Raw genomic sequence first — 142704 nt, 5'->3', positions numbered from 1 at the left:
ATTTATTTTTTGAAAAAATATAAAGAGATAATGAAAATATTAAACAATGTGAATAATAGATATATTGGATGTTCAATTCAATAGATATACAAATAATTATGTTGATTATTTTTAATTAGATGGTTATTTTTTTTATTATTCTTAATTGGATGGTTATTTTTTTATTCGATTTACTCATACACAATTAACAATGGTTAGATGTTCAATTTACTAGGTGTGCGAATGATTATCAGGTTTATGAAGTAATTTGGGGATGGAGTATTTTTTTTTTACTTTATTGGGTCAATTCTAGAGCCCATTCTTCACATTATTTAGAAAAGTCATTATCTACCTAACAAAACCATTATTTTTTATTATTTTGAGAGAACAACTAAACATATTCTATATATAATTATATATACACCGCATTTATATATGTCTTGTGTATATATATTTTTTTAAGTATTAGAAATGATTGATAAACCTAGAGGAAAAAATAAAAATTGTCTTTTATTTACACTCTAAAGAAAAGGTATACACAAGAGATCGAAGTGTACAAAAAATTGGTGCGAACATTATTTTTGTTTACAAAATGGTTGAATGAATGAACATATGTATAACTCAGGTTCTCTTAGTAAGTAGCATTTACACTTTAATTGTTACTAAAAAGATATTTACAATTGTATCAAATATATGCATTGAATTCACTCATCATATGTTAAGTGCTAACTTAATGAAGAGTCAAGTTTAAATTTTGACATGACATAAGAATACATAAAATAACATAACATTTCCTAAACTCAAGTCTATGTACAATATCATTATTTAAAAAAAAAACACTATTAATTCATGACTTTACTAAAGTATGAAAACAAGAGGGGAAAAAGAAAAAGAAAAAGAAAATTATTTGAAGGTTGTAGTAGTCAATACTTGCCATATTTGTGCCAACAAAGAAGCATGACTATACATCTTCTAGCAATATAGAACCTGGATTTGTGCTCCTTTACCATGGCAAAGCACCCTTGATGCCTTTCTGAATGTACATAGCCTCCACCACCACTAATCCCTCCATTATTATTATTATTATTATTTGTTCTACGTGATGCACATTGACCCATCTAAATGATACAAACTATATCCAAATCATATATATTATATTTATATCTATAGATATAGAGATATATATAGAGTACTATGAATCAAAATAAACCTGGCTTGTATTGGTTTGGACAAGATAGAAGCCCAAAGGAATCTTAGCTTGTTTTATGCAACTTCAATTCTGTTGCTTTCACATATCTTTGTGTGCTTCAATTCTCTTTCTCTATCTATTTTCTTCATCAAACTTGAGACTATTCGATTGTGGTGTATTTATATACTTGAAGCCACATAGAGATGTCTTCTAAGTTATTATGTTCTAGTATTTGTAGGTATAGCCTTTTGCGTCAAAGCAAGCTTTTTTCTCTTGATTATATGTGTTTAAAGGGTTACCATTATACAAAGAATTGTGTTAACACTTTAAGATATATTAATTTTATTTAGGTATAATTATTCTGTCAATCTTTATAATTTTACCGTATTTTTAATTAGATTTTTATATTTATTTATTTTTATTGAGTTCTTATATCATATTAGATTTTGTAATTAAATTCTTATGGTGACAAAAATATTAGAATTAACGGAATATTCTGTTAAACAAAATAAACATGCCTAATATTCGACTAAATATTATAATTTAATCAAACATTCTATCAATTTTAAGTTTTAACGTTTTTATCACAGTAAAAACTTAGTTACAAAATCTAAAATCTAATATAGTATAGGAATCTAATAAAAAAATATAAAATTTAATAAAATTATAAAAAAACAATAGAATAATTAAATATTTTATTTATTAATAATTAAAATAAGAAAAAAATTAAAGTACACTTGAAATTTAAAATTCAGTATTAGATAACACATTTTTATCTATATTTTATGTTCTACACAATTACCAAACATACATACATATTATTCTAGAGCACAAATATAATATTTGTTTATGGAAAAAATAGGGTTAGTCCACGCTTCCTCGAAGGTTTGGTTGGCACTTTGAAGATTCTTGGACGCGACAATTTTAAGCCTGCGTCATATCCACACTAACATTACACTTTGTGGGCCCTTTCATAAATTATTCCAGAAAAAAATATTATATATACTTTATAATATATCAAAAAGTAACACAAATATAATTTGTCATTATTATTTGATCATGTTCACTATCACAAATGATGATTTCATATTATAAAAGGTAGACACATTACATACACTTTGATTGTATGAATTACCTTATATTAACATGATATAAACTAAGGTAATTTACGCCTCATGTTTTTTGGGCACATGGAATTATTATGCATATATAGATACATTTGTGTGAATGACGGAAACATATAGTGCGAACTGCGAATAATAATATGTGGATTGGCATTAATTTATTTCTCTTCTTCTTTTGTTTTCTCTAATAATATATATAGGAAGGATATATATGGTGCGTAACAGCTTTTATTTGTTCATCATATTTGGTTGTTCTAACTAATTAGACACCGAGTTGTCTCTTATTATTCCCATAATTGAGTTTTGTGATAATACAATCATCAATCACTTGTTATGATTTTTATAAAAGTTTAGGGTATTTATAGCTGGATATCTCATATAATATATTTGGTTTTTATTATATATATTTCTTTGATTTTTTTTTTTTTGCAGTTATGTATTCTTATTTCTTCTAACACATTCTTAATCAATATAATTTTTTTATGTTAATATTTAATTATATTTTTATATACATAAAAAAATTATTTTTAGTGGCAAATATAAAAATTAATTATTACTATTTGTATAATAGATTAAATATTCAATTAAAAATATACAAATTAAATTATTTTAAATTTTAGATAATAAATATTAAAATTAATTATTAATAATAAGTTAAATTCTTTCATATGAAAATAATAAGTAAAAATTTTATTATTTAATTTTTTATTTACGTAAATTCTAGTCTTTTTAGCTGACTAGGACTTTTATCTTCTACGATCTTTTTGTAAAATTAGTTTAATTCTATAAATTTTTTGCACCATAATCTATAATATCATAATAAAATTGACGTAATTTTAAAAGATTTATATTCTCGTAACGTAATTACATATAAAAATACTAGTTTCATATATATTTAATTTTTATAAAATATACTTTTTTATTTTTTTTTGCATAGTTATGTATTCTTATTTTGATATTTCTATCACATTCTTAATCAATAATCCAATTTGCTAAGACCCCAGGGCATTTGAATTTAATGAATGATATTCCATCTATACAGTTATATCTCAAACAAAGTTTAAATAATTAATAATTTTTTAGTCAATAGTCCAATTTTTTATTCCTATTAAAAAAAATGCTTCATTAGTTTCCTTTTTATATTAATTATAAAATTATTAGTCATATAGGATATAGCATGGCTTCATATTTACTTAGCAATTAGCATTATTATTAGTATTTTCCTGGTAACTATCCATATATAGAAAACAACTTCACTTTATCTCTTGGCCATAATTAGGGTTATTAATTATTATGCGTATGGTATTTAGAAGTTTCTTCCTCCTTCTTCTTCCTTTTTTTTCTCTTTTTCTTTCTTCATTTTATTTTCTCTTCAAAATATAGATGGGCATACAATGTGCCTAATGTGTAATCCACTGTTTGGGAATACTCTATTTTTTTTTTCTCTTTTGCATTGATCTCTTCCTAGTAAAAAAAAATCAAGTTTATTTATTCTAAAACACATTAATTACATTAATAATTTATAATTTTACTTTATTTAGCTATCTTATTAGTATTATATATGATTGTATGGAGGCAAAATTTTATTAATAATTTTTGTTGTTATATATATAATTTTCATATATTATTAATGTAAAAGAGTTTTACATAAATTACTAATCACATATTATCGTATCAACAAAAATCATTAATTTTTTAGTTCACTACTTAAAAAGTCACATATATCTAAATCTTATTATTAGATAATTGAATAAATTTTTTTATAATAAAAGAAAGCTCAAACAGTTTAAGAATGAGATATGATAATATATACACAAAATATAATTAAATTAAGAGTAACAAAAATGTTTTAGTCTCTAATTAGGACTTTAATTGTATTTGGTTATAAGAATAAAATAAGACACAAGACACTGAAAATAAATACAAAGAATAAAAATATAAAAATTAGTAATTATATATTTTATTTAATAATAAATTAAATATAAAAAAATATATTATAAAAGTTTAATTTATTCTTTTTTTTATATAAAAATTTTAAAAAAGACAAAATATAATTATAAAAATTAATAGAAATAATAAAAAATAAATTGTGCATTTTATTGGTGTTTTTATATTTTTTGTAAATACACTAATTTAATATTTCTTGACACAATATCTATATCTATATTTTATCCGGAAATGTTTGGTAATAAAAAAAAATCAGCCAAAAACAGTTATAACTTACCTTATTTAACATTTATTAATTGTTGCGACAATTAATGAATGCTAAATAAGGCAAGTTCTGGGTCTTTTTTGCCACAATATCTATATCTATGAGTAAAGGTAGGGAACCAAAAGCATATCAGCCAAAACCCAGCCAAATACCTTTGGATGAATTCAAAATTTTTACGAGTTAATATATATGGATGTTTCTTCTACTAAGTATTAGAATGTTTCTTTTTCATATTAAATAGATGTTCTTTTATATATTTTTTGAATTTGTGATTGTTAGAAGTGGATAGATTAATGTGAGAAAAAAGAGGAAGGTTTTTATAGGTTTTAATTAGGTTTACTTAATCAATTTAAAATTTTTTAAATTTTGAATTTAAAAAATTTAAAATTAATTAATTATTGATATAAATTAATATAATTTTGTTTAATTTTTGGTTGATAAACTTTTGGTTCCTTATACTTTTTCTATCTATATTTATTTTATCTTGTCAAATATAATTATATCTCTGTATTTTTATCTCAATATCCTGTACATATAAACAAACACAACATTTATTATTTTTTTTTTAAAGGGGGAGAGGGGCCATGAAGAGAGGGATGGAAATTCCAGATGCCAGAAAGAGAGAAGCACCAATGTGGTGTCATAAATAGAGACGCTGAGAACCTGCAAACTGCAAACTGCAAATGAGATTCCATCTGCGAAAGAGAAAGAAAAAGGGTCGTAGATGATATTATGGTGCATTAATTGTTCCCATAAATACCATATCAACCTAACCGCCAACACTGTTTCATGAAGGAATGCCATACATAAAAACAAGATTCCCAATTGCAACAGAGATACTGCTTTGTCATATCGAGCAACACATAAGAGATTCATTATTTTTTTTCCTTCTCTAGGACTATTGCTACTAGTCAACTCCCTTCCACCTAAAATCAACAAAAGTCAAAAACTAATCGGTAAAAATTCATATGTAATTATTTTTATGTAAAATTATTAATTCAGTTAAATATGTCAAATTATTTAACAGTTTTTAATTAATAATTTTACATAATGACAATTATATGTAAATTTATAAATCTTGAAAATTCTTATTTGGTAGTTTAAATTGGTGTGTAATTATTTATATGATTTATATATCTAACATATTTTTCTTATGCAAAAGTTTTCTTTTAAATTCGAAGTATGGAATATATTTAAAAGAATGAGATATTAAGGATCAAAATTTAAGAATAAGTTTGGTTTTTATTTTTATTATTTTTTTAAGTTTTGTGTAAAAAATAAAAATAAAAAATATAATTTTATTATTTTTAATATTTTTTAAGCCAATATAATTTTAAGCCTTTTAATTTGGTCTTAAAAATTTTATTACTATGTCATAATCAATTATTTTAAAAGATTTTGTCAAATAAAAATGCGTATATATATGATACAATAACTCTAGTCTTATTTTGTAATTTCAAAGAAACACATGAAGAAATTATGGAGGAATTTCCAAATGGGAAGACCTAGCTAGAAGGCCAAAATGATAACAATAGAAGTAGGGTTGTTGTGGGAGCCAAATGAGGTTTTAGTTTTGATAGATAGTTCAAAGGCACAGTGACAAGTCTCAAGGTCAAGGGTACCTTGCCTATTAATGTTGAGGGCTGTCTAATTTTCAGAGGGGAGATTCCCTCATTTAATGTTATTTGTGGGTCTCCCTTTGCAATCACACTGCCAGTATCGCCATCATGCCCAACAAATCATCCCCTTTCTTATTATTACTTCTTCTCACTTTAATTTCTCACTAATAATATTTACCCCAACTAAATTATTCCTATATCCAACCAACTTAGGATGGTCGACCAGTCAACTAATTATCTATTTAAATAAATATTAGAGATTTAAATTTTGGTTTGTTCATATAATCATTCATTAATCAGTAACAAATTTTTAAATAGGGTCAGATCCATAACGAATTAAACTTTTGTCTGTTAAACTAAAAAATATCATAGACAATTAAAATTATTATTGCTTTAAACTCGCAAATTAATTCGTAAAATCCTATGAGTTTACATCTTTAATTAGCATAATCGAATTGATTTTGTTTCATTGTTTCCGATAGATTCAACTAAATTTAGTCAAACCCGTAAGTTTACTTTAATTCTAATTTTTGAATTAACGAGTTTAATTTTTTTTCCTAATTTAAACTAAAATGGTGTCATTTTAAACCTTTAAAAAAAATGTTCATCATTGTATTAGAATTTCGCCAAGACCAAACCATCACAACCTTTCTCTCATTTGCGTTGTTTCACACTTTCTTTTGCCTATTTCATTCATTATGCCAAATGCAACCACTCCAAGAAAAACGTTTAATAACATCAAATTTACGTGAGAGATTAGTGGCGGATTTACCAACGGATTTATTGGAGGATTTGATAATAAATTCTTCGGGTGAAAAAATTATCGTTGGATTTGGTTTTTCGATGATAAATTCACCGATAATAATTGGAGGAAAAAAAAGAAAAATTGGCGCTGTTATTACCATTGAATTTAGGAAAAAAATTCGACAGTAAGGTAATTAAATAAAATAACGTCATTTTTGTCACAAGTTGTGCGTTACCGGCGATTTTTTCCAAATGATGATATTTTTGACAGAGTTTCATAGTTGATAAAGTGTTTTTCCAATTTGAATTTGTTGTTTAGTGCTTGTTCTTTTAACGTGTCTAATATTGTATCACTTGTAAACAATTCATTGAGAAGTTTAAATTTTAACATGAAAATTCCATAACCAATTTAGTGCCTTTCTGCTTTGAGTTTTCTTGCTTTAACAAACAGAGTTCCAAATATTGTTGTACTTTTTTATTTATGTTCTGAATAATGAGTGCATTATGATAGCACCAAATTAAGATTTTGTAGTGTCAATATGCTACTATGAATTATAAAAATTTTATATGTTGAACTACTTGTTGCCTTATCATATTTGAGTTTTTTTTTTTTCTGTCGTGCTTTTGTGCAATAGAAAGATTGTCAAAGATAAATTGATAATTGAAAGAATTGATTATTTCATTTTTTATACTTCTTAATTGGAATAATGATAATTGAAAAATGATGGAGAACTTTGTTTATTTTATGGTGGAAGTACTGTTATATTTTTCATTTTTCGGTGGTCATTTATTTGTTTATTTTCTTGTCACTCAATGAAATATTCATTATAAATAATTTTTTATTTGGGTTCGTATTCATTATAGCCTGTTATAGTTAGTTTCAGATATTGAAAAGAGGAAAATAAATTGGCCATTGTATAGGTGTGTTAAATAATTGATAATTATTATTTATTTATAATATTTTTTTATACTTGTAGTTGATAAATCTATTAAAAAAGTGATTGTATAATCTCTTATCTAGGTGGCAAGTGAAAAAGTTGGTGTGGGGAGTATTTTTGTTAATTTTAAAATTATTAAATTTAAATATTTAAAATTATATATTAATTTTTCAAACATTTTTTTAAATTAAACTTTTTGTCTATTATAACTATTAATTTAATTATTAATAATAAATAATATATTATTGTCAAATTTATTGGGAGAAAAATTCACCAAAAACAAACTCTAGAATTTCACTGATTAAAAATTTATATCCGTCGATAATTAGTGATGGACGAAAAAATTCACCAATAAATAATTACTAATAAAATTTATACCGGTGAATTTTTTTAGTAAATCCACCAGAATAAATCTGATGGCATCCAATAACTTTTTTATAGTGGACATCTAGCTTGCTATATCTCAAGAGCAGTATCTATGCTTCACCGTTTATCGTTTGCTTTGATATGCGCGATGATTTGGCAATGTGACTCATGCCATCGCCGTTGGTCGTCGTTGTTACTCAAGCTCAGGTAAATCGATTAGTATTTTGATTAGGAGTTTTGATTATTATTCTGATTAATATTTTAATTATTGTTCTGACTTCTGATTACTGTATTTTCTTTTTTTTTCTAAAAAAAGTTTAATTAGTGATGGTATTTTGGTATTCTAATTTTTGTTTCGATTACCAATATTTGCACTGATAATTACTTGGTTTTTTTTTATTTGTTCTTAATTTAGTTGATGTGTTCATTGTTGATTTTTTTAATTATTGTTATTAAAGGTCTGTTTTTTATTTAATTTTTATTCGGTATAATTGTGGCGCGAATATATATAAGTTTTATCCGATTTATGATCAAATTAGGGTCTAAAAATTAAATTAGACTCGATACATATTTAGAATCGAATTTGAGATAGGACAAATTTGATTTCACCAGATCATGTACACCCATAACTATGACTACTTATTAGGTATATGATTCGATGGCCCCAAAATGTTTGGACCATTAAATGGTCCAATAAAAAAATATGTTTTTTAAATTTTTTATAATTACTAAACAATCCTTATTTAGTTTTATTTACAATTTAATTCTTTATATATTATTTAATTATAAAATCTATCATCTATTTTATAAATTATTATTTTATTATCATCTATCATATTTATTAACAATTAGAAACAAAAACAACAACGAGATAGATCTTCCATTGATCATGATAAATATTTTGGCAATCATAATCAATTAAAATTTTATCCTTAATCTGTTACATCCGTAAAGATTTGTGAAAATCGTGTTTGTTGGCAATTCAATTGATTGGACGTACAACACAATCGATTAAATGTCACAAGACAGCATGAATTTTTTTCAAAATTCAATCGATTGGAAATGTAACACAATCGATTGATTTTTGTAAGGCAATATGGGTTTTCAAAATTCAATTGATTGAAACTGCGCTTAGAATGTGAATCTTTTCTTGTTCAATCGATTGAAGTCTTCAAAGTATTTTCACAATTCAATTGATTGGTTGTGTTACCCAATCATTGAATTGTGCACTACGTTATATATTACGCCATTTTAAATTGATTCGATTTTCTTTGACGTGCAACCAATTTCATAAATTGAATTCATCTAATTCTATTTGCCATTAGATATAAGCTATATAAATACCATCAAAAGGTTGGGCATTCATTATAGTGGAACTCACAATGACCAAAAAAAAAGTATAAGCTATATAAATTCTTTTACTCTAATAATCCAATAATATGTTTTAAGTCCACACTTTCAAATAATATTAGCTAATTAATAATAAAAAATAAAAAATTTTATTTATTTTATAGTATTTTTCAATGTATATAAATTACTAAAAGATAAAAAAAGATTTTTCATTACACAATCAATTTCATGAATAAAGAATTGAAATGAGAAATTGTAAAATTAGAGATTCTATTCATTAACCTCAATTTTGTAATTAAAACAATGGATTGTTTTTTAAACGACGTAAGATGAAAAAGACTCTTTCACGAACTAATTGATTACTACAATGAAGAAGAAATATTGGATATTCAAGAGATGGATAAACAATGAAAAAAAATTGGATATTAAGTAAATGGATAAATGATGAACAAAAATAATGAAAAAATTAATAATTAAGGAGATTGATAAATAATTCAAATTGTAGGATTAAGTAATTAAAAAATAAATTGATGATCAATTATCAGTAATTTATAATCTTAATATTAAAAAAGATAAGATTAGAATATCTACATCAAAATAAAAATTTAAAAACTGAAGATAGAATGTTAAAGATAAGATAAATAAATAATAAAATAATAATTTATAAATAGTAGGAGGAAAAAATTTTAGAATGACATAACATATAATATAGTATACAATTCAATCGATTAGGTAACACAACCAATTCAATTGATTGAATTGTGAAAATCCATATTACTTTTAAGACTTCAATTGATTGGTAATTCGAACAATCGATTGAACAAGAAAAAAACTCACATTCTAAGCGCAGTTCAATCAATTGTTTAACAATTCCAATTGATTAAATTTTAAGAACCATATTGCATGCAAAAATCAATCGATTGAGTTCTGAAAAAACACATACTGTCTTACAACATTTAATCGATTGTATTGTACGTCCAATCGATTGAATTGCCAACAAATACAATTTTACAAACCTTTACGAATGTAATGGATCAAAGATAAAAAATCAATTGATTTAAATTGCCAAAATATTTATTACGATTAATAGAATATCTATTCCGTATTATCTTTGTTTTTAATTATTAATAAACATAATAATAAAATAATAATTTATAAAATAATAAATAAATTTTATAATTAAATAATATATAAAAACTGAATTTATAATTAAAATTAAATAAAAACTATTTAACAATTATTAAAAAACTTAAAAAATATATTTTATTGTAAAACTATTAAATAGTCCAAAACGTTATGAGAACATTGAATCCTATCTCTACTTATTATAACAATCTCAATCCAAAGTTCATAAATCAACTTGCCGTTGCCTATATATTTAGTTATTTTGAAATTGTTAAAAAAAAAAACACTAGACAATTACGCGACACAATAGTAGGGCATAGGTTGCCATACTAGCTAGTAGTGTGAACGAAGATGAAGCAATAAAGTTTTCATCAATGAGTGGTTGGTGGTTGTCGCTTATTAATCTCTTTAAGCAGGTTTTAGACTAACACTTGTTCTTCTAAAGAGGGGGTGTAAACATGGTTTAGAGTAAGTTTGGATAGATTAGGCTTTGAATTAAATAAGCTTAGTGATTCTCTTATTATTAGAAATTTAATTAATTGAATTCAATCAATCACATAAGTTGAGGTTCTAGATCTTTTAGTAAAAAATCTAATACACACGTTTAAAATATCGAAATAGTTAACTGTTTCAACTAACTCCATGTTAGTTTATCAAAATACGTCTAAATACTTTTGAAACAGTTTTTGTCAAATAAATTTCTTAAAATAGCTCAATTTTATTCTTATTGGTGGACAAAATTTTGTTTAATAACTAACTATAACTAAAAACATGTTTGGTTTGTGCAACAAATTTAAAATTAAAGTATTTTTTAGTTTTAACATTTTGTGAAGAAAAAGTGAAAAATATTTTTATTTTTAGATTTTTTTTATATAATTTTAAAATAAAAATAAAAAAACACAAATTCAAATCAAATAAACTCTACATTTTCTTTTATGTTGTTTCCCATCCAAAAGCTAAGCACATAATAATAAAGATAAAGCACTAATATCATTTTAAAATGATATATTTGTCTGAGGAGACGATTATATTATTTTTACTCTTTTAAAATATTTGCTAAACTCTTGAATGAAAAATAAATCTTTTAAATTGAAAATATGGATTTGGATTCTCTAAAGTTTAAATTTTATTTTACAGAGTAAAGTGTGATCTCTCACTATTTATTTTATATATAGGACAAAAAATAAATATAAAAGAAAAACTATTCAAATATAAAAAATCATACTTTACTCTTTAAAGTAAAATTCAAATTTTAGATGATATAAATCCTGAAAATATATATCTAGTATGACGTTTCATGTTAATAACTTTGCATCATGTATAAATTAGTATCTTATTTTAAGGATAATTAGAGTGTGTTTAGTATGTACCTATACTAAATGATAAAGAAAGAGACACAAAGATAATAGAGATAGTAAGATAAAAATTTTCGTATTTCAATTTCGTAATTGATTATAATAGACAAAACTTATGAATAAGATAATTCACATGAATAAATAGTTTGAGATTTAAAATTATGTAGATATTTTAAACTAAATTTTGTTATATGTCTTTTTTAAATATATTTATATAAATGGAATTAATTTAATTTGATTTATTACGATATATGGTATACACAAATTTTATATTTTAGTTCAAATTTTAAAAAAATATATTTTTATAAATTATAATTATGAATTCAGAATAAAATAATAAATAATTTTTAAAATTTTATTAAAAATAATTTGTTGACTCGTTAATATTCAAAAAATCAATACCAAGATATTTAATATTAAAAAAATTATTATAAAATATAATCTTTTAAAGTGGTATAAGAGTTTAAAGAGATAGAGAGAAAGAAGAGCAGTCTTGATCGTTGCCAATGTGCTTCGCCACTGCATAGTTACCAGAAAGGCCATCGAAGCGATGAAAAATGAGGGAAAGGCAAATGGAGAACGAAGATTGGGGATAAAGGTAAATTTATCTTTTTGTTAATAGAATTATTTTAAAAATATTTTTAACGTTAACAATGATTTTGATTTTAACATCAAATTATAAAATTATAAAGATTAAAATAATATTTATCTCTAATTAAAAATAAAAATTTCTTTAAATTCTTATGGATCTCTTTTTTTTTTTCTTTTCACTAAGGATGGCAGCACTACCGAAATTCGCAGGTATCCATTCCTTTCTTATCTGTTCGAGACGGGTAATTACCTGCCCTGCATCGAAACGAATTTTAATGGAGTGAGTTATTGGGCGGGGCGGATTTAAGTTAAACCCACCCCAGTATATATAATATATATAAATATATATATTTTTAATATATAATATATGTAATATACTAATTAGTAAAATAATTAATAATATTATATTATATTTAAATTTTTACTTTAATTTATGTTATGTATATAAAAGATGGTTATATAATTTTTAAAATTTAATTTTATTTGTTAGATTAAATAATCATAGAAACGGATAGAAGCTAAATGGATTAGGATTTAACATTTCACTACCTATAGATAAAAACGAGACGAATTTGATACAAATTTTTATAAAATAAAACAGAATCGGATAAAGCAAAAACTCGCTACTACCTACTCCGTAGTAGTAGATAGTAAAGGAAAAACAACCATGACTCCATGAGAGACTGAGGTGTACAAGAGTGTAGACTCATAATAGGGAAGACATGCACATTGAAACAATTTTTTTTTATTAAATTTGTGTAACTCTTATTTTCAATGTCTTATTCCTCTAAAGATGCACAATTTTTTATTCTTTCTGTCTAGTGGCGGAACTTGAAACAAAATTTTGAGGGGTTAGATATATAGAAGATAATTATCAAGATACTTTTGATATAGAGCCCATTTAAGATAAGCTCATCTAACATTATCTCTCTGATTTAGATGATATTGCCAAATTTAAAGTTGTTTTTCAAGGTCTCGTTCTAAAGAATTAAGGTCAAACTCATCAGATGCAACACTTTGAACTTTTGAAGGTTGTATCTCACTTTTTTCGTGATTCATTAAAGTAGAATAACTATATATCTACAGGTGTTGATATTGTGAAAGTTATATGTTTTCCTTCTTGAATATTAGCCTTCCTCTTAAAAATGCATCAATTTTTTGATTTTTCATGATTGTTTTATATAAAAATTTGAATATATATCATGTAAAATATGTAAAAAAGAAGTTAGAAGGACAAACATTAAAATTTATAATATTTATTGAATTTTTTTATCAATTTATACAAATACAATAATATCAATACTTATTAAATATTCTAATATTTTTTATCATATAAAAATTAAATTAAATAAACAATAAAATATAAAATAATATTAATCTACATAAATAAAAAATACCTAATTTTTTATATTTAAAATCAAAAGTAGAGGGAGTGTTGCTTATTGAATAGAGAGCTGTGAAATGCGAATACACTTAGTTCAGTCTAAATCCAACAATGTTTGAATGTTTTAAACTAAAAACTATTGTGTAACAAAAGTAAGAGATGAAGATTGAACTTTGATATTTTAAGTCATAGTAAAATATTTGAGCCAACTGAACTATTTTTTAAGAAGTACTACTAATTTTTTAATAAAAGTTTGGGGGGCCATGGCCTCCTTGTCTTAACTAAGCTCTGCCCTGCTTTTGTCCCATGACCCAAATTTTAATCCTTTTACGCTTATTAATTTTGTAAAAAATATTATGAATTTATTAAAAATTAACTACTAAATTAGTATCATAAAATTATTTATTTTAAAATTTTAAATTAATAAAAAAAATAATATTGATAGTTATGTTTTTAATATTTTTTCTCAAATTTTAAAATTTTTAGACATAAAATTCTGATATCATATTATAAAATTACTAATACAAAAGATAATATTAATAATTATATTTTTAATAATTAATTAAGATGTAGTAATTAATTTTGAATGTACACTTAATCAGTCCATTTATGTGTTATTTTTTACAGCTACCAAACACATGTTAAGATTATGAGGGCTACTTAGATAAAGATGTTAAAAATGTCTTTTTTTTTTAAGATATTTTTTAAAAATTAAAATTTAACACATATAATTAATTAGACTGTGTTATTTTCACTAAAATTAGACTGGACAAATTAATAAATTTAATTTTGAACTAGTATAAATTAATATTTTTTATAAAAAAATGACTACAATATCTCTCTATTATAAAAAATAACTAAAATACTTCTATATTATATATATATATATATATTAATTTTGAAAATTCTAAATCCTAATCTTATAATGACAGAGAAGAAAAATGCTAGAATTTAGAATTTTCAAAATTTATATATATAATAAAAATATTTTAGTATTTTTTATAATAAGGGTATTATAGTAATTTTTTATAAAAAAATAATATTAATTTAAAGTGATTCAAAATTTAATTTATCATTTTTTGGTTAAATTAATTTGTCTAGCCTAATTTTGACAAAAATAACACGATTTAATCGATTATATGTGTTAAATTTAGTTATAAAAAAATTTTTTTAAAAAAAGAGGTTTTAGACGTGTTTATCGGAGTAATTCGCTAAAATTATTTATATTTTTTCCAGTTGACGAAACCCTAGTACGGAACTTAGAATTGAGGGGGGTGGGGGAGGAGTTTCTTGAAGAGAGGGAACATAGAGAGTTGAAGGCAAAAGGGTGAAGAAAGGGAGAAGAGAAGAGAAGAGAAGAGAAAGCATGGGATATAAATGCTATGTCCCAGCTTTATGCTTTGGTAGTCGCGGGCTTTTAATGCTTTACACAGACCCCCCCCCCCCCCCCCCCCTCTTCTAATTAAAACCCCCCACCCTTCTCAACAATCACCACTACTCTCCTCTCTTCTCTCCTCTTCTTCTTCATTCATTTCTCTTTCTTTGAAGAATGTATGTTCATGTATGTGGAGTAGTTATTGTGATATTGGCTTGGTTCACTCAGACAACACACATATACATTCATTCATATTCTTTTGATTTTGATTGAGCCGTGCCAATATCTCACTGCTATTTCATTTCTTTCTATTCAACACAATCCACATCAACCCAAGGTTTGTTTTTCTTAATTCGTTTCACCTCTATCTCACTCAATATTTTCCTGTCTTAGTTAGTTATCATTCTTTTTCTTTATATACATTCATTTATCATTTATATGGCTGCTTTTTTTTTAAATAAAGAAATAAAAAATTAAACAATAAATAACTCATACATAGGAAGCGATCACTGTTTTAGTCTCATATATATATATATATGAAGCATAATCAGACATATGATTTCTTTTACATAAAGATACCTAATACTATTAGGTGAAAACTCAGATAAGTACAGTCAATTTTACGTGAAGTTGATAGTTGAAAACGGTTAAATGATTTGACTAAATTTTTATCAAATGGTTTTCAGTTATCAATTTTATGTGAAGTTAACTCTAGGTGAGTTTTACCAATACTATCATGTATTCAACTGAAAGGGCAAAGGGTAATCCAACAATTTTCTGCTTTTAACATTTTATTTGTAATTTAAAAAAAATCAATAAAATAAGCGAAATAATGTGACACTTAAATTTCATAAATGCTTTCAGCAACTATAACTAACGATGACTACATGTACGGTTTAGCGTTTTAAACCTTTTAATAATCTGTCTTAATTGCAATACAATAAGAACTTGTTAAGTCTAATCGGTATATATATATGAGAGTAATATTTGTTTAAAAGTTAGAAAGATAGTTAGGAGGATCGGATGAGGTAATACTCTAAATTATTTTTCATATTGTAATTAAAATTATTTTATAGGAGAAGAGAAAATACGCCACGAAATTATTTTATAAGGTGGATGTTCTATAAGAGAGAAGATCAAATTTAACTAAACAAAGATTCCTACACAAGGATCCATTGGTTTAATTTATATGGAAGTAGCATGTATGATTCTAATATTTCACAGCTCCTTCAAATCAAACCTTTGAATTTGTTGAATCGGATTACACAACATTGCTTTCTTTTAAGATTAAGAAAAAAAGTGAAAACAAAATATGATCCATGATGAAATTTAAATGCTTCTGTTTTGTTTGATTAATTTTGATGTAACGTTGATGACAATAATAATATAATCTATATTTGTTTTATGTTGTAACGGGCCAAAGCTATTAAGTCGAAATTAGAATTTGCCAACTCTAGTTCGGGTAGGATTATATTCTTCTGGGCTGGGCCTCACAAAAAATACATATTTGGTCTCAACCCGTCGCAGATCCCCGGGCTTTTATCCAAACTATCAATGTGGAAAATTCATAACTACTACTTAAAAAAAAAAAAACGAAACAATAAACTACCAAAAAAAAAAATAAAACAAAGAAGAAACAAGCAACGCCATGCTCCAGTGATTATCTTTATGCCTTGCTATAAGTGTATTCGTAAATGTGGTGTGAGTAACTTTATAATGTCTAAAATTAGATGTTAAATCTATCTAAACAAAAAAAGAAAAAAAAAACTACATGAACAAAAATGGTACGTTAAATTTGTTAAATGCACTGAATTTACTAGTTCTTTCATCAAAGCAACGCATAATTAGAGAACACAACTGTTGCCAAGCGAATTTTCTTTGCCTTTGAATAATTATGATAAGTAAACATTATTTTTATCTTGCGTACCCATTCCAAATAAGTTTTAGGATGGTTTCTTCCTTTAATGATGATATTTGTATCTTTATGATGATATTAATATTACTATCTTATCTTCTCTATTGAGGTGTTATAGTCCCATTAGAATGATCATGAGAAGTTTCATGAATATAAATGAGAAGGTTCATGAATATAATGTACTACCTTTTTTTTCTATTCTTCCAATTTCATTTAAGTAATTAGTTAGGTGCTGAATGACCCTTTACATTATCTCCATATTATCAATTAGAATATCTTTTGAGTGGGTCGTCAAAACAATGAATCTGCAAAAAAATTATACTAAAAAATGAACAGTTATGTCTATTCTCAAAATTAACTTTTACCCTTTATTAAACTCTTCACTCAAATACTCTTTAGTTATTATATTTTAGAAATCAAATAAAAATTAAAAAAATTCGATCAACAAAAATATAATTAAATCACCAAAATACTTAGAATAATAAAATAACATATTGAGGTTTTTCCGTTTCTTTTTTAATTATTAAAAAACACAAAGGGGGAAAACAAACAATGAAGACGAACTTCTTTTATATATATATATATATATATATATATATATATATATATATATATATATTGATCGGATATTTAAAATCTGATACCAAGTATTATGAAATAAGAGATAAATAAACAAAATAAAAATTAAAATTGATTAAAAAATAAATTAAAATTCAAATAAAAGACAAAAAAAAGATTAAAATTAAATAAAAAAATTACTATACTTTTAATCCAATTTATTGATATAATAAGATACGAATTTTTTAACTTTTTAAGCACTTATCAGAAAGTGAAAAAAGCTATTCAAAATGCATTGATCAAACAAAAGAAATCCGTGCTTTAAGACTTTTAAGTTGCTATTTCAAAACAAAAATTCGTAATTTAGCTGAAGCCAATTGTGTATGCAAGTGTATATAGTGTAGGCGAGTGTTATTGACTTATTGTATTGTTGTAATAAGAAAAAAAAATAGTGAATATATTGTTTGTATATATTTTATTACCTCACATTTTATCTATTATCAAATTAAATAAAATCACAATGAATAACTTTCCTTGGATATACTCCATAAGAAAAAATAAAAAATAAAAACCTTGCTTAGGTATACGGCTAAAAAATTTGACTATAAATATTTTTTGTGTGTGCTATTTTCGAGCATAAAAATGTGTGGTATTATATTTTAGGGTAATAGATTCCATCTTTTTGCAGTGGATGAGATATATATTAAATTGAATGAAAAAGTTTTAGCATTGTTAAAAAATTTAAATCTTCCATCTCACAGTGTGAGAGTTTATTTTTTTTAAATAACAAATTATATATATATATATATATATTGTATAATTTAACAATATATTTAGAATAGATATATTAGTACAAATATATTTTATTAACATGAATATAAAAGGAGAAATGAAAGACGATCTTCATAAATTATGTTATTAGATTACTAGATTAAAAGAATTGAGTTGATAGTTAACATGATGAATATATTTTTTCTAACTAAAAACAATAAATTTTAATATCTTTACATCTCTCTATCTAAAATATTTTAATATTGATATATATAATAACTTTCACATTCGATAATAATTTATTATACCATTAGAAATATTAATATTAATATATAATTTTCAGATTATTAAATATGAAAATATCATACTTTTAAAGTTAAGAATAATATATATAATTTTAAGATTATTACACATGATATAGATAACAATTAACAATGAAAAGAAAAACAAACGCTAGTTACATACTCAAAAAATATTTAAATTATGTATTTTACCTTCTAATATTAATATTTTTCACAATAACATATAATTCTGATCAACATTACAAATTTTGCTTAATAATAATTACTATATTGTTAACATTCACATATATATATATATTAAATTATTAATATCATATTTTACATTATATATATATATGTATATATATATATATATAATATTACTATAATAAGATTAGCATAACAATATAGTATAACTCTATTAATATGCAAAACTAATAATATAATAAATATAAACTTACGTAACACACAAATAAATATTAAAATTTATATAAACACTCTCATTACTTCATGAGATACACTCTCATCAACATAGCAGGACATAAGTATAGAATCTTAACACGTGGCAACTTATTATCGCTGGAAGCAGAGAGACAATACGTAAATTACGAAAAAATAGTGTTAACATTTCGAGAATACGAGAAACACAGCTCACCATATCTATATTTATATTTAACTCTTTATTGTGTCATTTATATGTTCATTACTAACAATAAATCAAATATAATAAATAATTTCTGTAGATATACATATTTTCTAATTTAATATTACATAAAATATGAATTATGACGATATTTAGATATAATTTATGAAAAATATCCGGATATATAAATTTTTGGTTTAGTTCTACCTTTTATTTTCGTTGTTAACACTTATTCAATGGTGACTAAAAGCAAAGCAAGTATTGTTAAGCTTCTTATTTTTGTTGCAAGTATGAAGCTAAGGTCTGTCAAGCAAGCATTAGATGACCCAAAGTGGAAGAGTGTCATCGAGTCTGAATTTGCAGCTCTCCAAAGGAATAATACCTGGTCCCTGGTTCCTCTCCCAGCTGGCAAGGAAGCTATTGGGAGCAAGTAGGTGTTTCGCCTCAAATACAATACTAACGGTAGTTTACAAAAGCACAAGTCTAGACTTGTTGCTCAGGACTTTTCCAAAAAACCTGGATTTGATTTTACAGAGACATATAGCCCTGTTGTCAAGCCAACATCTATCCGAGTTATATTGACCATTGCACTGGCAAATTCGTGGCCTATACGTTAATTAGATGTGAATAATGCCTTTTTCCATAGGGAATTGCATGAAGATGTTTATATGAGACAGTCACAGGGGTTCACTGTTGGTGATGGTTCATTGGTGTGCAAACTTACCAAGGCTCTCTATGGGTTGAAGCAAGCCCCAAGAGCCTGGTATTTCAGATCTCCACGGCTCTTTGAAATCTGGGATTCACTACCACCAAGTCTGATGTTTCGGTCTTTGTTTGGCACACTTCATTCTCTTTTGCTTATGTTCTCATTTATGTTGATGATATACTCATCACTGGCAGCTTAGAAAGCGAAATATCTGATGTTATTCAACGCTGAACTTTGTCTTTGTTCTAAAAGACATGGGTCCTTTACATTATTTTCTGGAAATTCAGGTCACTAAAACCAGTGATGAAGGACTGCTCATGACACAGAGCAAATATGTCCAAGACCTGCTGCTCAAAGCAGGGATGTCAGGGTGCAAACCATGCCATACACCCTTGCCTTCCACCTTGAAGATTCAGGCCACAAGGGGAGCTCAGTTTGCAAACCCTCATATGTATCGCTCAGTGATGGGGAGTCTGCAATACCTCACCATTACCAGACTTGAACTAGCATACAGTGTGAACAAAGTAGCACAATTTATGCCACATCCACTAGAGGCACATTGAAAGTTGGTCAAACGAATCCTGCAATATGTTGGTGGCACTGCGGCCTATGGCTTGAAGCTTGACAAAGCTTCACCGACTTCCTTGCTGACACTAAAAGCCTATTGTGACTCCAACTAGGCAGGGGATCTCAATGATCGCAAATCAGTTGGAGGGTTCTGTGTCTATTTGAGCAGGAATTTAATATCATGGTAGTTTAAGAAACAAGGGATAGTAGCTAGATCCAGCACAGAGAGACTGAGTACAGGGCATTAGCAGACTTAGTTGCTAAAATGATCTGGATAAAAGGATTGTTAAGTGAACTAAAGTGGAATGTTCCCGAAGCCCCATGGCTTATTGCGACAATCAGAGTGCAGTCCTGCTGGCAACAAATCCCATTCTCCACTCAAAAACGAAGCACTTTGAGATTGACTTGCATTTCGTAAGGGATTATGTGACAAGAAATGAGGTTCAGGTAAGTCATATACCAGGCTCAACTCAGATTGTTGACACTCTCACCAAGGCTCTTTCATCAGCAGTGTTCTTTGATCTCAGAGGCAAACTCAAGGTGCAGAATTTTGAAGATTCAACTCCATTGAGTTTGAGAGAGCATGATAGAGTGAAAGAAGATATTGAAAGTGAACAAAAAAGGTCAGTTAGTTAATCAAGTTTATCTAGCTGTTAAGTTTGTTAGGAGGTTAGTTAAGTCTGCTGAACTGGCACAAGTTGCCTAACTCTTCAGAAGCTTTTAGTGTATGTTATATAAACTTTGTACTGCTATAAGTCACAGTCAATGCAATAAAATTCTCTACTGTTCAAATTACTCTTCTCTGAATTCTCGTTTCTTTCACTCATCTTTTTTGTTCTCATTTACTAGTCTCTAAATCTTTGTGTGTCATTTATATGTTCATTACTAACAATAAATCAAATATAATAAATAATTTCTATAGATATACATCTTTTTTAATTTAATATTACATAAAATATGAATTATGTCGATATTTAGATATAATTTATAGGAAATATCCGGAAATACAAGTTTTTGGTTTAGTTGGTAAGATTTTGAGTTTTGACTCGCGTGTTAAACATGACGAACGCGTTCGATACTTTATATCAGTGTATAAAACTGTTTACATGTGCTATTTGCAATATTTAAAACTTAAAAGAATGGTGTTGGCCACGGAACTTTCAGATAAGATCATAATCATCATATTATAGTGACCAAAAAAAAAAAAAGAGAGAAAGAGGAAAAACATCATAGTAATAATGTATTCGATTTTGAACTTGTATAATTCGAGTCAACAGTCTACGTCCTAATAAATAAAAATAGAACATTGCATTTACTTAATTATTTCAAACGGGTTTTATAGCTTATATAAAGAAAAAAAAAGGATTGGATAAGTATTGTTGTTTTTTGACTTGTCAATGTAAACTAGGCAGATATATCCAACAACAAACGACAATGTTGAGAATTTGCGAGCGTGGAGTGAGAATATTTTGGTTTGGTGAGTTAAAATTTTGTACAAAAAGATAAACTTTAGTGATTGGTTAATAAAGTGTGCAACAAAACTACATTTAGGGGGACCATCTCTCACCCTCAAGCACCTAAATTGTAGGGCTACACACACATCAAATTAAATACATGCTATTTTTTAATGTGCCATAATCAGATCATAATCATATGTTGACACTAGTTCAGTAGCTAGCTAGGTCAAGTATAGTCAAAGGTGGTTTGATTTTTGGTAGGTTGGGAGCTGTAGAAAACTGTGAAAGGGTAACCATGGTTGGCCTTTTTTTTCTTTAACTTTTGTTCTTTCTTATTGTTTTTTTTTTTTTTTTGGGCTGATGGCATAGTTATAGAGTCATGTTTATCCATGTCAAACACTCAATTCGATAACCAAGTTGGCTTGGTACAGTGGTTAGTTTACTAATTCGCTTAAATAAGTGTCAGGGGTTCGAATTCCGCCTTATGTATGTAGCAACCCATTGGTCAGCATCAAATCCTTAAATGGAGCTCAGTACCGCAGCGGATTAGTTCTTGGCCTATCGAATTGGGGGATACTGTAGGAAACAAAAAAAAAACACTCAATTCGATAAATCAACTTGGGTTGGTCGACTCATTTGTTTAAATTAATGTTGAGAAATTTAAATTTTATCTTGTATATACAACAACACATTAATCAATAACAAATTTTTAAATAAAATTTATATCCACAGTGAATTAGTTTTTAACCTGTTAAATTGGATGATACCGTGAATAGGAAAAGAAACATTCAATGCGACACAACATATTGGAGTACATGTTGTGCCTTATGAGTAAGAAAAGCACCAAAGCTTTAATCATTTTTCCATCTTTCTAGTCTCTCGATCATCGTTAGAGAAATGCTTTGAATATTTAATTTGCATCGTATTTTAGCCGATGACACTAACACATCAAGTCATCACTTCATTTTTAAAGTTGAGTTATATGAATAATTACGTGTAATTGTCATATTTAGGGTATGAGAATGCTACAAGATTAACTTTTTTTAGTGAAAAAGAAAAAAAGAAAGAAATTATTAGTATTGGGTAAAATACAAGGCGATTGTAAGAAAAAAAGGAAATGCTAAGAAAAAATAATCTAAAATTACTTTTTTGTATTTAATATTTATAATTTCATACATGTAACATCTATAACTATACATTCATTACATCTAAAGTAATTTAATTATTCTAGCAGTAATTAAGAATGTAAAATAAAAAAATTAATACAAAATAAATACTTTAACATTGTTTTGGATTGATTTTCTATTGTTTTCTAATTTTTTTTTGAAAAGATTTTGGTTACTTAACGCTTTTCTTGTTTGATTATTATTTGATGTCATTGGATGATAATTATAGTGATAAAATAGTTGTCTAAATAGAACAATTGTATTTAATTATGCTACTTATTGGATAGATGTGTAAAAAATCATTTCATATAGATTTTATGTATTTAATTATGTTAATTATTGGATATACGTTAAAAATTTTTTGACTTACTTTTTTAGAAAATCTTATGTGAAAGTAAAAATAATTTTATGTTTGGATATGTCATGTAAAAATATATTTTTATCTATCAATTATATTTGAGTATAATAATATAAAAGTATTTTTTTATTTATTTATTACATGAAAAATATCTTTTTTTTAGGAAAAAAATATTTAAAAAAAGATGTAAATTACAGTTTTTTAAAAAATATATATTTTTTATTTTTCTAATATTTTTATTTTTACTATTAAAAATTTGCCAAATACGCTAAAAAATAAAAAAATATTTTTTATCAAAATAATAATAATAAAAAAAGTACTTTATTAATTAGTAAAGAAGTATGAGTCAACATGGAGTATAAGAACAATATATGATAGAATAAGTATAGAAAATTAATTTTTGATTATAAAATTATTTTAAACCTTATTTGTTCAGAGAATTTAAAGTTTAGGATTTGAAATTTAGAAATTAAAATTTAAAATAAAATAATTTAAAAATATTTGACTGACATTACTGGAAAAAATAATTTCTTAATTGAACTCTAAATAATAATGCGATGCATTTTATTTCACTGTATGTGATCTAAAAAGAATAGTATATATATTAGCTTTAGAAAGAGCATCGTCTCTCCGTAATTTATAATTATATAAATACACACACATATTCTATGGATATTCTATAATCTGACTAAACAATACTATAGTATGATGCAATTATAGATGTTTTAAAACTAATGACCTTGTCTTTAGTACTTTCAAATCATCATTGACAAGATCAAGTTCTAAGTTTTAATTTTCTGACGGATGGGATTATATAAAGTAGAACATTAGGTAATTGTATTTAACTAATTATCTAATATAATTAAGCATGATACAAGACACTATGTTTGAGGTATTGAAAGCAACAAATTTTTCCTTTCTTGGAAGACTAATTTCTCCAACCATAAATTCAAAAAGATTAATTATTTTTTGCTTTGACTTAAAATATGTGAAAATACCAAATTTTCCTGTATTTTTATTTTGTGATTAGTTTCCAGACAACAAATAAAGGGAGGTGATAACAGATTATGCATAGTTCATAGTTTTGTTTCTCTTCTTGTAAACATGGTTTGGTAGGCCCAGGAATTTTCTAGATGAGGGGATAAGGATTAGAGAGAATGAGCCCATGTTTTTGCCATACAAACCTTAAAAAATCATAGGCCTTGTGGGTCCTATGTCCTAACACTGTTTACTTTATTACATTCTATTCTGTGTTTCTTTCCCCATTTTCTAAATTTAAGAAAAAAAAGAAAAGAAAAAACACCTCGTTTCTTTCAAGTATTCAACCAAAGAAGAAAAAGAGAAGCGGCTTTAATAAAATAAAAGTTTAATTATTTTGTTTATAGTTTTATTAAATTTTTAATTAATTTTTTAATTAAATTTTTATATTAGATTAAATTTTTATCGTAATAAAAATATTAAAATTAACAATTATGTTATTAAATAAAATAAAATATTTCATCAAATGTTAATATGTAAACAAATATGAGTTGTAAAAATAAGATAAAAAATATTTTAAAATTTTTTTTAATGAGATTTTAGTTAGATGGGGTGGGGTCTAATAATTTTTGAATATCAGTTATAGATTTAATGTAAGTGCTAATTTGTTTATAAAATTTGTATTTTTTTAAAATTAAGATATAAAAATTTAAAAGAAAATATTATACGTATAAATTTTTTTATGAACAATAAGATTTGAATGAATGAATGAGTAAAAATGATAGAAATAATTTTTATTGATATTAGATAAATTTAATTAGATTTAATTAATAAAAAATTTGTATGTATGGTATTATTCAAAAAACAATAACACTATTTATAAATTAAATATTTGAACATTTGTTTAAAATATAATTGTTATTAATGAGCTATATATGATTAATTCCTTTCAATATATGTACGCCTTTATTTCATTTATCCTTTTCAAAATTTTAATTATCAACGTGTGTGGATATTGGGCGGAAGTAGGGTCCACAGTGACGTGGATAGCTGGGAACAAACACACTGCACTGAAGCCAAAAACATTTATTAAAAATATTTAAATTATAATAATATTTTAATATTTTATTAATATTAAAATATAAATTAATTTTTTAATTATAAAATATTTAAATATTTTTTATTTTAATAAATAATAATATATATTATTTTAAAATTTAATTTAAAAATAAAATTAAATATATTAATATGTGATAATATTTAAGTATGTGTAAGGATAAAAATTTGAACACAATCAATTTCACATAAAATTAATAATTAAAAATTATTTAATAATTTAATTGATTTAATTAAATTTTCATCTAACAACTTTTGACTATTAACTTCATATAAAATAACTATATCTGAATTTTCACAATGTGTAAGTGCTTGTTAATGACTGCAAATACTACCAAACCAACTCAACCAAGCTAACACCCAGAAACATTTTTAAAATTTAAAAAAAAGAAAAAAATTGAAAAATGTAAAAAAGAAGAAACACTTGAAAAGCATTTTGCGTCAACTGAATCTGCCCTCTTTCCTCTTCCCTCTTCACTCTTCCTTTCCTTTCCTTTCGCCATTTCTTTCTTCTTTTCCTTCCAGTTTCCCACGATCCACTTTCTCTCTCCTCTCTCTTCCCTGTTTAAGTCTCTCTTTCTTCTTCGTCTTCTTCTGTGCTGTGGACCGGTTTTGATTCGAAGTGTTGGTTGGTCGTTGTTGTTTGATGCTCCTTCGATGGTGATTGAGAACGACATTGAGAGCTGTGGGAGCAGGGCGGTGCAGTCCTCGTCGTCTCACGCGCATCCACGTCATCACCGCCAGAAGCTAGAGGTCTACAATGAGGTCCTCCGCCGTATTCAGGACTCAAATTCCGACGAAGCTAACGTCCCTGGCTTCGACGATCAACTCTGGCTTCACTTCAATCGTCTTCCTGCTAGGTTTTTCGCCATGCTTCCAATTACCTTCACTTCTTCTTTTTTCTGCTTCTCTCTTTGCAAATTTACTTAGTTTTCATGTGAACTCGGGAAAACTCTGGATATAGTCGTTAAACAGCGATTTAATTTATGTTATGTGATATCCATTTGATATTTTGAGACATTGGATGAGAATTGAGAAAATTGAGATAAGAAGAAAACCGAGCTGAGTGTTTTTTTTTTCTCTTCTTCTCTCTTTTTTTTTTTTTTTTTTTTTTTTTTTTTTTTTTTTTACTTTACCTTTTTATAAGTGGATTTGGCGGAGTGCTTTTTGTACGAGTATGGTGGGTTGTGGTTGGTCACTGTGATTGGTGGTACTACATAGGTATGCTTTGGATGTGAACGTGGAGAGGGCAGAGGACGTTCTTGCTCATCAGAGATTACTCAAGCTCGCTGAGGACCCCGCTAATCGACCAGCATTTCAAGTTCGCCTAGTACAGGTTTACTTTTTCTACCACACAAATTAGTGCGCTTTGATTATTTGTCTTTTAATACTTATTATTAGTACTATTAGTACTACTTCACGTTCTATCTTAGGTCAAGATTATTGTGCTGATAGTTTATTTCTAATTGATTTTTAGAGTACATGGTATTTTCGTCAAATGGTTGTTGAAATTTTTTCCTGCTATTATACTGAGAATTCAGTATTCTAAAGGGTGTCGAGGATGTTGGAAAGTGGTTATTACTTATTTATTTGGTTGACTATATTGTTTTTTGCTGTAGACTTCATTTATAAATGCCACCTCTAACCTTAGATTGACGTAAAATTTGGAACTCGATTCAGTTATCTTTTTATTAAGTTCTTAAAAGTAAGTCAAGACTCCAGAGTATTACTATATCCTGACCTATTCGTGTATATTATCTTTATTGCAGGTATATCCTTTTGGTGGTGCCAATAATGTTGATTCCATGCACTCAGATCCTTCTGAGAAAGAAGATGCACAAAGTTCTCTTAACCATTCATTTAAGCAGGGGTATGTCTCATGCACTTAGATCATGTGTATGGCTCATACACATGAATTTTTTCAGTTTTTTATTTATTTCCTATAGTTATTCCGTGATCTCATTTTTCTAATCCCATTTCTCTTGTCTCTCTTTGGCAAAAAGAGTTCATCCCCCGCCTACTTTTGGTTCATCCTCTAATCTTGAAGCTCTTGCACTTCAAAATGTTGAACATGGGGGCAGTCCGATGGGTGTGATGCCATATATTCAGCGGTACGCATTATAGCTGAATCATTATTTTGGACTATTTTTCTTGTAATTTTATTGCAGCTGGATTCATCTTTTTTCTTTTGCTTAAATTAATATTGTTCAAATCTATGAAGTACCATCTAACATCAAGTAGAAACACGCATTCCATGTTGAGGTTGATATAGAGACTGAGAAAAAAGTATGATAGACCTTGAAGATAATATTTTCCAAGTGCAAAAATCTCTTGGTCTTGTAATTAAGGAATTATGTCCTCAGTTGGGTGCTAGAGTTATTTTGTCCTTCCATATTAAATTTCTTAGGGTTTGTTTGCCACTTGAGATTTTTAAGCCCTCTCTTGTTATCAAGTTTAAAAATAAATTGGAAGGATGCGTTTGGAGGATTTACTATATATTCTTACAATTTTATCATTTACTAGAATATTACGTATGAAAAGGTAAATGGTAATACGATAAATTTATTAGTAATAAAAAGGTTATTCAAACTTAAATCTCATAAAACTTCCCACTAAGGGGGAACTTAAAAATGATGAGTTTGGAGGATTTTGAAGGGCATCCAAAACTCTCGTCTCCTGAATAATAAAACTCGTGAACACACCTTTAAGATTGAACGTACATCCATGTTCTTATATACTTATAGTCGTAGTTAATGTGTTAGTATCTAAATTTCTAACCAGTGCTAATTCTTCCATTTACTAAATTTTAGGCCCATGCACGAGATCACTTTTTCAACAGTTGACAAGCCTAAACTGCTTAGTCAGGTAGTTAATTCTTTTTCTATCTTTAATTTTCTTATACTTTTGTTTTATAAATTGTGCTTTTAAATTGTCGTGTGACATACAATTTTCATTTAGTTTATGTTCCACTGAATTATTTGGCTTCCAACATGGCAACAGGCAATATCTTCTGCTTTACTGGGAAGTTAATTTAGTTAGAGAGCTGTTTGCAAGGCAATCCAAGAAATAATCCTAGTTTGTGATTGCCTCTTGCATCAATTATAGATTTACTTCTTTCCATGTGCTTTTGCTGTTGTGAAACGTAGGCATTTTAAACTATTGATTGAAGGTTTTTCATAAGTTGTATAAGAATGATCCTTTGAGAGTTGTTGCAAGTTGTAATTTTCTGATAGCCCTGTTATTCACTTTTCACACAGATTGGATTGAAAATTTATAAACATAACGGCATACATGTATGAGAAAGCCATGCAAGATCAATGCGATAATATTGTCAGCAGTTACTATTTATTTGGATCCATAAATTTATACTTTGACTAGTATACATACACTCCTGTATATGTATAATGTGTAAATTTTGCAGAGGGGTAAGTTATTTGTATTCAAATTTAATTGTCTGGATCTAACAATGGAGAGATCATCATTATTTTTAACTGGGAAGATGACTGCATTCTTGTTCATTTCACAAACTCTTAGGTTTCATCAGTTATTCATTTCACATGGATCACAATATGTGGAGAGATTGAACAATTGCTTGTTATGTAATGCCTCTCACTTTTTGCTATGTATTTCAGTTAACCTCAATTCTTGGTGAGCTTGGACTGAACATTCAGGAAGCTCATGCCTTTTCAACCTCTGATGGGTTTTCTCTGGATGTCTTTGTTGTTGAGGGATGGCCTAATGAGGTACGGTGAACTTGTCTGAGCAATGAGCTGGTACATTCCTGTAGTCTGTAGATAATATAGAATTGCTTATGCTATCTTGATAGCAATTCTTTTTATATGGATACAAATACATCAACACAATGGTTTCTTACAAATTTAGGTGCATTTTATTGCATTTCAAAGCCATATCTGAAATGTTTCAAACAAAATTTCTGCAGAAGTGGAAATTTAATCTCCAGCAGTTCAACACTGCATGCTCTGTTGAGTTGCCCTTTTTTAATTGGTACATACCTAATACAAGGACTAGATCCAAAATATCAGTATGACCTAGACAATGGGCGGCTATATCTCATGTAATATTATTGACCCACCTTGATTAAAAAGTTATGCGACTCAAGTTTTTTTGTATGTAACATTAATTTCATGATCTATAATTATTCCTTGTCCATTCAAATCGTTATAACTGGCAGAGTACATGTAATTTGATTTCCTTGATATATACATCATGATGTCTGTTATAACTTGTTTTCAAGCATTCTCCTTTGCTTCTCTGAAAGTTGTGGAGACATTGTTTATTTGTCTTGCATGCATGTGTTAATCTACATTAACAAGCATTAGAAAAATATAAAATTTCACGAGTATGTCTCTTATCTCTGACAGAATTTACTTCTTCCTGTTTCAAGTTTACTTTAATCTCCTTGGTAGAGTAGTTTTTGTGTTTTGGGAATTCTCTATACAAGCTTCATTGGTTGGTTTCAGCAAGGTAACACAGTTGCTTTTGAAACTAGTATTAGTGGAAAGTATGAAGACTCTTTTGTCAACATTGAATATGACATTACATATTGTAGATTTCCCTGATCTTTCATCAATCCTAAATCTGAATACAAATTGCTTCTTGTGTTTTCTATATATTTTTGGTAAGATAACAGCTTAAATTTATTGTCCCTTTCTTTACTTCTGGACCATTAGGAAACTGAGGAGCTTAAAGGTGTTCTGGAAAGGGAAATTTTGAAGGTTAAGGTACAATCTCTCTTTTACGTGTTTCACAAGAGCAAGCTTTAGAGTGTTCAGGAAAGATATCTTAGAGTCCTTGCTATAGTGGCACTTATATTCAATAGTGAATACTAAGAAGAGAAGACGTGATTACTATATTTTGACTTGAGAAATAGCTAATAGTTGTTTGGACTACCATTGATCAAGGAGCAACATCTGTTGAAATTAGTTGTTTAGTTTGCATATTAGTATTCTTTTTTGTATTAATATTGATATAATTACATTGACTTTCACATCAAGTAACAACATATGTCAAAACAGGGCATACTTTCTGGTGCCAGTGAACATTACCAAGCAAGGATGGAACCATCCCCACATTGCATAGAAATACCATCGGATGGAGCTGATGTATGGGAAATTGATCCCAACCAGCTCAAATATGAAAACAAAGTGGGCTCTGGATCATTTGGTGACTTGTGAGTTATACATGTTTTAAATATTTTTTAACTCTACATAGTTCCCTTGGTAATGGATCTCTTTAACCTTTTTTTCTTGTGCATCCATAGGTACAGGGGTACATATTGCAGTCAGGATGTGGCTATCAAAGTTCTTAAGCCTGAACGCATAAGTACAGATATGTTGAGGGAGTTTGCACAGGAAGTTTATATCATGAGGTTTGTTTGCATAAATGACTGATTCATAGAGCAATGGCTGAGATTGTTTCTCATCTTTGTTACACTCTACAACCTTGCATATATACTTTTTAGTTGATAATGGAAAAGGGGAGGGTCTTTGTTATTTGAGAAAACTATCTGACTCGATTAAAATATGTTATTATCTTAATAAAAAATAATGGCTCATTTTTTTATGATATTAATTACTCCTTTCATTTCAATAATATCTATGAAGTTTAAAACATGTAGTTGTAGATTAACTATCAATTTCCAATATACTAATATAAACTTAATTAGTTTTACCAATATCTCCTTTAATTTAATTGCTATAATTAGATAACCACTAATTACAATTTTATACATCATCAAGATCTGTTTACTTTTCTTATGTGGTTTTTAATTTTTGACAGTTATTTTCCATCATGACAATTTCATTTTTTTCTATAAAACATCGTCTTTTAATCCTCTGTAGTTTGTAATAGTATTCTGAGCAAACCACTCTTTCTTTATAAAGACTTGCCTTGTTGCAGGAAAATTCGACACAAAAATGTTGTTCAGTTCATCGGCGCATGTACTCGGCCACCAAATCTTTGCATAGTTACGGGTAAATGGGAGAACCCTGAGAATCTATTAATGTAATAAATTTATGATTTTATATTGCTATGGTTGGTGCTTTGAGAATTTGTAGTTCATATTTAAGTTGCAGAAATAATCTCTCTGCTTTTGGCAGTAAGGTTGCTTACATATACCTTCTGTATCCTGCAATTTTCAAAGCCTTTGTGACAAGGCCACTTTTCACTCAAGTAGCTTGTTTATATTAGATTTGTTTTAGTTTTAGAATCTCTATAATATCTCTGGTTATGTATTTATGATGTTTCATGTATTTGATTTCTAAGATGGTTTGGTTGCCTTATTCAGTCTCCATATAATTGAAATTTGATGCTTATGTGCTTATGTTTATGCCTTTATCAGAGTTTATGTCTAGAGGAAGCTTATATGACTTTCTGCACAAACAAAGGGGTGTATTTAAGCTCCCATCTTTACTAAAAGTAGCGATTGATGTTTCCAAGGGAATGAACTATTTGCACCAAAATAATATAATTCACAGAGATCTCAAGACTGCCAATCTTCTGATGGATGAAAATGAAGTAAGAGGATTCAATGAATGTGCACATTGATACTGCTTTTTTGCATTTCAAATGCTATTGGTGCATGCTTTGCTGCTTGCCGTGTTCAACATTTGTCTTGAAATTTACATTTTAGTATATTCTATGCCACATTCTTGCGCTTGTAATTCCCTGTTGGAAGTGATGTATCTATGCTGGATATGATGCTACTATTCCTGTGTGTATTATGACATGATTGTTTCGTTTTGTATTGCTGTGTATGTCTTTGGCCATGTTCACAATGGACTTAAAGTGTATGACATCATGAACCATCGGTGGTAGTTGGGGTGTTGCTGCACCATACAGTAAAATATGAACTTATGCACTCAGAAACAGAACTTTTTCTAGAAGAACAAGCGCATCTCCAAACCATGTCATTTTATATATAGTTATGTACTCAAATATTATATCTTTCTTCAACAGGTGGTCAAGGTTGCTGATTTTGGGGTTGCAAGAGTGCAAACTCAATCGGGAGTGATGACTGCCGAAACTGGAACATACCGCTGGATGGCTCCTGAGGTATGGATTTTCTTTGATTTGTGATTGGTTGCTGATATTCATGATTGTGGAACTAGAATGTACGGTTGATATTTTAGGTACATACTAGGTTTTGATCGGTTAAAAAGTAGAAAATATGGACTTGTGTGAATATGAGAATAGTTGAATTCTATGTAGATTTTTTCTCTCTATACTGAACCAAATCCTTGCATTTTGAGTTCCGAAATTCAATTGAAACAGAAAAGGAGTTAGATACAATGTAGAAGTGGGTCTAATATTTGGGACATGGATCAGAGAGATGCACGAAAACTATAAAAGAAACCATTTAAACTTAAGAGATTTATATTTCATGATATGACACTATGGCTTAGCTTAATCTGTCTAATCAATTCCACCTTGGGGAACGTGGCTTATTTCTATTAATATGGACCTTTGCTAGGTTATTAGGTGTTTTAAGTTGCAAGTTTTGCTACAGTATCTTATCTTGAATTTTAGATTTTTGAAAATAAAAATAAGAATAGGTGAATTCGAGCCACTGTATTTTTATGCCTTGGCTATATTACCAAGTGTTAATGCGGTGATGTCATTCCTTAGCTTGATGCCTATTTCAAACTTGTCTGTGATGATTCGAACTGAAAAGTTGTTGCTTGCAAGATCATCATATTTTGCTTTATTTCATTATTTTATTTTAAATTTAGGTGTAAAATGGTACATTAGGTAACTTTCAATTGATTTGACTTTTACTTGAAGGTCATTGAACACAAACCATATGACCAGAAGGCAGATGTTTTTAGTTTTGGAATAGCTCTTTGGGAGCTTTTAACGGGAGAAGTGAGTAATTTTGTGCCAGGCAGTGGTCCTTGCTGCTTTAACTTCCATTAGTTTTTCGTCTCAATCCTTGATATTACCTTTCTATTATTTTCTCATTGTATATTCTACCTTTTTTCTTTTAATCAGCTACCATACTCTTACTTGACCCCATTGCAAGCAGCAGTTGGTGTGGTGCAGAAGGTTTGTTCTGTTCTCTTTGCCAATAATTTTGTCGTAAACATTTTGGTACTCTTATTTATGCAAGATAATTCTTTTGGTAGACTTATGCATGACAATTCTGTGTGGTTTAAATTGCTCTTAGGGCCTACGGCCTACAATCCCCAAAAATACACATCCAAGACTTTCTGAATTGCTCCAGCGGTGCTGGCAGCAAGATCCATTGCTGAGACCGGATTTCTCTGAAATTAAAGAAATTCTTCAGCAGATAGCAAAAGAGGTAAAAAAAATATTAACTGCAATTTACAAAACTCTCACTTAGTTTGACCTATAAGCTCTAAATTTGACATTGTAATGTTTCTTTCAGGTCAATGAAGATAAAGATCGACACAAAGAAAAGTCATCCCATTCCCACGGCTTTCTCTCATCACTAAGACGTGGCCATAACTGATATTTCGAAACTATCTAAGAGGTGATCATAGGAAAGCTCCTTGTACAGTAACCTGACCAAAGATCAAATGAGTTGATTATTTCTACACCCGAAAGATTGTGTATTGTATTGCCTCAATTTCTTACACGATACGCCCCTCTTTTGTGCACCTAAACTATTCTTATTTGTATGTGAATAGGATGGGTGCAAGAGCGGTAGAAATCGAAAATTCACGGCATCTTGTAATGTTAAATTCTTGCACTTTTTTTAATAGGAAAGGTGACAAGGTGCAATATTGCAAAAACCCATTTGAGTAGTAGAAAGCAGAAAACATTGGACCTTGATATGCTTAAGGCTTACAATAAATAGTCACTTGTTATTTATCCTCGTTTCTTCTGGAACTGCTAACTTGAAATCTGTCGTTCGTTATAGTCGGACTTAAAACAACCGCAGAACTGTTAAAATTTCCCTGATACTCTAATAACTGAATCCGTTGAAACTTGACCTCTAAAAAAGAAAGTGACCAAGGCCCAGTTACTCTAACATATTCCTTCTGATCGATAATGAAGACTAATATCAGTCGGGACGACAGCAACGTGGGTAAAAGGTGAATACAGAGTAAAACCAATTTCCCTTTTTTAATTTGCTGATGCAATCTCTTATCAATGTAAAGATGGGACGGGATAAGCGCTTTTTATTCAGCAAACTAAATAAACATTTCTAGGGTCAACAAAATATACAGAGTGCATATAATTTTGTGTACTTTTCCCATTTATGTATTTCTTTTTGGGCAGTATGCAAGTTGCTGCTACTGCCTTACGACTCGAATTTTATTGTATATATACAGCTGCAGCTCCTACATGACACATCACAGTTCTGTTGGAAGGTTATTTTGGGTCCAAGCCGCATAACCACCAGCTATATCCGTTACTCCGGTGAACCCCTATAAGATTAAAGATATCTTTGTCAGAAATCACAAAAAGCCTTGCATAAACTTTTATTATGACGAGATATTCTTATCAAGCTGTAACATTATTTTTTCTGCACTCTGAATGTATTTTAACAAACTAGCATATGCTTGTTTTGGACTCCAAGCAAGAATGGCAATTGCCAAGATGTTAAGAAAAGGCATTGAATAAGGAAATCTTACAGCGGCTAATAAGTCAGTAGCAGCCATCATGGACCTTTTACCGAGCTGACACCCCTGTCAACCAAAATTATGTACATCAGCTTCAGCAATCACAATTGGCCATGAATAATATATATATATATATATATATATATATATATATATATATATATATATATATATATATATATAACAAAAAGTAAAAAATAAAGAAATGCACTCACTACAATAATTTCATCATCTTTTCTGAACTCTGACGAGACCTCTTTAACGAAGTTGGTGTTTTTTGTCATCCCTGAATACACACACGTAGCAAAAAATACAATAACAATAGTAGTGTTAGTTTTACTTTTACACCATTTGTAAAAGCTTTTCACTATTTGGTATTTGGAATCCTATATGTGAGAAAAATTCTAAAGTAGTAAACTGATGGTCTTCCCATGTAAACAATATAAAGAGTATAATAAAAACATCTCAAATTATGATGATTGCAGAGGTATACATAACATAATAACGAGAACTTGTTCTTAGTCTCTGATTAAGAACTTGATTAGTATAATTGAGATGTGAGATATATAGAACCTGATCCAACTCTGAACATGTAAGGTATGTTAATTGCGCCAGGAGCATGTCCTGCATGGAACTCTTCTGGAGTCCTATGAACACAAAAACACAAGGACTATGGTGTGAGATACATACATCATTGTTTCTCACATGATGTCTTCTTTCCAACCCAATACACAATGATCCCGCGTTAAAGTAGGGCTAAAAGGGTGCATCCAAAGGATATAATGCAAATGTGTTTAGTATTGACACATATATTCAACAGTTTGATCAAGTATGTCAAATTATTTCTAACATGCAAGAAGTTACTATGTATGTACGTATTTCAAAAATGTTATTGGTATACTAAAATTAGTCATTAATGTATTTCTATATAAACATATATGTGATTTAATTTATTTTTAATATATATTTATATTTCAAAATATATTTTATACTAATAATGACTGATTTTGATGTCTACCTAAAATAATTCGATTATTATTACCTGACATCCAAATAGCGATGGCCAGCAAGAAGAAGCTCGTGTGCTACACGCACCGGCACCGAGGTTGGAACTCCAACAGCTTCTAAGCTCCCACTCAAACCAGCTTCCCTCCTTCAATTCAATAAATCAATTAATCATCATCACCATAATCATTTCATACAATTCACAACATGCTAGTAGCTTATTAGCTCTAATTCTTTACTTACCGAAATGGAAACTTGGGTTCAACAAGAATCCTTCTACTACTATATCCCTTTTGATAATTGATGGCCACTATAGATGAAGGCCTGCATGTAATAAAGTACGATATAACAAACTTTCAACTTTCTAGTTGAAGAAATTAAATAGCAAAATATATAGCTCTAGATATATACGGTAATTAATTATGTACGTGTTTTGATTAGAGGCACCTGCTGGTTGTGTGGTAAGCATTAAGGAGGGAAGGACGTGAAGATAAACATGCGCCGGAGACATCAAATGAGGTTGCTATCACTGATTTCATGGTGGATGCTGATGATGATGATGATCTGAGGTATGTAGTTGTTGCGGCTAATATATGTAATGTGCTATAAGCAATGTTTTATTGTGCTATATTTTCCAAGGAACCAGAAACAGAAAAAGATCATAAAAAGGATAAACACAATATATGTGTCAGTGGAGTAGGGGATAGATATACCATTGCAGGTTTGTTACGATCAGTTCAAGAAATTAAATTTTAAAGTAATTAAATAATTTTATTGTTAATAAAGGATTTTTCTTTGCAGAGATGGGCTATTATTGGATAGAGATGGGCTACCGCACCATCACCTTAGGTTGAGTGTATTTTCATTTTTCAAATTACTGTTCCATAATATATGCAACATATTAAACAAACAGGAACATGTATCAAATTAAATAACCGGTCTAAAAATCATTGAATAGCTAAACTAAAAAAGAGTGCCGATTAAACTAATTAAACTAAAAAAGAATTATTATTTTATATTTTTTATAGTATAAAAGAACAATTTTTTACGATATAGTATTCATCTTTTATGTTGGTAAAGTTTTTTACCTGAGAAAAAAATATTATTTAGTCCCAAAAATAAAAAGATATGTAGTGATAGGCATTAGGCAATGATTGACTTATTTAGTTTGTTATTTCTCTTTTCATATAAATGCAAAAAAAATTCCTCAAAAACTAAATCAAAGCTGTGTCAATTTCTTGTGTATAAATATCCAATCATACATTTAATAATAATAATAATAAAAATGGATAACGTAGTGTCAGATTACACGTAATGGCACGTAGTTTCGGTACAGGGATAAGCCCAGCAAGCAGCTGTCCAATAAAATCAAAACACGTGTGGGACCCACCGTCCACCACTTCCTCAAGTCTTGGTATCTTGGATAAGTCTCCACCTCACAAAGCCCATCTCTTTTTTGTGAGAGAGAAGCAAACACGTGGCTTCACCACAACTCAAATGGGCCCAGATATTTTAATACTCAAGCCCAAATACTATCCTCCAACATGGGCCCAATAAAACGAAAGACATTTTATGTAATCACAGGCCCAATATTAAGCCCAATTAACACCAACCACCACTGCACCCAGCAAATTTGTTTGACTTTTTCGTTGACTCCCATTCAGTGGAATATGGTAGATGAGCTTATCGAGGAAGAAGGTGAGTTGGTTAGCTTAAGCTACTAGAAGCTTCCACCACCATGGCCACTTTCACCTTCTCCATGTCCCTATCGTCTTTTCGTTCCTTTGTGCCCATTTGGCACCACCGTGCTCCCAACCACCGGAGCTTGGGCCTCTTCGACGTCACGCAGCGTATGAGGTTGCCGCCGCCTCTCAAATGCTCCGCCGCAGAACCCGACCAGGAAACCAAGGTTCCCGCCACTTCCTCCGGCTCCGGCGAATGGACTCATAAGCTGACCGCGGGGATCGCCGGGATCGGCTTCCTTGAAACCTCGTACCTTACCTACCTGAAGCTCACCGGTTCCGAAGCATTTTGCCCTATCGGTGGTTCTCCCTGCGGCGACATACTCAACAGTGATTACGCGCTTATTTTCGGTATTTTTTTTCTTTGCCTTCTCTTGAATAAGTTGCAACTATTCGATGGTGCTTGCAATTGAACTGTTCTATGATTTGATTCCGTTAGGGTTTTGGCTTGATGTGTGTGTTTGCCATATTGTTGTTCTATGTGTGATTCTTTTTGGTCTCTGGATTTTGTGGTGTGAAGGGTATTATTTGCAGGCAATGTGTTTGAAAGAATGTGTGAGTGACATTTTTCTGTTTTGTGTTTGATAGGTGTTCCTCTTCCTTTGGTTGGGATGGTGGCGTATGGCTTGGTTGCGGCGCTTGGTCTGCAATTGGCCACAAAGAAGATGTTGCCTTTTGGGATTGGCAGGTCCAGTGCCCAGCTCATGGTGTTGGGAACCACTACCTCCATGGCAGCTGCTAGTGCCTATTTCTTGTTCATTCTCAGCACAAAATTCTCTGGGTCGACTTGCTCGTATTGTTTGCTTTCGGCATTCTTGTCTTTCAGCTTGTTCTTCACCGCAGTAAAGGTTTAATTGTGTTCAAGTCTTCATTGTTGATTTTGGTGGTTGTTTTTTCATGTTGTTGCCTAATTCGTTTTGCTATTTTTCTTTGGAATTTCTGCTATAGGACATTGGATTGCAAGAGACCAATAAACAAGTGGGCATGCAGTTGCTTATTGCTAGCTTGGTGATTCTCACTCTGAACACCTCCTATAATAATTCTATATCTGCCTCCTCAAGGTGAGTTTTTCTTTTTTGCGCAAATCTCTATTTTCATTTTCTCAGGTCCAAGAAACTAAGGCAATAATCTAGTTTCCAATTGTCATTTTCTTTTGTAATTTTTAGGCCAATATTTACTTATTTAATATAACCTTTTCCACGCTTCCTATACAAAACTTCACTTTCTACTCATGGATATACATGTTTTTGTTTAATGACATACAAGGAACGTGTTTGAGCCAATATGGAGCATTTTGCATGATCTTCATTACGTTAGCCTGTGACTGTTACATCACAATGTGTTATTAGTATTGTTCTACTAAAATGTGCAATGTGTGACATGGTTGACGTATTGACTTGGTGGATAATATTCTGATTTAATTTTCACCTAAAGCATAAACTTACTTTTCAAGGAAACATCTGCTTGAAATAGATGTATCGTTTATCTGTTTATGCAATTGGAGATGAAACCAATGTAAAATTTTACACTTGTAACTTACAATTTGAATCTCAATTTTTCTGTTCTAACAGCCTGGCTGAAATGGAATTGCCATATTATGCAACTGAGATAAAAAATCCGTCAAGCCCCTTTTCACTCTCTCTAGCAAAGCATTTGCACTCAATAGGAGCTAAAATGTATGGAGCCTTCTGGTGTTCACACTGCTTAGAACAAAAAGAGGTATGTGGTCTTCTATAATTTCCTTCATTGTTTTAAACCACGCTAAGAAAATTAATCATCATTAATTTTATGGATTTCTCTATGCAGCAAATTGTTGTCAATTCTAGTGATAATTGAGTTACCTGTCATCAAGCTTGGATTGATTATCAAAATCTAACTGCTAGTGCAAGTTTATATAAAGAATTCAATTCACATGGATATGGCATCTTATTGTGAATGTCTTTACCGTGATTGAGACATGCTTGTTATTACATATATATACCTTTCTGTTTGTCATTATTTCTTTGTTATATGTATATGTTATGACGAGCAGATCCCATTACATGCATAATGATACTGTCCACGAACAAGACGCACCACAAGCCTTCCATGCATGCAGTTTATTTGTCTTATATGCCTTAAATTATAATGATCCTAATTGTCACGGGCTCATTCACTTTAACCCTCCATGACAGATGTTTGGTCGTGAGGCAGTGAAGGAGTTGGATATTGTGGAATGCTATCCTGAAGGGTTTCGGCCTGGAACTGTGATGAACAAAGCATGTGTGGATGCCAAAGTTGATGGTTTCCCCATGTGGGTTATTAACGGTCAGGTAGGTTGTGAATTATAACTGTCTCTGATTTATCCATATTTATTGATTTCTCATCATTTTTGTCATTTCTTGTAGGTTGTGAGTGGTGAGGTAGAATTATCTGAGTTGGCACGAGTCTCCGGCTATAATGGATCCGCTCAACCTAGCTAGGGTTTGAACTTCGGAACTAACAGATATCACATTGTAGAAGCACATATATTGTACAGCTTATAGACGAGTTTGTTTGTCCTTTTTTAGACCTATTCCTCCCTGTTGTTCTATGATGCCAAGTAAGAATGTATCTTATGTTTTTTTTTTCCCCCCTTGCCCTAGTTGAATGTTTTGTACACATTAGGGGTCGGAATCAACCTTGAGTAATGTCACCCATTTGTTTCCTAATAGAATAAATCGTAGTTCTTGTAGATTAGAAGTATGTATGTATGTGTATAAACGGCCAGCGCAAAAAGCACAAAAGCTAAGTAAAAAACATTAAATGCGTAGTTTCTGATTTACAGTCTGAATAGAAGCATTGGCGGCATCGGAGAAATTAGATCAACGAGCTTGTGTGAGAAATATTTGGAATGGAATAAAAAAATTTGTAAGTTTTGGAGTTATTTTCTAAAATCTAAATTTCATCATTGCGTGTTTCACAAGAATGGCTTTTACAAGGCCACTCCAATACTTATATCGTCAATTGGACATGGACGATTGGACGTCACCTTCCCAGTTCCCCCAACTACTAAAATTTACCAATCACTCGTGAATTGATTAACATTTAACAGTTAATTATGGAGAAAGCTATTTAAATTTAACTGATATTATATTCCGGGGTCAAGAGTTCAAATATATTCATTTGAAAATGACGGTAATATCTTCACTCAGTGGGTTGAAAATCAACAAAAATCAACCATTAATATAATATTCGAATATAAAAATTGAACAACACATTTTTATGTACAAAATCCATATTAAACTATAAATATTAAACAACATATTTAGATATATTTATAGTTCAATATTTATATTCGAGTATATATTAGTAGTTGATTTTATACAAATCAAAATTGCATTCTCCGAAAAATTGGGATTAAATATTCGAGTATATATTAGTAGTTGATTTTATACAAATCAAAATTGCATTCTCCGAAAAATTGGAATAATCCCAGACTGATTTAAATAATTATTCTATTTATACACTTGATATAAAAATAAATTGACAATAACTGATATCTAATTTCTTTAATTATTAATTTATTAATAAAAAAATTTAACTAGAATTGTAGGACTTTACCCGAAGGGAGCCCTTCCAGAAATTCTCGAAGGCCTAGGGTTGACCTAGGCCTAAGAGGGGGTTTGGAAATAGTTTTCAACCAGCAATAGACGCGCCTCGGTTAGAACCTCACTAGCTGCGTCATTGCCCCAAGCGCAAAGATAGGTTCTGCTTCTCCCTTCCCTCTGATTTTATAGGCATTCTTACCTCACATCATTCATAATCCCACCGATGTAAGACTTCTCTGCTACACTGCTCATTGTTCTATTCTCCTCTCTCTAACATCTATGGCAGAGTCTCCACGTCTCAATTCCCAATTATTCAATGACTCTCTCGGGATGCTGATTCCACCTTCCAAGCTAAACATCATTCAATGAGATTATTGTTTGGATAATCAATAAAAAAAAAATCATTTTACCCCATATTTTATGTAATGCCAAGATAGTTATTGAATAGCATATAATCCACAAAACAAGTGTATCATATAATCCACAAAAAAAAAAAGTAACTGCTGTTGTCTGTGATAAAATTTATGACCTGACACTAATTGCACTACTAATAAGTTTCGTATGAATAATCTAGGAGGAATCATGATATGTTTTGTTTCTCGAAATTTGGACTGAACTGACATTGCATCGCACATCAGTATATAGGAGTAATTGTTCATCCATCCTGGTGAACATTCAGGTACACCTCTGATTTCGTTAGTGCTTAATAACAACGTAAGAATTATAATTCTTGGTCAAGAATGATGTGGATGGCGTTAAAATCGAAAAACAAGCTTGCTTGGTAACAAGATCGATATAGGTTAGTAATGCTTTCATGTTTATGTTCATGACTTCATGTAGTGTGTGAGCACAAATTTACGGAACTCATTTTGCGAACATTAAATTTATGATTGTTGTGAAATAAAATTTTTGGGAAACAGAAAAATTAGTTCAACGTAGTTTAAAATTATTATATTTTATATTTTTTAATTATTACTAAAATAATTAAATAATATTAAGGGCAAATGACTATAATAAGTCGAGGAGCATAATTTTACACAAATCAGCCAAACCAAAAACTAGTTCATGAATCCATCAATGCACATTACTATATAGTTCGAACCCACCTCATTCGAATCACTTTTCCACTCTCATACCCCACCAAATCCCAGAGAAAACGACCCAGATTCGCTCCGACAAAGGCTCGAGCAGGATATTTAGACAATGAGAGACGATCCAGAAAGACTATATCGTTTGGATGGAGTGGCTTATATAGCCGGGGTCATCAACGACAAGGTTGGTAGTTACAGTTTTTTTTAGTGGTTTATTTTAATGGTTTTGCATGTGGGTTATGTTAGTGGTTTTGCCTGGGTTTATTTTAGTGGTTTTGTTTGCGGTTTTATTGGTGGTTTATGTTAATAGTTTATGTTAGTGGTTTTGCAAATGGTTTTGTTAGTGGTTTTGAATATGGTTTATGTTAGTGGTTTATTTTAGTGGTGTTGTTTGTGGTTTTGTTTGTGGTTTATGTTAGTGGCTTATGTTAGATTGTTAGTGGTGTTGCAAGTGGTTTTGCAAGCGATTTTGTTAGTGGTTTTGCATGTGGTTTATGTTAGTGGTTTGGCTTGTGATTTTGTTGGTGGTTTATGTTAGTGGTTTTGTTAGTAGTTTCGGGAGTGGTGTATGTAAGTGGTTTATGCTAGTGGTTTTAGGCCTGTTCGGATCTGCCTCGTCCATAGTAGTCCGTATCCTAGTGGACTTAGGACGTCCTTCACTTGCACGCCTCTTGTTGGGGTCTGGTATCACTGTCGGCCCATCGTACGGTGGCCAGAAACCCTCGGAAATGGGCGGTGTGAACCCCATCCGGTACACACTGAACACGGAGCTAAGACGATACACCTGGTGGACATACGGCTCCCAAGTAAGCCGTGAATAGGCATAGTATGCCAGGGCATGAGGACATGGAAAATGAAGTGCCTGAAAGTTTCTACAGTCACAAGTCTGAGACCCGAGTGACACCCTGTAGCTACCAAGTGAGAAAGAACCAGTAGGAGTCGTCTCCGAGATGGTGAACTCCGAGTTATTTCTGTCGTACAAAGTCACCGTGAAGCACTTCGCCGTCTTCAAATTGGCCTCTATACACTTCACTAGATGTTGACTGAACTGTTGTTCGGTTTCCAGCTGGGTCTCAGCCTCTCTCCCCTTGCGAACAAAAAGTTGAGCCAACCTCCCGTAAATTGCCTTTACCAACGAGCACACAGGGAGATTCCTGACCCCCTTCAGGATTGAGTTAACACACTCGGAGATATTTGTCGTCATGTGACCAACTCTCCGACCCTCATCCTGATGCTGAGTCCACAATGAATACTCGATCCGGTTCACCCACTCACACATGGCAGAGTCTTCAGACCGCAGAATATCAAACCAGTAATCAAATTCCACCTCAATCTTAGCGTAGGCTGCATTCACAAGAAGCCTCCTTGCGTCCTTGCCCTTGAAGGTCAGAGCAAAATTTACTGTCACATGTCGAATACAGAATGCACGGTAAGCACTGGAGGTAGTCATCCTCCGTCCGGAGCCTCAAGCGCAGCCTTGATGCCGTTATGCCTATCTGATATAACCAGCAGACTCGGTTGCGGGGTCACGTGCTGACGGAGGTGGGAGAGAAAGAAGAACTAAGACTCAGCATTCTCACCCTCAACCAGTGCAAATGCTACAGGCAGAATGTTGGAGTTACCGTCCTGTGCAATCGCGACGAGCAACGTACCCCTCATACTTGCCATAAAGATGGGTGCTGTCAATACTCATCAAGGGCTTGCAATGACGGAATGCCTCAATACATGGTGGAAACGTCCAGAACAGTCGGTGAAAATAAGCTTGTGAGTCGTCCACCTAGCCCCCAACTCAAACTGGGGTCGTCTTAAGGACTGCAACAGTACTAGCAATCGTCAGCTGAACTCCTAACACCCACCTAGGGAGCTCGTTGTACGACTCATCCCAATCACCATAGATGTGGGCAACGGCCTTCTGCTTCACCAACCAAACCCTCCTGTACGTCGGCCTGAACCCAAAGTGTGCTACCGTCGCATTCAGGAGCACCTTGATGCTGACAGATGCATCAGCTCTAACCATTGACATGATGAATGCCAAGATCACATGATAATCCAGACTCATGTGGTCGCTGGAGATGGACGTCGCGAGACACATATGTGGTCCGTTGTACCATTTGACCTCCCAAATGCCCTTGCGCTGCCGGAGACTTAGCTTAATCAACCATGTGCACCCATTCCCAAACTCAGAACACTTCCCAACATACCAGCGATAGTCAGACTCCACCACCTTGTACTGTATCCTGCGTCATATGCTGTACGTTTTCACACTTAACACAACCTCATCTTTATCTTGAAACTGCTGGCCAACCTGAAATTCTGTCAAACCTGAAAACCCTTCAGCATCTCTAGCACCAAATTCAGCAGGCTAGCCAGGAATCCCCTCCTGTCTCATGGCATCCAAGTCTAAAGCTGAAAAGTGCGGAGGGTACTATTGTGTGCCAGAGCTAGAACCAGCTCCCGCCCCAGCTGGCTCACTCGCTCTAATATCATCGCCGCTGTCATCAGCAATGATGTCCGGCTCCACATCATCATCGTCTACATCATCCAACAATGCATCGCCTAGACTAGTCGGTGCAGCACACTGTAAAGAGGTCGGCACAATATCCCCTATTCCAACTTCGCCGCCTCCACTACAGTTGAGATCAACAACGAACGAGGGGAGGCGACAGGCTCGACCGGAGGTTCATACACAGGGATGGACGAACATGCACCAAAAGGTCTGGAGCTAGAACCGGCTACCGTGCCTACGGTGTGGGTATTTCGGTTTGAACCCCCCGAGTTGGATACCACATCAACCAACGTCGCCAACAGTATAGGTGTCCTAACTTCGGGAAACTGCCGACGACAATGAAGCATGACCTACAAGTCCTCATCACTCCCGATCGTGAAACAATCATACTTCACGATTTCTTGTAGCACCGAGATTGGAATCCGATAGAAAAACTTCTTACCCGTTTCACGCCTTCCAGACCAAGTTTCTGTAGCACAGAATTAACAAGGTCATCATAGCTTGTCATAGGCCTCATAAAAATACTAAGAGCATCCTTATCAGTGAACTTCACACTGGATCGTGTTTTTCTCTTAATCGATCTTCTGTGATGAACCAATACTACAAAATTCTCCTCACTAGCCATTTTTTCACTCTAATGAGAACAATCACGTTTACACCATATTTATACACATATGGCCCTTTATAATTCGAACCAGCCTAATTCAAACTATACATTGTGTAATTCGAATCAACCAATTTTGAATTACTTGAGATTGCGTGATAGGGAGTAATTCGAATCACACTGATTTGAATTACTCTGTGTGTTATTCGAATTAGGTTGATTTGAATTAGTGGGTGTATGCGTGTGTACATAGTTCGAATCAATGTGATTCGAATTACATGTAGTTTGAGTTCGAATTGACCTGGTTCAAACTATATAGAAATGTGCATTGATAAATTCTTAAACCAAATTTTGGTTTGACAAAGTTGTGTAAAATTTTGTTCTCCATGATTTATTATAACGATTTGCTTTAATATTAAATATAATACGTGTAAATATTTTATAAATTTTAAATTAAATAAAATAATTTTAGATTATCATCTCTTACATCTAATTGTAAAATTTGTAGCCTAATGTGTGTGTGTTTTTTTTTTAGATTTTTTAGGATTGTTGTGGGACTGTGATGATTTTTGGTGAAGTTAGACTATGGTGGACGAGTAATATGATCTTTTAAAAGTTTTGTTGTACCTTAATCATTATTATTCTAAACACAATATAAAAATTATGAATAATTTATCTCTAATATATATGCGTTAGAGTGAATTTTCTTAATTATTTGATAAAAATGTGATCTTTTATTATTTGATATTTTTTATATATTTTCTCTTACTTTTACTTAAATAATGTAGAATAAAAAATTATACTTTATCAAATAATTTTAAAAAAAATTAAAAGTCCATTCCCATACTATCTTTATGTCTACAATATCATAATATACACAAATCAACCAAGCATGTGGATAGCGAAAAATATAAAACCAATAAATAAGCTGGTCTATCTTAAATATGGAACATAAATAAGCTCAATTCTTGGAACATGAAGACTCTTTCCTTTGCAGGGAGATGTACCCTTGTTCAATCCGTTCTCTCTACTATTCTTATTTATGTTATGCAAACTATGAAGATCTTTAAAGAAGTGTGCAATCATATCAATAGAATTTGTAGAGATTTTCTTTGGGGGGCTAGTGAGGATGAAAAAAAATTCATCTTATTAATTAGGATGCTGTGTGCAAGCTCAAGTATAAAGAATGTCTAGGCCTTCGTAAAGCTCAGGATTCGAACCGCCTTTTCCTCATGAAGTTAGCATGGAACTTAATTACAAATACAAACTCCTTATGGGTTAAGGGGATCGCAAATATAGATGCAGTGGTGATACTATGCCTAAAATTCACTTAAAGCCTAATTGCTCTAACGCCTGGAAGGGAATAGCTAAGGTATGGAACCAGTTCAAGACTAACATTGTTTGGAGATTAGGAGATGGTGAAATAGCCCATTTTTGGGAGGATCATTGGGTCCCAGGCATTGAGTCTCTTAAAATTGTTGCTCTGGAGAACCTCACGGCAAATGCCCTTCAAGAAAAAGTGAATATGTTCGCTGATCAGAATGGTAATTGGAGGTGGGAGAAGCTTCAACAAGTTCTTCCTGAGGATATCCTAGACATCATTCGCCTTATGAAAACCCCTCAAAGGGAGTTAGGGCCTGATAGTTTAGGCTGGCTACCAGAATCGAATGGAGAATTTTCTATCAAGTCAGCCTACAAAGAGTTTTATGATAATGATGACACTACTGGTAATTACGTCAAGAACATCTGGAAACATAAAATCTCTCAAAGACTAAAAACTTTTGTTTGGCTGATTATGCACAAAGCTCTGTTCACAAATTCTAGAAGACAAAGGAGGGGCTTACCAATGATGCAAGCTGCCCCAGATGCCCTGAAAATGATGAAACGTTGCTTCATGTGCTAAGAGACTACCCTTACATCAGAGACACATGGGAAAGAAGCGTTGATAGCACCTTGCAAAGTAACTTCTTCAATCAAGATCTTCACAACTGGATGGAGGAGAATCTGAATTGGTGGCTCGAAAATTTAATGGGGGATCTCTTGGCCCATTTACTTCATCACTATGTGCAACACTGCATGGAGAAATAGGAATGATCTGATATTCAATCATGAAAACAGACCTGAGAATAGTATTGCCTACTCAGCACAGATCATAGCCAAAAGATACGAAGATGTTATCTCTCTAACTGAGGCTAGTAAGAAAACTCTCACATTCACTAGAGTGCAACACATTGGCTGGGAGTTGCCGGATGAAGGAAGATACAAGCTCAACACAGATGGCTCCTTATCTTCAGTCTCCAAAAGTGGTACTTGTGGTGGCTTAATCCGAGACTCTCACGGTCGTTTTGTAGCTGGATTTTGGATGAATATTGGGAATACTTTCATAACCAAAACGGAGCTTTGGGGAATCTACATAGGTCTGAAGCTTGCTTCGGAGCTCAACATCCAGAATCTGATTGTTAAAACGGACTTGCAATGCGCCTGCAACTCCTCCACAATCACCCTGCCCAACGGCACTCAGCTTCTTCTATTATACGTGCAATTAGGGAGTTATTAGCCAAGCCGGATCACTTTCAAATTAGACACATCTTCAGAGAAGCAAATTTTTCAGCGAACGCTTTGGCTACGCACGCCCAAAAAGTTCCTCACGGCCTTCATTGTTGCAACCATGCGCCAGCTTTTCTTGCCCTGCAATTAGAAGCAGACAGAAGAGGGATAGCTTTTCCTAGAGGCTTTTCTCCTTAGTGTTGTTGTCTTTTGGGCCTGTGGCCCCGTTTTCTTATAAAAAAATATATATACCGTGATAGTAATTTACTAATTTGTGAGGCCCAACCAATAAATAAATAAATAAAGTACTTAAAAAAGTATAGATAAACAATAAAAATACTAAACAATATAAACAATAGATATATCGGATGTTCATTTCACTAGGTGTATGGATAATTATTTTAATATTAAAATTTAAGTGAATAATTTAAAAATGTAGTATTTTTATTTGATTGGTAGTTATTCATGTTGTCTAAATCACACAAATTTTTATTATATTTCATCCGTCAAAAATAAAATTCAAAATTAAATCCTTATGAGATATGAAATTTATGAAATTGTTTCTAATCAACTCTGCTAGCCACTTTGATAGTGATGAATAAATTATGCATCTAAGCAGTTGGTATTATTAAATGCAAAAAGAAAATAATAATAATAATTTATGCATTTAAATTATTTAAAAAAAATTATGTTATTAGATTATAATTTTCGGAATATGCAGACACGAATGCAATTTTTGTAATTATATAAAAATTGCGACACTCTCCTGCGGATTAGATTGCACGTAAACCGCTACACCACTACATCTTGTTAGGGGTGTTCGTGGTGCGGTTTGGATCGGTTTTAAGTTAAAAACTTATCCAATCTGAACACTGATTTTACTTGCGGTGCGGTTTGGATTGGATGCTTTTTTTAAAAAAAATTGATCTGATCCGATTCAATTATTTTATAAATTAAAAAAGTAAATACGTATAATAAGTCTCAACATCAAATTTTAAATAATCAACAATAACATAACAAGTCTCAACAATATCTTAAAAAACCAACAATAACATAACAATAGAAATAAAATTATAAGTTAGTTAAAATAAATAAATAAATAATATTTTGAATATAAAATATTTATTAAATAATAATATATGAATAATATAAAAATATATAAAAAATTGAACATGTTATAAGTATAATTGTAAATGTAATAATAAAATAATAATATTATAGCACATTGTGCGATTTGGATTGGATTGGATCATTTATGAAAATTAGATCCGAAATCCGATCCGATCCAACGGTTTGCAAAAAATATAATCCAATCAAATTCGAATTAGTGCAATTTTAATCGGTTTTCGTTCTGGATTGGATTGGATGAACGGTTTAATTTGGATCGGTTTGGATTTGAACACCTCTACCTCCTGTAGCGGTTTATGAAGAGATTGGGTGCATGAAGAAAGCGCGATACCTACTAGCAGTAAATGGCATCCGCTTGAGGCATTAGCGGATTATTCATTTGGAGATTTTTCAAAGTTTGGTAGAGAGGAAAAGTAGTGAGAAGGTAGAGAGAAGAAGTTGGAGATAGTTTGAGTTTTTCGGAGCGATCTCTTCAATTGAGACCACGGCGGATGAAGAGTGCTTATACCGACTCAATGGCGTTACTCACGTTGCCGGCGGCATCAATGAAGAGATAAGTTTGTTTTCTTTTATTTATATATTTACGTATATTTATGTAGTATCCATAGTATATTAATTAAAATATAGAATCTAAGGTATGTAGTTTAGAGTTTGAAAATTAAAATTTAAAATTTAAAAATAAATATAGAGAATTCGAAATTAGGTATTTAAAAATTAATATTGGAATAATTTGAAATATAGGATTTATGGCTTGTTATTAGTATTTAAAAATTAATATTTAAAATTTAAAATTTAAAATTTCGAAAGTTTAGGATTTATTATTTAAAATTTAAGATTTAAATTTTAAATAAATAATTTAAGATTTGTTGATTCGTAATTGAAATTTAAGATTTAGATCTTAAATTTTAAATTTTAGAACCTAAGACTTATGAATGTAAAAATTGGACATTCTTTAGTTGTTGTAATGTTTATACATTTGTTTTATAATTTTATATAAATCATCATACATATTTCTCTTTTTTAATAAAATTTATATTAATAGTGATTATAAGAGAACTATATTTAACATTTTAGTTAACCGATTGGATACATAAGGCAATCGTAGTTTTTGTTTTGAGTTATAAATTATGGTTTAAATCTATAAGTATTAGAAATTAATCAGGTTTTGGTTATTTTTCTCACAACACGCAGCTAAATCGGTGTGTTCACCGTATTTAGAGGCAACAGAATATGTCATTGTATGATAGGATTATACTTTATTTAGAGAGGATTGATTTGTACCACTTGACTAGGCTAAATATGAGTTGGTTCTAGCTAGATGAGCATTTATTGAAAGGTGCTATCGTGAGACCCACATTTTTCGTATGCTTTTAGAGAGTGCACCATCACACTTCATGATGTGGTATATCAGTTGGGGTTGTCCATGGATGGGAAGGCTATTTTTGGGTACCTGACAGACTTTCACCAGTATATGAAGGGTGGCAGACTGGCTTAAAAGTGGTTCCAGGAGTTACTTGGTGAGTTGCTGCCTCTCGGAGAAAGTGAAGCTATTCACAGTTCACTTCACATGGTTCCATGAGAGGATTAGGGTGTTACCAGCTATGCTTACCAGAGGCTTGCAATGTCAAAATGCCTCAACATAAGGAGAAAATGTCCAAACAAGACGATGAAAGTAAATGGTAGAATTGTCAACCTGATCACCGACTCGGGTCGGATAAGTCTTCAACAACGATAGGAACTATGTTCGGCGGTTGGCTGATAGCTTCCAAGTTTAGGGTTGAGAAATGTAGAGGATGTTGTTGTTTGCCGGAACTTGACAGTCCCTAATGCGTAACTGAGTTTGTTCGAATATCCCCGCCAATGTCAGCAGGCTTTTCATCCGAATCATCATCTTGCATCGCATTTTCAACCTGATCTGGTTCACCCTCCCGTACAATATCCAGAATCAGACGGGCTGACATAGCTACCCCAACTGCATCAGATGGACGATTAGTCAACAGACAATCAGGTGCAACGATAGGCATGGAGGTAAAAGCACCCCATCGTAGTCGTTTGAGGCACCGATGCCCCAGAACTGTTGACGCTATGTTTCAACTTGGGATACAACTCGTGTATTCTCACTTCGGGAAAACTTCGCTAACAATGAAACAAAACCTGCATATCTTTATCGGATTCTATCGCGAATGTTTCATACTTCACGCTAGATGACACAACTATAACATGAATTTTGTAGAATAGCTTCTTCATCCACTTTGTCCCGCACCGGCCTAACTTTTGTAATATACTGGTTTTCAGATCTAACAGCGTATTGGATGACTGGATAAAAACACTCAGTGGTTCTCTATTGATAAACTTTACACTGTGTCTTTTGTTTTTTTGAATTTTTTTACAAAATAATGCACTAGAGCTAAAAAGCTATCCCCACTCTCTATTCTAAAAATTTTGAATGAAAATGACACTCTACACATCATTTTCTCTTGTTGGGTATATATAGATTATAAACATTTTTCAAGTAGCCACACCGTGAAAAAATTGCTACATGATGTCGTGGTTTCTTCATGCACGCAACTTCTTTAGAAACCGCTACAGAGTGTACTGGATTCTATATTCATGCAAACCAACGTAAACTGCTACAGAGTGTAGTGGTTTACGTGTAATACTCTAAACTGTGATATCCTATCGTAATTTTTGTAAAGTATATTTTTTTGTCCCTGAAGTTTGACAAAAATTTCAAAAATATCTATAAATTTTATTTTATTTCAATTTTGTCCCATAAATTTTAGATTTGCATCAAATATATCCTCAACGACTAAATTTTCAAAAAATTTAAAACCAATCTAACAATAATGCATGAAAATTATACTTAATTTGCTTGCGTTGAGAGTTGTTCTTATGAAATTGTTGTTGAAGTGGTCTTCAATTTTTTAAAAAAATTAGTCGTCAAGGGGTATATTTTACAAATCGAAAACTTTTAGGACAAAATTAAAACAAAATAAAACTTAAGGATATTTTTTAAATTTTTATCAAATTTTAGAAAAAAAAACATATTTTATCCTTATATAATTATATCAAAGTTATATTTATGTCTATATATTTTAAACATTGTAATTTGGTAACATATTTTTTTTAAATAATTTAAATACGTAAATTCACTAAATTGTCAAAAAAAAAGTGAGTTTTAATGATAAAACGTGTGAATATCTATTATCAATTTAGATAAAATCACATTTATCTATTTTTCTATGTATAGCGTATGATACCATTAATCAATTATAGATAGACACAAAGGTATTTGGAAATATCTTATCTTGATTAGGCATTCAAAATCCAACATTTGAATTCCGATTTTGACGATTAATTTCGTTGGATACTACTACGTGGTAATAGACTAATGGTACATGATTGTTCTCAAAACAAGTCAAAAGGAAAAGGCCGCCCAAGACAAGAGACAGTAACAAGATAAGCTAGATTAATCCCAAACAAATAAAAAAATTATTTTTAAATTGTTTACCCCAATAAAAGAAATCATCATAATCCCCATACCCAATCACATAGGAATAGTACTAATTAGTAATAGCTAACACTAAATAATTGCAATCAAAGCAAACCAAGAAGATATCGACCCCCGGTTTTCACCACCAATACCATCAGCCACACCACATTCACACGCCAATCACGTTAAACTAATCACTAATCAGCATTAAATTAAGGCTAACTAAAAACATTCATTCCCGTATGATCAAGGAACCGACGGCTCTGATTGCTTTGTGCTTACTGAACCCAGATAAACACCCCCCACTATTGGGCCCCAATTGGGCCCAATTAAAATTAAATGGAAGATGCTTTGGAATATGCTCTGTGACCGCGCAGCGCAATCACAATCCCTATCCCTACTATTATTACTTCCTTAGTTCCTTTCCCATTCTTCTCCCAAATTTCTTATCTAATCTAATTTAAAAAAATTATAATTTAATTTCAAGATTTTTTTCTTCGAATCTGTCCATAACGCGAAACAATTATTACTTTCTTGGCTTCATCATCTTATATTAAACGCTTCCACCTCTCAATCCACACTTGATCCCTTATCATCTTGTTCCACTTTGGAGAGAAATTCATAAGAAAAAGAAAAACAATGAGCGGTGTGAGTAGCATCTCAGAAGCTGAACAAGAAGAGTTGCTGGAGAAGTTGGAGGTTTTCAAGGTCAAAGGCAAAGACAAACAAGGACGCAAGATCCTTCGCATTATAGGAAAATTCTTCCCCGGTAACTTACTAACCACTCTCACATCAATAATCATATCGTTAATTATGTTATACTGGCGAGTTCATTTGAATCTTTTTTTTTTTCAGCGCGATTTGTTAGCGTTGAGGTTCTGAAGAAGTACCTGGAGGAGAGGGTGTTTCCGAAGGTGGGAAAGAGGAAGTTCACGGTGGTTTACGTGCACACTGGGGTTCAGAGGAGCGAGAACTTCCCCGGGATCTCGGCTCTCCGATCGATCCACGACGCCATTCCGGCGAACGTGAGGGACAATCTTGAAGCAGTTTATTTCATCCATCCTGGACTCCAGGCCCGCCTTTTTCTCGCTACGTTTGGTCGTTTTCTTTTCAGTTCGGGGTACGCACTCTGCGCATTTTAGCACTCTTTTACTCAATTTTGCTAACCTAGATTTTACTGATTTACCTTATCCTTCACTAAATTCTATTCAAAATTTATCTGTTTATTTAGAATTAAGGCTTAGTTCGGTAGAGTTTTCTGAGGAAGGACAAGCACTTTATAAATAAAAATATAAGAATTTATGTGGTTGTGTTTGTAATTTTTAAAAGTCAGGAGAGAAGTTTTTCAAAATTGTCTTCTAATTATAAAAATTAAAAAATTTAATATAATTTTATATATTAATTAATATTTAAATATATTTTTTGTTATTTCTGTTTATTAAAATTATTTTTAATTTAATTTATTAAATATAAATATTATATTTTTTAAAAATAATTTTTATAAGTTATTTTTGAAAAATCAAATCTAAATATATCGAATTATCGAGTTCTCCTGTTAGGCTGTTAGATATTTTCTTTATTTTCATTTCAAAATAATTGTGGTTTGGATCTTTTAACACACTAGATTTATTTTACGTCTAGATACATCTATTTTACCTTATCCTAAAATTGGCTTGTCAAAAATTTGAATTAGATATTTGAATTATTAGTTGATAGGATAGGATAGAGAATAGGATAGGATATCTGTAACTACCTCTCCTAATTTTAGGGCAGATTTGTCTCGTCTTTGTTTTTAAGTGAAATAATTAATAATTAATATTTCAAGTATAGATTGTATAGTGGCTAATATTGGGAATGTGTTATACCATGTGGCAGGGTGTACGGGAAGCTGAGATATGTGACCAGGGTTGATTACCTGTGGGAGAATGTAAAAAGGAACGAGGTGGAGATTCCGGAGTTTGTGTTCGATCACGATGAGGATTTAGAGTACCGTCCGATGATGGATTATGGTTTAGAGAGTGATCATGCAAGAGTCTACGGTGTGCCACCCACCATGGACTCACCGGTGAGCACCTACTCAATGAGGTGCATCTCATAGAATCTCCCTCTCTATCGGATTCCATGTTGGGACCTACTTAGTTTCTTTTTCTTTTCTCTGTTTGGGTCTTGATGGGGACGTTAGTTGGTTAGTGTATTGGTGCTTTGTTTCTTTTTTTTTTCGGTTTCTTTTATACTGGGCCTCACAAGTGGTTATCTTGGCGCGTCCCTTTATGGCTGTTTATATTATATATAATTATAAATATAAATAATAAATATTGTGCACTTGTATAAAGGAAATCAAAATGAAAATTGGAAAACAATATATGTTTTTTGCTTTGTTTTGTTTTGTTTATTTCACCCTTTCACATTTATGGGGATGCCATTTTCAGTTCTTTTTGGATAATTCAATGATATTAAGAATTAGCGGGTTTCTAGGAAAGGAACCTGGTTTGCGGTCTGTGTTCGGATAAGGTTACTTTTAAAAGTTTGCACAAAAAATATAGGGATAAAAGGTGAATAAGATGTTCAAGAAGTATGATTATCCAATGTGTAAAGTTTGTATATAAAGCATAAACTTGTCCACCGACGGAAGTTTCCTGTCGATTCGAATTCTTAGGAGGATGCAGCTTCTCTAGTTTATCGTCATTTATAAGATATTACAAGTACTTTTTAGTTTTAATCCCCGCTTATTACAAAAGGAAATTTGATGCGGTTTTCATTGCTGATGAGGAAATCACGATGCTTCTAGTTGTGTTAAAAATTTGTAAGTACTAAAAAAATATCCTTGCTTCTGCACTTTACCGAAGTTCCTTACAGTTACAAATAATTTATTAAACAATATTTTTTTAGATTATTTTTTTATTTATTATATTAATATTTTTTTCTAATAAATTATTAAATATATGGTATAATAAGTACAAACTAATTAATAAATTATTCAAATTTAAAAATATCATTTATTATGAAACTAAATAAATCATTCTCAAATATAATTTTTAAATACATAAATAATAAATATTAAAATTCAGTTAATACATTAATAATAATAACCATATGATATACTATTAGTATTATGATCTAAATAATTTTTCACAATAAAATTAAACTAGTGAACACATTACTTGATATATAGTAAAATATTTTTGAGTAATAACAAATTTAATTTTTTATCTCTTTAAACTAAATTAATAATTCTATTGATATCTTTGTACTAAAATATACTATGAGTAAGTTACTAATACTAAATAAAATAATTAAAATATATAACCTTTAATGAAATAATTAAATACTAATTGAAATAATTCTATTTTTTATCTCTTTAATTGAATTTTAATATACTTAAAATTTTAATTAATCTATATTATTCTTATATTGATAAATCTTTATCAATCTATAACTTTATGATCATATGTATTATTAATAAATTAATAATATTATTGATACTTTAAATTTATTGAGTTTATAAATGCTCTCCATCATATATTAATTATATTTTAATTATTTAATTTAGTATTAATAGTTTACTCATAGTGTATTTTAGTATAAAGATATCAAATAGAATTATTAATTTATTTTAAAGAGATAAAAAATTAAATTTGTTATTATTCAAAAACATTTTACTATATATCAAGTAATGTTTTATTAGTTTTCACTTTATTGTGAAAAATTATCTAGATCATAATACTAATACTATATCAAAGGGTTATTATTATTAATGTATTAACTGAATTTTAATGTTTATTATTTATGTATTTAAAAATTATATTTGAGAATGATTTATTTAGTTTCATAATAAATGATATTTTTAAATTTGAATAATTTATTAATTAGTTTGTACTATTATACCATATATTTAATAATTTATTGGAAAAAGAATATAAAGATAATAAATAAAAAAATAATCTAAAAAATATTGTTTAAAAAATTATAAGGACAAATAAATTTCTAACCAATTTAAATTTAGAGACAATTAGACTTCTGTCCATTTCCGAACCTGACACGTCAGCATTTTCCGTTCAGAGTTGACAGAAAAATACCTACAAAAGCTGCGTTGTGTGACGAAATCAGGGAATAGGGACTGAAGTGGATCAATTTTATTTTGAAGAGTCGCGTTGTCATTCTTAAAAATGGACAGAGATCAGATTGGTACTTCACTCACAAATAATAGTTTGTTGTGTGTACGTGGCTGTACTTTTATAAAAAATCGTAACAATTGGCTATTTGCTACTATAACTTTTGACGATGTAATTATTCATCTTTATCCGCATTATATAGAATAATCAGAACCTTTTACGATGTAACATATTGAATTTCTTGATTTGTAATTTGACAAATAAAATATTTTTGTAGAAAAATTATACCACTGATTGATAGAGATTATATTCAGTTGTCACATCTTCAGTTTGCAGATGATACTATTCTATTCTGCTCTTTAGAAAAAGAGACCATTAAAAATTACAAAAAAATTTTTCGTTGTTTTAAATTGATGTTAGGATTAAGTATTAATTTTGATAAATCCAGTTTGATTCCTATTAATTGTGACGAGCAGTGGGTACAGCGCATGTGTAGTGTGTTGGACTGTAAAGAAGTCGCTCTCCCAGTTAAGTACTTTGGAATCTCGTTAGGAGCTAACCCGAGGTTGATTAAGACTTGAAAGCCTATTATAGATAAAGTGGAGGAGAAACTTAGCATCTGAAAAGCCAAGGTTCTCAATAAAGCTGGCAAGTTGGTGCTCATTAAATCGGTGTTGAATAGTCTCCCTGTATATTACTTGAGTTTATATAAGATGGCGAAGGCTGTTGTAGAGAAATTGATTTCCTTACAGAGAAGATTTCTATGGAGTAAGGAGGATGAAAGAAATGGTATGGCCTTGGTTAGCTGGGAGGTGGTGCAAGCACCCAAAAAATTTGGTGGGTTGGGAGTTGGGGATGCCATGGTGCAAAGCACAGCTCTCCTGTTTAAGTAATGGTGGCGTTTTTTGAAGGAGGAGTGTCCGTTGTGGAAGAAGGTGATTTGCTCATGTAATAACATGAACCCAAATGTCTTACTGTCCTATCAGGTATTACCTGTTCGGGGGGGGGGGACCGTGGAAGGATATTTGTCAGATACAATTCAAGGATCAGCGTATAAGACAGAAGATGATTACTGAGTTGTCTATAGAGGTTGTGATGGAAGAGAGACTCGATTCTGGGAGGACGTCCAAAAAATAGGCTAGGTTCAAAGTTGGACAAACAGATTGCAAATGCCTCAAAGAAGAAGAAATCGAAAGCTTTAAACGAGGTAAAAGTGATGTTCTTTAAATATGTGGTGATTGAGTTTAATTTTGTTGTTAATAGTTTTGCTAATATGTGAGTTTAATAATTTTTCAGTTAAACCTCTTTGATGCTGCATCAGTGGTGCGTCCAAATTCCAGCCAATATCACAGACATATTATGAATTATCAGTTCAGTGAACCAGCAGCAGAGGATAGTTTTTTGGGTGTATAGTTATAAAATATGGGTGTAAAGCTTATTTTTTTGGGTGTATTTCTGAATTTTCTTGTGTTTGACATTTTACATTTATATATTTTCAGATGTTGCTGTTTGTGTTATAAATTATTGTTTTGTTTAGTTTTTATGTTTTAGGGTTTTATGGTTTAGGGTTTAGGGTTAGGGTTAGGGTTTAGGGTTTAGGGTTTAGGGTTTTAGGGTTTAGGGCTTAGGTTTTAGGTTTTAGGCTTTAGGCTTTAGGGTTTTAGGTATTTAGGGTATATATTTGGGTGTTTATGGGTTATATTTGGGTGCATATTTAGGGGTTAGGGTTTTAGGATTTAGGATTTAGGGTTTAGGATTTAGGGTTTTAAGGTTTAGGGTTTTAGGGTTTAGGTTTTATTGTTTATGGTTTAGGGTTTAGGGTTTTAGGTATTTAGGATTTTAGGGTTTAGGGTTTTAGGTATTTAGGGTATATATTTGGGTGTATACGGGGAATATTTGGGTGCATAACTAAAGTAATTGGGTGCATTATTTGGTTTGATTTTGTTTTTCTTTATTTTCTATGTACTTGTAATTTACAGCCTTTGAATACAGCACAGACAGTTTATTTATGCAAACAAATTTTATAATACAAATCAATAAAATATTCACAAAAATGTTCATACTATTTCAAAACTACATAAAACTGACGTCAATCACTGTCACTTTCAATATCATAAGAATCTACTTGACAATATGGGCTTAACAAAGCTGCAGATGGCCTCAACAATCTCATTGTTTCACTTCCCTTGATCGCTGCATCTCTGTCGTGATTCATGTCATGAAAAATAATTCGGGAAGCAAATTCAACTCTGAAGTGGTCGACCTCTGCCTACAGTTTGAAATAATATTATTCGAATTAATTCTTTTAATTTAGAAAAGTAATAGAGAGATATATAGTTTTAAATATAATTATCTGAGTCCAATTGTCTCACTCATACTTTCCCTTTTTAACGTTTTGAGGCACAATTATTTTTAGTCATTTCATGACATAAATAGCACAATCATAGCTGAAAACCAAAAATAATTTAGCAAATTAAAATAGGAAAGGAATTGAAAACACAATTTTTCAGAGTGAAAGATATGTACTCTGTGTTTTGGCCTGAAATGTCAATGTAAGGAGGCTTAATTTCATGATCTTTCCTTTTGAGAGGTGTCCCCTAGCATATACTCTAATTCTTGAAATTACATACCCCTAAAAATAAAAAACGCCGAATATAAGAAGGAATAAGTCAAATAAATCAATACACCCAAATATAAACAATATACACCCTAATTTGATTTAAAATGCACCCAAATTTCATAACGGAAAAAACATGTCCAACTTACAATAAACTTATTTACCTTCATTCTATCTTTGGAGGGACACGTCTTGTGGTAGGGGTCAAGTATATAAAACTTTTTCTTTCTTACATCAGCCCCCACATCCACCAATGATTTGAGTAGCAAACAGGCGCAAAAATCTAAAACATCTTCACATTGAACAATGTTTTAGTTTAATTCATAGATAACCAAAGAATTGTGATGAGAAGTTTTAGAAATGAAAACTTACGTATGGATGTGATGCTAATTTTTTCCAGTTCAAATAGGGTAAAAACATTGGGTAGTCTTTAACTTTAAATGGCTTTTTGGACTTTGGCTGTAAAAACTACCTATTTGGATGATTGCCAATGGCCATGTTCTGCAGCATTTGTGGAACACCCAAAGAAATCGTTTAATGCACCCAAAAGATAACACAATGCACCCAAAAGATAACAAAATGCACCCAAAATTTTAAACATTACACCTTACTATAATATTAGGTGGCAGACAATAATTTTCTTCCTAGAATCTTTTAATATTCTGTTGGTTGAGGATCAGGCACATGGCAGTAACAATCTAGAAAAATAAAACAACCAAATTAATTACATCAATCAATATTTGCAGTCACATGTCATAACATAATCATTAACCTTATTCTAATCTTACGTCAGCTTCAATATATGATTTAGCTTTTAAGGATGCAAAGTGGACTCTTGACAGCACCAACGGTTCTTGGGCGTTCAGTGTGCAAAGTGAATCATACTCATCAGTGCAGTCATCCCCGTATGTCCTGATACGTGTTGTCCAGAGGTAGCATTTTTCTCTCATGCTCTCATTTCGGGCGACATTAAATTTCTCTTCAAAGGAGTTTCAAATTTTTCAAAAATCTGGCCCACGGTTTGCTTTGCAGTCGGCGGAGTTTTACCTTCTAGAAAATTTGGTATTTTGTTTTCTCCACTCTTTACAATCTTTTCCACCAGAACATCTAATTCTTCTATTAATATTGTGGTTTCTGGACTTTTTACCACCTGAGCTTCTGCTTGCTCAACACCTTCTTGCGTCTGTGTTTCTTCTTGGCTAGAATCAGTCAAGCCAAGGCTGAATGATGGCAACGACAGTTCTTTGGGTACATAGGATGCTGTCCTGGCCATCATCAATAGTGCAGCAGCAATCGCTTTAGGAGATGGATCCTTGCGTGTTGACATAAATCGTACTATGAGAATAAGAATAAACGAATTATATCGAAAATCAGTTTCTATTTTGACGAACTTACATTTTAGATGGAGCTGCTGGTATTGTTGGTGTGCTTTCATCAAATTTTTAGGGTTCTAGAGTGCTGTGGGGTTAGAGAAAATGAATCAGACTATAAAAAAATATCAATTTCAGCTCAATTTTCAGGATATATACCCAAATAAGATAACAATATACCTAAAGAATAACGAAATGAACCCGAATAAATTTGCTCACCTCTCTGTTGGGGGGGATGGTTCAAATGGTGGCACAGGGCTTTCTGATGTTGCCTGGGATGAAGGGATGCATACTTGAATTGGAACTCTAAACAAGACAAAAATTAAATGTTAAAAAAACCTTTTTAAAATAGATTAGAGGGTTGAAATTTAGTTATAAAACTTACATATCAAGCGGTTGAGAGGATGGTCGAAAAATGATGATCTGTTGTTGAGCTGGGTCACTCAATGATTCTTCTTGCTGATTGAACCTGAGATACACCCAAATAAGATAACAATGCACCCAAATAATAACCAAATGCACTCGAGAATGCTTTTTTTTAGAACTTACATAGTTGCAGATTTATGTTTTTTTCGTGCTTTTTTTTTCTTGAATAAAACTTTAAAGGGCTTTTTGTTCTAAAAAAATATATACAAAATTAGAAGAATATGGTAAAAAAAGAATTTAGAAAATGGTATAAGAAAAAGAAATTACATGGAATCCAAAGGTTTGTTTACACTGCTTTGCTCCATTTGTCCTTGATATAAAGAATCAGTCTCGGTTGCTAAGCTCATCTCCGACATTCTAAGTACAGAATAAATATCATTTAGTATATCAAAATTCTATCAATTAACAGAAGATAAATAATCAGCAACCAAAACACCCTAAAAAAGGTAATATGCATCCAAATTCAACATACCCTTGTTGACGTTGTCTTAAAAATTCTTCTATTGTTTCAGTTCCAATTTTAGTTCTGGCAGTACATTTAAAAGTACATGTTAACAAAATATAGTTCTGATTACAGAGTTTAAGATAGGTTTAGAAAGTATCTTACCCGTTATAAGAATGATTTTCTTCTTTTGAAGATGAATCCTCAATTACGTGCTTCCTTTTTCTGGATTGCGTCCTGAAAATAAAAAAATTATGAATCAGACAAATACAACAATATTGATGATGAGTACCGTTGAAGGCAGTTCATACTTTTTGGCAGCAATGTGAATTTTTTTCTTGTTTTTTGTTTTTTAACTGGCAAGGATTCTTCACTCCTAAAATTAAATGAGAAATAATGTGTTAATACATTAAATTTTGATAGAAACAAGAAAGAAAGTGATGATAATTTCAGAATCTTACCCATCAGTGGATTCACTTTTGCTCTCTGAACTGGAATCCTCCAAAATCAGTTTTCTCTTTTTGGATTCCATTCTGAAAAGCAAACAGTTATTAGGGAAAAACAATCTAAAATTGACAAAATGCACCCAAAAATATTACTTACATTTTGGCTCCCCTTTTGGGTTGTTTCCTTGTAGGTTCCTCTGAGTCTTCTTCCGACTCAGACTCAGAGAAAATATCAACATTAGTCTCTGATGAATCATTCTCAGAGGAAGAACTTGGTTTATTTTTTTGTTTTTTTCTTTTCTTCTTTCTTTTCTTTTTCTTTCATTTCTTTCAGTTTCTTTTTTGTCTCTGCCATCTTGACGATGCCCTGAAACAGTAGAAATGTTAGTTTACAATATCTAGATAAATAAAACACACACAAATTAGAGAACATATTCTGTTTGCTTACTTATGGCCATCTATCTCTGCTCTAATTTTTGCAACCAGCTGCTCTATGTTCCAGTTGCTACCCAGGGCACTGCAGCTTTTTTCTCTCCTTTCTTCTCGTTTTTAGCAAGATGGAAATATATTATCATCAAGGCATAGAGGCACTCGTCGATTGATTTTATACTGACATATACACCCAGAAATGCTCCATACACAGTTTATATGTATACAAACCTACTTAAAAGGCCTCCTAACATTCACAAAATAGAGTTTATATGTATACACCCAAATATCATTTCACTTGAACTACGTAAAATAGCGTAAACAACTTAAAGAGTTTTATTAGAACAGTAATATGAGATCTAAACCTAGAATAGTCAAATAGAGAGAAAAATACCACGATATAGTACTTTGATTTCGAAAAATACAACTTGAATGATGTTTGTTCGTTCTTTTTGGTGTTTTTTTATGGAGATTTGAATATTTGCTTCTTGATTTGTTGTACTTTTTGCGAGAACTTGGACGGTTTCTTCAGAGCTTTTTTTTGTTTTGAACATGGCTTGAATCTCGAGCGTTTGTGTATTGATTGAGGAAGAAGAGGAAGAGTTTTTCATTATGAGCGCGCTTTGGAGCAAGTGAAACGGTTGGGTATCGCGCGTGGTTTTTACATTCGAGTGTGGAGTGTGGGTGCGCGTCGTTTTTTTGTTGGGCTTGGGTAGTTTGTATAACTTGTAAGCCAAAAAGACTTGTATGTGTAGCAGGCCTGTTCGTTATTTTTCTTTTTCGTTATCGTCGTCATCAACACCACCTCTTCCTCTTCCTCTTCCTCCTCGTTCTCCTTTTTTCGTTGGATTTTCTTCTCTTCCTTTATTTTTCTCTTTCTTCTCCATCACAGTTATCTCGTTGTTGAACATAATGAATAATTCAAGTTCAGATTGTTAATTGAACCAGAACAAAATTAATTATTATTTTTGAATCCAATCAAGTGACTGAGGCGTGGTTCAATTCAAAAGAAAAAAAATGCAGTATTAGAAGAAATATTTTTCTGTATTTGCAGTAAATTTGGGTGTAACACGAAAGTATTTGGATGTAAAATAAAAATATTTGGGTGTATTTTTATTCTGATAAGTTCTGCATAATTCAAAACTCTTCCTCTTCCTCCTCCTCATCTTCTGCTGCTGCTTTTTTTTCATCATCATCACCATCTTCTTCTTCTTTTTTTCTTATTCATCTTTTCCTTTTTTTTACCTTCTCAAGTTTCTTCTTGTTTTACTCTCTTAACAAGAATAAAAATAAAAAAAATCAAATAAAGAAGAAGAAACACATAATAATGTAAAATTACTTGAAAGATGATGAACTTACATTCATTTAACTGAAAGAAAGAAAAAAATAAGGGAAAAAAAAGAAGAAAAAAATGCAACATTAGAGAAAATATTTTTCTATACAAAAATGCTATTTATACACTAAAACCAGCCACCAATGTATTTGTGTATAAATACATACATGTGTGCTTTAATTTATTTTCAATGTATATTTGTATTCCAGTATGTATTTTATACTAGTGGCTGACTTTGGTGGCTGATTTTAATGTACAAATATCATAACTCATTTCTGTATTTGCAGTAAATTTGGGTGCAAAACAAAAATATTTGGGTGTAACACGAATATATTTGGGTGTAAAACGAAGATATTTGGGTGTATTTTTATTCTGATAAGTTTTGCATAATTCATAATTCTTCCTCTTCCTCCTCCTCATCTTCTGTTGTTTCTTTTTTTTCATCATCATCACCATCTTTTTCTTTTTTTTTTTCTTATTCATCTTTTTCTTCTTGTTTTACTCTCTTAACAAGAATAAAAACAAAAAAATCAAACAAAGAAGAAGAAAAAAATACATAGTGCTGCAAAATTACTTGGAAGATGATGAACTTACATTCATTTAATTAAAAGAAAGAAAGAAATAATAAAAAGAAGAAGAAGAAAAAAAATGCAGCATTAGAGGAAATATTTTTCTGTACAAAAATGCTATTTGTACACTAAAACTAGCCACTAAAATCAATTACCAATGTATTTGTGTATAAATACATGTGTGCTTTAATTTACTTTCAATGTATATTTGTATTTCAATATATATTTTATACTGATGGCTGGCTTTGGTGGTTGATTTTAGTGTACATGTAGCATAACTCATATCTGTATTTGCAGCAAATTTGTGTGTAAAATAAAAATATTTGGGTGTATTTTTATTCTGATCAGTTCTGGATAATTCCTCCTCCTCCTCCTCCTCCTCCTCATCTTTTGTTGCTTCTTCTTCTTCATCTTCTTATTTTATATTCTCATCATTCTTTTTGGGAGGAAAAAATCGAACAAAGAAGAAAAAAATATATAATATTGCAAAATCAAAAGAAGAAGGAGGAGAAACACGACGATGAAGATGAAACATGCGAAAAAAAGAGGAGAAACACAAAGAAGAAGGAGAAGAAGAAGGAAGCAAAGGAGGAGGAGAAACGCGAAGAAAAAATTACCGTTGTGGTTTCCATCAAGGAAGAAGAAGAAGAGTCGTTCATAATGGTGAATGAGCGCTTTGGAAACGTGATGCGCGTGTTAACATGCTTTTCTGGGTGAACGTAGTTTTTGTTGGGTTTAGCCCAACTTGAAAGACTTGTAAGTCAAAAAAACTTGTATGTGTTGCATAACTGAATAACAAAAAAGAATAATAATAAGAAGAAGAACGGGCAAGAAGAAGAAGAAGAAGAATGTGCAATAATATGAAGAAGAAGAAGAACAACGTATGCCCGTTCATTGAAAAATCTATTAAAGAGGAGCGTGAAACATACGTGCCATAAAAAGCACATTTTAGGAGTAAGTGAAATTTCAAAACTTGTAAAACTTATATAGCAAAAAGACTTGTACATGAAAATTAATTCATCAAATACATATCATATCCAAAAGGGCAAAATGCCATATTAAACCAAATGGAAGAGAAAATTACGTAATTCTACTAAAGCAACAAATATAACATACATCAGCCAAAAGCATATTTTAATATAATTCGGATGAGGTTAGTTTGAATTATGCATGAGTGGATCCAAGGAGTAATTTGAATCATATTGATTAGAACTACATGCAAACGTGACCCACACTAGTTCGAATCAGGCTAATTCGAACTAGCCCACCATTTTGACACGGTGACACCCATAGTAATTCGAAATAGGTTGATTCAAATTGCACACATAATAATCCAAACAATTATTTCGATACACCAACAATTATATCTATATGGAATCAATGCTAAATCAATTAGTTCCATAATACGAATCTATGAAAAAAATTGCATTTTATAAAGTTTTAAAATTTTTATTATGTGATAAGTTTAGTAAAAGAATACATTACAAATTTTTATACTACTCATCGTAATAATGTTTAATTTAAAAATTGTTATTTAAATTTTAGTTGTACTTATTACAAAATAAATAATTACAATAAAAAATGTTAAAAATTAACTGATTTAAAAATAGGACAATCTAATAACATTGAAAGCCATTTAATTTAAAAATGTAATTTAAAAAATAAATCCTTCGTATACTTACATAATTATCAATTTATGATATTATAAATACTTCTCAAGAAGCTATTATAATGCTTGATTTCTAAACACCAAATTATTTATTTAAATAGTTTAATTTTTATCTAACCTACTATAATAAAGTATGTTTAAATCTTATTATTATTATTATTATTATTATTATTATTATTATTATTATTATTAGAGATAAGTCTCAATGTAGTCCCTGAAGTTGCACTCGAGTCTCATAGTAGTCCCTGAACTTAAATGTTCCTCAGAGTCATCCCCGAACTTGCACTCCAGGACTCAAAGTTGTCCTTCCGTCAATTTCTGGACACCTGATGCAACCAGAAAGCTGAGTTGGCAAGCGTCGTGACACGTGGGCGTTACAGAAACGACGCTGTTTTGGTTGTGGCGGCAAAATGACATGAAACGACGTCGTTTCACACTGAATATGTCCCTCGCTCAACGTTTCAATAACGTATTGTTTTCCTCCTCTCAAAACACGAAACAAACGCAACAAAGAGTGAGGTTTCTTCTTTTCCCTCCCTCAATCTCCAATGGCGCATGTGCGATTGCATTAACCGCACCGATTTCAGTGGAAGACTTAGGCTCTGAAGTATCGCTGTTGTCATCTCCTTCATACACAAAGTTGGGAATCCTGGTTTCTCTGAAAGAGGTAAACCAAAAATGAAAAAAAAATGTGGTTCCTCTGTTTTTTGATATTGTTGTTAATCTAATATTCACAAAAGTTCAGGCCGTTTTTTTCGATTGTAATCGGTGGGTATGAACGCCTCTGTTTTGTGCTCTGTGCTAGGGTTTGATCAGTACTGGCTTTCGTAGTGGTTTGGCCAAGAAAATTATAGACTAGGAGTGTTTCTTGTATTTTGATGATATGAAAACTTGTTCTTTATGTGTTAGGGTTTACTTCTCTTAGTGGTGGAGTTTCCAAATTGTTAATGTGTTTCAGGACAATGACTCTGATCAATAAATTTGTTAAACAGAGTTTGCATGATCACAGTAGAACTAAAGATCATTCGGGATATCCATGTTAATCTTGTTAAACGAACTTTATGTGTGATGATAATGGATTCTGAATTTGACTGATTTACCTAACTGCTTTTCTTTGTATTGGGTTGGTTTAGTTAAACTGAATGTAATATGTAATGTTATTTAGTTAAACTGAATGTATGATCATAATGAATTCTTGCATACATATGGTAGAATAAAATTATATTCAGATTTATTTGTGTTAACTTTAATTATAAAGTAAGTTTTGCAATTGCTAATGAAGTTAACTTAGCTATTGGAATAGTCAAGTTGTTTGATGAATTTGGTTTAGACTAGTAGATTAGTTGTTGGAAAGGATATGTAAATTTGAATGGTTTGATCCATCAAGATTGAAGTTAGTGTCTAGAGAACTACCATCCTTAATTACACTAAAATAATGTTCTTGATTTCACAATTTTTCTGCACAGCTGGATCTGATTTCTTGATGTGACATCAATAATGTTTAACTTTAACAAAGAAAATTTCTACTTATCATTAATAATTTAAGAAATTGTTGCTACAAATAATGGTTAGTATGGAGTCAAAACAGGCAGTGCATAGTCTGCCAATAGCCTGACCCAAATTTAAGGATTTTACAGTATATTGAAGTGAAAAAAATGGGGTCCAGTTGTTTAGTTAACCATTGTGATGGTACCTGTTTTTATTGTATTTTATCAATTGCTGGCTATTGATAGTAACATGAGTATGCACTTCGTGCAGTTTTTGGTTTTGAACAACATTCAATTTTGCCAATTGGTGTTGTTGCGCTTGCCGACAACACAGGGTTTATGCCTCTTCCAAAGATAAAGGTTCTTGCTAGCAGTGCGGTAATACTTTCGCTTGAGAGTTGCAACTCTGCTTTATAATTGGTTCTTAAGTATGTAACATTAAAATTTTCTCAATTGATGCATAGGTATTCTATACACCATTTTTGAGACACATATGGACATGGTTGGGTCTTACACCAGCAACAAAGAAAAACTTCCTCTCCCTCTTGTATAATGGATACATTGTGTTAGTTAGATCTTTTAGTGCCTACATCTTGCTGGTTTTTCTTAATATTTGATTTTGTGCTGTATTTCTCCTTTCTACTAATTTTAAAGACACGCTGAAGAGGATTTGAAATAAATTGTGTCTTTCAAGATGAGCATCATTATTGTCATTGCATGATTTATGTTAAAAACTTTAAATTGGGTCAGTGATATTAAGATATTTTTACCCTTTAGACTGCCTATCTCAAGGCAAGAAAAGGATTTATCCGCATAGCCATGCAGAAGGGCCAACCCCTTGTTCCGGTTTTCTGTTTTGGACAGATACTTATTTCTTGTCCAAATCAGCTTTACAACACTAAAAATTATTTAGTGTTTCACATCCTTATATGTTAGATTTACTGATTTATGTTTGTCATTAACTACCATTTCTCATTTTCCTTCATTACTGCAATGTTTGCTATAGTCAGATATCTATAAGTGGTGGAAACCTGGTGGGAACTTAATTCTGAATTTTGCAAGGGCTATCAAGTTCACCCCCATATACTTTTGGGGAATTTTTGGGTGTGTGTTTCTTCTACATAGTTTCAGGAAGTAGCAATCCACCAGCAATCACCCCACCTGCTGCTATCCCACCAGGAAGTAGTCATATAGCAAGATCCCCCATCTAACCCTATGCAAGGTGCAACACAGGAAACTGCTACAAGGCTTGCAAACTTCATGAAGTTTGTGCCCAACCCTGGATTCAAGGCACCCAGCACAAAAAATAAAGATTAGGATGATTATGTTTAGGGAAAAAAGGTTGTTTTTTGTATCTATTTTGCTGAAGTTGTTTACAATGCCTTAAACGTTGTCCTAGTGTTGGAGATTTTAGTATTTGAATTTTATCAGGTCAATATGTTAACAACTTTGATATACTTGGTGTTTTGGCTCTATAATGCTTTTTTTGAATCAAACATTACCAATATGAATTATGACTTTATTGAATTGAGTTTTGTCAGCCTTTTGTTTATATTTTATCTTCTGTTACAGACTTAAGAGTAATTCAAATCCTGTCCATTTCTATTTCATTGAAAAGAAGTCCAGGAACAGAAGTATGCATATAATCAAACACTTTAATTTGCATTCTTTCAAACAAAAGGACAGGAACAAGTACATGAACAACATATGCATATAACATGCATGTCATTTGTTTTTTTCTAGATACAGTTCACCCTGCTGCCTATTCAGCTTTAATACAAGAACACCAATTACAATCAGCAGCATGAATACAAACATCAAAATTCTTCCCATTTTTAGAACCCTAATTTCAGCTTCTAATTTACCAAATTTCTAAGCCATCTTCATCTTCCATTCTTCATCATTAACTGAATGTCTTGTTCTATCATCACATGGCATGACATCTTCCAAAACTTTATCAACCCACAAAAATAATCCACACAATTTCTTACCCATAGTCTACACATCCAAGAAAATTCAATCAGCAAAATTTATATCCTTAAATACAGCAATCAACAATAATAATACTTACATTGTAGTTTGGGCAACCCAGGAACGGTCTCCCTAGATTAGACTCCGTCCCTGACCACCACAGCACCGGTCTCGACCTGCAGGCACACCATTCTTGCAAACGAGCTTCTCTATTTCTGTTCATTCTCCTCATGATGCTTCCAAATGATCGTGGGTTGTTCGAGCTCCCAGCTGCATTGCTTGTGCTTGCCATAACCGTCGGGCTTCAAAGAGGGAGAAGACAAGAACACAACACCGACGAGAAGAGAACATATTGAGCAATGTGGCCTTCAAATTTGGGGATTAGGGTTTTAACTTCACCTGAGGGACCAAATTGATGCGGGAGAGTTTACTCTGCCACATCAGCTAGTCGTTGTAAGTCCCACGTGTCACGAACGCTGCCAGCTAAGCTTTCCGGTTGCGCTAGGTGTCCAGAAATTGCCGGAAGGACAACTTTGAGTCCCAGAATGCATGTTCGGGGATGACTCTGAAAAACTTTTTTTAAGTTCAGGGCTACATTGAGGTTTATCTCTTATTATTATTATTATTATTATTATTATTATTATTAAATATTTTAGAAGATTTTATGAGTACTATAAAAAGTTTGTAAGCCAATTTTTGTAAATTGATTACTTTTTATAATACTCATGGCATCTTTTACCGAAGTTTTATAAAAAAAATATTGTAATAATTATTTTGTAACGAGTACAACTAAAATTTAAATAACAATTTTTAAATTAAATATTATTATGATGAGCACTATAAAAATTTGTAATATACTCTTTTATTAACCTATTAGATAATAAAATTTTTTAAATTTTATAAAATACAAATTTTTTTCATAGACTCGTATAATTGAACTAATTGAATTCGATTTAGCATTGATTCCATATCGATATAATTGTTGGAGCATCAAAATAATTCGAATCAATCTGTTTCGAATTACTATAAATGTCAACATGGTGGACTAGTTCGAATTAGTCTCATTCGAACTAATATGGATCACGTTTACATGTAGTTCGAATCAATATGATTCGAATTACTCCTTAAATCCACTCATGCATAATTCGAACTAACTTCATTCGAATTATATTAAAATATGCTTTTGGCAAGATGCATGTTATATTTTTTGTTTTGATAGAATCACGTAATTTCTTCTCTCATTTAGTTTAATATGGTATTTTGCCTTATCCAAAATGTCTTCAACATATAAGTAAAGCAACTCAGTCACTATTATTGCATTGAGCGCAATAGCCCTTGGGTGGGTTAAATCTAATAATAGTGTGAGGAAACTAGTTCATGACTTACTAGTAGTTACAGCAAAATATGCAAATCCACTCGAACCAATGGAATTTATTCCAATGGGGATTGGACGAAACAATGAAGCAATTGGAAACTGTATTGGATGCTTATGTCAGTAGAAGAAAAAATGTCACGCCATTTATATAAAGTGTTTAATTTTGATACATTAATGGTGTAAAATTATAATATCTTATAATCATATCTGTTTTTTTAATAACTATTCATGAATTAATTTATGTTGTTAATAACTAGATATACATATACTGTTAATAACTAAATATATATGTAAAATTATTTTATATTGACCATACATTAAAATTAAATTTTTATATCAATTCACCTATTACACTACTTTACATACATTTTCCATTTTAAAATATAATTCTAACCAAGCTTCACCAAGTGGATAATAAGAAGGTTAATTAAAATTAAGTAGAAACTCAGGTGTCACATAAAGTTGATACTTGAAAGCTGTTAGATGATTTGACTGATTTGACTAAATTTTTATCTAACAGCTCTCAGGTATCAATTTCACATGAAGTCAACTGCACCTCAATTTTCACCTTAAAATGATTAGCCAACTCCAAAATATCTTGAAAATTGTTGGGGTATCAATCATGCTTTTTTATTATGTGGTAAACAATCTTTTTCTTTCTATGCAGGCAAGCAAAATATTTGCTGATGCAGAATCAATTATTTTCCCACAGAAGTATAAACCAGTTATGACATAATAATGATTTACAAATTTGTAACCTTCAATCTATGAATGACATAATAATATTAATAGGCTTTAACAGAACCAGCTTGTGCTTCCAACAAGAGTTGAGGCACTTACAAATTGAACTTGCGTTGAAAGAGAGATGGGCAAGGCCAAAAGCGATTAGGGAGCTTGAACCTTGAATCGTTCAAGGTGAAAGAAGAAGCTCTTTTAGCAGAGAAAAAATAGAGAGAATTGGGTTCACAACCATAGTAATCTTGAGCCAAAAGAGAGAAAGTAAACATCTTACCCAACACAAAAGCATAGCCACCCAAATCCTTAACATCCAACCACCTACCCCATTCTTCATCAAGCCTATGAACCTTAACATCCACCACCTCCCAATACATGTCCCAAGGGCTGTCGGGTTCACCTTCTATGTACATGTCAACTACATACAGCCACCCACCACACTCCACCAACCGTTTCTTCTTCCCCAAACCGCACAGCATTGGCGAGAATTGAACCAATTTTAGGGTTTCACTATCCACCCATGAAATCGTACCTACTTTGTCAACCACGTAGAGTTGACCATTGTGGACGATCATGTCATCGAAACAGTTGGCGTCATCGAGAATCGTCCAATTGTGGTCGCCGATCTTCAAAACGTGAAGCTTGCCGTGGTTGTAGAGAGCGAAGACCTTGCGGGAGTCAACGGAGGAAGTCAAACTCGGGAAGAGAATAGCTTTGTGGGTTTCAGGGAGAGGCATGAAGGGTTGGAATTCATGAGTGTGGTGGTGAAGAGAATGGGATTGAAGGAGGTCGAGGAGGTTGAAATTCAGGAGATTCAAGTGGGAGGGGGAAACGAAGGGGGGAGGGTTTGTGTGTGAGAGAGAGAGTGGCAAGTTCGTGAAAGGGTCGAAGATGCGAAGAGGGAAGGAATCGTTGTGAGAAAGGAGGATGATCCATCCTTTGGAGGAGGAGGAGGAAGGGTGGTGGATGCGGTACAGTCTGGTTTCGAAGAGGGTGAGTTTGATGTTGCTGTCGGGAGGAGGAGGGAGGAGGGGGAAGGCGGTGGTGGTGGTGGCGGTGGGAGAGGAAGGGGTGGAGGAGTGCCAGGTGGAGCAGGTGCTGCGGAAGTGGAGGAGGTCGACGGTGGTGGTTAGGCGTTTGGATATGAGGGGCCATAGTTCCTTTGGGAGAGCTAACCATTCCACCGATTCCTTCTTCTTGTTATCTTCTTCGTTCATAGTGGACATGTTTTTGGTGAATGAGTGGAATTTTCAGCTTCTTTGATTTTAACCTGCCAAGTGCCAGCCTTTTCTTTTCTTTTCTCTCTCTCTCTCTCTCTCTCTCTCTCTCTCTCTCTCTCTCTCTCTCTCTCTCTCTCTCTCTCTCTCTCTCTCTCTCTTCCAATCACGTTCAACTTCGATAGTGCATAGATTTTAGATTAAATAAGGTTTTTTGGTCTTAACGTTTTTCACATTTCTTAAAATTCGACTCAATTTTTTCATTCAACGTCAAATTTTTCTTTTTCATTTTTATCCCTACCACTTCTCACCACCACCCTCTTCTGCTTCCACGCCTCGCTTAAAAGAATATCCACTACCACCGTTTCTGACCTCCATCAGAGGATGCTGTCAAGCTCGAAGAGACAAGGTAGAGGGGGAAAAGAGGAGGAGGTGGTGTGACAGTGAAGGTGAGGGAGGAGAAGAGGTGGAGGTGGAGCCAATGTTTAAAAGGGATGAATTGGTAGTATATGTGCATGAATTTGAGTTCTTTCTATACTGCATTCTTCATATTCATGTGTTCTACAAAAGCCACGTTGCCATTATTCTCTCTCTACCACTCTACTGCTTTACATGGAAAACTATTTTAGGAGATACGTGCATATGACAATTTTATATAGTAGCAGCAGCAATCATTAATCGGAATTGTTTTTGTCACTGTCTTCTTGGTATATCTGATACTCTTCATCACTTCCTATCTCCTGTGCCTTGTTATTGTCATTTTCATCATAGGGGAAGCTAACAAAAAGATCCTGTAAATGAGTCCTTGAAAGATTCTCCATGCTGAGATCTAATCATTATAAAGGAACTCAAAAGTGCCCACAACATCTTCCACTTATATATATTAAACATGACATTAGAAGAAAATGGTAGTGCACTATGATTTATCTTTCGTATTAAACCGGTGTCAGGCAATAACCAATAATGAGAGTTGAGTATTAAACATGAAAAATTAGAGTTCACATATAAAAGGATACTAGGATGAGACGGCAGAGGTATTTCACAATCTCCAACCTACAAGAGTCAACAGCACAAATTAAAAGTCAAAAGCCATTGATGATATAATCTATTAAGAAAAACTTAAAAATCAGAGTATAAATAAGAATTACCAGATCAAGTTCTTCATAAGCATCCCATTCTTCATCACTATTATTAGCCTCAGCTGCTGCCACTTCTTCATCATCAACATTGTCAGCCTCACCTTTCTCTTCCAAACCTGTATGCTCCACACAAAAATTTATAATAATTTCTCTTAAAAAATATCAATAATTTCTCAATCAAACTGAAGATTTCTTCCTGTTTGGTTTCATACAATATAAGATAACAAGTTATGTAGAATTTGTTACCAAATGCAGTCATTTGTTGACTCTATTACTAATGCAATATCAAATTAAAGAATCGTGAAAAGAGAGACAGTGTAACCTAAATTAGATTGTTCATGACCCTCCCCTTCAGGCTTTGTGGCAATCTTACTGTAGTCCCTTTTCATTTTTTCAAACTTTGCAGTGGCAGATCTGAGTAAATTCTCTGCACCAGGCTTTGGGAATACTGATAGGAACCTCACCATGATACGTTGCCTAATACAATTGAGCATGTTTTGTGTAAACCATCCAGTTGCAAACTGTGAAATTAGCATGTTAGATGCAACTCAAATAATTAATTTGAACGAGTGTCATTGTCATCCAATTAAACGTTTGTGTCTATAATAATGAGTGGTTGAGTTAAAACACTCATACTCACAATGCATACAAATTAGAATCCTAGTTGAATATCTTACAGTAACTTCAAACATTAATGGTAGTGATACCATAATCAACATATTTTAATCAACTCAAAAGCACAAATCTTCAGAACTAAAAAGGAATCTATAGAGTAACCATCTATCTCTGTCATTCAAGCATAACAGAAAAATAAAGGGCAGCTCTGCATCCCCATAGTATTTGTAGAACTTAATGCCAAAAAATAAGACGAAAATGTTAAGAACATATCAAAAGCAGACCTATCTCTTATTAAAGATGTGGGCAATGACATCATGACATGTAGTTCAACATAAAATCTGAGATAGTAGAGAAACTTACGGTGCAAACTGCCAGCAAGGGAGGCTTATTTATTTCTGATTGAATATAATCATCAACAAGCTCGAATAACTGTAAAGATGTCTGAAACTTGCAAGGGAAAGCATGGAAGGCACATATATCCCCCCATCTATGTTTTGATCTACAGGGGGAAAGTAGTCTTAAATAAAAATGAGCAAAACAACACAAATGGCAATATAATAACCAGAAATACCGAAAACAGATATGTTCAGGCATGAGAATAATCAGATTGTTTGTAAGTCTGCAAACACACACACACACACAAACACGCATAGAAGAACAAGAGGAAAACAAAGAAAAATTGAAAAGAACTTACGTATTGGTTGATTGAGCATCACAGTAACTTCGTAACGGGATTGGTACTCGATAATCAAGTCTTTGATAGCTGCTAATTCAAACATCTAAACATATTCAATAAAGACCCAGTGCTTTATTCTTTAAGAAAACCAAAAACAATTTAATAAAATCATTTACAGGTATGTTAAGAACACATTATTTAAATGAATAACACTATACTTTCTCGTCATAATAGAAACCATAAACTAGTATTCAAACATCCTTATTCTTCTTATGACATCACAGTTCTGGATCAACATAACCAATGAACTGAAGCTAATGAAGAACACAAATCGAATTTTAAACATGATGACATTGAAAATACCAAAAGAGCACAAACAAATAATAAAAACTTAATCTTCCTGTCTATGGACCATAAAAATTCCTTTGAGATAAATAAACTTAATAGTTAAATGTTAATAATATCTAATCTCCCTCTTCAGGAAAATGGAACCCATATGTTATGAAGTGCAAATAAAGCAACACCAAACTGGGTAACTCTGTAAATTTTTGTTGATCATGATAAAACCTCAGACAAACTTCTAGATTCCTCAAGATTCCAATCATTATTCCTAATTGATCTAACATTTCATTTTTATGAAAGGTTTAAAAAAATAACATGACCTGTAGTGTGTTGGAAGACTGGTACTACCCTAAAACAAAAAAGAAAAGAAGGAACAAGAAACCCACCAGATATTTGAGTAACTATAGCATGCAGGGACCAACATTTTGAGCGCAAATGATTATTAATATCTAACTCTCCCAACAGATTATTTAGAAAAGAGCAAGTCTCACATGCGAGAATCGGGATCCTTGCGTGGATCATATCCTTTCTTGATCCAGAACCTTAAGAAAGGTCCACTGGAAAAATAGTAAGAAATTCTGGATAGAAGCCTACAAGAAGTGAGAACAGAAGGGCAATGCCCACTCATCAAGCTCGAGCAATTCAACTGCTGCAAGTTAGAAAGGTAATCAGCAGAGTTTGGGTAAGTCACCTTCTAAGCATGGCATGTGAAAAGCTTAATCCCTTATCATGCAAGCGTTCAATTAATGAATCTTTGGACCAAATAGGTCGCTCATCAAACATTCTAGAGACAGCCATCTGTGACTCCCATTGATCTGAACCTTGGGGTATATATTCCTCCCAATTCACTATCTTAGGAACCTGTAAGAAGGCTAAGAAAAACCAGATCCACAGAAGTGCAGTTTCATAACCGGCGACAATCAGGATAAGTATTAAAAAGGTGCGGACATCAGAACATGTAAATTTCGAACTCCAATCAGGAAGCAGCTAGTGGTTCCTTTGGCCTAATATAAACTTACATTACAGAAGGCTTACTTCATGCACGTAATTCAAATACTTCTTTAAGAAAAATCTGCAGGTCCATGCAAAGCTATGATGAAAACTGTTTCAATGTGTTTAATATCCATATCGATATATACTGACATTTCTACAACTTCAATAGATCTACATATAATGGTTCTACCAACTGAGAAAAGGATATCTTTAATGTCAAAACCAATTGCAAGAACTGGCTCTGTGTCCATCTGTACACACATGGCAATGAGTAAGCTTTCTTACTTAAGCTTTATACATAGAAGGATGAGTAACCATAGATAGTCAAAGTGATTATTTCAAATTGAAGTTACCTCAAGATGTGGTTGTACAATTTCCTCTTGTTTCCTTTTTGAACTTGATGTAGCAGGTGGTCTCAAGCTGAAATAAAGAAGACTAATTCACTTTGAAGTTAAAGAAAGATGAAACTGCCAATTGAAACTTCACAAGGAAAACTGGGGAAAATGATATATTATAAAGCTTATGGATATTGGATAATTAATCAGAAAATATAGCATAGTGCTAGGAAAAACATAGCTGAACTAAGAACCTCATTGGCACCTCCCACTCCACCAGTTGAGAAAAGATATTAACATATGAGAATTTAAAAAATTCAATTTAAGAAATGGCATGTTCTGTCTGTCACCTAAACACCCCAAACTACAGAAACAATGGAATAAGCTACAGAAATGAAACAACGCAAAGCCTCATTGAAGAGTAACACAAAGACAAGGATCTCTGAATGTAGGCAACAAGTTATACAAGTGATTAAAGCTATTCACATGATTGGAACTGCCATCCTTTTCCTCATATTTATAAAGTATGATCATACACAATTATGGTATTAGCAAGAACCATGCTGATCCCAAAATGAATGCCAACTTTTCATTCTCAATATAAGAATTAATGAAAGTGAGAGAAACTAACACTAAATTTTCTGGCATATCCTTCGGAGCAAAAAGTGGAGGCACAATAAGCATAATGTCCTCATGATCCACATCCATAAGACCACCCTCACCTATGACAGAACAGAAACACACACTACAAACTTGGTAAAAGCCATCAAAACACCAGGTTTAAATAACAGAATATTGAAACTAAGATATTCACCGAAGTGTGGTTCCTCAAGTTCTGACCAATTTCTCTTTTTCCTCTGGGCAACTTCCGCATGAACAGGAACAACATATTGGTAGTCAAACATTCCTGTGTAATATTGAAATAGGAAACAAAAGCAACTAGTTAACTTGCTTCTGAGGTTCTATAAAGCTAATTAATATACATGATGGATGGCCACATGAAATCACCAAAATCAAGCCCATCTAAAAACTTCTAACCATTAAAATGGTAAGCCTCAGAAACATGAGCAACAACATCAGCACAAAGGTTTGCTTCTTTATCTGCAGATATACATTCCTCGACTTTATCATCCTCGGTTAATCCCTCACTTTCTGGTTGATCAGCTTGCCTCTCATTTTCCGTTATATTTCCAGGCACACTTCCATTAGCTTTGGCATCATGCTCACTGCAAAGTTTTCTCTTGGATATTTTGAGAAGAAAACCATTGCAGGGATGAAGCTCCCCAAATGCAGGATGCGAATACGGGTCTTCAGGGCGGAAACAGAGCTCTAGTTTGTTTGCTTGCGAACTGCGAGCCTACAAATGTCACCACACAGACCATAACAAAAGTGGAAATCCACATAGAAACCAAACCTCATTGATAAATTACAAAATATAAGCCAAGCAGGTTGCAATTAAAAAAGAAAGTAAGTATCATAATTAGCAAAATTATCACCATATTAATAAATTTTGTCTAATAATACCTTAAGGATGCCTTGGATTCCACCTAGAGTGTCCACGGCACGAGAAACCGTAGATGGATACCCAGGATAATGGACCACAAATCCCTGATTTTGTGGTAGAACCCCTGAGATTGTTCCATCCTTTATCACTCCCATTAAACTACTACTACCTCTGAAATGATTATTCAAATGCTATTTTTATCAACATGAATCAATTTTCAGCTTCATCTGACTACTGATGTTACATAACTATATCATTGGCATGCAATGTCATAAAAAGAGGTATACTAAGTGAAACATTCACTGCACTGGGCACCAAAGTTTATCAAATTTACCAAAACTTAGAACACACTAATTAATAGCCCCAAGATTTTATAGTCGATTGGAGCAACGGAAGCAAAATTCAGCTGAGAGAACTATTACAGGTTTAAACACTTCCTGTGAACTGAAATCCAAACAGGGAAGAAGAGAAGAACCACATACGGTTGAGAAGGTATGCATATACGTAGCTTATGCGTATTTGCTTTGTCTTCTACTCCTTCCTTCTCCTGAGTTTTCGATACTCGTGAAATTTGGTGTCTTTCTTTTCGAAGAAAACGCAAGGTGCCACGTCGGTACTGTAATGAGAGAGTGTTGGAGACAGTCTAATGTGGAACCTGTAACTTGAGGACCTTCGTGGTCCCCCAATTCTATGGGCTGGGCTAGGCTGGGCTAAGTGAGAGCTTACGAAATTGGGCCTTCTTCATTCTAGTTGTACTTAAGGAGAAGAAAATTACAGGTCCAAAAATATGAGAAGAAAATTATAAAACAAAAGCCTCATTGGTTTTTTTTTTTAGTTGGATGGATCCGACAAACTCCAATTTTAGGTATTACATCTCATTCTCACCCACACATCTGATTTTATATACTTATGCAAGTTGGCACAGATGAATGAGCGTTTGTGTTTCTTAACTATCTCTCCTGGATTCGATACTCTTTGGAGGATGGGAATGAAGTTTGCTTGTTTGGGAGGGTTGCCCTTGTTTGGGAGGGTTGCCCACTTTGTATACTTCAGCAGTACTCGAGGAATTAGTCATTGGACTTTCGACCTGATGGATATCCTGGTACAAACAAAAAAAAAAAAAATTAAAATATAGTTAACAAATCCATAACAAAGATGATATATAATATAAATTCATCTGACTTTATTTATCAAATAAATAAATAAAAACAAATTAGCTAATCCATACTCACTCAATTCAAAGTTTCAAACCCATTTAACTTGCGAATTATTTAAACGAGACAAATTGACCTACTTCTAAACAAATCATAATTTCAGTGGCTTTTTTCCAAGTGAATTGAACTAACTCTCAAGTTGCAACTCATTTTGATGATGGTTGATGCTTCAAAAAATACCATAAAGATGATAATATTTAATTTTCTTTTAGTAGTACTCTTAATTTAATTGTGATAATTTAAAAAATACGAATATTCTACATATTTATGTGAAAAAGGTTTCGATTCAAAAAGTTAAAGGAGGGAGTAAAATTAAATCATGACAACAAATATATACACTAACAAACTAGTAACGTATTGGACAATACTGTTAGTTAGGAAGTTGAATCTACTATAATTAGGGAATGATTTTAACTTTTAATGTTTGACACTTAGTAATTGGTAGTTTGAAAATGATGATTTTGTTTTTGGCCCTTCACTTTTGCCATATTTTCCATAAAGCCCCAGCAGCCACCGCTACTAGCCTACCACATGGTTGTTGACTTCTTGGCCACTTAAGACTTAAGAGAGGTGATGGATGAAACTAATTACATGCATGTCCCTATTGGGTGTTTTTTGTTGACTAGGTGTTGCAAATTGAAATTCTTCTCCCAATAAATACAATTTTTAATGCAAAAGGTGGCGGCATCGAATGAAAATTTTCTCTCCCAGAAGAAAATAATCAATGAAAGCAATAAAAAGGAAAATAACAACATGCTGTAATCTAACGTTTGCAATTCATACAATTCTTAATTCGGTAGCTTGAAAAAATGACCAATTCTAAAGTTGGGTGACAACTAATTTTTTTTTTTTTTAGTTTCTAATTGGTCAAAGTCTATCTGCTTAAATTATTTGGTCATAGCCCAGACAGTGTCTCAAATATAACCACTGTAATCCCCCTTTAATTTGAGTCAATTTCGGATGCTAATTGGATGGGTTTATAATTATATATATAGAACTACTTTTAACACATGATTTATTTAGTTAATAAATTAATTTTTAAATATGTTAACTCGATAAACATGAGTACTATTAGTTTTTGACTAAATTATACTGAATTTTCTTCAAATAAGATAACTATACAGAATAACAATATATTTACACAAAACAATTTTTGGTATCTCTAATTATATCACCTAATATTATTTATCTCTCGTTTATCCATTTTGTGATCTTTTACTCTTTCGATTTAAAAAAGTGCCTGAATAAACACCAACTTCACTACTTCAGTGTATAAGTAATATAATATATTGTTTCACATAAGACTTCTTGATTTATTATAGCTGCATTAATATCTCCTCGTACTTATGTTGTCGACTAATATATATAAACATACATGTATTTTATAAAACTGAAAAGTAATAAATGATTTATAACATAAATAGCATAGAGATTAAGATAAACTTTTATAAATAAATAAATATTATGGGTCATATTGAAAATGCTAATGCGCTTAAAAAAAAAGAAGTGCAATGTTCCTTAAAAATTAACTTACTATTAAAGAAAAAATAAAATAAATAAAAAATAAAATATTCTAAATTTTAAATTCTAAATCTAAACAATTAATATAAAAGTAAATTTAATTACTCTGTTCTTTATAGTTTTGCAAAATTTTTAATTAGGTTCTTATACTTTTTTTTATTTTTAATTGAGTCCTTACACCAAAATTTCTTTTTAATTAGATTTCTACATTTTTTACCTTTTATTTAGATCTCTGTACCATTTTTTTTAGTTGGGTCCTTATAAAATTAAGTTAATTATTGTCAAGAGGGACTTAATTGAAAAAAATTAGTACAGAGACTCAATTAAAAAAGAAAAAAATATAGGAACTTAATTAAAAATTTTGCAAAATTATAGAGACCAACAAAGTAATTAAACCTTAAATTTATTTAATAAAAATAAAAGATATTTAATTAACAATGAGCCGGACTAACCTATAAAAAAATATAAACTAATGCTTTTTATTTTATTTTCTAATCTTTGAATGTATGCAACTGTGCATGATGTACTATATAGATTGAGAAGTTGTGTCAAAAAAGGAATGTGGAAATACCATGATTCCAAGTCAAGATATTTGCATAGTCTCAATTAAAATTAATAATTGAACACAATATCAACCACCTAACTAGTTACATGTATATAAATACATAGCCAAATAAACAAACACAATAGCACAAATAAACAAAAAAAAGGGTGCTTGCAAATTAGAAGACATAGCCAGAGAGGGTGAAAAAACAAAGATGGCTATGGCTACAAATGAAGCTAATAAGAAAACAATGGAAATAAGTTCAGCACCAATAACACCAAGAACAGGGACACCAATGGTGTCATCACCACCAGTTTCATGTCCACCCTCTCAGTTTCACTCACCATCACTAACAAGGTCACCACTTCTGCATTCAGAGAATGGAGATGAAGTAGATGGGATTGCAACAAGTAAAACCAAGACACCAAAAACACCAAGAACACCAAGAACACCAAGAACACCATTAAGGATCTCAAATTTGACACCAAGGTTTATCACACCTTTGGGAAGCCCTGTGAGGAAAGCACTCAGGTTCACAAAGCTTGATCCTCATGATGCTTGGCTTCCAATCACTCAATCAAGGAATGGAAACAAGTTCTATGCTGCTTTTCATACTCTTTGTTCTGGGATTGGAATTCAGGCTCTTATTCTTCCTTTCTCCTTCACTGTTCTTGGTTGGTAAGTATTTCATTCATTAATTAAATCTTTCATTAATAACTTTTTTAATTAATAACAAAGGAAACTAATTAATCAGTGTAATTTTATATGCAGGACATGGGGAATAATCAGTTTGAGTGTAGCTTTTGTATGGCAATTATACACTCTATGGTTGTTGGTGCATCTTCACGAATCTGTAGAGCATGGAATTCGTTTCAGTCGATACCTTCAACTCTGTTTTGCTACATTTGGTATGAAATTATTTACGATAACTCAGATGCCATTAATTTCATGTAAATCTGATAGTTGAGAGTCAGTCAAATGATTTGACAGATTTAACTGAATTGTCATGTAATAACTCTCGATTATCATCTTCACATAAAGTCAACTGCATCTGAGTTTGTGTTATGTTAAGTAGGTGGAAACTTAGGTGTAATTAACTTCACGTGCCTGAGAGCCGTTAGATGATTTGACTGATTTGATTAAATTTTCATCTAACGGTTCTTAGATATCAACTTCACATGAAATCGACTTCACCTTAGTTTTCATCTGTTAAGTAATTTAGTTGAATATATTAATATATAATCACTTTTTTTACTCATAATATTATAATTATAAGATGAAATTCTTTGCATAAGGTAAGAAATAATATAATGTTTAATATGAATTATTATTGCAGGGGAGAGACTGGGAAAAGTGCTAGCAATGTTTCCAATAATATACTTATCAGCAGGGACATGCACAACCATAATAATATTGGGAGCATCAACGGCAAGAACATTCTACCAAATAATATGCGGGACCACGTGCACCGCAAAGCCCATGACCACAGTAGAGTGGTACCTAGTGTTCACATGTGTGGCAGTGGTGCTGTCCCAGTTGCCAAGTTTGAACTCCATTGCTGGGGTTTCACTCATTGGTGCTGTCACTGCTGTAGGGTACTGTACCTCCATTTGGATCACCTCTGTTGCTCAGGGTACCCTACCCGGTGTTAACTATAATCCTGTTAGGCATGGAACCAGTGCTAAGGATGCTTTTAATATTCTTAATGCACTTGGGATTGTTGCCTTTGCTTTTAGGGGACATAATCTCATCCTTGAAATTCAGGTACATATCATAACTATCTTGTTTTACTATGCAATTATTTTCATCTAAAGTTAATAGTTAAAAGTCGTACCATAAATTTTCACCTAATAATAATAATTGTGTGTCACGCAGAGAATGTTGAAGTTAATGGATGACTTTTATCCTTTTATATGTATGACTATTGAAATGGTCCAGAATGAATAAGAAGAAAATTTGGATTAGTAGTGTGAATACAATGAATTATTGGAAGAGTTGTTATAGACAGGGACTTGTATGTATGTATGTATCTCTTGAAGAATTTTCTTCAATTAATAATTGAATATCATGTTTGATTATTATTTCAGGCCACTATGCCTTCAAGCGAGAAGCATCCATCGCACGTGCCAATGTGGAAAGGAGTGAAGGCTTCATACGCACTCATTGCTGCATGCTTATTTCCCCTATCCATTGGCGGCTATTGGGCTTATGGCCAAATGGTAATTATAATTTATTATGATCATAAATATCTTATACTTTAATTAATTATAATTTTATAATTGGTAGAAATTCAGATGAAGTCGAATTCATAATAACTGAAAGTTATTAGATGAAAATTTAGTCAAATCAGTCAAATCATCTAACAGTTCTCAGTTATTAACTTCATGTGAAGTCGACTGTACTGAGTTTTCAATTTTATAACTCTAGAATGTTATCAATAATATTTTTATAATTAAATTTTGGTGATGAATTTTGCAGATTCCTTCAGGAGGAATGCTGACTGCACTATACATGTTCCATTCTCAAGACGTATCAAGATTTGTGCTGGGATTGACGAGTTTATTCGTAGTAATCAATGGATTGTGCTCATTCCAAATCTATGGCATGCCGGTTTTTGATGACATGGAATCAAATTACGTAAAGATGAAGAAGCAGCCATGCCCATGGTGGCTAAGGGTGATTTTCAGGATCTTATTTGGGTTTATCTGCTTCTTCATTGCTGTGGCAATTCCATTCTTGTCAAGCTTGGCAGGTTTGATTGGAGGAATTTCATTGCCTGTGACATTGGCATACCCTTCCTTCATGTGGCTCAAGTTTAAGAAGCCCAAGAAATATGGTCCTTCTTGGTGTATAAATTGGTTCTTGGGGGTCTTAGGGATGTGCCTTAGTGCCCTTTTTGTTGCAGCTAGCATCTATGTTATTGTTGATACTGGAGTTAATGTTAGCTTCTTCAATCCTAAGTAAGGAGATAGAACATTAATGTAGTACCATGTTTTGAACTTAGGTAAAAGCTTTTGTTCTGTTTGATTTATTATGTAACACATTAGCTTTGTGGGTTGTTAATATCTTATTCTTTTTTTTTTTAAATATATTGGATGATGTAACAAAGTGATAAACTAGCTAGATGAATAAGTAGTACTAAAAGGGTTTGTGATTCTTCTTTAAGTATTATTTTTGCTTTTTGTAGAAATTCAAAACTGTTATAGCAAATTTTCACTAGTGTGAAGTGTGAACGTGTACTAATTGTTCCAAATGAAAAAGATAAGATTAATGAATGAATGTTGTATAAATTTTCTTGTTTGGAAGAGCCAGTCACCATTTTATTATAATTTATATACATGCCATTAAATTTTGTCATAGTCAGGTTGGCAATTTAACAAAGTAGCATTGTCAAAGGTGGCGGAAACTTTGTTAGTGAGTTCCGAAAATTTGATTTGAAAATGGGGTGTGCGTAATTTAAAGGATAAGCATCTGATATCATATTAGTTGATCCATTTTCTAAAGATATTAAATACGGAGGCTTTGAGCATAGAATATTAATTATTAAATACGGTTGCTATCCATGGTCGCTGACAAATTAATAAGGGGCTGCCACCATTTTCAACCTGCTAGTAAATGATTAACTATACTACATTTATTTTTCCAAATTTTCACATCATTTTCACTGGTGAAATATAGAAATGGTTTTCAGTCTTTTTTTTTTTTTTTTTTACTTTTTAAGGGAAATGTCAGAGTCAAAATATGCATGTGAGAAAGAGTATCGTTCTAGCTCTGGGACCTAGTGTAACCAATAAATATAAATATAGTCACTTAATCAGTATATATCTATCGAGTTTTGTTAACATTTTCTCTAAGAATCAATGTTAAAATTATTAATTAAAAAGTTATAAAAATAACAAAAACTCAAAATTAAATTTTGAATGTATTTATTAAAATAAAAATTTACTAATAATAATATTATTACATGTTCTAAGAAGTCATAGAAACTAAAACCATATCTATATCTAAATCTAAACATATAAAAAGACTTTGTCCCATCTTACGCACCTAGTAACTCATTTAAAGTATTTTCTAATAGCAAATTCTTAAATAGAAGCCTTGTTGGATTGAAAATATCATGAAAAACCAAACTTAAAAAAAAAAACTTTGCTACTAAATAACTAGGCAACTATCATGTTAAGTAAGGATAATAATGATTTCTAAAAATATTATGTGTATATTAAGATCAACCACCAAATATTATTTATTTATGTATAAATAAATGTAATATTTAACTTATTTTTAATATATATTTTATATTTCAATATATATTTCATACTAATAATTATTTTGAAAGACTTAGCTAACTTATGCCTTAGAGGCACAAGTTAAGGTTGCTAATAATAAAAAGTTTTAAAGTAAAACACAAATGTATTGAGAATCTAAATTTATATTATTTTCTATAAATATTTTCTTAATTTATAACTTTATAATGTGTTTCCGTAGGAACACATGGTAGTTAATCCTTTATTTTAATAACTAATAGTTGAAGTTGATTAACGTCTTGCTCGCCAGTTGGAGAAAAAGATGCCATCCTCATCCCCCGTTATTTAATGCCATAGATTGCGACAGAAAAGTGGAACTAACGGCGTTTACTTTGTTAAATACTCAAATCGATTTCCTCCTTGTTCTTAGCTTCTTTAAAGTTTAAACACGAAGCTTCTTTTGAAGTATTTTAACTACACCTGTGCCGCTGACCAAAGCCACATTTTACGGTCAAATTAATTGGACATTCAAAAATTTGACTTCTAATAAGATGTGGAAACCAAAAGTCAAAAAAAGCATGTGAGCAACACTCTGTTCATTCATCTTACCTTAAACTTTAATTGCTTCGATCACAATCAACACTACCACAACCAACAATTCCGCATGGTGCCCTGTGTTCCAAGAATCCCAGGTCTGAGAAATTCAACACTGGCAAAATGACACACACCCTAGCACTGCAACTATACATTAAACTTAAAACATCCACTTCCAAAAAACAATTAAACAAAGAATGGATAACATGGAAAATCACACTGCAAATGGCCTTAAGTTCACAATAAAACTCTCAGGGACAAAGACTCCTACTTATACAATTTGTTTACAACAGTCATCAGCAACATCGACAGGTTACGACATCCAGACACGTGTACGGTCTTGACTTTTCCTCTGTCTCCTGAGGTGTCGGGAGCCGCTCCATGTTGTATACGCTGCTACTTCCGCAGCAGAAATTGTATACATTTCTAGATACTCCTTTACTAAATGGGTGCACTCTTTCAGGAATTCCCCTGCAAATGAATTGATGAATGGTGTGCTTAAGAGAGATATCCCAAGAAACATAAACAACTAACATACAAATATTAAAACACCTAAACGCCAAGATTCAATATATTGAAAATTCTAAGTAATGGAAAAACAAGGGACTATAGCTAATCTAACCTTAGATAAGGAATTCGTCTTCTCCTTACAAGTTCATAAGTAGTCTGATTTGTCAAAATAAGATAACTGCAGGGAAATCAAAACATCAGTGATTGTTATAGTCTTTAACCTGGATGCTCAACTAAACAGTGAACATGATGGAGACATTGGACCATAAAGTAAAAGTAAACCTAGAGCTTGCATTTGTTTCAACTATGTAAAGAGTAATACTGTAATAGAGCAATACATGTAAAGGAAGATAGTAACACTGCATTCACTTAGCATAGTCTATATATAATTATATATATAGGTATGCTGTAACATATATACATAGACTATACTAAGTGACCGCAGTGCTACTATCTTCCTTTACATGTACTGCACTATTACTCCTTACAAACTATTTCTTTGAGTAAGGAAAATAAATCACTTTTTGATTTTAATTAAAAAGATCAAATAATTAATCACAATCTTAGAAGAACTTACCCAATATTTTAGCAGAAGCTAAAGGAATAGCTTCTCAGATATAAAAATTTAGTCTTGGCTCTTTCAAATATATAAAAAATTTACAAGTTAGTGAGTCACATAGTTTTAGTCTTCATTTTGTAGAGTTAAAGATATTGAACCAAAATGAGAAATGAGAACCACATGCAGTCATATTAAACTGGTGCACTGAAAGCAAACAGAAACCGAGTTCCCATCCCTCCACGTGAAGATCAGATGCAAAAGACATCAGAAACAATTAACTATTCAACATAAAGGAGCATGGCACTCTAGAAACAGTTAAGTATACATGAAAATCTAAACAAATGCAACCAATGCAAAATACAGAACTAGAAAGACAAATATGTACCTATGAAATAGAAGTAGCAAAAGCAGAAAGATAAGAGAGATTGACAAAGTAATCAACAGTACTATCATGATTGCATCCCGCCACCTGACAGCATCATAAAATCATGCTCTAATTTCAGATATAAAGGGAAAAAATGTAGATTGCATGAGCATTGTGCTTGCTTCCTTTTGTTTTTGCTACTTTCTTTCTTTTTTGTGTGTGTGCTTTGGGACGAGAGTCTGTATCAGTATAAAAAAGATTACTACTAAATAAATCAGATATCATACCAAGAACTTTTAATGTGATCCTTCAAGTATGAAATATATAAGATGCCAGTCCAGAGGCACAACGCTGTCTCTTCACAAAGGTACCACCTAAAGTATTTAGACATTAAGGAGAAGGATTCATAACAAGGAAAATATAGTTATAATACTTTAACACATATATACATAAAACAACTTAATATAAGTAACTCCTTTGCATCATGATCACATATCATTTATAACATAGAGAGCACAGCCTTAATATTCTCAAGATAGATAGTATCTTAAAGGGTAAAATATACTTTTTGTCCCTAAAGTTTGCCAAAAGTTTCAAACATACCCCTAACTTTATTGTGTTTCAATTTTGTCTCAAAAGTTCTCGATTTGCATTAATTATACCCCTAGTAATTAAATTTTCAAGAAGTTTAAGACCAATCCAGTAGTAACCACAGCTCTTGCATTCAAGTAAAATTGATTGCTTAAGGAAATCTTATTTTAATCCAATTAGTAGTACATATAACTCAATCTGGAGAAGAAAGCACCTATATTTCAAAATAAAAAAATAAATAACGTGACAATGAAATGCTTAAGTTCACTATAGATTTCCAAATTCATCCAACACATTTCTTGCTGGTCTCTCTTATAATCAGCATTAAAAAATGATTAACAAGTACATGTTGCAGCTTCATTATTGTAACAAATGCCATGACTATGAAACAGAACAAATCAACGGCACTTTACTGAAAACTTTTAGTGATTCTATTTCCAGGTCAATGATTCTTCAACTAAATATCCTTACTGATATAAATCCTAATATCAACAAGCTAAAGATTTGTTAACTGTGGAAGTTCTTATCTCCATATTAGCTAGCTCAAATTAAGTGTACAATAGAAGAGCTTCAATAACGGCATGCAAATGATGAAATTACATATAATTGACTCACCAAAATCGACAATGATTGCCCTGCCCAATGCAGTTACCAAGCCAAACACAATGATGATCAAACTGAAGAACACACTTGTCACAATCATGACAGTGCTTTGATCGTGGAGGCTGGATAATGGCCATGAAAGGAAACAAAATATGATTGATCATCAAATAGAGTGTTACATTATTGGAACAAAAGAAAGCAACTGCAAGAGGTGCCCAGTTTCTATGCAAAGTAGGAAGTCCTCATGTGCAAAAAGTGATATATAAATCAAATAAAACCATTTTATAATAGTGCAGCTAAGTCCACCTTTTTTCATTTGTAATGGAAAATTTGTTTATTCATTTTTGTTTTTTTCGGAGCATACAATCCAGCAATGCAATAACACAAGTATTTACATAAGGTACCTTCATTTAATATGTCGTAATACATAATATATATCATTACCTGTTCCACATTGCAGTAGCTGCATGTCCATGTTCTGCAAGACAGAGAAAACCCTAAATAATGCTAAAAACTTAATTAATAGAGGATGAAATTAAAGATTATCTAGCCAGCCCAGTCTACCTGATTGTTGTTCCCATAGGATACAAGTCTGCCACTAACTTTGACCAAGTTGGTGTATTATTTCCTGAAATATTTTTTCCTGCCTGAGATCCCTCGACAGCAACAACGAAACTCCCATTTTTGCCTGAAGCTGGTAGACTTTGCTTAAACATGACAAAATTGACAATAATAGTTAGGTGAGATCAAATACATCAATTTTCGTCATATGTCACTATATAATAAACCTTTGAAGAGGATGAAAACAACGATAAATTACCTTGAGGCTTCTGATGTCTTTCTGTATAGGACATTTCTCTCAGTAAGAGTCATCATGGCATCAAGGACATAGCTGTAAACACAAATGTAGCATATACAAAAACAAAGAAGATCAGGAAGATATAAATATAAATATCACGTTTACACATCATAATCCACATCCACTTCATCCAAAGGAAGAAAAGTTGTGATGTTTACCCCGGAGAAGAAATAGATGTAACAAAGTATTGTATTAAAGTAACAAAGAACAACAGCAAGTAACAAGCAGTGTACCTGACAGAAAAACAAAAAAAAGAGAATAATAATCATAAAATAAAAAATTGGAAAAAATAAAGACACCTCAAAAGTAAATCAAAGCACTGAAACAGACATTCATGCAGAACAATACGTAAATCTAGAAAATTATTAACGTCTACTAATTATTCAGACTTCCAGCACACTTCTCGTATTAATTGATGGAAGTGCAAAAGGAATCTCATGCTATTCATCGGCCATATTAGCATTAGAAAAGATGTATCATTCAAGAACAGTCACAACTAAATGCTTATTAAATGGGAAAATACTATTTGCCTGAATTTTGAAGCTGGAATTTTGCCTGAATGATTTGCCAAAAATTCAATCTTTACAAATTCTAACACCAATTTTAACTGCTATGCATCTTGGACAAAGTATAATGCCAAGTAGTCTATCCGAAAAAAAGAAGAAGGAAAGTATAAGGCCTAGTAGTCCTTCTCAAATTGGAACATTTTTTGGAAGCAAACAAAGAACCATTGATAGAGGCACTACATTTACTGAAAAGCATCCTTGCTTACGTAGCTAGATATTAAATAGCCTCAAACAATGGGTAGGTCCCTGCCAAAAATGTCTAAATAGATAATTCTCAGACTCATATTTCTATGCATCCTTTGCTTAATTTTGCCTCCTTTTAAAAGATCAATAAACTTGTGAATTTGTAATGTATCATCAAATCTAAAGTAAGAATACTTCCATAATATTATAGTATCCATATAAATTCATTAACCCAAATGCACATTTATCACTTTACTTTACTTTGCCAGTCACAAACGCTCACTATGTGCAACTCACCAGCAAAGCTATCCTCTCTTTCAAAGGTATCTCAATCTATTTCATTTCATTAGATGGTCTATTGAACAAATCTTCAAGTACAAATAAATGTTCCACTAAACCCATTAAAGTGCCAGCGAATCAGCACCATCCACTAAGTTGAAGCTTCAGTATGGTAAAAAAAACATGCAAAAAATAGAATACAGTGACTTAAAAGTGGGAAAAAAACATACACCGGTTCCTTCTTAGTCTTTTCTATCAAATCTCCATCAATTAAGAAGAGAACGCCAATATAAACCAAATGGACAGTCACCAAGACCAATTTCACGCACATCGCAGACCTCCGAGCTGAAATTCAGTGACAAAATTCCAAAATGCATAAATAAATAAAAAAATTCGCATAGTTTTTGTTAGGAAGACACATAAATGAAAGTCAGAACAGTTCAGCAACAGCATTCACCATTCAGCACGCAAATTCAGATAAAACAAATACTAAGCTAATTTAAACAAAAAAAAAAAGGAATTGCAGCAAACGCACCAGGGTCAATGAGGCATGGAAAGAATCTGAGGCAGCGATCCATGGGTTGATCCCAAGGGGAACGCATAGGGCGGCATATACCAACGATCGTCATGAGACTAAATTAAGAGCAGAGCCATGTGAGAATGAAGCGATTCGCATCAGAGAGTGTTGGTTCGGTCTTCGGTGTTGTTTGATTCCAGGGGAAAAAATATTTCTTGGTGAGAACCGAACTTTCCCGAGAAAAGCAAAAGAGAGAAAATGGATAGTGGCAGTAAGAAGTGATTTTGGATGTCGGATTTCGATCTTAAATTTTTTATTTTTATTTTTTTATATTACATAGGTGGATGATGTTTATCAATCTTGTGTTGAAAGGGGAATTGGGGAAAAGAGAGAAGGTGCGCAGTACGCAGCGAAGGCAAGGTTAGATTGACGAGCGTGACTGTTAGTTCAATTTTTCTTTTCTTTTGTTTTTTGTTTTTTGTTTTTTGTTTTTCGTATTGTCGTAACTATGAGTCTATGACTGAGGGAATTAATTCAAGCGAGTTAATCCCTATGTCCAAATCATTCATGATTCAACTACCCCCATATCTTGGAGCAAGTTAAGTGTCTGTGGACAACTTGTTTAATTGATAAGATAAATATTAATTTAGTATTTTAAAAGATTTTGGCATTGATAAACTAGTATTTGAATAATATTATTGATAAAATAATTTTTGAAAAAATTTAAAATTGATAAGCATGTCTTTGAATTCATTAAATTATTTTTTTCTAAAAAAATATTGAAATGACTACAAAATTTTGATTATATGACATATTTTTTTAGCTAATTACTGAATTGTCTTTTATAATTAATTTAAAATAAAAAATTTCTAATTTTTTTGCCTAGTTTTTTACTAAGCAGGAAAATGTGCCTTCACCTCTTTTTTTACTATGGTCTGTCAGTTTTCTGTCATATTTTTCTTTCACCTCCAAACTCTTCCCTTCTTATTCTTAAAGTCGTAGTAGAATTGTCGTCGCGCGCTTGAGATCCAATCTAAAGAGAACGTCGTCGTCACATGCTTGAACCCTCTCGAGGAGAATGTTTGACATTATCTTCTACATCTTTAAATGAGTAATTAATGTTTTTTCAATTATAAGTTGAATTTAGCTAATATGTGCTCTTAAGACACATAACAAGACTACTATTAGTAGAAAATTGTAATTTTTTAATAAATATAAAATAAATACATTAAAAACTTAAGTTTTTTGTATTTCAAATAAAAATTTTCTCAATTTGTATCTTAACATGTGTCTTTAAGATTAAGTTTGAAAGAGAGATTGAGATCGAAAGAAAAAGACAAAAAGACAAAGATAGTATTTGTATTATATTTTGTGTAAAATATATTCGATTGAATTATGTCTTAGTATTATGTTTAGTTTAAGATAAATATGGAGATTGCTGAATAAATTTGAAATTGAAAAAGTTAAATGACGATATTTTTTAGAATAAATGTTATTAAAATTTTACTATTCGTCCTAAAAAATTTTAGTCTCTTGTGTTCTTATTTTTTAAAGGTATTAAAGAGATCGAAATTTTGTAACATGACACTAAAATTTTAGTTCCAATTTCTAATCACCAAGTATAATATTGTATCTCAATTTTCTAATTTCAGTTTTGGTCTCTAAAAAAAATACTAATGCTAATTATTCTTAAAGAAAAAAGTGCAGGGAATCAAGTGTCTAACAAACTAAAAATTGAACAACTCAATTAATTATAATTATTAATAATTAATTTTTAAATTTTTAAATTCAAAATTAAATAATTAAAAACTGATTAAATAAATCTAATTAAAAACTATAAAAACATTCTCCTCCTCTCCCACATTAATCTACACACCCCAACAACAACACACAGATCTCTCTCCCTCACTGTCAGGTCCTCTCCACAAGACCATCAAGTAGGGGTGTTGGTGGTACGGTTTGATTCGGTTTTTGAGAGAAAGGTCATCCGATCCGATCGTCTAATTAAACTGCGGTTTAATTTGGTTCGATTTTTTTAGCGAGACCATTTAAACCAAACCAAACCAATTAAAATCAGTTTGATTTGGTTCGATTTTTTCAATCAATTAAAAAAAATACTACCATACTTGTCGGGTTGTCCGGGTCTGACACAGCTAGCACTGAATGTTTGTTTAAATTGAAGTAATCCCAAATACAGGCCTAACATCATTTTTAACCAGGAAAAGAAAAGAAAGACAAAAGGGGAAAGGATTATTGATTACAGATGAGGGAAAAAGAAAGCAAAACATAACCACATAAGAAAAAATATAAAAATAAATAAATAAGCACCTTTTTTTTGTTCTACTCCTTTGATTTTGCACACCAGTTCATATAGTTCCCTTATGTTCGCCTAAAATATATCAGAGAAACAGAAAAGCAATAATCAGAACTACGTTGGTCTAACATTTCAATTATCACATTATGCCAAGTTAGAACCAAAGTAGATGGCCTTGGAAAATATGCTAATAAGAAAGAATAGAAGAACTTTACATATAAGGTGCAGTCTGGTGGCCATTCTCTTTCCGTGCCTATAATGACTAGAGTCATTCGACTGTCTCAACTTGACACTTAGAATAGTGAAATGCTTTTTTACCAAGCTTTATGACCTATTAACGATGACCCCATGGAAACTAATCCAGCCCCAAGAGGCATTTTAGGTACCAACCCAGAAATGTCACCACCACCACCACCACCACCCCCTTCCCATATTTTGGATGGGGTCAAAGATCCGACCCAACCCGCATAACACCCAGAACCCCAACCTTAGGACATGCATCCCTAACCGCCATGGCGATTAGGTACCCTGCGACGATGCTATCGCTGGAGCTTCATCACTCGCAGCCTTTATTATCTGATTTCTGTTCTTCTAATTTTGCTTTATTCGGTATCACCAAAATTGCACTCTCAAAGTTGCACTCTCTATTGCTTTGGTTTCACATAACTTGCAATATTCATTCTCTTCTCCTTTTGGTTCTCTATTAGTTTCGGCGATTGGCGCAGAATACGATCACATGTCCCAGAGCTGGTTCCCAAGAGAGCGTCCCTTCCTGACCCAATTTACCTTAGGTTCGAGGTCTCCACAATGCTGCTCCATGGCCACTACTCTCAGAAATGCGATCTCCATCATTCCCAGCCTTTGACCACTTCACCTTGTCCATCGCCATGTCCATTTGTCGTTTGTCATTGCCCATCCATGTTCGAGACACTTTTTTTCTCCACCGCATTGGCCAGCTTCTCATTCAATTTGGGCCTAACCCGATTTTCCATGCTAAACTCCTTAGATTACTGATGAAAAATAAAAATACTTACATCCAATGATGCCAGGTGTTGCTCTTTCATTCGCTAGTCAAATTGTGGCCACCTGTAGTCACCCTATGCAAAGCCACCAGAGTCGTGGCCTACATATAATAGCAAATCATGTTCTTTACTTGCAATAGGCTATCAAGTAATGTCAGTGTTCCAATGTCTTCCTCACATAAAAACACTCAACAGTATTTTTTCTTTTTGAATAAAAGATGAATATCATTGACATAGCAATGCCAATGTTTATTACATATGCTTTTAAAATTGAATACGTGTCGTACTTTAACGGATTCGATACTCATCTGTACTTAGTGCAACATAACCGCAAAACCAACAAGACAACCCCATATGAAATCAATTGGTATCTTTTTGCTTAATTTTACAGTTGACACACTCTTATCTGTGGCATCAGTCAACTTCAAAATAAGTGGGTGAACCTCAACACTATATTGCTTCTGTGCAGCACCCTGCGAGATCAACTTCTTCGGTAATGCTGGTCCACCTTTATACCTAGACCATGGTAGACAGAAATCTGTTACATATTGTACAAATTAAACAGTAGTGACCATCAGATGACACAATTGAAATATAACCTTAACCGCCCAAGTTCCAAGACTTCTCCATTTATATGTTACATTCATGATGTCAATACTAAACCTATTAAAAGATAGCAGGTACAATGACGGAGGTAATCTAATACTTCAAATCTGTTTCCATTTTCTCATTATTCAAATTTATCTTACCATACTGATTTCAATCTCTTCCTATCAAGATCCAGAACCTCCAAGACTTGATAAATCATACTAAATCACTTCAAAAGTAATTTTTTATTTTATATTATTTTTCCAGAAAAAACTAATAATAATAAACCAGAAGCAGTTTCAGATAAAGTTTTTAGATATTATCACTTTATCAGATAACAAATATTCAACAATACCAACAATACAAAGTACAAACCAAAGCAGTTTCAGTAATTCAACAGAACAGCAATTGAAAATGAACAAAAAACAGAACAGCAATTTCAGTCAAATTACATACCTGACTCGGTGGCTCGGGCTCCATCTCTGACTTGAATCGGTGACTGGGTGGGAGGTGTTGTGTTGTGGGTGGCCAGAAACGCTGCTGGGTGGTGGCGTGGTGCTCTGTCCGCTGGGTGGTCCTGGGTGAGTGGGTGGTGCTGTGCTACTGCTGGCCAGCTGGGTGCGACTGTGCGAGGGTGGTGCTGGGCTGCTGGGCGCTGGCTGTGGCTGGGGCTTCGTGGTGCTCTCTCTGTCCGCGAGGAGGTCCTGGGAGCAGTGGGAGGAAAGATTCGGCGGCGCTGGAAGGAAGGCTTCGCGGCGCTGCGAGGTGGTGGGAGGAACGGTCTCGCCGGCGCTGGGGGTGCAGAGAGCGAGACTGTGAGAACTGAGAAGAGAGGGGCTAGGTTCCGTTTGGGGGTGGGACGTGGGGGTTACTGGGTTAGAAGTTACGTCACGTTCATTTGGGGGGTGGGGTGGGTTGGGGTGGGCTTGGTTTTTTTAGGTTTTTTTATCTTACCGGTTCGGTTCGGTTCGGTTAGGATTTTATTATTAGAACCGAAAATCAAACCAAACTACAATAAAACAGCAAAACATGTTTTTTCGATTTTTTTGGTTTTTGATTTGTTCGATTTTTTATTTTTTTTTGTTCGGTTAGTCAGTTTAGTTCCGAACATTGTATTGGGTCTTAAATATATTTATTATTCGTGTCAAACTTAACTGTAGAACAATATTACACTTATTTAAATTTTTTGGGGCTGAAATATGACTTTTAAAACATTAAGGACTAAATCAAGCTATTTTTCCACGGGACCTCCCCTATAATCGTAGTAGAGTAAGTTTTTTTCTTCTGAATCAGGTAGATTCATATCTGAAAGAAGTTTATAATAAGTCATTAAACTTTCAGTAATACAAACATGGAGTTCCTTTTTTATTTTTATTCAAGAATAAAGAGAGGCTCGGTGAAATAGATATGTTTGTGAAGATGCAGACTACCTCCACCTGGACAGAAAGACTGTCCAACTATAGGGGTCAAAATAATATTTTATCCTTTATTTTGTAAGTCCTATTTTTTAAGTCCGGAGAATATTTTTAATAACTTTTAATTATTATCTTCTACATCTTTAAATGAGTAATTAATGTTTTTTCAATTATAATTTGAATTTAGTTAATATGTGCTTTTAGGACATATAATAAGACTATTATTAGTAGAAAATTGTAATATTTTTAATAAATATAAAATAAATGCATTAGGAAATTAAATTTTTTGTATTTCCAATAAAAAAACTTTTTAATTTATAATGTTAACATGGAGAAAATACTCAATTTAATCCCTTAAATTGCACTCAAACTTCAATTTAGTCCATCAAGTTTTAATTGTCTCAATTTATTTCTTAAATTTTTCAATTTTTAATTATGTTAGTTTCTGCGATAGTTTCCGTCACAGAGTCAATTGAAAATTTAAGAACTAAATTAAGACTCAAGTATATTTTTATGAACAAAATTGAGTATTTTCTCATTAGCATGTGTCTTTAAGACTGCATTTGGAAGGAAAACTGAAATTGAAAGACTGAAACTGGAAGACAAAGACAGTATTTATATTATGTTTAGTTTAAGATAAATATAGAGATTGATGAATAAATTTAAAATTTAAAAAATTAAATAAAGATATTTTTGAGAATAAATGTTATTGAAATTTTAGTCTTTTGTGTTCTTATTTTCTAAAGGTATTAAAGAAATTGAAATTTTGTATCCTAACACTAAAATTTTAATTATAGTTTCTAATCATCTGTATCTTAATTTTCTAATTTCAATTCTAATCTCTAAAGAGAAATGCTAATACTAATACCATCATCATTTAAAAGAAAAAAAATTGATAAACTAAAAGAGTATTAAAAAGAAATCACGATAAAAAAAACATTTAAATTATGAATAGATAATTTGTTAACAAATTTAGCACAATATTTTGTTCAAAAAGAAACATTACTATATTTTAAAAGAGGATAAAATATACTTTTTGTCCTTAAAATTTGGCAAAAGTTTCAAAAAGTACCTTTACATTTAATTTTGTTTCAATTTTGTCTCAAAAAATTTCGATTTGTATCAAATATATTCTCGACGATTAAATTTTAAAAAAATTTAAGATCAGTCTAACAATAATGCATAAAAATTATGCTTGATTTGCTTGTATTGAGGGTTGTTCTTATAAAATTGTTGTTGAATTGGTCTTAATTTTTTTAAAAAATTAGCCTTCAAAAATATATTTGATATAAATCGAAGATTTTTGGAATAAAATTGAAACAAAATAAAATTTAAAAATATTTTTAAAATTTTTGTCAAATTTAAAAAATAAAAAATATATTTTATTCTTAAAAAAATAGCCATACTTAGCACAATACTTGATTAACTTTATTTAATTGATATTAAAAAAAAATTATAGAATGCACCTACATAGTTAGATGAATCGGGTGGTCTATTTTGTATAAATTTATAGAAGAAAAAAAATAATATTCAAATAGAATGATATATCTCCTATTATCAGAGTAAATATTTTTTTTATCCTCTAACTATTTATTTAAAAAATAATATTTTTTCATAATTCAAAAAACTCTAACCTACTCTTAATTATTTGATAAATTAGTTTAAACAATTATTGTAATCAATTGTTAAAACTGATAATATACTGACGTGTCAGGTATAAAAAATCACATGAATGTCATACAGAAGCGATTTTAAAAAGGGTTTTGTTAAGTAAATAATGACTTTTGTAGATAATATTGAACATCTAATTATTGTTAACTGTGCATGAGTAAATCAAATCAAAAGAAATAACTATCTAATTAAAAATAATCAATATAATTATCTGTACACCTATTAATTCAACATTCAATATATCTATTATTCACATTATTTAATATTATCATTGTCTATCTATATATTTTCTTTTAAAAAATATGGACTAATAAATCCTTAAAAAGGTCTCTCTCTTCTCCAACTTCATGCCTATCTGTCCTTAGGATTTGAGGAAGACAAAAGCTCGTACTCACAGCCTCATGCAATTGAGACAATGGAGATGGACATGACGACGTGGCGCTGATAATTAACACATTACATTACACATAATCTGACACATCATTATGTAATCGTTTTTGAGCAAATGGTTGTAGGAGTTTATTAATCTAATTATTTAAACGGATGAGGACCATCGTGATATTTCAGGATGATTAGGGGAATAGTTGAAAAAAATGGACTAACCCGAGTGAGCGGACTAGAAAATTGGCGATCTGCCTTCTAGGCCGGTCCGGGTGAACATTGGATTGGATAAGGAACAAATCCGGTGAGAACCAGTTTGAATCGGTCAGATTTTGTGAAAACCGATGAACCGGAAGGTGTGAGAAACCGGACCGGTTCAGAAAACTTTTTAAAACCACAAAAGTCCAAAACCACGTCGTTTGTAAATTGTAACAGACCTAGGCTAGTTCTCTGCCCACGCCATCCCCAAACTCTCCTCTCCCTCTCACTTTCGGAAACGGCACACTACACACACAGGCACAGCACTGGCAGCTCACCTCGGTTCACCGCCACCGCACGCTCGCCGCCATCGCCGCGCCTCTCGCCGGATTCTCCGAATGTTGTGCTCGCGATTCGCGTCTTGCCCCTCTCCTCCGTCTGTGCTGTGTGCTCGGCCTCTCGCGTCTCGCCGTGCCTCCGCCGGTGAGTGCTCGAGCTGCGGTTCCTGAAGCTGTGCAGCGTGTCGTCGTCGTCCGCCATCACAGCACCGAACGCCTGGTGTGCTCCACTGCTCGCGTCTTGCCTCTCTTCCTGCAGCTGTGCTTCCTGGTGAGTGCTCGCGTCTCGCCGCGCTGCGCCTCCGTCCCTCCCTCTCCTCTCTTCCGTGGTTGTTGCTGCCTGAACTGCTTCTCATCGTCCACCTTCTGCCTCTGCAACAACAGGTGAGCATTTAATTTTTTCCAGGTTGATTCATTGATGTTATTGCTGTGAATTTTATTGTTGATTGGTTTATGAGTTGATTAGAAATAAACATGGCAGTGGTTGAATTGAAATGTTGAATTGATTTCTGAATTGGTTTATGAATATGAATATGCAGGGGTTTTGCTGATTATGAATATGGTTTAATTGTTGAATATGTAGTCGTTTTGTTAATTGTTGAATTAGTTTATGAATTGGTTTCGCTGATTATGAATTTTGTTGATTGTTAATTGTCGTTGCTGTAATGATGCTGGTTTCTTTTGCTATTTGTTACTTAGTTGATTGATTTTTTTTCTTTTATGGGATTTTAAGATGGCTTCATCAGAAACACCATCATCCCAAGAACATCAGATGAAGATATACCTAGACTTTCAAATTACTCCTTGGACATAGTTTATGGATTGTTATTTTTAGTGTGTCAAATTAAGATACTATTATAGTAGTACTGACTAATTTTATGTCTATTTTCGTATTAGTTATTTTTATAATTTGAGATTTGATTGTTGTTGTTAGTGAAGACATGCATTTCAATTTTTGACTATTTTATATTATATTATTTAAATAAGACCGGGTCAATCAGTTGAACTAGTGACCCAATAGTCTGACCGTTTTGATCACCAAGTCAGTTATGACAACTATATTTTGGGGACGCCACTGCAAATGGCCAGGGGTGGAATATTACTCATATTGTTTGTATTTTTAGATATTGGTAAAAACTTTGGTGTAACATTCGGTTATTGGATTTTATGGTGTTTTTCAAAATTTTGAGGGCGGGACAATATGCCATAAAATCCAATAACTGAGTGTTACACCAAAGTTTCTTCCATATCCAAAAAAATTAGCCAATAAATCTATCCAAAATTTTTCTCATGTCCTTTTCTTATACGGTAGTAACCCAAGAGGCACCCGTTAACAGATTAGTATTTGCAGCGGTGGGACATGGGATGCTGAGAACCTCGCGGATGAGCTCTTCATTCACTCCTTTCTTGGCAACTCCATTGCCTTATGCTTCAATTTCAGATTCCAATTTGTGATTAACAAGAGTTGGGTGCTTTGCTTTATTCCACTGCGAAATTCTTGACGCCCCTCTCCAATGCTATTTTGTCATTGTTCCTAATCTCACCCTCGTTCCTCTCAAATTGAATCATCTGGCGGCGGTGGAGTACCAAACCAGGGTTGAGTGAGCCTCAAGAAAATGCAGAGATTTTCGAGAAAAACATTGCCTTTCTTCAAAAAAGTTAATTTTTTCCAACTTCCCTTGACAAATTCATTAACAGTTATTGGACAGAAAAATACACTATCCCAGCTGTTTTCTACTAGTTTTGAGGTGTGTTCACCACATTCGCCACCACTCAATCATAAGTCCTCAGAATTTGATAATAGTAGCAGCTGCATCAGCAGTGCCGCATCAAAAAACCATTTTGGCCTTATTCACCTTCAATGTAGTCCAGAAAAGGATGTAAATGACCAAAGCTACGATGATGAGTTTGCTTCTGATGTGGAAAAAGTTTATAGAATATTGAGAAAATATCATTCTAGGGTTCCCAAATTGGAGCTTGCTTTGAAAGAATCTGGAATTGTTGTGAGGCCTGGATTAACTGAGCGCATCTTGAATCGATGTGGCGATGCCGGGAATTTGGCATATAGATTCTATGCATGGGCTTCTAAGCAGTCCGATTATCAACATAGTCAAGAAGTTTACAAAGCTATGATTAAGGTTTTGGGCAAAATGCGGCAATTTGGAGCTGTTTGGGCACTAATTGATGAAATGAGGCAAGAGAATCCTATGTTAATTTCTCCACAGATGTTTGTTATTCTAATGAGGAAGTTTGCTTCTGCAAGGATGGTTCAGAAGGCTATTGAAGTATTAGATGAAATGCCCAATTACGGATGTGAGCCTGATGAATATGTTTTCGGGTGTTTGTTGGATGCATTGTGCAAGAATGGTAGCATTAAGGAAGCCGCTTCGCTTTTTGAGGACATGAGATATCGATTTCCTCCAACCATCAAACATTTCACTTCCTTGTTGTATGGTTGGTGTAGAGAAGGGAAACTTATGGAAGCAAAACATGTGTTGGTGCAAATGAAGGATGCAGGCATTGAACCGGATATCGTTGTTTATAACAATTTGCTTAGTGGTTATGCTCTAGCTGCGAAAATGGGGGATGCTTATGATCTTTTGAAGGAGATGAGAAGGATAGGTTGTGGACCGAATGCAACCTCGTACACAATTTTGATCCAATCACTATGCAAACATGAAAGATTGGAGGAGGGAATGCGGTTATTTGTTGAGATGCAGAGAAATGGCTGTGATGTGGATGCCATAACCTATACAACATTGATTAGTGGGTTTTGCAAGTGGGGAAAAGTTGAAAGAGGTTATGAGCTTTTGGATCGGATGATACAACAAGGCCATGTGCCAAATCAGCTGACTTATCATCATCTCATGTTTGCCCATGAAAAGAAGGAAGAACTGGAGGAGTGTATGGAACTGGTGAATGAGATGCACAAGATTGGTTGCACTCCTGACCTTAACATCTACAATACGGTTATTAGGTTGGCTTGCAAGTTGGGAGAGATCAAGGAAGGTGTTTGGATTTGGAATGAAATGGAAGCAAGTGGGCTTAGTCCAGGCATTGACACCTTTGTCATAATGATTAATGGCTTTCTTGAGCAAGGTTGTCAGATTGAAGCTTGTGAACATTTCAAGGAGATGGTTGGCAGAGGGCTTTTTACCACCCCTCAGTACGGTACATTGAAGGAGTTGATGAATTTCCTTTTAAGAGCTCAAAAGCTTGAACTGGCTAAAGATACTTGGAATTGTATCACATCTACCAAAGGGTGTGAATTGAATGCGGGTGCATGGACAATATGGATTCATGCACTCTTTTCAAAGGGACATGTAAAGGAAGCTTGTTCATTCTGCATAGACATGTTGGATCAGGGGTTAATGCCACAGCCGGATACTTTTGCCAAGCTAATGCGCGGTCTGCGGAAACTATATAACAGACAATTTGCGGTAGAGATCACTGAAAAGGTGAGGAAAATGGCTGCTGATCAGAAGATCAGTTTCAAGATGTACAAGCGGAGAGGAGAGAGGGACTTGAAAGAAAAAGCGAAGGAGAAAAAGGATGGGAGGAAGAGGAGGGCTAGGCAACGCCATTGGGGTGGAAGCCGGCAGAAATCTAGCACATTATAAATTTCACTAGTGAAGCTTGACATACATTCTAGAGGTTCCCCAAACGAGACTCTCATTTTGGACCAGAATTTGGTGAAGCAATTTAATTGGATGAAAATTAATGATGTTATTTGGTTTGATTCAAGGCATGATTGAAGACATAGGAGAAGTTGCTTTGTTCTTTGAGGTATCAATTTCTATGTTTTACTTAATGCCTTAATGGATAGATGTTGAGGCAAGGAGTGGTTTGCATTTTAAATTGGACAAGGGTTTATGAATGCAATTGAATGCTTTATATTAAGCTTATTATTACTTTTTTTTTTTTATGTGAAAAAGGGCTTGTATCGTAGCATCGGTAGTATATTGTATTACAGATTATTTGTCGAAAATTTTTAATATATGCTGCTCTTTTTTATTACTTCTCTAACAGAGGATAAGACACTCTACTTCACCATATCAGTACTATTAAGCACATTGCTCATGGGCAATTTGAAGAGGAACTTCTGAGATTCCTGCAGCATTGTGCAATATTGATTCAAGGGGCTCTGGATTGCAAAAACGCATTGCTACCTCTTAAAAGGTGAAATTAAATGCTTCACTTGCTTCTTGTACATTATGCTCCGATTGTACTTTAGTGTTTTTGGCAGCAACAAATTTAAAATATTCTCTATTTAGGCAAATAAAACCATGAATAACAACAAACGCACCAAAAAATATAGTATAAACCTTTCTCTATATTTGATTTGATTGTATAACTATTGCATTGTGTCATTACATATATACAAATTTAGTGGGATCAAAATTGCTTTATGTTGAAATAGTCTCTATTGGGATAATATGTTCAAAAGGGATGTCTTAGTCTTAATCATGCTCCTAAATAAGCTTTCTAATCTAATCTCAATGCTTTCAATTGCAATCTCCAAAGCCTCCAATTGCTCATGTGCTACTTTCATGTTGGAACCATTAGCACCTTCTTTTAAAAGGATGTTCAAAGTTGCATCCACCAGTTGTAATTCATTGCAATTCTCTGAGTTATCTTCAGATGCAACCACTCCTTTATGCATCAACTTGTTCATCCATTTGGCTGCCTTTGACTTCGATGCTGGACGAGCGAAAAAAGTCAAAAGGGATTGGAAGATAGACACGTTCATTGCAATCACTTCTCTTAAAACTCTCATCATTTCTTCATTCAACAGTTGAGATGCTCCGAATTTGCTTTGTAGCTGCTTCAAGGTTGTGATCACCTTGTTGACATTTTTCTTCGTCTTCTTTGAGAAGGAATTGTATTCAGCTATGCTTGTTTCGATGGTTGAATCACCCTTTCTCCTTCTAAGAGCTGAATGAAGGAATTGCACATTCTCCTTGATCTGCATAACTGTGTCCCTTGTGATGCCACATATATCCAAGACCTTCATGGATCCATCCAAGATTTCTTCAATGCATTTGTCACCTTGTTGTTGAGAGATGACCTTTTGGGTTGATGCAACATTGAGAAGATCATCCAAAGAAGAGTGTAAATCTTCCAAAAAGGACAAGCTAGTGACAATTGACTCAGACGTCGAAGTTGCTTCGAAAGCCTTGAGATTATTCAATTCATCTCTTACCCTGGAGAAGCATGGATGAGATCCATTTGGCAAACTGTTTGACCGAACATGCAACTTGCTTGCCATTTTTACTACTCTTTTCTTGTTTGTTCTTTTTTTTTTTCCCTCTTCCTTTTTTTGGAGTAAGCTCAATGCTTGTATTCTGCAGTCTAATTCCTTTGAAACTCTTTATATAGGGGCAATTCCATAGACCAAAAGCCAACACAAGAGACATTACAACTCACCTATCTTATAATCAAAGTGTATAAACCAGAAAGCATGTGGATCATGCATATACTTTATTGGAATATGTTAAGCTTGTCACATCTCTGCCTAACAATAACAATAACATTATTGAAAGTTACATGGTTTCAAAGTTTATTAAATGACACCACCTAATGTGCCTCAACTTGCTCCCCATTAATACATTACCCTCTTTGATTCCAAATAATATATAGTTGATGCTGCTTCAGAGATTGTCTCAATATGAGGGGGTTGGAGCTATGCAAAATTAGATTAAATTACAAATTTTTGAGATGCTGGGATCTGGATTGTGATATGGAGAATGGTAATAATATATATGACAGATAAGTTTGTTAGATTAAGAGAACATAATGATGGGCAGATTAGCAGCATTGGAGTAGTTCGTAAGTCATGTATCCCTTTCTTATTATCATAATTTCTTTCTAATAATTTATTATTATAGAATTAAAGTATTTAACTCAATTATCTTCTACCTTAAGGATTTTAAAGTTTTAAATATGTGATTAAATAAAAGCGTTAACATTTTTCACAAAATAATATCTTGATGTTGATTCAAGAGTGCATGCTCTTAGTTTGTTTCAATATTTTCAAATTCAATCAAGTTTTTTCTGTTTATTAGCAAATAAAAGAAAGAAAGACCCAAAAAAAAAAAAAACAAATGTAACAAAATACCAAAGGAAAAGAAAGAAAAGAGTTTTGTGACTAATCTTGATAAAAATATAAACAGTAAAAGCTGCTATAGATTTAGTTTGTATTTCAAGTAAGCAGGTTAATAAATTTGGGAACTTTGAATTTTTTTTTTTTTTTACTTGAAGCCTAAAAGTCAAATCTAATTACTGGATATTAATTGTTTTGTTCATTAAGCAGGAGCATATTCATATAGTATCTGCTATTAGATAAATAAAACAATGATTAAACAAGAAAGACACCAAAATTTAGAGTATAAACTTTTGTATGTATTTGATTTGATTGCATTTGTACACATATATATATACACATATGGTAGATCAAAATTGGTATTCTGAAGATAGTGTGTATTCTATTGGGATAATATGTTCAAAAGGGATGTTCTAGTCTTAATCATGCGCCTAAATAAGTTCTCCAAACCACTCTCAATGCTTTCAATAGCAATCTCCAAAGCCTCTAATTGTTCATTGGAAGCATGAATCTGGGAGCCTTTTGCACCTTCATTTAAGAGGGTGTTCAAAGCTGCATCCGCCAATTGCAATTCATTGCCACTCTCTGAGTTCACTTCTCCCTTTTGCATCAACTTGTTCATCCATTTGATTGCCTTTGACTTTGAAGGACCACCCAAGAATGATAGCAGACATTGGAAGACACACATGCTTATTGCTATCACTTTGCTTAGAATGCTAAGATCTTGATGCTGATTTAAGATTCCATATTTGCTTTGTAGGTGCTTCAAAGATGTGATCAACTTGTTGACATTCTTCCTCATCTTCTTTGAGGAGGAATTGTATTTGGCTATGCTCTTTTCAATGCATGAGTCTCCCTTTCTTCTTCTAAGAGATGAATGAAGTGATCGTACATTCTCCTTGATCTGCATGACAGTGTCCCTTGTGATGCCACATACATCCAAGACTTTGATTGAGCCATCCAAGATCTCTTGGAAGCATTTCTCACTTTGATGATCAGAAATGGCCTTCTGGGTTGAACCAACATTGAGAAGACTCTCCAAGGAGAAGTATACGTCTTCCAACATGGACAAGCCTTTGGCAACCGACTCAGATGTGCAGGTTACATCAAAGTTCCTGAGGTTGTTCAACTGCTCTTGCACTCTTGAGGAGCATGGATGAGATCCATTTGGCAAACTGTTTGATCGAACATGCAATTTGCTTGCCATTGTTCTTTTTCTTTCTTTTGGAGGAAGCTCAATGCTGTTTGTTTTTTGTAGTCTATGCCCTTTGGCACCTCTCCTTATATAGGGTCTATTCAATTATTCACAATTTGTTTCCATAGACCAACTTAAGAGATAATACAGTTCACCAATCTTAATCATGTGTAGAAAGCATGTGAAGCATGCATTATTCTCTTGGAATATGGTAAGCTTGTCCCATCTCTGCCTAACATGTGATACTTTTGCATCAAATTATTCAAAGTGAAATGGTTTTGGAAACTATGAAGTGTATTATCTGGCATGTCCCCGTTACTCATCACCTAATGTGGCTCCTATGCTGCCACACTAACCCCTTTGATTCCAAATATATAATATAATTCATGCTGCTTCAGTGATTGTCTCAAATCATGAGGTTGGAACTATGCAACATGGATTAAATTACACTTTTCTGATAAGGTTGAGATCCTCATTTTGTGATATGGAGAATGCTAACTAATATATTTATAAATATATATATGACAGATAAGTTTGTTGAGATTAAGAGAACATAATGATGGACCAATTATGAGCATTAGAGTAATTTTTAAATGTGTGCACGAATAACATGTAGTCTTCATGTCTCCCCTTCTTATTATCAAAATCTCCTTCATCATGTAGTATTAATCTGGTTTTAACTTTTAGCATATCAGAAAGAATGTTGATCCCAATATTTAGCTCAATATTCTTGTGAAATTTCAAAGTACATAAAGGACATTCAGTACTGTTCTTGCTGTTTGTTATATAGGATCATAGATATTTGTCAAGATTTCCTGTGGAAAATATCAACAAAGTAGAGGATGAGCAAAGATTAAGTAAAGAAAAAGAGAAAGTTAAAGAGAGAAAAATGTTGGCCGAATAAAATTAGTTTCCAATGTTTATAAATCTTACACCATAGCAGAAAAGAAAAGGAAGAATATCTCAATACAAATTTATAGAGACTAAAAATTTAATAAATCAAGGATTAGTTATTCATCAAATATCAACAATGGTACTGACTTATTTATCCCTAAACATAATTTTGTCATAATAATTGCCTCAATGGTTTTTATTGTCAAAATAGAACAATATGGTGGATTCTCTAGTGGAAGAAAATTGTTATGATAACTCTAACTGATGTTGATCAAGTGTCTTTCATTTTTCTAGTTCCATAATGTATAATGCTTTTGTTTCATTTTGGACTATGTCTAATGATTTATAATAATTGAGGTACTTTCTCTAACAGATTGTTATTCAATGAATTTGATTTAACTTCCTCTTAAAGAGAATTGTTCAGTGCACGAGTGGCATGTCATTAGTAGATATCATTAAAGTTTAATTAATTATTCTACTTGCTTAGTAGATATCATACTCCACCCAAGTTTTAAGATAAGTGATGGAGAGAGACTAAATTAAATGTTAATGTATGTGCAGAGAAACTTAAAAAGATGACCCATACAAAAGAAAAGAGAGCAAAATATATGAAATGTGAATTTTCTTTTGTATTTGATTATGTAACCATAGAATTTTATACATGTACAAATCAAAGAGATCAAAATTTTCAACCTTCCAGAGATCCTTAAAATTGGGATTCTTTTGTAGGATTTAGAGAGAGATAAGAATAAGTGAGTAGACTCTACTGAGTCATAATGTTTAAAAGAGAGGCTCTGGTTTTTACCAAGCGCCTAAATAAGTTCTCCAAAGCAATTTCAATGCTTTCAATGGCATCTTCCAGAGCATCCAATCTTCCATGTGCTACTTGCATGTTGGAACCATTAGCACCTTCATTTAAAACGGTGTTCAATGCTTCATCAACACACTGCAGCTCATTGGAATTCTTTGAGCTCACTTCTCCCTTATGCATCAACTTGTTCATCCATTTAGTTGCCTTTAATTTTGAAGGAGGACCAGCCAAGAATGAGAGAAGGGATTGAAAGACAGACATGTTCATCACCATCACTTCCCTTACAACACTAATCACTTCTTCATTCAGGAGTGAGGAAGCACCAAACTTGCTTTCTGATTGCTTCAAAGATGTGATCAACTTCTTGATATTTTTCTTCATCTTCTTTGAGAATGAATTATATTCTGCTACAATCTTTTCAATATTTGAATCTGCCTTTCTCCTTCTGAGAGCAGAGTGAAGTGATTGTACATTTTCCTTGATCTGCATCACTGTGTCCCTTGTGATTCCACATATATCCAAAAGTCTCAAAGAGCCATCCAATATCTCTTCACCTTGATGATGAAATATGGCCTTTTGGGTGGAAGAAACACTGAGAAGATCGTCCAAGGAAATGTATAGATTTTCTAACAAGGACAATCCAAATGCAGATGCAGATGTGGATGTTGCTTCAAAAGTCTTGACCTTGTTGAGCTCCTCTTGAACCCTTGTGGAGGATGGATGAGATGCAGATGGCAAACTGTTTGAACGAACATGAAGATTGCTTGCCATTGTTTTCTGTTTTTTTTTTCTCTCTCTTTTTTGGTGATTATTGTTTCTGAAAGAGAGCTGTGAATGCTGATGTGTTGGTACCAAGTCCTTGACTCTCTCTCTATATAAGAGAAGCTATTGATGATTGGTTTCTAGAGGCATCACACACAGCTCATCAATGATCTCCCAATCAGAGAGTGAGAATCATTCATGTGGTCCATACATGAATTCCCTTGGAATATGTGAAGCTTGTCACATCTCTGACATACCCTCTTGTTATTATATTATAATGTGATGTTATGCAATTGTGCTACCTGTCTTGTTTTGCTTGTGTTGGCTCATTAGTCATCACCAACATTGCCTCCTCTTGCTGCCACATTGCCCTCTTTCATTGCAAATATTATAATGATTGCTGTTTCTGCCATATTTGCAAAATCCATTAAACAAATGGTTTTAGTTTTATGAGAGGGTTGGGATCCAAATGCATTGAATATGAAACATGTAGAGAATAATTTACATACCTACCTATAAAACTCAATATAACTTTGTTTTATGACTAAGGTAAATAGGCTGATCTATTAAACCTTGTTCCTTAGGGATACAGAGGGAACAAAGAGAAAATGAGCAGAGTTATTTTGCATGTTGCTTAATATATATATCTAATTAAATTCCAGAAGTTAAATAGCATATGACAATTACTAGGATTAAAATATTATTACTTAAAAAAATTAAACAAGAGATCTTTGACAATTAGTAGCAAATGCACCCCTTAATCCTAGAACAGCAAGAATAGTACATGTCCTTTCTGTACTTTGATATTTCACAATATTGAGGTAAAGATTAGTGTCAACAGAAACAATGTACATGAAAAATCTTAGCAGAAAATGATGAAATCCTAGCAAGGAGGAGATTACCATTAAAAAAGGTGAGACATGAATACTACATGCTACCCGTACACACACTTATGACTTAACTAGTCTAAATGCTACTAATTGAACCATCATTTTATATGTGACACCATTAATGATTGACCATATTTTATATTCACAGGATCAGAATCTCAACCTTGCAGGAGCCATTTTTTAATCCATGCTGCAGCTCCATAGCTCTATCATATTGGGACAAACCAATGGACATTATTGAAGTGAATCATATAATATTTGCAATCAAAGAGGATAATGTGGCAGCAGAGGAGGCAATGTTGGTGATGACTAATGAGGTTCTGTGAATGCAAACACAAGGAGAACATGACAGGTAGCACTTCTAATGCATTTATAACAACACAATAATGTTGGTTAGAGATGTGGCAACCTTAACAAATTCCAAGAAAATCCATGCATGTAACCCATGCTTTCATTGGTTGAGATATGTGAGCTGTGATGCTTTATTATGTTGGCCAATAGGAATCAATCATGAAAAAGTAGCTACCTTCTATATATAAAGACAATGAGCCAATGGATTTGATAAGAGAACACACACAAACTAACATTAGAGCTTTCTTCAATCCCTTAGAAAGAAGAACACACAAATATATACAACAATGGAAACCAAATTTCACATTCGGTCAAACAGTTTGCCAAATGGATCTCATCCAAGCTACACAAAGGTTCAAGAGGAGCTCAACAAGCTCAGGACTTATGAAGCAACATCTGCTTCAACATCTGAGTCAATTAGCACTGGATTGTCCTTGCTTCAAGACTTATATGTTTCCTTGGATGATCTTCTCAATGCTGCTTCAACTCAAAAGGTTATCTCCCATCATCAAGGTGACAAATGCTTTGAAGAGATCTTGGATGGCTCAATCAAAGTCTTGGATATATGTGGAATCACAAGGGACACAGTTATGCAGATCAAGGAAAATGTACAATCCCTTCATTCTGCTCTCAGAAGGAGAAAGGCAGATTCAACTATTGGATCAAGCATAGCCGAATACAATTTGTTGACAAAGGAGATTAAGAAGAATGTCAAGAAGTTGAACACATCTTTGAAGCAGAGCCAATTTGGAGCATCCCCATTGTTGAATGAAGGTCAAGATGCTGCTAATGTGATTAGTGTTTTAAGAGAAGTCATTGAAATGAACATGTCTGTCTTCCAATCCCTACTTTCATTCTTGGCTGGTCCTCTTTCAAAGTCAAAGGCAGCTAAATGGATGAACAAATTGATGCATAAGGAAGAAGTGAACTCACAAAATTCCAATGAGTTGCAGTGTGTTGATGCTGCTTTAAGAACCATGCTAAATGAAGGTTCCAACATGAAGATAGCACATGAAAGATTGGAGGCTTTGGAGAATGTCATCACAAGCCTTGAGAATGATTTGGAGAACCTATTTAGGCATTTGATCAAAACAAGAGTCTCTCTTTTGAACATCATGGCTCAATAGAGTCTGTTGTTATTCTTTATAAATCCTGAGATAGGTTCCAAATTTTGTAGACCTTAGAGGATTAAAATTTTTGACCTACTTAGTTTGTATATGTATATGATTCAATTCAATATATAACACAATCAAATACAAAGAAATGTTTATACTCTATCTATATTTTGCCATCTCCTCTGCTGTTTAGCCCATGCTCTAAAACTTAATATAAAGTTGGTTGAAGCATAATGTCTAATAAGCACAGTAGAGTAGTTACTTTCTCTGATCTTTTAGGATTTTAAATATAAAGCTTCTCACTACTAAGGATTACATAAAGCAATAGGTTGGACTTTGGATTCAACCTCTCTCACAAACAATGCAATATCCATTGACCAGTCTCCATGCCCCAAGCAACCTCATCAAACTCAGCAACAATTTTTAGTCATTGTAATTTCTTATATATTGCAATTTTAAGACTTCTTTTTGGTATAAAGTGCTATAAAACAATTTCATTTATTCAACAGTGACAACATTCATGGGTTGGTACTTGGTAGTAAGTTGCACAATCTTCTGCAATTTCAGGTCAAATCGACTATTATTTGGAAACAGAGATTAACAAAAACTATGGGGAAAAACAAGAAAAAATATATAAGTAACATTATTAGATTCATATGAATTTATTTTCATCAGAACTAGTCTCAAATCCTTTTATAACAACTATAATGTAATACTAGTTCTAACAAAAAGAGAGAGAGATCAAACATAAATTTGTATTAAAAAATACTATTATTGAACACCATATTATAGTTCATAAATATCGTTATTGATAATCCAGAATTAATCTTTTGTGTAAGTTTTCAATACAAATATATATATCAAAATTAATTTAACAGAAAAGTTCATGGATTAGCTGAGGCTGATTTTTCACAAAGAAATCTTGCCAATTATCTTTGATCCCATAACAACAAAAATCCAACATGTCCTTTAACTTGAACATTTAACAAGAATATCAGGTTAAAGATTAGTGTCAATATTCCTCGTTCTATATATAACAAACAGCAAGAACAGTACTGAATGTCCTTTATGTACTTGGAAATTTTACAAGAATATTGAGCTAAATATTAGCATCAACATTCTTTATGATATGAAAGTTGAAACAAGATTAATACTACATGATGAAGGAGATTCTGATAATAGCAAGGGGAGACATGAACACTACATGTTATTCGTGCACACACTTAAAAATTACTCTAATGCTACTAATTGCTCCATCATTATGTTCTCTTAATCTCAACAAACTTATCTGTCAGAGCATTCTCCATATCACAAAATGTGGATCTCAGCCTTGTCAAAATGTATAATTTAATCCATGTTGCATAGCTCCATCTCATGATTTGAGACAATATCTGAAGCAGCATGAATTATATTATATATTTGAAATCAAAGGGGTTAGTGTGGCAGCATATGAGGCACATTAGGTGATGAGTAATGGGGACATGCCAGATAATAAACTTCAGAGTTTCAAAAACCATTTCACTTTGAATAATTTGATGCAAAAGTATCACATGTTAGGCAGAGATGGGACAAGCTTACCATATTCCAAGAAATTAATGCATGCTTCACATGCTTTCTACACATGATTAAGATTGGTGAACTGTATTATCTCTTAAGTTGGTCTATGGAAACAAATTATGAATAATTGAATAGACCCTATATAAGGAGAGGTGCCAAAGGTCTTAGACTACAAAAAACAAACAGCATTGAGCTTCCTCCAAAAGAAAGAAAAAGAACAATGGCAAGCAAATTGCATGTTCGATCAAACAGTTTGCCAAATGGATCTCATCCATGCTCCTCAAGAGTGCAAGAGCAGTTGAACAACCTCAGGAACTTTGATGTAACCTGCACATCTGAGTCGGTTGCCAAAGGCTTGTCCATGTTGGAAGACGTATACTTCTCCTTGGAGAGTCTTCTCAATGTTGGTTCAACCCAGAAGGCCATTTCTGATCATCAAAGTGAGAAATGCTTCCAAGAGATCTTGGATGGCTCAATCAAAGTCTTGGATGTATGTGGCATCACAAGGGACACTGTCATGCAGATCAAGGAGAATGTACGATCACTTCATTCATCTCTTAGAAGAAGAAAGGGAGACTCATGCATTGAAAAGAGCATAGCCAAATACAATTCCTCCTCAAAGAAGATGAGGAAGAATGTCAACAAGTTGATCACATCTTTGAAGCACCTACAAAGCAAATATGGAATCTTAAATCAGCATCAAGATCTTAGCATTCTAAGCAAAGTGATAGCAATAAGCATGTGTGTCTTCCAATGTCTGCTATCATTCTTGGGTGGTCCTTCAAAGTCAAAGGCAATCAAATGGATGAACAAGTTGATGCAAAAGGGAGAAGTGAACTCAGAGAGTGGCAATGAATTGCAATTGGCGGATGCAGCTTTGAACACCCTCTTAAATGAAGGTGCAAAAGGCTCCCAGATTCATGCTTCCAATGAACAATTAGAGGCTTTGGAGATTTCTATTGAAAGCATTGAGAGTGGTTTGGAGAACTTATTTAGGCGCATGATTAAGACTAGAACATCCCTTTTGAACATATTATCCCAATAGAATACACACTATCTTCAGAATACCAATTTTGATCTACCATATGTGTATATATATATATGTGTACAAATGCAATCAAATCAAATACATACAAAAGTTTATACTCTAAATTTTGGTGTCTTTCTTGTTTAATCATTGTTTTATTTATCTAAATAGCAGATACTATATGAATATGCTCCTGCTTAATGAACAAAACAATTAATATCCAGTTATCAGATTTTAGTTTTAGGCTTGAAGAAAAAACCATTCAAGTTTCCCATAGTAATTAACCTGCTAATTTGAAATCAAAATTTTCTAGTCCAATTATGCAGCAGCAACGAACCGTCGGATCTACCTCCGATCACTGACAGAAGGGAGTCGGCGGAGAGCAGCACAGCCATCCACTGCGGTGGAGAAAGGAGTGCCCCGAACCAAGATGTGTCAGGCGACGGCAGAAAGCAGCCAGCGAAGAAGACCGGCCTGGCGGAGCACATCGATCGTGAAAATGCCGGAGGTTGAGCGCTGTCGTCAGTCATCGCAATTCGCAGCAGCGGCCAGGAAGAAGAACAGAGTGAGTAGGAACCGGGTCGGGCAGGTGTAGAAGTGGTTCGAGTGGCGCTTGTCGGGTCGGGTTGGGTCTTGCGTGAGTCTAGACACTGTCCAAAAAAAAAAAGAAGCCCAATTGTATGATTTTGTATAGTCCTATTCTGAAAAAATGTTAATTTGCATAATCCTAATGTTTTGAGACGTTTTAGAAAGCATGGTGCGTTATGGCCCATTATTATTGACCTTATGTTGGTGGATTTATTATTCCTGACATCAATTTCAAATCATTGATGCATTTACCAGAATTGGCTATAATGAAGATTCTCTTAACAATGATCAAAGAAATAATAATTATAATTCAATATAATAAGATCTTTAAAAGATGTCAAATGCCTTAGGAATAAAATGTTAATAAGAAAATGACAATTCCTGCATAGATATCTATGGAAACGGTGATGCTACATGCTAAAAGCGTTTTTGTAATTAAGTATAAATAGATTGGTATAAGTCTAGTGTAAAAAAAAATATAAGCACTCAAATTAGTTCTTAAAAATTTTCAAAATTGATATTTTAGTCTAAAGAAAAAATTAATACATAGATTAATTTTAAGATTTTATTTCGACAGACAAATTAATCTTCAATTTATTTTTTGGCAAAATAATTATCTAAATTAGTCCCAAAAGATTTTAAAAATAGACATTTTAATTCTAAAAAAAAATTAATATACGAATCAATTCCCAATATTTTTTTCATCAGAAATAACAGTTCGTTGTCCAAAAAATAAAATTATTATTATTAATTGCACAATAATACTGTACTATAATTTTTTATATTTTTTAGACAAAAATAATAATAAATTTATTTATTAGATTCTTATGTATGTATTTATAATATAAAAAGTATATATATATATATATATATTCACTCAATAATAATAATAATAATAATAATAATAATAATAATAATAGAGATTATTCTACAAGAAATTCAAGATTAAAATTATTTGATATTTTTGTATTTAATATAATCAAAAGATATCGTATTTTTAAATTATATTTGTATTAAAAGAAAATGTTTTAATTTGAATTTCAAAACATCATTATTCACCTTAGTTGTTTCTAACAAAAAGAGTGTATTAATATAGTAGCGTCGTCCATATACATTCACAAAGCTAAGTTAATAATAATAAGATCGACATATAATGATTGATTTGTGTATTAATTTTTCTTGAGAACTAAAATATCTATTTTTAAAATTTTTGAAGACTAATTTAGGTAATTACTCAAAATATATATGTATGTATATCTCATTGTCCTTTTTAATATAGCATAAATATTTATATATTTGACAACTTTATTAATATAATATAAAAGATTTTATACATAACACATAAATATTTGCACAAAGTATATAAATATTTGTACATAATACAAGTTATACATGTGATTTAGGATAATTTATATAGATAAATTAAATAAGAAAAAAATTATACAGATATCCTAAATTAAATTTGGTTACATGCATATTTTGTTTTATTCTCTATATAAATCGAATTAAATAAATTCGATTTACACTTTTTAATATAAATCAAATTACCTTATTCGATTTACTACTAATATAAATTATTGACATTAATTTTAAAATATAAATATCAATAAAAAATAGCCATTATTTGAATTTAAATAAAATATTAAAAAATAAAAAAATAAAAAATTATATTTTATGTTTTAGTTCAAATGTTAAAAAATTTATATTTTTACAAACTTATGAATTTAAAACGAAATAATAAATAATTTCTAAAAAATTCATTAAAAATCATTCTTTGACTCATTAATATCTAAAAAATCGTTATTAGAATTTTTAATATTGAAATAGTCAATATAAAATGTAGCCTTTTAAAATAGTACGAGTTAAAATTTAAATTTTTTTAAATAAAAAATAATAAATAATGATAGTGTTATACAATATAAAAAAAATTAACTAAATTTATATAATTTAAAAAATAATTAAAATATCATGTCAATTAAATTATCATTTGATTTGAGAAATAGTTCTTATAATTTTTTTCCTTAATGGTTTTAAATTGAACCTTGGAAATTATTTATTTTAAAAAAATGAAACAAATACTTACTGTTTCTTGAATTGGATAAATCATAAATCAAATTTAAATTTTAGCATGAAGTTGAGATAGCACTAATAAAGACCAAAAGGATTTGTCCATTTCTCCGGAAATTGGTTTCTCTAAAGTCTAAACAGGTGAATGCAAATTCCATAAAAATCTGCAAGACATCCAGATTAGGTTCATTGAAGACTTTGGAGACAGTGACAGTGACAGGAAATGGTTGCCAGAATATTCTGAAAATAGTCATGCTAAATATACATTAAAATTAATTATTAATATAAAATATATATTTAAAATAAATTAGATAATATATATTTATACAAAAATATATAATAATTAATTTAATAATTTTTTAATATATAAATAATATTTTTATTTTATAAAATATTAAGTAAATTTTATTAATATCAATCAATAATTTTAAAATTATTTTATTTTTCTAAAATTTTAAATTTAAATTTTAAATCTAAACACTAAAATTAATTAATATTTTCTAACTAAAAATAATTCTTTATACTTTATGGAATATCTTTGGAATGGAAAACTCAAGGCAGAATTGTGAGGTGCACCTTAATTACAGCATTGAGAGATGAGGGCCTCCATTTTAAAACTATATGAGTGGTTAATTGTGTAGCTGCTTGAAGACGACCATATAGGATATGAATTTAGTTTTGATGCACACCCACAATGTAAAATAATTTTATAAGTGTATTTAATTATGCACTAAAATTAAGTACTATTTTTATTAACCGTCATAAATAATTATTCAAAAGAACAGATATAATTGTATAATTGTGTAAAATATTTTATACTATCAGTACATTAAAATTAAAGTAATAGGATATACCCCACATTTTCTTCACATGTTATATATATATACACAAACATATTTCGTAAAAAAAAGTATATAAAAAAGATGAAGAATGAGCAGTAGTAGTATGATGAAAAGGGGAGCTATGGCTGGCATTTCACAAAAGCATTATAGCAGTAATACTAACAATATTCGATCTATAAGCTTGCCAACAAGATCACATCCAAGCACAGCAAGGGTTGAAGAGGAGCTGAACAAGCTCAAATCATGGGAGCCATCATCATCATCATCAAAGGTGGTGGAAACAATTTGCTGTGGCCTTCATGACCTTAAAGAGTTGTACAAGTGTGTGGTTGAAGATCTTCTGAATCTTCCACTCACTCAACAAGCACTTTCCCAACACCACAATGAGAAATGGGTTGATGAGCTTCTTGATTTCCCTCTAAGATTCTTGGAGATCTTGGGGGAGACAAGAGATTCCATCATGTTGCTCAAAGGGAATGTTGGTGAAGTTCAATCAGCACTCAGAAGGAGAAAAATGGTTGGTGATTTTGGTATTGAAAACCATCTCAATTCATATTGGACTTTGAGAAGAAACATGAGGAAGGAATGCACAAAATCTCTTCTTTTATTGAAGCATTATGTGGATCATCACTCTTTTGGATCATATTCTCCACCCTTGGATCTTAATCAGCACCTATCTGCAGTTGTAAGGGTTCTGAGAGAGTCTAGTTTGATCACAAGTTCAATCTTTCAGTCACTTCTTGTGTTTCTTTCTTCACCAATCTTCAAGTTTAAGGCTAGAAAGTGGGATTTTGTGTCAAGATTAATGAAGAAAGGAGTGCTTGTATGCAACAATATTCAACAGGACAATGTGAATGAAATAGAAAAGGTGGATTTAGCACTCTGCAGAATGGTTATGGATAATAATAATAATCAAAGCAAGGATTTTGAGACTCAGAAGATTATTCAATCTGCACAAAGAGAGATAGAAGCTCTGATTTTAGTCATTGAAGGGCTTGAGAATGGATTAGAGGGCTTGTTTAAGCACCTTATTAATACTCGAGTATCTTTTCTTAATATAATTTCTCCCTGAAACTATATTTAATATCATGAACATTCTAAGCATGTGTAGTTTAGAACTTAAGTTTAATGAGGGTTATATATCTGCATAAAGTTTATTGATGCTTTTATGTAAATGTAAAGAGTTGTTGCAAATTTTGTTAAACATATTTTCACTTTGTTATTACATCATTTTTGTTTTAATCTCTCTGCAGTCCATATAGTGTAAAATTTGCTATTTCAATCTGGGGCGGAGCTAGGTGGTGGCAAAGGGGGGCGATGACCTCCCCTAATTTTAATTTTTTACTTGTAAATTATATGTAAATTTCAGTTTAGCCCCTCTTAAAATTTTATTTTAGTCTTAGTTTATTGTATAAATATTTTTGGCCCCCTCTAATATTTTATCTAGCTCCGCCCCTGATTTCAATGCTGCAATTCAATAACAACTTAGTTGGTATTCCTTTTCTTAAAATTAACGACACTAACATACCTTATGATTAGAGAGGCAAAAATAGAAATATAAATTTATTTAGAGAAAAGAGATATTTATTCATCTATAAAAATAATGGCACAATTTATCTACTTTTTCTTTAATTTTCTATTATTATTGTTGTTGTTAAACTTTTACTAAACATAACCTAAATAATTTACTATATATAATGGGAATATGAGAGAGAAAGTAAAAAGTTGGTATACAATTTTTTTTAAAATATCTTTGATCATTTAATTTATAAAAAAAAAATTCTTAACTCTAAAAATTAAACCCATGTCATTTTGATTTTAATGTAACATACTTATTATTATTTTAGTTAACTTCAAATTTATTATTATTATTATTCATATTTAATTAATAAATTTGTGGATTAATTAATACAGACGACAACGTTAATTGGAGGGCATCGTTGAAATTGGTAATCCTGTTTAATTATGCTTATGACTATGGAATGAGATAGGGCCCTTCCAATAATTGAAAGAACAACAATAATAAAACCACCAGTCATATACTCATGTCCAACCCTATGAAACTAGATTTTTTAGTCACTTTCATAGTGTCATTATTTTGATCTGCTATCCAATTTATGGGTTCTCATCATCCATCAACCTATTTTGATGTTACATAATTATTCTAGTTATAATTGTGCACAACTGAATGTATTAATCATTGTTTTACTCTCTATTTTTATTGATAAATACGTAAACATAAATAATTATGTCATTCAGAATGGATAATTACTCTAATATGTGACTTAGAAGTTAAGGAATCATGTTAATAGTTACTAAGAAATCATATATTGAGAATATTGGAATAAATTTAATGTATGTGTGTGGTTCATCAGTTAACAGCAAACAATTTCTTGAATACCCAACTAGTAATAATAACAACTAACAATTCAGGAGATAATGGGACCGATGCATTAATTGAAGAAAAAATTACTAAAAAAACTTTATTTTGCTCACTCAAGAAAGAAATAACTTCTGGAAAGAGTTTGCAATTTTTTTTTATCAGAACTAGAATGAAACTAACGCGTTATGAAGACTCAAATAAATAAAAACAGCGATTAATTAATATATTTTTATTATATAAAAATTGATATTAAATTTATGTAAAATGAGTTTATAACATATAGACATATAGTTATTTCTCCTTGTATCATGTCAACTATTTTGAATAGGTGACAATCATTAAAAAACTTTTTTTGTTATTGAATTATCTTATTTATTTTAAATAGATGGCAATTATTAAAAAAATTATATTATATATTTTCTTTCTTTATTACAATAAAAAATATATACCATTCATTAATACGCTTAATTAATTAAATTTACTACACATCATTACACATTTTAGTATTATATAAATTTTTCTATAACTAATTATGAAATAAAAGTTCATCTATTATTTTAAAAGTTTTTTACTCAAATTAATAAAATATATTTATTGAAATGTATAATGTATAGATGAATTATGATTTTAAATACCCATTACACATTTTGAGCGAGTATATAGACTAAAAAATTATGAATTTTTTAATTTAAAAAATTTATAGCGTTATATTTTTTTAAAATCAAATATATAAACATAATTAAACATACAAATATAATAATATGAATACGTGTATTTATATTGAATTGAATTAAATCGTTAATTTAAATTATATTCATCTAAGTTTTAAATAAAAAATTGTAATTTTAAGATTTTAAATTATTTGAATAAAATTGAATGAAATAAAAAAATAAAAATCAAACCAATACAATAGTATTCAAGATATTATTTTGACGTATCAAATCCTGAATTTATTTTGCACATATGATGCATTTAAAATTTTAAATTGTTAATTTAAAAACTGTATACCTTTTTTTTCAAAATTGAATATATATAAACATACGAATACATTTATTTGTATTTGATTGAATTAAATCATTAATTTAAATTATAGTCATCTAAATTTTAAGTTAAAAATTTTATAATTTTAAAATTTTAAATTATTTAAATAAAATTTAATAAAAAAAATCAAACCAACACAACACTATCCAAAATATTATATTGATTTTGAAATAAATACCACTGTATGAGCTAAGGGAAGCATAAAACATGACCAAGAGAATATAGTGTTTAAACTATAAAATTTTTGTTGTATTTGATTGTGTAACTATTAAATGTATACATGTACAAATAAATGAGATCAAAATTTTTAATCCTTATAACATCCTCAAAATTTTGGATGCTTTTGTAGGATCTAGAGACAAAAAAAAAAAGAAAAAAGATTATGTAGATTCTTTCTCTATTGAGTCATGATGTTCAAAAGAGATGCTCCTGTTTTGATCGTGCACCTAAATAAGTTCTCTAGACCAATTTCAATGCTTTCAATGACATCCTCCAAAACCTCCAATCTGTTAGATGCTATCTGCATGCTGAACCATGAGCAGCATCATTGAGAAGGGTGCTTAAAGTTGAATCCACAAATTGCAATTCATTCAAATTCTCTTTTTTGTGGATCAATTTGTTCATCCATTTGGTTGCCTTTGACTTTGAAGGAGGACCAGTTAAGAATGAGAGAAAGAATTGGAAGACAGACATGTTCATTGCAATCACTTCCCTTAGAATACTAGCATCTTGAAGTTGATTCAAGAGTGGAGATGCTCTAAGTTTATTTTGTAAATGCTTCTAAGATGTGATCAGCTTGTTGAGATTCTTCCTTGTCTTCTTTGAAAAGGAACTGTACTTAGATACACTTTTTTCAATGCAAGAATCAACCTTTCTTCTTTTAAGAGCAGAGTGAAGGGATCTGCATCACAGTGTCCCTTGTTATGCCACATACATCCAAGACTTTGAATGTATAGATCTTCTAAGAAGCATGGGTGAGATCCATTTGCTTGCCATGTTTGCTATTAAGTTCTTGTTTATTAAAGGAAGATGAATGTGGATGTGGTGTTACCAAGTCTCTTGAGTCTCATTCTATATATACCATAGGACATAGGAGGAGCCACTAAATGATTCATAGATGAATGCTTCTAATCACACTGACATACAACTCACCAATCATGTGCTTCATGCATGCATTCAAATCCTTGGTATATGTGAAGCTTGTCACATCTCTTCCAAACATTATTCTCTTATTATTATTATTATTATATGGTGCTACCTATCATGTCCTCATAGTGTTTGCAATCAGAAAACCTCATTAGTCATAAAAAACATTGCCTTGTATTGCTGCCACATTAACACTCTCCCTATCTCAATCTCATGTTTTATTTGTTGAGATCCATATCCATTGGATGTGACATGTGAACATCACAAAGTAGTTGATTATAAAGAGGAGGAAGGAACTGAGGCTACTATCAACTAAGGCCAACAATTAGTATAGCAGCGGCAACTAGTATAGCAGCGGGTATAATGGTTTGTTAAAATTTAAGAATACTTGTCCTACTTATAGTTTATTGTAAATTTTTGTGTTTATATTTATAATTAGTTAGGAGTTAAGTGTCTCATAAATTTTTTCACAAGAATTTACTTGTTCTACTTTATTGCCGTGTATTAATGATACGACAGGAAGTGTTTTGTCTTTTGGAATGGTTATTTTACACATAAACATAATCTATTAATTTTGATTGCAAAGTTTAACAGAGGCCAAAAAATATGACGAAATTAGTGATTAAGAGCCATATTGTCATTTTTCAATTGATGAAGGACAAGAATAATAACGGTTAGGGTGAGATTTTACTCTAAAGTAATTAGGACAAGTTACTATTTTTAAATTGAGTTAAATACTTTTACTTAATATAAAACTTTTAGATTTTGCACAAAACTTTTCTAATCAAATTGTATATAATTAAATTCAAACAATAGAAAACTCCAATAATAGTCACAAGCAAAAATGAGGCTGAATTGTCACAAGAAATCTTCACAAACATTCATGATCCTATATAAGTATAACAAACAGCAAGAACAGTATCGAATGTCCTTATGTACTTGGAAGTTTCCCAAGAATATTGAGCTAAATATTAGTATCAACATTCTTTATGATATGCTAAAAGCTAAAACAAGATTAGTACTACATGATGAAGGAGATTCTGATAATAGGAAGGGGAGACATGAATACTACATGTTATTCGTGGACACACTTAATAATTACTCTTCTGCTACTAATCTGCTCATCAGTATGTTTTCTTGTTCTCAACAAACTTATCTGTCACATATTAAACCATTCTTCATATCTCAAAATGTGGATCTTAACTTTGCAAAGATGAGTAATTTAATCCATGTTGCACAGTTCCAACCTCATGATTTTGAGACAATCTCTGAAGAAGCATGGATTATATTATATACACATTAGGTGATGAGTAATGGAGACATGCCAGATAATACACTTCAGAGTTTCAAAACCATTTCACTTTGAATAATTTGCTGCAAAACTATCACATGTTAGGCAGAGATGGGACAAGCTTACCATATTTCTAGAAAATAATGCATGCTTCACATGCTTTCTACACATGATTAAGATTGGTGAACTGTATTATCTCTTAAGTTGGTCTATGGAATCAAATTATGAATAATTGAATAGACCCTATATAAGGAGAGGTGTCAAAGGTCTTAGACTACAGAAAACAAACAGCATTGAGCTTGAACAAAAAAAAGAACAATGGCAAGCAAATTGCATATTCGATCAAACAGTTTGCCAAATGGATCTCATCCATGCTCCTCAAGAGTGCAAGAGCAGTTGAACAACCTCAGGAACTTTGAAGCAACCTGCACATCTGAGTCGGTTGTCAAAGGCTTGTCCATGTTGGAAGATGTATACTTCTCAATGGACAATCTTCTCAATGTTGGTTCAACCCAGAAGGCTATTTCTGATCATCAAAGTGTGAAATGCTTTCAAGAGATCTTGGATGGCTCAATCAAAGTCTTGGATGTGTGTGGCATTGCAAGGGACACTGTCATGCAGATCAAGGAGAATGTACAATCCCTTCATTCATCTCTTAGAAGAAGAAAGGGAGACTCATGCATTGAAAAGAGCATAGCCGAATACAATTCCTCCTCAAAGAAGATGAGGAAGAATGTCAACAAGTTGATCACATCTTTGAAACACCTACAAAGCAAATATGGAATCTTAAATCAGCATCAAGATCTTAGAATTCTAAGCGAAGTGATAGAAATGAACATGTGTGTCTTCCAATGTCTGCTATCATTCTTGGGTGGTCCTTCAAAGTCAAAGGCAAGCAAATGGATGAACAAGTTGATGCAAAAGGAAGAAGTGAACTCAGAGAGTGGCAATGAATTGTAATTGGTGGATGCAGCTTTGAACACCCTCTTAAATGAAGGTGCTAAAGGCTCCCAGATTCAAGCTTCCAATGAACAATTAGAGTCTTTGGAGATTGCTATTGAAAGCATTGAGAGTGGTTTGGAGAACTTATTTAGGCGCATGATTAAGACTAGAACATCCCTTTTGAACATATTATCCCAATAGAATACACACTATCTTCAAAATACCAATTTTGATCTACCATATGTGTATATATATATGTGTACAAATACAATCAAATTAAATGCATACAAAAGTTTATACTCTCAAAATTTGTGCCTTTCTTGTTTACTCATTGTTTTATTTATCTAAATAGCAAATACTATATGAATATGCTCTTGTCTAGTGAACAAAACAATTAATATCCAGTTATTATATTTGACTTTTAGGCTTCAAGTAAAAAAAAAAAAAAAATCAAATTTTCCAAATTTATTAACCTGCTAACTTGAAATACAAACTAAATCTATAGCAGCTCTTACTGTTCATATTTTTATCAAGATTAGTCACAGAACTCTTCTTTTCTTTCTTTTATTTGCTAATAAACAGAAGAAACTTGATTGAGTTTGAAAATATTGAAACAAATTAAGAGCATGCACTCTTGAATCAACATCAAGATCTTAGCATTCCAGGAAAGTGATAGTGATGATTGATGAACATGTCTGCCTTCCAAGAAAGAGAGATTATTTTGTGAAAAACGTTAACGCTTTTATTTAATCACATATTTAAAACTTTAAAATCCTCAAGGTAGAAGATAATTGAGTTAAATACTTTTATTTCTATAATAATAAATTATTAGAAAGAAATTATGATAATAAGAAAGGGATACATGATTTAAGAACTATTCCAATGCTGCTAATCTGTCCATCATTATGTTCTCTTAATCTTAACAAACTTATCTGTCATATATATTATTACCATTCTCCATATCACAATCCAGATCCCAGCATCTCAAAAATTTGTAATTTAATCCAATTTTGCATAGCTCCAACCCCCTCATATTGAGACAATATCTGAAGCAGCATCAATTATATATTATTTTGAATCAAAGAGGGTAATGTATTAATGGGGAGCAAGTTGAGGCACATTAGGTGGTGTCATTTAATAAACTTTGAAACCATGTAACTTTCAATAATGTTATTGTTATTGTTAGGCAGAGATGTGACAAGCTTAACATATTCCAATAAATTATATGCATGATCCACATGCTTTCTGGTTTATACACTTTGATTATAAGATAGGTGAGTTGTAATGTTTCCTGTGTTAGCCTATGGAATCAAATCATGAATAATTGAATAGCCCCTATATAAAGAGTTTCAATGGACTTTGGACTGCAGAACACAAGCATTGAACTTACTCCAAAAAAAGAGTAGTGACAATGGCAAGCAAGTTGCATGTTCGATCAAACAGTTTGCCAAATGGATCTCATCCATGCTCCTCCAGAGTAAGAGATCAATTGAACAACCTCAAGGCTTTCGAAGCAACTTCGACGTCTGAGTCAGTTGTCACTAGCTTGTCCTTTTTGGAAGATTTACACTCTTCTTTGGATGATCTTCTCAATGTTGCATCAACCCAAAAGGTCATCTTTCAACAAGAAGGTGACAAATGCATTGAAGAAATCTTGGATGGATCCATGAAGGTCTTGGATACATGTGGCATCACAAGGGACACAGTTATGCAGATCAAGGAGAATGTGCAATTCCTTCATTCAGCTCTTAGAAGGAGAAAGGGTGATTCAACCATTGAAACAAGCATAGCTGAATACAATTCCTTCTCAAAGAAGATGAAGAAAAATGTCAACAAGGTGATCACATCCTTGAAGCAGCTACAAAGCAAATTTGGAGCATCTCAACTGTTGAATGAAGAAGTGATGAGTGTTTTAAGAGAAGTGATTGCAATGAATGTGTCTATCTTCCAATCCCTTTTGACTTTTTTCGCTCGTCCAGCATCGAAGTCAAAGGCAGCCAAATGGATGAACAAGTTGATGCATAAAGGAGTGGTTGCATCTGAAAACTCAGAGAATTGCAATGAATTGCAATTGGTGGATGCAACTTTGAACATCCTTTTAAAAGAAGGTGCTAATGGTTCCAACATGAAAGTAGCACATGAGCAATTGGAGGCTTTGGAGATTGCAATTGAAAGCATTGAGATTAGATTAGAAAGCTTATTTAGGAGCATGATTAAGACTAAGACATCCCTTTTGAACATATTATCCCAATAGAGACTATCTTCAACATAAAGCAATTCTGTACATATGTATATAAATAGTTATTCAATCAAATCAAATACAGAGAAAATTTTATACTCTATATTTTGGTGCCTTTGTTGTTATTCAATCAAAGTTTATACTTTCAGTACAATTACAGAGTATAGCCAATTGTATAGTGGATTAATTGCTTGTATTAATTTTATCTTCAAAAACTAAAGTATCAACTTTTCATTCCATCTTTTGTTCCAAATTATTTGCACCAACCAATATTAGACCTAATAAATATAGTGCATGAAGTTTCTTTTGTATCATACAACTATTACATTTACAACCTCTCTATATCCCAAAAATTGTGATGCATAAGAGGATTTGAACATAATCTAATTAAAGAGAAAGCATGTTCACTTGTCTCTTATGTTCATGTTCATTGCTATGACTTTCCTTAGAATATTAAGATCTTGATGCTCAAAATATGCTTGTTCATGGTTATTTTTTGTGTGTACAGTTGATATTTTTATTTTATTTATAAAAATATTATGTACACGCTAAAAATTAGTCATCATGTATTTATGTGTGTGTATATATATATATTTATGTGTGTGTATATATATGTATTATGGAGAGTTGGTATTTTTTGTGTGAATATGGAGATATTTTTTTTTAAATTAGAAACTACAAACCAGAAGTTCAGATTTGGATAGAGATAGAAAATTGGGATCAGATTTTGGGTGAAGATAAAAAATTGAGGGTCAGTTTTGGGTATAAAAACAAAAAAAAAAAGAAAATCCAAATTGGAGATTCAATTTGCATGTTTTAAAAAATTTTGAACATTAAAATATAAATCTGACCTTTATATTTGTAAATTTTTAAAAAAATAAAATAAAATCTACAAATCTAACCCTTGAATTTGTAGCATTCATACAAAATAAAAACACACTAAGTTTTCACATTATTGAAAAACACTAATATACTACAATACAAAAAATAAAAAGCCTCATTTTCCTTATTTTTTAGGGTAAAGTATACTTCTTATCTCTGAAATTTGGTAAAAAATTTTAAAAATACCTTTAAATTTTATTTTGTTTCAATTTTGTTCTAAAAGTTTTCGATTTGCATCAAATATAGTTTCGATGGCTAAATTTTCAAAAAATTTAAGACTAATCTAACAATAATACATGAAAATTATGCTTGATTTGCTTGTATTAAGGGTTGTTCTTATGAAATTGTTGTTGAATCAGTCTTAAATTTTTTAAAAAATTAGCCGTTAGGAATATTGATGCAAATCGAAAACTTTTGCGACAAAATTGAAACAAACTAAAACTTAGGAGTATTTTTAAAACTTTTATTAAACTTCAAAAGACAAAGTATCATTTCCCCTTTTAAGTAATGTTATTACCTACAAGTTACTCTACTTTTAGGTAATGCACGATTTAATATGCATTAACCAGTCTAAATTCTCAGTTTATTATACTAAGTCAAATGGTCAACTAACCTTAGCCTGCTTGAGCCAAAGAGAAAAATGGGTAAATTATGTGCTATTTACCTTAAGTAATACAATAATATGTGTTTCAAAGTATGCTTACATATTGTCCTGCTATGCTTTAGTACTTATAATATGATATCATGACTTATGTGAAGAAAAAATAATTTTGTTAATAAAAAACATATCAAAGTAATTATTGTGTTTTGTAAAATAAAACATGCTCGATAGCCCCAAAAAAAGGACTTAGTTGTTAGAATAATGTGATATATTATTCAAATTTTGATGGAAAAGCTCCATCTCCTGAATTAATTATTAGTGTTTGATCAAATAATTGTATCTATCTCTTTCAAAAAAAAAAAGTTTATTCCAATTTGGTAAATTTAAAATTTAATGTATCTAAAAATTTTGAATGTATCAAATTTTACAAAGTGCAAAACAATTTGTTTCAGGCTTTAAAGTGACATTGACAGGATCTAACTTTCAAGAAAAAATAATGAATATGAAAACTTTTAGTAGACAAAATTGAATTCAGAATCATGATTCTCTCATTCAAAATCCTTAAGAGTTAAAACTCGGATTACATGATCATTCTTAAATTTACAAAAGACATTGAATTTATATGTACCTCACTCAAAATCATTATGCTAATTAATTACTAATGAGTAAGCATATTAAGAAATGAAACTCTGTTTCTTACTAAACATCTAAACATACAATTTAATCCACCCTCTAATCCATCAAGATCAGCATTTAGTGTCTCTAGCACTCTCAATGCTCCTTGAACTTCACTCTTAATTGAATCACCACCATTTTTCTCTCTTCCAAGGAGAGAACAAAGAGCAGTGTTGAGATCTGCTACCACTCCATCATTGTTCTTATTCTGTTCCTTGTTTGAAGAAGAAAAAAACAATCTTTTTGGCTTCAACTTTGAGATCAAAGATGACCCTTTTGTTCCAAGTGTTGGCATTGACATGAACAATAGAAGAGAACAAAATATAGATGTGGTTATAGTTCTTGATTCTCTTAGAACTCTAGCAAAGAACACTAGATTCTGATCTTGACTCAACAAAGAAGAAATTGAACTATCTTTGTTGCTTTCCATTTTCTTCAGCATACCAAGTTGCTTAGTGATTTCTTTCTTTGCCTTCTTTCTGAAGCATTCATAAGCAGAAACACTGCTTTCAACAATGCTTGAATCTCCTCTTCTTGTTCGTCGAATCGCCAATTGAAGCAACTGAACTTGTTCCCTTAGAGCTAACAACAAATCCCTTGCAGAACCACAAGCATCAAGCAATGTAACTGATCCACTTAATGCCTCTTCTACAAGCTTTCCATCTTGGTGATGCAAAAGAGCTTGTTGAGTTTGTGTAGATTGAAGAAGTTCCTCCATGAAGTTGTACAAATCAGCAAGAACAACCAAACCATTCTGAATTGTCTCTGCATCAAAGCAACTAGTGCTTGAAACAGACTGAGAAGAATAATAATGTGGTTTAAGGTGTGTGAATAGTGATTCAATTCTTTGAGAAGAAGGGTGTGTTCTTGAGGGAAAACTAATAGACCTTACTGGTTGATGTGAAAAGGGTAATTTAGAAATGGCTTCATGATCCATCTTTTTGTTCTTGTTTTAAAGAAAAGAAAGAAAAAGTTTTGTTAACACAAGAATGCTTTAATGCTTGTGACTCATAACATGCCTTAATCCTCCATTCTATTTATACAAGAACATTCACACAATAACCTTAAAAAACTTGTGTTACAAATGTGTGCATGTGATTACTTTTCACAAGGCTTATGTAACATTTTAGGCCAACAATTTGGTAGTTATAGTCACCCTTTTATTAATTAATCCAATGGCCTAAGATATTGCAACGTAGTACTATGATCAAATTTGTGGTAAACAATGCATACAGTGCATTGCTGGTATGTGCTCCCTTGCTTCCCCCCACTATTAAATATTATCCATCAATAATTTCATCTTCAAAAAAGAAACATTATTCAAATACTAATTGTCATGTGTATGATTGAATTGCCAATTCATGTATTGGGTCAAAGAATAATTAGTGATTGTTGATTTAAATATTAGTTTAATTACTCTGTTGGTCCTATAAATTTACTAAATTTTTAATTAAGTCTTTCTATATATATTTTTTAATTAGATTTCTATATATACCATATCAAATTTTGTAACTAAGTTTTTACGGTGATAAAAACGTTAAAATTAACAAAATATTCTATTAAATTATACAGAATATTCAGTCAAATATTAGACATATTCATTTCGTTTAATAAAATATGCTGTTAATTTTAATATTTTTATTATGACAGAAACTTAAATATAAAATTTGATATAGTATAGATATTAATAAAAAATTATAAAAATATAATCAAAAATTTAATAAAATTATAATAGAATAATTAAATCTTAAATATTTTCTAAGAATAATAACAAGCTCAAACAATGCAGTAGTTGTAGCCTAATGTTGGCAAGCATCATAGGCCTGGAATCTAGGGTAACATTAGAAGGGTTATTAAGGAGACATATGAGCTATTTTTTTGTTCAAATTGATATAATTAATTTCTTGGTGGCTTATGGCTATGAATAATGGAAACCATAAGGTGTTGTGTTGCTAGTGCATTTACTCTTATATGGAGACATAAGGGTTCAATCAACCATATGATACTATTTTTCCTTCTACATTGGAAATTGAAAATTTGAAACAAAATGTTAACATAATGAAAGCATTGCAACAAATTATTTTTTGTGTGACCTATGTTTGATGTGGTGCTTGTGTTAAAAGTAACCAATTAAAAGGGGACATATGTAGAAGAATATCACATGTATATTGTATAGTTCTTCTGCATGCATTTGAAGCTTAAACAACTTTACGTATCAAGATCAATGTATCTAGGAATCATATTCTCTGCTAGACTGTAAGCTTAGGAGTTAGGAACTTATTATGATATAGTTGAAGTTTCACATCTTTCTATTCAAATCTTCAATAATATATTCACATTATGTTGCCGTACTCACTTACTTCAATAGTATAAAATTATTGTTATTATTGTCCTTGTAGTACATATAGAATTTTCATTTAAAAGGGGAAAAAAAATTTTTTTTTTCAATTTAATTTTCTTACCTGAACTAAATAGGTAATAATCTGTGTGCATTTTTTTAGGGCAATTATTTAAATGCTCTTTGTTAAGTCTAGAGTATTGTGTTGTTTTATTATATGTACAGATTTTCACTTTTTAATTTAGATGCTGAGGAGAAAATGGTGTAAGACACAGTCATGGAGTGTATAAGTGCTTTACGCAATTGTGGTGTCAGCAGCAAAAATCGGACCGTCCGATTTGTGTACCCCAAATTTTTTAATTTTTTAAACACAAATCGAAAGGTTCGATTACTTTCGCCAAAATTTAAATTTTCTCTCTTACACTAATTGGACTGTCCGATTAGTAAGCTTAATTTTTTTTCCTGGTTCAGAAAAAATTGTCCCACATCTATGTCCAACACCTGTATTTTCCACAACAATGCACAACACACACATACTTCTCATATTCAAAAAAATGACCCACAGTCCACAGATTTTAACTATATATTTAATTATTTGCTAAGTTTTAAATAAATTATTTATGTTTATAAGAGCTATTTATTATTCTAATTGACTAGATTCATTATAATATGATATTTGTGATAATAAAAAAATAAATAATATCACATATTAAAATTTGACTATTTAATTTCGAATATAAATATACAAATTTTTTATTTATATATCTTTTATGATTCGGTAAATTAGTAGGATTTAAATCCCAAAAGAAAAAAAAAGAACATTAAAGAAAGAGAGAAACAAACTCTCACCCTTGAAAGTTACTAATAGTTTAAATTGAAATAAATTCAATATTATAATCTTTAAGACTAAAATAACATTTTTTTCTTTTTAATTAAAGGGTGCACGTTATTAGTGTCAGCATATATATAGTCACAATAATACTATTCACCAAGAGATGTGGCCAAAAGTAATGGGCTTGCTCCATTATATTTCAAGCCATGAAAACATGTCGTGTTCTAAATCTATATAGTTCATGCTTCATGGAACATTGCTGTTATGCCATGTTATGTACTCTACCCTCAATTGCATTGGTATCATAAACTCTCTTGTTTCTTTGAAGCCATGATTTCAATTTATTTAGGATTTATAAAGGGAGACACCATTTTCATCACCATGTGCACCAAAATTATCATATGCTGCTTCTTACTTTAAGAGTTCAGATCAATATGGCAAACTCTGCCACTGCCAGTGAATGAATAGCTTTCTTTGTGCATAGCAGAATGGTCCATCTTTATCCATTATGTAAAAAAAAATGTTGAAAAAGTATACGAATTTATTATTTTTAGCTAAAAGATTAATCCGTTATGGATTTGAGCTCCATTTAAGAATTTATTGTTAGCAAATGAGTTGCTGCATGCACAAGGCAAAATTCAAACCTCCAACACTTGTGACACATGCTTCAAAGGTTCATGATATAAAAAGTTTAAGTATTATTTAGAAGTTATTAGGTTATATTTTTAGAACGTTCAATTTAGTTTGATATATTTTAATTTTGTTTATTTAGTTATTAAATTGAGATTTATGTTATAGGTTTAGGATTTTTCTTTATTTTAAGTCTAATAAAAAGTTATAAATATTTCGTAAACTATTGTAGTGTGATTAAATGTGTGAAACCTCTCTTTTGGTTTTATGATAAAATCATAACGTGGATAAGTGAGGTTGAGTGGGTCTCTCTTTTGTTGCATCAGGAATCGAGTAGAAGGTTGAGAAATCCTTTCTATTCAATTCTAAAACTATGGCGTGGACAAGTTAGCTAAGTAAGGTTAATGAGTCCTTTCTTGTTGCGTCAAGAAATTAGGTAGAAAGTATAGTGATTTTCTTTGTATTCAATTTTAATTTATCCATTTTGTTTCTATTTCAATTTTAATGTTTTTTTTTATTCGATTTTTATTGATGTCTTTTTACTTATCCTTTTTTTATCAACTTGTTTAAACGGACGAGTGAGTTTATCACTCAGCCAATTCAATAAGTTGGTTATCAATTCAATTTCTTTAATCTAGTAATCTAACAAAATATTTTAGCCTACATTTTTAAACATTGATAATTAACTGCGAATTAAAGGTAATAAAATTTGATCACTCTCTAATATTCTTCTTATGTAAATATAAGAAAAAAATATTTTATTGGAGAGCAATTATAATAAGAAAAAATATATGGAACCAACTCCAGATCAGGCAAAAATAAAACAACTTAATTAATTATAAATATAGTAATTAGTTTTATTTATTTATGATTTAAAATATTGGTTATTAAATGTTTTATCACATTCAAATTAGGAGGAGATACGTTTAGTATCATTGCAATGTGAATCACGGAAACTGATTCAATTAGTTTCCGTCTCTTCACCCTCTTTCTCTTCTTAAATGCCTAAAACATGATAAATCAGAAAATAGATTTAGAACCATCCAATTTATAAAAAAAAGAAATATCCTAATACCTAGTATAAACACTATCTACGTAAAGATTTTAGATTCACCCAAAAGCATTTGATTGGTTTTTAGATGATATTCTTAGTTCCTAGCATTGTTGTTATGATAATATGTAGTTGAATAATAACTAGTGAGGGAATTCATTTCTCATCTAAAGGATAAGGATAATATTTAATATCTTGTAGAAATAAAATTGTGCCAAAACTTCTTATATAGTTAGTATTTGTGTAAAACCAAAACTTCTCATCTTAAGGATACTAGTTTTCATTTCCATTATCGTCTTAGGTTAACCACTTTAGGACTTGATAGAACAAATATTATTTTAGCATAATATGTAGATTGTTAAACTTAAATATCTAACTCATATATCTCAATTCTTCAGCAGAATTACATAAAGGTCGGTAGTATTTAGTTTCAATAATCATGGATTATTTATTATATATATGATAGCATGGCATAAAAAATTATAGAATTCATGGCTCTTGGGAATGGATCATGTGATTTTTATATAAAGCATGTGTATCCTCATGTGTCTCATGAAAACTGGAAACAATGTCTTGTAATATTATTATTATTATTACTATTATTATATTATACATTTATACTTCAAACTTGATCCATGATTTCATGGTTTCCACCTCAGAATTATAAAGAAAGAAAAATGAAAATAAAAAGATATTAGTAAAAAAACATTATTTATAACATTCAAATATTCTTTTAACAATCAAATTTTTATTTTTTTATCTTATGCATTTTTAAATTGTAGATGTCTAAAATACTAATTTTAGATATTCAATCAGTTAACGCTCTTAATTTTATTGGATTCTCACGTGGAATCAAGGTTCATATTCCGAAGGCCAACCATTACTATTTTGTCTATTTTAATAATGCCAAAAATGTTGACATCCATATGAATTGAATACTCCTTAATATGTAATAAAATTATTAGTCATACAGCTCTTAGCAAAATATTAATTAAGAGAAATTTTAGCTTTGATTTTTATTCGGAAAATAGGGTAACACAACTCAATTTAGTAGGGGAAAACACCCCTCTCTTTTTTTTTCGGTAATAATATAAAGCATACTACTAACAAACAATTGAAAAGGTGCTATATAAATAAATAAATGGCGGACACTCCAATGAAGTCATGGAAAATGACTTTTGCTGAATCTCAAAATTGGACCGTTGAATATAATTTTAGATTGAAGATTTGATGGACATGTGTTCTTTTTAATAGACCAAAAAATTGAAGTTGGTGCAGCATAATTTTTTTTTTTTTTTTTGGTTTAACATGTTGAATGAATCTGGTTAGACCAATATAAAAATAAACCAGTTTATAACAAATTAACAACAATTAAATTTAATACAAATTCAAAAGTATAATCTTCTTAGATCAAGTTTGTGCAGCATAATCTTGTTGATTGCAAACTATTTTTGTATCCACAAATCAAATATTAATACAAATTCAAAAGTTCATCTATATGAATTTTTATAATGTTAAATAATTTAAACCATAATTATTAATTGACATATATATCTAATTTCGACAACATATTAATTTCTGATTTTTCTTTGAAAAATAAATAACTCAATACAATCAAAATTTATTTGGGTAAATTTTTCAAAGATTTTCGTAAGTGATTTTTTAAAAATCTTTAATAAATTTTTTTTTATCCATTCATATTTTATATTTAATCCCATAAAAAAACAAATTGATGCTAATTTTTAGATGTAAGAGTAAATTTACTATGAAATAATATTATAAATTTGATATCAACACTTAATCAGAAAAATAATAGTAAAATTCACATCAAATAATATTCTAAATACTATCTCAAATTAACTTTTAGTTGTAGGTTTACAAATAATCATACATTTAATTCAAATTACTAATTTATAAATGTCTGAGAGTATATTTCATATCAAAATTACTTTTTAAATTTTATCTAAATCATTAATTTACATATAATAGAACTCTAAATTTATTCTAAATCACTAAATCACACTTAATTAGAGATTCAACGGTGAACTTGACATTGAATTATGTTCTATATTGAATCTCAACTTCTAATTAATATTAATTTTCAGTGTATTAAATAGTCATAAATAAATTTATTTTCTTAATGAATGTTAATTTTGTTGTTAAATTCTATATTACCTTTAAAATTTTACCGTAATTGAGTCTAATTTCTACATTTTGAAATGAATTTACCCGTAATAACTTGTATTTAATGCGTTAAAAGAAATAAATCGAAAACACTCTCAAAAGCATGTCACGTGAGCTCCATCATCTATCTATTCTATCTATTCTATTATATAAAAATCGGATGTCTACACTTAATGATGGAGCTGAAGTGGCATACTTCAGAGAGTGTTTCCCGATTTAATTATTTTAATTCATTCAATATAATTTATTACCATGACTTAATTATATCAGCTAATTGATTTGATTAGATATGTAAATATTAATATAATTTATTATAATATATATTACTTAATTAATTTTACTACGTTAATTGTAATTTGTTATATTAGTTAATTAATTTATTCATTTATAAAGTCTGAAATAAAAGAATAAATTTGTTGTTTATTCTAATTGAATTCATTAAATTTAATTATATTTTATATACGAATTAATAATAATTTATAAATCACTCTAATTTAAAATATTCAATAAAATAATTTGTAAATCACTTTATATTATATATGTATTAACAAAATATTATATATATCTTAATATGTTAATTAAATATTATATACGCACAGAAAAATAAATACAAAGATGATTTATATAATATTGATAATATTATATTAGCACGGTGATTCTTTTTTGTTTTGATATCATATAGTATAGATTAATTAGCATTATTTAACATATCTAAATATTTATTATAGGATATTACGTCTTTATTATTTCGATTCTCTTAGCACCTATAAATACCTTTTTATATCGTATCATTTTACACAACTTGAATACACACAAACCTTTTCTCTACTGCTCTCTCTCTTACCCTTTCTAATAATAATAAGTACAATTTAATTTAGTTAGAAGTTCATTATTTTATAGTCTTCTATAAAATAATATTTTTATCACTTTTGATATTTTAACTCTTTTTTCTTTTTTTTTCTCTTTACATGTAATTTTGTTGTGCATTAACTTTGTTTATTTAATGATGAAATATACTCATGTTAATTCTATCATATAATAGTTTATTTTTCTCCTATGTATTTTGATTTGTATAGTTACTATTGATCTTACTGTTTTCGATCTTGCTGTTTTCATTTTCTTGAATTATTTTTTATTTTTTTATGACTTGATAATTTAAAAAAAAAACAAAGAACAGAAAAAAATGGCCAAAGACAAAGGTTAAAAGTCTAAAGCAGCAACATCATTCCTCAGCATTATTATTATTAATATGAACTTTATTATTTCTTTTTTAACATTCTTTAATACAAGCTTCGTTTCTTTTTCTCAATTATTATTAATACTTTTATTCTTTTCTTCTCTAATTATAAATCTCCTTATAATAATTTTTTGATCGGATATTTTTTTGTCTAATGAATTTTTTTCTCTATTTTTTGTCAAAAATAATTGATATTAGAAAAAAAAGATAAAAGTAAATTTTAAGATCCAAATTTAAATAAGATGTGCAAAGGATAACTATTGAATTCATTTGGTCGATTTAAACACTTTGTATTATCGTCATTGAAAATTTCAAATACTATTATAAAATTCTAGATATTTTTATTTTATTGTTCTTAAATTATATATTATACTGTGTATTTGAAGAGTTTCATCTTTTTAAAAATAAGTGTGATATTATATACTTTTTTAGATACAATAAATGAATAATAAGGTTAAAGTGAGTAACAAAATTGATTATGGTAGACTAATTATATTATTATTAATTAATTATATTAAAAGATTAAGATTATGATAGATTATCATTATTTTATTATTTTTTATTTTTTGATGTTAATTCAGAGGTTTAACTTCTTTTTATTATCATTTTTTATTCTCTTATTTTATGTGTTTATTCCCATAAATTTTGCTAAATTAAATAAAGTACTGTATATCTTCTTTTTATTCTTTTTTATATACACATAAAATTTATTAAATTATTTCTCTTCCATCTAATAATTTTATTTCTCTTCTATTTATATTTCTTTTCTTCAATATTTTAATGGTTTTTATTTTTCTAAATTTTATTTTAATTTATGTATTTTTTCTTACTATACCTAATTTTTTTATTTATGTGTAATATACATTCTTATATATGTTATAGAAATATAATTTGATTCCATTAACTTGCCAAATTTTTTTGAAAAATCTAAAGCTAAAGTACAAAAATATATTTATAGATATTTTACTTTAATTTTTTAACTAAAAAATATAATATTTTTTGTCATATTTGTTGGAATTCTAAGTTAAATATGAATATTAATTTTTAAAATAGAATAAATATATTTTAAATTTTTTGCATCTAAAAATAATATTCTATCAATGTTAGAATTATTTATATGGATAAGTAATAGTGAATATAGAATTATTTAGGATGAATAGAACTAAGTATATTTTTTTATTGAAAATACGAATTTAAAAATATTATACTCAATTCTCAATAGTCAACCTCTCATTGAACCATTGTATTATCAAAAAATTTTTGAAAAAATAAAATAGTTTTAGGTGTATAATTTTTGTAAAAATTTAATTAATTTAAGATATTTATTATCGTTAATTAAAAAAGTAAATTGAAATGATAATTTAATATTTTTATACTCTTAAAATATTATTTATTTATTTTTCTAGCATTCTTTATTATCCAATGATCACATTAATATAATTTAATTCAATAAATTATTTATTATCATTTGATTGAATAAAATTTTTATTTTAGCTAAAAATTTTAGGATTTGTCAACCTCAAGATCATTCATGTTAACTCATTAAAAAATATAACTAAGAGCGTGGAAGCGTCTCTTTATTTGAGAGTATGATTGAGATCAGAGAGTTTGGCTCTTGTGGTTCTTTAATCTTCGTCAATTAAAATTTTCTGTATTTTTGATAGGGTTGAATCTTAATTTTACTATGGGAAAAGAGTTACGAACGCGAGTTTGATGTGTTGGAGACCAAAATTCTAAAGTCATTATTTATATTTGAGTGTGACACTCAATAAACCCTAAAACTCAAATAAAATAGTATCCATGATTTTAATCTCATTTATCTAAATCAAAAGTAATAATAACTTATTTAATTCAATATTTATGACAATAAATAAGATCACCGTTGTATAAGTCATTTAATGTGAAATTACTTAATTTACGATTATAATTAATATATGTATTATCAATAAATATATTAAGAAATAATAATTTTCTAACAATCTTCTACGTACTTGGGTTATAAATATATATTTTCCTGAGACAACCTCTTATAAATTTTACGCGCAAATCTGAATGTTATTTCTATTATTACTTTCATAATCTGGTCTATCTCATATATTAGTTATGAAATTATCGAAATTTTTATCACATTAGTGTTACAACAAAACCACGATAATCCCATACTAAAATACTCAACCACATAGATCAAATTTAGATGAGAAAATTCAGAGATTACATGCAAAAATAATCTCATGCATGCCTATTTTTAACTTGAATAAAAATTTTATTTTATTCGGTGACAAACTCAGATGAAATTACAACAGCAACATTCGGGCTCATAGCAAAGGCGACTAAGTGATGAGTCTGTGGAAGAAGAAGAGAAGAATTTAACAGACTCACAGTGAGAGAGAGAGAGAGAAAGAGAGAGGGGGGGGGGAAATTTACCTAGAGAAAAGGGACTCGACAGGAGAAAGGTGGCGACGGTAACAGGATGAGCAGCGATGATGACATAAGCTGTGAATAATAACGGACCCAGAAAAATTTAGTAATAGGGACAAAAATATAATAAAATTTAGATATAGATATTTTTTTGCTTCCCACAATACTTAACAAGTTAAGGACAAATCCGTCGTGAATTTAAATTTCATTTAAAAATCTACAATTGGCTGGCAACGATTTGCTATACATACGAGACAGAATTCGAACCCTCAATACTTACTTAAGCGGATGACTAAGTTGATCACTTGACCAATCTAAATTGGTTTAGATATATTCAAAATTTAAAATTAGAACTATCTAATACATATTGATAAGAACTAGAAATATACACACAATCATTATTATAATATTTAAAATAATAAAAATATAATTTCATAGACATAGTATAATATTTAAAATAACAAAAAAATATTTATAAGGACTTTTTTATTTTTAACATGACTAAATATTATTTTTATATATATTTTTAAACAATTATTTTACTTTTTATTATCTCATATTTAATTGTCAAATCTACTTATTATTATTTTTATAGTATAAATAAATTTTTTAACCAAAATAATTACAATATATTAATACATAGATAATATATTTTTTTATCTTAAACAATTTTTAAAAAATCACTAATAATTTAAGTTGTATTTAATTAGAAAACTAAGTTTTAATTTATTTATTAATTAATTAACTAATATAATATAATTAATTATCACTTTTTTTAGTGTATTTATTTATTTTTTATACTAAATCAAATTTAACAATATAACTATTATGTGTTAAGTTTAACAAAATATTTTTTAACATAAAATACAAAAGAACTGTTTATATTTTATTTTAAGACAAATATAATATAATAAGTGGTATATATGTATATAAGTATTAATTTTTTAAAAAAAAATTGTGGGGACAAATGCCCCCTCTATATTAAACGTGGGTCCGTCTCTGGCTGTGAAGGAAGATGGGAGTTGTGAATAGGTAGGCGACGGTGGATTCAGCAACAACATGACGCGAGCTATGCAATTTTTTTGTGAAGATGACTGAGTTTATCTTGCATGGCTATAGAATATAGACTGAAGCTATGAATCATCTGTGATGTGAGGTAAATCTTAATTCCTAAAAAGTGTTTATATGTATATATATTCGGGGCAGGTACACCCTAAATCCGACCATATACCCTGTCTTGAGCAAAATCTATCCCGACTTGGGTCAAGTTATTACCCTTTCCATCCGGGTATGAACGGGTCGGGTACCCTTGTATTCAGAAACTCCTGCCAAGTCTAACCACGTATTGATACTCCATTTATTAAGAGTTTAACACTAGCCAATGCATTGCTATATACACAAGGCGAGATTCTAACTCCTAATAGTTGTTTAAGCAGACGAGTGAGATGATCACTTAACAAATTGATTAAGACAAATACTAATTATTTTAACAATTTAATATTAAAAATATTGAGAGTTTGATTTTAATTATAATTTTATAAAATATTTATAATAATAATTACTATATATATTATTTAATTTTTTAATGAAATTTTTAATATAATTTTATGTATTATCCCATATAAGATACGGAACATACACTAGTTAAATACAAAAATTTAATTTTTATATAATAGAATAGATAATACATTTTAAATAAAATAATACTTTATTTTAAATAAAAATTATACTTAACAATTAATTACAATTGAAACACCATTCTTAACTTTAACTAATAAAATTATAATTGTTAACACTTAATAAAAAATTATTTAATTATAAATATAACTAATTATCTAATTTTTTAGTTTAAATTAACTGTTTAATTAATTAATATTTTTTAATATAATTTATGTTATTATAATTTATTTATATTTAGATATATAAATTATAACTTACTTTTTAATTACTTTTTAATTATTTTATTTTTATTATTGAAGGACAAAAATATTAAGCAAATTTATTCGTAAAACTATTATCCTAAAAATATATTAATATTTTTAAATTTGAATCATATAATTTGAACCTATGATTCAATAAGATTCAATAAAATGGTTTGGTTCAATATAATTCAATAAAACCAAACCAAGTTAACAAAAAAATCATGATGAAACACTTGTTCAAATCAGAATGGCCACTTTAGCGGAAGTCATTTTTCACGACTTCATTTAAGTGGCCGCCAAATAAATAATACTTCTTTTTCATCCGTAGATCATACTCTATTTTTACAACAAAAAAATAAAATTTAAGATTCCAACTTTCAAAATGGGAAAAAAAACAAAATAAAATTCCTTTTCGTTTCCTCTCTTTTTTTAATTTAAACACCCCACACTTTAACGATTAAAAAATATAATCTATTCCGTATCTTTTTTTTTTTATTAGATGCATAAGTCCATCTACGAGAATTTCTCGCAAAAATTGACAAAAAATATTTATGTGTGACATTAATTTATATAGTTTGATCTTTATCTATTTTATATAGATGATAATTATTTAATCAGAATAGTTTATCGTCTATATAATTATTAAAATA

General features: G+C 31.1%; 20 protein-coding genes, 2 long non-coding RNA genes, 1 other non-coding gene and 2 pseudogenes across 36 annotated transcripts; 12 read left to right on the top strand and 13 right to left on the bottom strand.

Moving 5' to 3' along the window:
• The first annotated feature begins 20479 nt into the window (after positions 1-20479).
• On the top strand, positions 20480-20788 carry LOC112747030 (uncharacterized mitochondrial protein AtMg00810-like). The gene has a single exon (XM_025795105.1). The coding sequence runs from the start codon at positions 20480-20482 to the stop codon at positions 20786-20788; it is 309 nt and encodes a 102-aa protein (XP_025650890.1).
• A 5383-nt stretch (positions 20789-26171) lies between these two features.
• Positions 26172-34720, top strand: LOC112747684 (serine/threonine-protein kinase STY17-like). Of its 3 annotated transcripts, none has more exons than XM_025795844.3 (16): positions 26172-26727; positions 27089-27203; positions 27637-27737; positions 27871-27978; positions 28678-28732; positions 29500-29610; positions 30559-30609; positions 30904-31058; positions 31149-31256; positions 31787-31860; positions 32229-32404; positions 32846-32941; positions 33671-33751; positions 33878-33931; positions 34053-34187; positions 34275-34720. In XM_025795844.3, exons 1-16 carry the CDS (start codon positions 26525-26527, stop codon positions 34356-34358), a joined length of 1707 nt encoding a protein of 568 aa, XP_025651629.1. In that variant the 5' UTR covers positions 26172-26524; the 3' UTR covers positions 34359-34720. The 3 variants fall into 3 exon arrangements, with proteins under 3 accessions (XP_025651629.1, XP_025651630.1, XP_025651631.1); XM_025795846.3 differs by having other exon boundaries at positions 26182-26727; positions 27015-27203; XM_025795845.3 differs by lacking the exon at positions 33671-33751 and having other exon boundaries at positions 26178-26727.
• Positions 34721-34996: 276 nt separating this feature from the next.
• Positions 34997-37814, bottom strand: LOC112747686 (thiosulfate sulfurtransferase 16, chloroplastic-like). The gene is made up of 7 exons (XM_025795848.2): positions 36928-37814; positions 36724-36804; positions 36518-36628; positions 36049-36122; positions 35691-35761; positions 35488-35541; positions 34997-35280 (listed from the first exon to the last, which is right to left on the bottom strand). Exons 1-7 carry the CDS (start codon positions 37017-37019, stop codon positions 35206-35208), a joined length of 558 nt encoding a protein of 185 aa, XP_025651633.1. The 5' UTR covers positions 37020-37814; the 3' UTR covers positions 34997-35205.
• Positions 37287-40935, top strand: LOC112747685 (thiol-disulfide oxidoreductase LTO1-like). Its single transcript, XM_025795847.3, has 7 exons — positions 37287-37329; positions 37817-38573; positions 38811-39070; positions 39171-39283; positions 39794-39941; positions 40397-40534; positions 40610-40935. The coding sequence occupies exons 2-7, from the start codon at positions 38219-38221 to the stop codon at positions 40682-40684; spliced, it is 1089 nt and encodes a 362-aa protein (XP_025651632.1). The 5' UTR covers positions 37287-37329; positions 37817-38218; the 3' UTR covers positions 40685-40935.
• A 437-nt stretch (positions 40936-41372) lies between these two features.
• On the top strand, positions 41373-42433 carry LOC112747029 (uncharacterized). The gene is made up of 2 exons (XM_025795104.3): positions 41373-41378; positions 41789-42433. Exons 1-2 carry the CDS (start codon positions 41373-41375, stop codon positions 41891-41893), a joined length of 111 nt encoding a protein of 36 aa, XP_025650889.1. The 3' UTR covers positions 41894-42433.
• On the bottom strand, positions 41797-41946 carry LOC112753104 (U4 spliceosomal RNA). The gene has a single exon (XR_003177502.1). It is a non-coding gene; the product is annotated as a U4 spliceosomal RNA (small nuclear RNA).
• Positions 42434-43411: 978 nt separating the features above from the next.
• On the bottom strand, positions 43412-44332 carry LOC114925304 (uncharacterized). Its single transcript, XM_029292831.1, has one exon. It carries the CDS (start codon positions 44330-44332, stop codon positions 43412-43414), a length of 921 nt encoding a protein of 306 aa, XP_029148664.1.
• Positions 44333-53194: 8862 nt separating this feature from the next.
• Positions 53195-55520, top strand: LOC112747683 (uncharacterized). Its single transcript, XM_025795843.3, has 3 exons — positions 53195-53929; positions 54016-54280; positions 55036-55520. The coding sequence occupies exons 1-3, from the start codon at positions 53800-53802 to the stop codon at positions 55256-55258; spliced, it is 618 nt and encodes a 205-aa protein (XP_025651628.1). The 5' UTR covers positions 53195-53799; the 3' UTR covers positions 55259-55520.
• A 14183-nt stretch (positions 55521-69703) lies between these two features.
• On the bottom strand, positions 69704-70596 carry LOC112746848 (uncharacterized). Its single transcript, XR_011872700.1, has 2 exons — positions 70132-70596; positions 69704-70058 (listed from the first exon to the last, which is right to left on the bottom strand). It is a non-coding gene; the product is annotated as an uncharacterized lncRNA (long non-coding RNA).
• A 1418-nt stretch (positions 70597-72014) lies between these two features.
• Positions 72015-73367, bottom strand: LOC112747682 (putative F-box protein At1g65770). Its single transcript, XM_025795842.3, has one exon. The coding sequence runs from the start codon at positions 73365-73367 to the stop codon at positions 72243-72245; it is 1125 nt and encodes a 374-aa protein (XP_025651627.1). The 3' UTR covers positions 72015-72242.
• LOC112747681 (uncharacterized) lies at positions 72015-79587 on the bottom strand. 3 transcript variants are annotated; one of them, XM_025795839.3, is made up of 15 exons: positions 79448-79576; positions 78986-79136; positions 78500-78818; positions 78276-78368; positions 78093-78183; positions 77480-77546; positions 77335-77377; positions 76825-76996; positions 76625-76723; positions 75810-75878; positions 75476-75614; positions 74820-75018; positions 74507-74613; positions 74375-74411; positions 72015-74187 (listed from the first exon to the last, which is right to left on the bottom strand). In XM_025795839.3, exons 2-15 carry the CDS (start codon positions 79118-79120, stop codon positions 74033-74035), a joined length of 1725 nt encoding a protein of 574 aa, XP_025651624.1. In that variant the 5' UTR covers positions 79121-79136; positions 79448-79576; the 3' UTR covers positions 72015-74032. The 3 variants fall into 3 exon arrangements, with proteins under 3 accessions (XP_025651624.1, XP_072073631.1, XP_025651625.1); XM_072217530.1 differs by having other exon boundaries at positions 79388-79547; XM_025795840.3 differs by lacking the exon at positions 78986-79136 and having other exon boundaries at positions 79448-79587.
• Positions 79588-82164: 2577 nt separating this feature from the next.
• On the top strand, positions 82165-85534 carry LOC112747680 (lysine histidine transporter-like 8). Its single transcript, XM_025795838.2, has 5 exons — positions 82165-82922; positions 83016-83152; positions 83581-84008; positions 84332-84463; positions 84723-85534. Exons 1-5 carry the CDS (start codon positions 82459-82461, stop codon positions 85206-85208), a joined length of 1647 nt encoding a protein of 548 aa, XP_025651623.1. The 5' UTR covers positions 82165-82458; the 3' UTR covers positions 85209-85534.
• Positions 85535-87055: 1521 nt separating this feature from the next.
• On the bottom strand, positions 87056-92631 carry LOC112747678 (protein S-acyltransferase 10-like). Of its 4 annotated transcripts, XM_025795835.3 has the most exons (11): positions 92132-92631; positions 91827-91941; positions 90727-90801; positions 90530-90601; positions 90274-90411; positions 90154-90187; positions 89722-89831; positions 88803-88889; positions 88537-88620; positions 87705-87770; positions 87056-87553 (listed from the first exon to the last, which is right to left on the bottom strand). In XM_025795835.3, exons 1-11 carry the CDS (start codon positions 92223-92225, stop codon positions 87379-87381), a joined length of 1050 nt encoding a protein of 349 aa, XP_025651620.1. In that variant the 5' UTR covers positions 92226-92631; the 3' UTR covers positions 87056-87378. The 4 variants fall into 4 exon arrangements, with proteins under 4 accessions (XP_025651620.1, XP_025651622.1, XP_025651621.1 ...); XM_025795837.3 differs by lacking the exon at positions 88537-88620; XM_025795836.3 differs by lacking the exon at positions 90727-90801 and having other exon boundaries at positions 92132-92617.
• Positions 92632-94267: 1636 nt separating this feature from the next.
• LOC112747025 (uncharacterized) lies at positions 94268-96937 on the bottom strand. 2 transcript variants are annotated; one of them, XR_011872699.1, is made up of 4 exons: positions 96494-96937; positions 94643-95965; positions 94442-94502; positions 94268-94312 (listed from the first exon to the last, which is right to left on the bottom strand). It is a non-coding gene; the product is annotated as an uncharacterized lncRNA (long non-coding RNA). The 2 variants fall into 2 exon arrangements; XR_011872698.1 differs by having other exon boundaries at positions 94268-94502.
• Positions 96938-99921: 2984 nt separating this feature from the next.
• LOC112747673 (putative pentatricopeptide repeat-containing protein At5g65820) lies at positions 99922-107623 on the top strand. 6 transcript variants are annotated; one of them, XM_072217523.1, is made up of 4 exons: positions 99922-100424; positions 101392-103826; positions 104070-104219; positions 106904-107623. In XM_072217523.1, the coding sequence occupies exon 2, from the start codon at positions 101657-101659 to the stop codon at positions 103658-103660; it is 2004 nt and encodes a 667-aa protein (XP_072073624.1). In that variant the 5' UTR covers positions 99922-100424; positions 101392-101656; the 3' UTR covers positions 103661-103826; positions 104070-104219; positions 106904-107623. The 6 variants fall into 6 exon arrangements, with proteins under 6 accessions (XP_072073624.1, XP_072073626.1, XP_072073625.1 ...); XM_072217525.1 differs by having other exon boundaries at positions 101378-103826; XM_072217524.1 differs by lacking the exon at positions 106904-107623 and adding an exon at positions 104682-105546.
• On the bottom strand, positions 104464-105309 carry LOC112747674 (uncharacterized). The gene has a single exon (XM_025795831.3). It carries the CDS (start codon positions 105307-105309, stop codon positions 104464-104466), a length of 846 nt encoding a protein of 281 aa, XP_025651616.1.
• LOC112747676 (uncharacterized) lies at positions 106421-107350 on the bottom strand. Its single transcript, XM_025795833.3, has one exon. The coding sequence runs from the start codon at positions 107348-107350 to the stop codon at positions 106526-106528; it is 825 nt and encodes a 274-aa protein (XP_025651618.1). The 3' UTR covers positions 106421-106525.
• A 1218-nt stretch (positions 107624-108841) lies between the features above and the next one.
• LOC112747677 (uncharacterized) lies at positions 108842-109962 on the bottom strand. Its single transcript, XM_025795834.2, has one exon. The coding sequence runs from the start codon at positions 109812-109814 to the stop codon at positions 108996-108998; it is 819 nt and encodes a 272-aa protein (XP_025651619.1). The 5' UTR covers positions 109815-109962; the 3' UTR covers positions 108842-108995.
• Positions 109963-111202: 1240 nt separating this feature from the next.
• Positions 111203-112325, top strand: LOC112747675 (uncharacterized). The gene has a single exon (XM_025795832.3). It carries the CDS (start codon positions 111334-111336, stop codon positions 112171-112173), a length of 840 nt encoding a protein of 279 aa, XP_025651617.1. The 5' UTR covers positions 111203-111333; the 3' UTR covers positions 112174-112325.
• Positions 112326-113713: 1388 nt separating this feature from the next.
• Positions 113714-114888, top strand: LOC112747672 (uncharacterized). Its single transcript, XM_025795828.3, has one exon. The coding sequence runs from the start codon at positions 113939-113941 to the stop codon at positions 114761-114763; it is 825 nt and encodes a 274-aa protein (XP_025651613.1). The 5' UTR covers positions 113714-113938; the 3' UTR covers positions 114764-114888.
• A 3161-nt stretch (positions 114889-118049) lies between these two features.
• LOC112747671 (uncharacterized) lies at positions 118050-119467 on the top strand. The gene has a single exon (XM_025795827.3). The coding sequence runs from the start codon at positions 118331-118333 to the stop codon at positions 119312-119314; it is 984 nt and encodes a 327-aa protein (XP_025651612.1). The 5' UTR covers positions 118050-118330; the 3' UTR covers positions 119315-119467.
• A 2363-nt stretch (positions 119468-121830) lies between these two features.
• On the bottom strand, positions 121831-122888 carry LOC112747024 (uncharacterized; annotated as a pseudogene).
• Positions 122889-124421: 1533 nt separating this feature from the next.
• LOC112746847 (uncharacterized) lies at positions 124422-125246 on the top strand (annotated as a pseudogene).
• Positions 125247-126331: 1085 nt separating this feature from the next.
• Positions 126332-127387, top strand: LOC112746845 (uncharacterized). The gene has a single exon (XM_025794980.3). The coding sequence runs from the start codon at positions 126457-126459 to the stop codon at positions 127297-127299; it is 843 nt and encodes a 280-aa protein (XP_025650765.1). The 5' UTR covers positions 126332-126456; the 3' UTR covers positions 127300-127387.
• Positions 127388-129318: 1931 nt separating this feature from the next.
• On the bottom strand, positions 129319-130553 carry LOC112747669 (uncharacterized). The gene has a single exon (XM_025795826.3). It carries the CDS (start codon positions 130377-130379, stop codon positions 129426-129428), a length of 954 nt encoding a protein of 317 aa, XP_025651611.1. The 5' UTR covers positions 130380-130553; the 3' UTR covers positions 129319-129425.
• Positions 130554-142704: the final 12151 nt, after the last annotated feature.

This window comes from Arachis hypogaea, chromosome 15, assembly GCF_003086295.3.
Source record: "Arachis hypogaea cultivar Tifrunner chromosome 15, arahy.Tifrunner.gnm2.J5K5, whole genome shotgun sequence".
NCBI classification, from domain to species: Eukaryota; Viridiplantae; Streptophyta; class Magnoliopsida; order Fabales; family Fabaceae; genus Arachis; species Arachis hypogaea.
Note: the sequence above shows the minus strand (reverse complement) of the source record. Positions and strands in the feature narration are given on the sequence as shown.

Bases quoted from the DNA above. Each gene is read 5' to 3' on its own strand.
- LOC112747683 (XM_025795843.3), top strand. From the start codon at position 53,800: ATGAGCGGTGTGAGTAGCATCTCAGAAGCTGAACAAGAAGAGTTGCTG. The intron at 53,930-54,015 runs GTAACTTACTAA...TTTTTTTTTCAG, and splicing joins TATAGGAAAATTCTTCCCCG to CGCGATTTGTTAGCGTTGAG. The intron at 54,281-55,035 runs GTACGCACTCTG...ACCATGTGGCAG, and splicing joins CGTTTTCTTTTCAGTTCGGG to GGTGTACGGGAAGCTGAGAT.
- LOC112747674 (XM_025795831.3), bottom strand. From the start codon at position 105,309: ATGGCAAGCAAGTTGCATGTTCGGTCAAACAGTTTGCCAAATGGATCT.
- LOC112747030 (XM_025795105.1), top strand. From the start codon at position 20,480: ATGGGTCCTTTACATTATTTTCTGGAAATTCAGGTCACTAAAACCAGT.
- LOC112747677 (XM_025795834.2), bottom strand. From the start codon at position 109,814: ATGGCAAGCAATCTTCATGTTCGTTCAAACAGTTTGCCATCTGCATCT.
- LOC112747686 (XM_025795848.2), bottom strand. From the start codon at position 37,019: ATGAAATCAGTGATAGCAACCTCATTTGATGTCTCCGGCGCATGTTTA. The intron at 36,805-36,927 runs GTGCCTCTAATC...TATTACATGCAG, and splicing joins GCTTACCACACAACCAGCAG to GCCTTCATCTATAGTGGCCA. The intron at 35,542-35,690 runs GTGAGTGCATTT...TTTGGTTGACAG, and splicing joins AAGATGATGAAATTATTGTA to GGGTGTCAGCTCGGTAAAAG.
- LOC112747673 (XM_072217523.1), top strand. From the start codon at position 101,657: ATGCAGAGATTTTCGAGAAAAACATTGCCTTTCTTCAAAAAAGTTAAT.
- LOC112747678 (XM_025795835.3), bottom strand. From the start codon at position 92,225: ATGACGATCGTTGGTATATGCCGCCCTATGCGTTCCCCTTGGGATCAA. The intron at 88,621-88,802 runs GTATGATATCTG...TGATGCTGTCAG, and splicing joins GATCACATTAAAAGTTCTTG to GTGGCGGGATGCAATCATGA. The intron at 87,554-87,704 runs GTTAGATTAGCT...ATTCATTTGCAG, and splicing joins AGACGAATTCCTTATCTAAG to GGGAATTCCTGAAAGAGTGC.
- LOC112747685 (XM_025795847.3), top strand. From the start codon at position 38,219: ATGGCCACTTTCACCTTCTCCATGTCCCTATCGTCTTTTCGTTCCTTT. The intron at 38,574-38,810 runs GTATTTTTTTTC...TGTGTTTGATAG, and splicing joins TGATTACGCGCTTATTTTCG to GTGTTCCTCTTCCTTTGGTT. The intron at 39,942-40,396 runs GTATGTGGTCTT...CCTCCATGACAG, and splicing joins ACTGCTTAGAACAAAAAGAG to ATGTTTGGTCGTGAGGCAGT.
- LOC112747671 (XM_025795827.3), top strand. From the start codon at position 118,331: ATGAGCAGTAGTAGTATGATGAAAAGGGGAGCTATGGCTGGCATTTCA.
- LOC112747675 (XM_025795832.3), top strand. From the start codon at position 111,334: ATGGAAACCAAATTTCACATTCGGTCAAACAGTTTGCCAAATGGATCT.
- LOC112746845 (XM_025794980.3), top strand. From the start codon at position 126,457: ATGGCAAGCAAGTTGCATGTTCGATCAAACAGTTTGCCAAATGGATCT.
- LOC112747676 (XM_025795833.3), bottom strand. From the start codon at position 107,350: ATGGCAAGCAAATTGCATGTTCGATCAAACAGTTTGCCAAATGGATCT.
- LOC114925304 (XM_029292831.1), bottom strand. From the start codon at position 44,332: ATGACTACCTCCAGTGCTTACCGTGCATTCTGTATTCGACATGTGACA.
- LOC112747672 (XM_025795828.3), top strand. From the start codon at position 113,939: ATGGCAAGCAAATTGCATGTTCGATCAAACAGTTTGCCAAATGGATCT.
- LOC112747684 (XM_025795844.3), top strand. From the start codon at position 26,525: ATGGTGATTGAGAACGACATTGAGAGCTGTGGGAGCAGGGCGGTGCAG. The intron at 31,257-31,786 runs GTTTGTTTGCAT...GCCTTGTTGCAG, and splicing joins CAGGAAGTTTATATCATGAG to GAAAATTCGACACAAAAATG. The intron at 33,752-33,877 runs GTGAGTAATTTT...TCTTTTAATCAG, and splicing joins GGGAGCTTTTAACGGGAGAA to CTACCATACTCTTACTTGAC.
- LOC112747682 (XM_025795842.3), bottom strand. From the start codon at position 73,367: ATGTCCACTATGAACGAAGAAGATAACAAGAAGAAGGAATCGGTGGAA.
- LOC112747681 (XM_025795839.3), bottom strand. From the start codon at position 79,120: ATGGGAGTGATAAAGGATGGAACAATCTCAGGGGTTCTACCACAAAAT. The intron at 78,369-78,499 runs GTTAGAAGTTTT...AATATTACACAG, and splicing joins TGAGGCTTACCATTTTAATG to GAATGTTTGACTACCAATAT. The intron at 75,615-75,809 runs GTAAGTTCTTTT...TTCCCCCTGTAG, and splicing joins GATGCTCAATCAACCAATAC to ATCAAAACATAGATGGGGGG.
- LOC112747680 (XM_025795838.2), top strand. From the start codon at position 82,459: ATGGCTATGGCTACAAATGAAGCTAATAAGAAAACAATGGAAATAAGT. The intron at 83,153-83,580 runs GTATGAAATTAT...TTATTATTGCAG, and splicing joins ACTCTGTTTTGCTACATTTG to GGGAGAGACTGGGAAAAGTG. The intron at 84,464-84,722 runs GTAATTATAATT...TGAATTTTGCAG, and splicing joins ATTGGGCTTATGGCCAAATG to ATTCCTTCAGGAGGAATGCT.
- LOC112747669 (XM_025795826.3), bottom strand. From the start codon at position 130,379: ATGGATCATGAAGCCATTTCTAAATTACCCTTTTCACATCAACCAGTA.